Raw genomic sequence first — 121896 nt, 5'->3', positions numbered from 1 at the left:
CTGGTCACCCTACTCTGGGTGCTCCCTCAATATATGATGCACCTAGGAAAAAGCCTGGCTGATCAGCAGAGAAAAATGTTTCGCTCCCGTGCAATGTGGGAGCCTTGTGCATTTGTCTGGTCGGTTCCACCTGTACGATCAGTTGTTTCCCCCCTTCTCTGTGGGTCTTTGCGTGGAAAGTCTGCTTTTGTGTGCAAGGTATGTGCCTTTGTGCTGGGAGGTGTGATTATGGGGAGACAGGATGGGCATGCGATTATGTGTCTGAATGTGTGTTTTGGGGGGCTAATTGTGGGTGAGAGTGAAGATGTGTTGGGAAGTGTGTGATTGTGGCAGCTTGGGGCATGATTGTGTATCAGTTGTGATTGTGTGTCGGGATGTGTGGATTTTGTGTGTGTGTGTGTGTGACTTTATATCAGTTGTGATTGTGTGTCAGGGTGTGTGGATTTTGTGTGTGTGTGTCTTTGCCCATATATAAGTTGACTATGTGGCGGAGTGTGTGGATTGTGTGTGTAATTGTGTATTGAGGAAGATGAGTCACCTCTCACCTTTGACCATATGGGGGTGCACAGTTCTATTGTCACTGGGTCAGGCACTGCTACAGTTATGCCCACCTGCCTGAGGCCATGGGTGGTGAAGGCCTACAGATCAGAGCCAGAGCCCAGAGGCAGGACCCCTGGGTTCTATGCCTGGCTCTGACTTGTCAGGTGAATTGTTTACCCATGCTGTGCCTCAGTTTCCCCTTTACAAAAGCAGGGAGACTTCCTCCTCTCAGATTTGTATGGGTGGCCTTTATTATGCAGGGAGTCAAATTCCTGGCCTTAAAATCCATGAAACTGTTTCCCGGAGCAGATTGGATTGATCAGCGGAGCCCCACACCCAATGGGGAGAAGAAAACAGGTTCAGAACATTTCCTGACTTCCTGCTGGGGATCAGCTTATGTCCTGAAGCTTGAGGATGGATGACAAGACGTTTGCTTGTAATGCATTATAAAAGGAGACGGTGTTGGAACTTGAGCTGCACAGAAGCCACTTTGTGTCTGTAGTTTGTATAATAGACATAGACTCTCACTTCTTTCTTTTTAAATCTTGGCTCAGTTCTTTGTTTGTTTATCATGTAGCAGTGAGTTCCGTGGGTTATTTATGTGCTTCCCATAAGTAAAGCTAGCTGCCTTTCCAGGTACGCCCAAGAGCTTTGCCACATGTCTGGTATTTATATTCATATTAACACAGCATCTAGTGGTCCCAGCTGAGATCAGGGACCCATTGCACAGACGCAGCATGAGAGACAGTCGCTGCCCTGATGAGCTCACAGTCTAAGTAGACAAGGGTGGGAAGGGAAACTGAGGCACAGAGACTTGTGGATGTAACCTTGGCGTCTCTGTGCCTTGTGTCCCCATCTGTCCCGAGCCCTGCCTCAGGGGGTGGGGCTGGGAGGCTGAATACATTGAAGACTATGAGGAGCTGGAACGGTTTTCTTGCTCCAGTGCTGTGCTTAGCTGCCAGCTCTGCAGCGGAGCTGGGGTGAGGAGGCTGTACCAGGCCTGTCAGCACTGGCTGCAGAAGGGATCTCCCAGGATAACGCTGGCCAGAACGGAAAGCCGGAGGGAGCCTGCTCCTGTGTCCTGCCCAGTGCAGAGCTGCTGTTGGCTTCAGCAGACAAATGTGGCCATCACAGGATTAGGCCCTGAAAGGAGGCTGCCCTGGGGCACAGAGAGACGCTGGATTAATTGTCATGGTGGCTCTGCTAAAGTCAGTTGTGTTGAGGTCGTCTGGGCAAGGCCGGCCTCTCCCGATGTGCCTGGCACACTGATGCCCTGATCTCAGTTGGCACCTGTAGCCTCTGCTATAACACAGAGAGTAAAGAGAAGGGACCTGTGTGTAACGAGGCCCAGCTGGGGCGGGCGTGCAGGGCAGCACTTGGGCCTCCTCAGGGCCAGCTCATGAACCTGGTCCCACTAATTTGGGAGCCAGCCAAAGCTGGGTTGAGGCCTGAAGCGTCCGCACCTGATCTGCCGTGATGAGAGCAGAATGCAACATTCTTGGGTTTTTTTAAACAGGTTCTAGCCCTCAGGGATGCCAAGAAAATATGCCCTGAGTGTAACCGAGCCTGCCTGAGTCTGCAGCCAGCCTGACCTGATGGCTCCAAGAGGTGTGAACCGTCCCATTCATTATCACTGAAACTTGCCGCTCTACTGCCGCCCTGCTGGACGAGTGGGGCCATAGCCCGTGGGCAGGGCTACAGAGGGGCACGCAGCGGGGACTAGAGCCAGACCTTCTCCGTTGTGTGTGTGTATGTGCTGCCTCAATTGGTCCTTCTCTAAGGAAACCATCCACAGCCTGCTGGAACATTCAATCACTGGGGCAAATGAGGTTTGGTACGTCCGGCTGGCTGCCACTGCAGTATCTAATTCGCTGCCTGAACAAATCGCTTCCACTCCGGCTCAGTAATTTTCAGCTAACTCGGACAGCCAAGCCCAGCCAAGTAGATGCGCTGGGTCTCGCTCACACACGTGCTCATTTTTAAAAAACGTCTCCGCTCTTGGAAGTAATTTCAGGGAAGATCTCTGGAGTACCAGCCTCTTTGGGCTTCGTGCCCTGTATCAGCTCATAATGGGACTGGCAGATCACCCAGAACCCGCTGCTGGGGAAAGGAGTTATGATATCGGGGTTCACAAGGGAGCTAGAGAGATTCATGCAGGATAGGTCCATCAATGGCTATTAGGCAGGATGGGCAGGGATGGTGTCCCTAGCCTTTGTTTGCCAGAAGCTGGGATTGGGCGACAGGGCATGGATCACTTGATGATAACCTGTCTGTTCATTCCCTCTGGGGCACTCAGAGTGGGTTTGGGCCCCGGTGAAAAAAATTTTTCGGGCCCCCCAGCAAGGGCGGACCGGCTAAACAGGGCCGATGAAACCAGGGAGGCCGGACCCCAGGCCCCCTCCCGGACCACTGGGCCCCGGTAATATGTACCGGCTTTCCCCCTCCGGCCTATCGTTAGCCCGGGACTTGACATTGGCCACTGTCAGAGGACAGGCTACTGGGCTGGATGGACCTTTGGTCTGACCCAGTCAGGCCGTTCTTATGCTCTTATGAGTCTTGGAAAACAAAGTGACGAAAGGATCCCAGCCCGCCTCTGGGCTGGGAAGGTGTGATCACTTCTCCTTTCCTTCCCACACCCCATCCTGGGCAAAACCCATCGCTAGGGCAGGCTGTGGTCACAGTGAGCAGCTCTCGCAGAGCCCTGCTCCGTGGGGCTTGCGCTACCATACCCCACTCTTCAGAGCAGGAAACTGAGGCACGGGGTGATTATGGTTCCATGGCCGTTTTCCAGCAAAGCCAGGCTTAGAACTCAGCTCGCCTGGCTCCCGGGCCCCCGCCTAGCCTGCTCTGATGGAGGAAAATTGCCCAGCAAGATAATTGCCACCCTCTAGAGTGGGGAAAGCCCCCTCCCCTGCAACAGCCCATTCAGCCGTAATCCAAATCCCCTCTGATTTGTGTTCCCATGGCACTGGCATTCCTGCTGGGCAGCCGCTGTGGCCACCCACCAAAGACCAGGCTGAGACCCGGCCCCCTTGTGTCACGCATGGCTTTTAGACCGGACCAGGTGAGGCAGGATTCAGCCACCTGCAATGGTGTTTTTGTACTGCCACGTCAGGGAGCCAGGATGGGGGGGCTGAATGCCTGGTCAGCCTTGGAAAAGTGTTGGGTCCTGTTCCCTGTTCTGCTTCTGACCTGCTGGGTGGCCTTGGGCAAGTCCCTGCCCTGCTGTGCCTCAGTTTCCCCTCCCAGCCATGTCTGTTGGGTCTCGTTAGCCTGAGATCTCTTTGGGATAGGGACTGTCTCTCTGTGTCTGCACAGAGCACACACTCCGATCCCAGATGGGGCTGCTAGGAGCTCCCCTCATACAGCGATTAGTGGAGGGGTGAACACCCAAGGAGGGGGTGTGGTTTGGGTGCCTAGGGGAGCTCAGGGTGACCCCAGGGCAGTGCTAGGAGGATGGGGAGACATTAAGCCCAGGGGAAATGTAGCTGAACAGCAGGGAAATCTGCCTGCCCATTCTCGCTGCAGGGTTGTCTCCTGGGATTGCAGGGGGAGCCCCATCACTTGGGCTGCCGACGAGGCTGGAGGTGAACTACAGACAATGGGGAATGCTCCTGCCCTGGCCCAAGGGGGACGGATAGATGCTGTCTTATGGGGGCTATTCTGCCTGCTAATTCCTTTGGTTCATTCACCCTCTGGCCAGGTCTTGCCAGATCTGGCCAGGCCCAGCACCCTCCTATGGGAATGCGTCTGCTGGTGATCAGTGGGAATGCGGACGCCAGATTCCTGCCTAGCATAAATAGCTGGAAGCAGGCAATGGCCTGGGGCCGGTGTATATCAGCGAGGGTCACCAGACAGCAAATGTGAAAAATCGGGACAAGGGGTGGGGGGTAATCGGAGCCTATATAAGTGTAAGCAAAGTCAGGATAAGCTCTACCCTGACATCTGGTGGAAAGAATGTCAGAGAGTGTATTTGCATAGGCACGCCTACCCTATCCCAGACTGCTGAGCTGTGGGACTGCTTGGTGACAAATGACTCACCCTCAGTTGGGTGGTACTTGCTAGACAAGGGACATGGGTTCCAAAACCCAGTGAAATGGGGGTGAGGGTGGATTGGGATTGGGGAGTCAGAAGTACCAGTGCCACCCCCTCCTCTCTCTACTGTGGAATGTCAGAGTTGATTTTTTATTCCCTCAAGGATCTAAATACAGGTTACTGAGCTGAATGCACTTTGGGCTAATGGTGCACTAGCACTGGGGCTCCCCTACTAAGAGCTGAGATCACTAAGAGTTGAAATCACTAAAGAGCTGAGATTACTGAGGTGAGAGCACTGAGTACTGTGCTAACTAGTGGGGGAGCCTGAAGCTATACTGTGGAACCGAGCAGCTGACGGAGCGGAGCAGTTGCGGGGATGTCTGGAGCAGATCACAGGACAGCTGGTGGCAGCAGAGCAACTGGCAGAGCGGAGTAGCTGTGGGACGGGTGGAGCGGCCCACAGAGCGAGCGGAGCCGAGCAGTTTGCAGAGAGAACTGGAGCAGCTCATGGAGCAGAGCGGCTGGCAGAGCGGAGTAGCTGTGGGACGAGTGGAGCAGCCCACAGAGCGAGCGGAGCCGAGCAGTTTGCAGGGAGAACTGGAGCAGCTCGTGGAGCAGAGCAGCTGGTGGAGCGGAGCAGTTTCTGAGGACGGCTGGAGGAGCAGAGTGGAGCAGCTGGTAAAGCGGAGCAGTTCGTGGAGAAGGTGGAAGCAGAACCCACGGAGAGGCAGGGCAGTTGGCCCCGGACCACGTAAGGTGCCCCTTTCTACCCAGGCTGGGGGGAGGGACCTCTACAGATAAACTCTCGAACTCTGGGGTGGCATTGACCAGAGACTTTTGGGTTGTTGGACTTTGGGGTGATTGGACTTAAAACCCTAAGGGGAAAAAGGACAGTGCCAAACGTACTTGGAGGTGGGGTTTTGTTTATGGTTTGTGTTATAACCCTGTTTGTGGTGTTTCTCCAATGGGAAGCCGCATTGATTCATTCCTTTATTAAAAAGATTTTGCTACACTCAGACTCCGTGCTTGCGAGAGGGGAAGTATTGCCTCCTAGAGGCACCCAGGGAGGTGTGGTATGTGAGTGTCCCAGGTCACTGGGTGGGGGCTCGAGCCAGTTACGCATTGTGTTACTGAAACGGAACCCCTGGATACTGAACCCGGCCCTTGTTGCTGCCAACTCAGAGGGGCAGAAGGGTTACATAAGAAAAAGACCTAAAAATCGGACCCATCCCTATAAAATCAGGACATCTGGTCACCCTAATATCAGCAGAGGGCTTGGTCCTTGGTCTCTGATGTCAGGGGCTTGGGGAAGGACTGTTAGGCCATGGTCTTGAGACGCCATTAAACCTTCAGCAAATGCCTGAGCTGGAGGGGAGGAGAGAGCTGGGGGGCAGGGGGGGGGATCTTTTCCATCTGTTTCCCACCTTGCTCCTTCTGACTGTTCAGCCCAGATGCCCCCATGCTGCTCTGCTGCCTGTCTCTCAGCCATGGAGAAGTATGCTCAGAGTTGTATAGTTCCTGATGAAGTTTTCCAGCCCTAGGAGTTTGCAGCCTAATCCCTGCTGGCTGGGTTGGCAGACCTGGAGGTGCCTGTACCCCAAAGACATCGCTTGAGTGTGTGTGTGTGTGTGCGCGTATGGCTCAGACAGAAGCTGATTAGAATTGTGGGGGGACAATGGGGTATTACCCTAGGCACCTGTCTTCACACCCTACAGGCTCAGGGCCATTCTTAGGCATAAGCAGCATACGCCACCCGAAAATTTGGGGCACCACCAGGACCATAGGCGCAGACTTCTCATCTTGCCGGGGGGCGCTGGCCCCCCCTCCGCTCCAGGCCCCGTCCCACACGCCACCCCTTCCCCAAGTCCCAACTCTGACTCTTCCTGCCCCTGCTCCACACCACCAACCCGCCTCTTCCCTGCTTCCTCCCTCTCCCTCTCAGAGCTCAAACAGCAGGAATCAGCTGTTGATGGCATGCCGGAAACGTTGGGGGGAGGGGAGAGTTGATAAGTGTGGAGCCACTGGCATGCGAGAGGCATGGGGGGGGGGAGAGTGGGGGAGCTTGGCACTGATGGGTGCTCTGCACCCACTAAATTGTCCCTGTGGGTGTTCCAGCCACAGAGGCCGCGCCGATGACTGGGACAGCAGGTAAGAGTGTGTCAGCTCCCGCCCACCCAGGACGCACTGCAGTCTCCTTACTAGGCAGAAGGCAGGGGCCGTATTCACAGAGCCGAATGCACCGGTGTAGGGGCACCAGTCGTGCCGGCGTAGGGGCACCGGTTTAATAGCGCTGCGTAGGGCCCCATAAATCCACACTACTGCAAGGCTATTTTGTACCAAATCTGCCTTGTGAGCTAGCATGTGACAACCGCGAACACGCTGGTCAATGGTGTCATTGTAAAATTTCGGTGGCAGCGTTAGATGTCAATTCATAAATTCTCTCCCGGCGATGTCATTGGAACGTGTTTAAAACCAGACGGCCTAGCCCTGGTCAAGGCAACGAACAGGTTTGTCTTAGACAAATGACTGTGGATTTGCTTGGCTGACCAGCCTGGTGCTCGAGCTAAACCAATGATGGGGCACGGGAATAAAACATAAACAAAGCCATTACGCTAACAAGGGGAGGAGGTCACCACTACCCAACACCAGCGGGGCGGAGAGCATGAAATCTTCCCTGCCCGGGAGGAGAAAAGGGAATTCATTTGAGACCGCACGGCAGTGGTTAACTGAATGATAGACAGGGAGGCGAAAGCGCAAACGCCAGGCTGATCAATGAACTGATTGCAGACAGTATGATAGTCGTAAAAGAGTAGCTAGTTAGCTCTCTTATGAGCGCTAATGGTGATGAATCTTGTAATATGTTTGTATTAACACCAGGGGAGGAATTATGGCTCCTTGCTGGCATTACACCATAAAGTCTGGCCCCAAAGGATTTCTCCCAGACTGGAGGGAAGGCAGCTGCTACCTGTCGCCAACGAAATCAATAAACCCAATGCAACTTCCATAGATATAGGAAGTCCCCAGGCAGGGGAGAACAGCAGGGGTCAGCCCGCGTCTGGGGACAAAACAGTGATGATATACGAAGCCATCTGGACAGATGCAAGCGGCCACAGCTCTTGCAAGCCCAGACGGATGGAGCCTTCAAACAAGGAAGGGGAGAATTTGAAGTCGCTGGGAACTGACGAGAGTGAGAAACCTGCTTAGGCAAAGATGGGTCACCTAGGAAGACGAGGGAAACCAGCCCCTTGCACGTCTGTGCCCAGGCCTGACTGAGAGAAGGTCGGCCATGGCTGGGAGGAAAAGAATTGGCTGGAAATCAGCCTTGACCCAAGGCTGTAGCTTATGGCGTCTCAGCCACTTCGTCACTTTTATTCGCTTGTCACCGCTTTATCTTTATCCCTCGTACTCGGGCTCACTTCAAACCTCCAGCTTTTGTCAACAAACGTGTTGTAAGTTTAATCCGAACCCTGGTAGTGCTGTGTTTGCATCGACGCCCTCATTACCTCCAGGGCCAGGCATAAGCTGCGCTTTTATCTTTATAAAGGAGCCCCGCGGCCCTTAATGCTCAGACTGTTCCAGGAGAGGGCTGGCTGCTTCGGGGCAGATGTTGTGGGGGAAATGCAGGACCGGGGTGTGGGTGCTGGGGTCACTTAGGGTTGCCAACTTTCTACTGGCACAGAACTGAACATCTCTGCCTCAACCCTTCCCTGAGGCCCCACTGCTTCTCATAGGCCCCGCCCTACTTGTTCCATCCCCCCTCCCTCTGTCTCTCTCTCTCCCCCACACTCACTCACTTTCACCAGACTGGGGCAGGGAATTGGGGGGGTGAGGGCTCTGGCTGGGGGTGCAAGCTCTGGGGTGGGACCAGGGAGGAGGGGCTCAGGGCTGGGGCACGGGGTTGGGATGTGTGTAGGGGGTATGGGGGGCAGGCTCGAGGAGACAGTTTGGGTGTGGGAGGGGACTCCAGGCTGGGGCAGGGGGTTGGGCTGTGGAGTCCCAGCGGTGCTTACCATGGCTCCCAGGAAGTGGCCGCTAAGTCCCTGCAGCTCCTAGGTGCAGGGGCAGTCAGGGAGGCTATGCGTGCTGCCCTTGCGCCCACAGGCACTGCCCCCGCAGCTCCCATTGGTCACGGTTCCTGGCCAATGGGAGCTGCGGAGCCAGCACTCGGGGCCGGGGTAGTGCTTGGAACCTCCCTGTGGGACCTGGCAGCTTCTAGGAGCGGCGCAGAGCCAGTGCAGGTAGGGAACCTGCCTTAGCCTCGGGCCCCTGCTGCGCTGCCGACTGGACTTTTAACAGTCCGGTTAGAGCTGCCATCCTGCGAGACGCGGTCAGAACTGCAGCATCAGAGCAGACCAATCGACCCTCCAGCTGTGCGGCCCGGCTCCACCTGAGCCAAGGCAGGTGCGCATGTAATTTCTTTCTCACCTGGCCACCACTGCATGCCCTGCAGGTGAGGTCTATGGGCCGTGTACCTAACCTCCCAGCTGATCAACCAGAGACTAGTCCGGAGGGGTGAGCTGGGACTGGGGCCTGGCAAAGCATTCTGGGACTTGTAGTCCAGGAGGACTGGTGGGCATTGTAGCTTCAGCAGCAGTGCATGCTGGGAAGGAATGCCCTGGGAATATAAGCAGCTTCCTTCCCAGGAAACAGAGACTTGCCCCCTCAACATACCCCGGTGCAATCCTTGTCCGTCTTTGTAGGCTATTAAAAACCGATAGTATATAATCCTCCAATAAGTTCTGTGGCTCAAATGTGTAGTGAGGCTGGGTCTTTCCGGGTCCCCTAATGCAGGCAGGCTAAGCATTTAGCCCAGGTAGAAGATCCAGGTGAGCTCCTGAGTCCCCTGAGTTAGTGGTGGTGTAGATGGGACCTTCCCATAGCCCCTTAACAGGGAGAGCCTGGCCTTTAGGGCTCCAGCAGGTTCAGTTCTCTTTACACTCCAGCAGTGAACTGGATTGGCATTGGGTGCCATGTTGGGAAGATGTGGCCTTTGCTTCACATCCAGATCTGCTGAGGATCCCAGCGCCCTTGAGCCCTCCCCCTGTGCTGGGAGTCACTCACAGGCAAGGTTCCCCTCCGTCCCCCCACACACTCTGCGTTAAAATCACTGGCTGGCTTCTGAGCTCAGGGTGAATCTGGCGTGACTTCACTGGGCTGAATCTCATTCACACCGGCGTAAAGCTCTCAAATTCAGTGGCGCTGGCTAAACACCAGGAGCCTGCACCGGGCCGGTCAAACTGGTTTCACTCTGATTCTGGGAAGAGCGGGGGCTCATTTCTGTGTAAATTAACCCTGCTCCCAACTGACTTCAGCCAAAATCAGAGCGCGCCCACAGCTCAGGTTTCAGTTCCTACCCGTGATTAAAGCTAGGCCGAAGCAACTGCCCCCACGCCTGGTTCTTGCCAGCCTGGTACCTTGTGCAGGGCCAGATTTCCAAAAGTGCTGCGCTCCCATTGGTCTCAGTGGGGGAGGGAGGAGGATTCGCCATTGTTTTCTGTGCCCGGGTTAGGAGTTAGCCGTTCTCTAGGACGGAGGAAAGGGATGATCCATTGCTCTTAATAGTCGTGTCTGTGTGATACTCCATTGTTCTCAGCGGGTGTCTCTGTTCTCAGTGGGGGTGGCTGGGTGCGGACACATTTGAAATTCTAGCTTTTGGGGCCAAATCCAAAGCAGGCTGGAGATGATGGGAAGCCTCTCACTGAGGTGGGCTTTGGACCACAGCTATATCCCTGCGCTGGGGGCGGGAGGGGCAGATAGATCAGACGATATCCCAGGGAGAGGGTTTGTGTGTGTGTGTGTGTGAGATGGATCAGACCCATACACCAGTGCGGGGAGTGAGAAGGATCAGACCCATACCCCAGTGGTTGGTGGGGGGGAATGAGATGGATCAGACCCGTACCCCAATGCTTGGTGGGGGGGAATGAGATGGATCAGACCCATACCCTAGTGCGGGGAATGAGATGGATCAGACCTGTACCCCAGTGGGGGGAATGAGATGGATCAGACCCGTACCCCAGTGGTTGGTGGGGGGGATGTGAGATGGATCAGACTTGTACCCCAGTGGTTAGTGGGGGGGAATGAGATGGATCAGACCCGTAACCCAGTGGTTGGTGGGGGGGAGTGAGACGGATTAGACCCGTACCCCAATGGTTGGTGGGGGGGAGTGAGATGGATCAGACCCGTACCCCAGTGCAGGGAGTGAGATGGATCAGACCCGTACCCCAGTGCAGGGAGTGAGATGGATTAGACCCGTACCCCAGTGGGGGGAGTGAGATGGATCAGACCTGTACCCCAATGGTTGGTGGGGGGGAATGAGATGGATCAGACCCGTACCACAGTGGGGGATGTGAGATGGATCAGACCTGTACCCCAATGGTTGGTGAGGGGGGAGTGAGATGAATCAGACCCGTACCACAGTGGGGGATGTGAGTTGGATCAGACCCGTACCCCAATGGTTGGTGGGGGGGAATGAGATGGATCAGACCCGTACCCTAGTGCGGGGAGTGAGATGAATCAGACCCGTACCACAGTGGGGGATGTGAGATGGATCAGACCCGTACCCCAATGGTTGGTGAGGGGGGAGTGAGATGGATCAGACCCGTACCCCAGTGCGGGGAGTGAGATGGATTAGACCTGTACCACAGTGGAGAATTCTCCCCCCTCCCCCAGCATCTATCCTGATGATCAGACTCAGCCCAAACACTGGAGCTCTCTGCCGGTGCCACTCCTTTGTTGCTGTTTTTTTTAACGCTCTGGTACAAAGCTCATTTGAGGGTAACTGACCCTGCCCACCCACACCCAAAAAACGACCCAACATTTGGGGCACGACGAGATTATATAATTCAGGCATCAACACGGGCTGTGTCTGTCCCGACACCGCATGTCCATGGCTGCAGCACCATTGGCTCGTGCACAGCTCACTCTCCTACATGGTAGGATAAATTTGACTTCTCTTATGTGAAGTTACCTTGAAATATATATATATATATATATATATATATATTTATAGCTATGTACAGTATTTATATATATATATTCCACAAGGCTCGTAGGGCCATCTGTCTGAGGCTTCCTAGCCCTCTGCAATCCTGTCAAGTCGCTGGTCGGGTGGGAGCGCTCTGATCTTCACCCCAAAATTGATTTTTGCTCCACGATGGGCTGTCCCAGGCCGATGCTTTCATCTGCCTCGGGGAGGCTCCGAAATCTGCCTGGCTGCAGTGACACCGCTGGGTGTCAAACCTCTGGCTCCAGCACGGGCCGATGCTACAACGGGGCTGTTGCGTTTAAATTAGTTTCATCTAATAAATAAAACCAGTGAGCAGCAGGTTACTGGGGGCTTAAATGGAGCTAGGGGGAGGCATGATCCCCTTTTCTTCCCGCCCTGGCTGGTTACTGGAGTCGTTTGGAAGCAAAATGCAGCTGTGGTGTGGCGGGCTGGCCCAACTTCCCTTCCCTCAGGTGCTGACAAGCTGCAGGTGACGGCCAGGAGGCACTCGTGTCTCTCAGGGCTCCACTGGCCCTGCCTCCCCGCAAATCGCAACAGGCCAAGCAGGAAAGGAGTGGCTGGTTGACAACGTGGCCCCTGCAGCTTTTTATGGGGGGGTGGATGTGGTGGCAGGGGGTATGGGGGACATGTTCTCCGCCCGCCCCATGGTCTTGAAGCTCGGGCGTTAGGAGGGGACGTGTGCTGGATGCATGGTAAAAAAAAAATGCTCTTTTAGATGCAAAACTACAAATCCAGGGGGCAGAGGGCAGGACCTTTTGCCCAGCCGGTGCCAATTGTTCTCCCCTCCCCTACCCCGGAATCGTGGACGGGGGCTCAGGGGGCACTGGCAAGCAGTGCCCTCCAGCTCATGTTGGCGGGGTCAGTACTTGAACTGGGTGGCCGACTTGATGGGGGATGAGGGCATGAAGAGCAGCTTGGGGGGCACGTCGGGCTTCATAGAGGCTGATCTCTTGATGCCGCCAGGCCTGGGCAGCGAGCTCTGGAAGACGCCGTGCCCTTCGAGGGGCACCTGGGTGCCCGTGGAGTGCATACGAGTCAGGAGCGTGGGGGGCGGGTGCTGCCGAACAGCCTGGCTCAGGCTGTGCTGCCGGGAGATTAGCCCCCCGCCTACTGCTAGGTTCATCAGCTTCTGCGCCGAGCATAGCGAGTGCCTCTGCGACGGGTGCCTGGACGGCGGCTGCTTCTCCAGGCAGGACTGCGGCATGCCATCAGGGGGAACGTCCAGCCTCCGGGGCAAGCTGTCCCTGGGGAGGGTGGAGGAGCTGTAATAGGGGGCGCTCTCGGTGTCCGGGATCTTGGGCTGCACCCTGTTGGTGAAGGACATGGCCGCATGGGGGCTGATGGCCGGCTGATGGCTCAGCAGCTTCTTTGGGGATCCACTAGCCTCGTGGAGGTGTTTCAGCAGCTCCTCCAACGTCGTCACCTCCACCCCTTTGGGCAGGTAGCACTGGGAGGGGCGCACCAGCACCCGCTCTGCGTTGGGGATCTTCTTTTCATCCGGATAGCTGGCCAGCGACGGGTCGTAGCCCTGGAGGTTGCTAGGCAGCACCATGGCACCGGGGAACTGGAAGACCTGGGTGCCGGAGACGGGGCCGGGGAACAAGTGGCCCTTGCCTTGCGACTCCTTGGCGTTGTTGCAGTTTTGGTTCTTCTCCCATTGGTTCCTGATGGCCTTCATGTTCTTCATGGGCAGCTCTGGGGTGGACTCAGGCGTGGGCAAACCGGACAGCTCTGGGTGCTCCTTCACGCCGACCTTGGCCGTTCCGTTGTGCGGCTCTTTCTCACTGGGCAGCAGCGTGGTGTACAGTTTTGGAGAGGAGGCTTCCGTCAGCCCATCCTTGGACGGGTTGTCCAGCAGCCCGTTCATCTTAGCCAAGCTCCGCAGGGACAGGGGGCGCTGGATCGTGTTCTCAGGGTCCTTGCTGACGTGCTTGGTCTTCTGGAACACGTGGCTGCAGTAGCAGGAGACAAACAAACCGGAAAAGAAAGCCCCAAGGATGAATGCCACAAAGACGCAGCCGATGAGGAAGGTGAAATGGACGCTCTTGGAGCTGTCTTTGCCTTCGGATTCCTGCCACACACCTAGAAACACAACGAGAGAGTTAGATGGGAGGTTAATCCATCAATCCATCAACATCCTCAAAAGTCCCAGAAGAATTGTCTGAGGCAGGAATGTCCTTTCGTGGGCTGGAGCTGAGTAAAATACACTTCCCAGGTTGGGACCCATTTTAGAGAGGCCAGAGACTTCAGCTCACGGTGTCTTTTCTCTCTTGTTTTCTGTTCAGAATGAAATAGGGTCAAGCCAAGGAAATCCCTGAATTTGTGCTCCTGCTGAATAATCTCTGGGACTGCAGAAAGGGGCAATGACATGAGATGGAGAATGGAATCGGATGGCCAACATGGAGTCAATGAAGGTGCAACATGGAAGATTCCTGCCTGAAATAACTCCTTTGATTTTGCCCAGGGGTGAAATCTGGCCCAGTGGCTGCTGTCCTGCATGGAAAGCTATGCCAGCTATTCGGAGCCAGTGCGAAACTCCAAGGGTGCGCGGATTGGGGGAAGGAGGGGGTTATTATTTCTAGCGATGGGCAAGCGAAGAAGGCCACCCGAAGGCCTCATTTGGGAGCATTTGGGACTTCTTTAAAGTCAACAGAGTCACAGTGATGTAATGAAGAGGAGATTCAGGCTATGGGTTCAGATGAGCATCTGAAGGTCCCAGATTCAGAGGTGTTAAGAGCAGAAGGGACCATTAGATCATGCAGCTGTGCCTCCTGTATGGCCACAGGCCAGATAATTTCACCCAGTTCCCCCTGGATTTGCCAAAACCTTGCGCTTGGCTAAAGTTTTGGCTGTTGAGCTGCATCTTGGATGTTGCTTTGAACTTTGAACAATATGGACGGAAATCTTGGGGGAACATGGGGGATGCTGGCCAGTCCCGGCCTCTGGTAGGGGCAGAAATACTGCCAAGAGAAGATGAAAAACAGCCTGAAGAACCCAAGTGGCTTCTGCTGGAGGTTGGGATGATGGGTCCTCACCAGTCTACCCAGTTAGGGACGGCAACGTGTCGGCTTCCTGTGGGAAAATCCCTTGAAATTCAATCATCCCATTAGCCGGGCTGCTGCAGCTGTTTCTGCTCCTTTATTCCTTTCCTCCCCTTTGCAAGCAGCTAAGGCATTATTCTAAGGGCACCGTACGGCAGGGAATGGAGCAGCCAAGCCCAAGGCAGCCAGAAGGCAGGCGGCTGCAGAGAGCGACGAGTGGCCTAAAGCGCAGAGTGGCAGGGAAAGCAATCAGGCTGCCTGATGGCTAATTGTGAAAGCTGGCAGCAGAGAGAGAGAGAGACAAAGACCAGACAGAGGAATGGAAAACTAGAGAAAAAAGAGAACAGGAAATACGGACACGGAGAGCGAGGGAAAGGACCCTCCCCCACTCCACTCCCACTGGCTATCAGGCCAACAAGAGGCACTGAGGAGGGGGTCACCACTGGGCCCCAAGAAAGACATGGAGATAAAAGAGGCAGAGAGATTAGGGGACAGAAAAAGACAAAAAAAAGAGATTAGCTGGAGAGGGTGTGTGTGTGTGTGTGTGGGCCAGATAGATAGAGAGATGGGATGTGTGAGGATAGATAGATAGATAGGTAGGGGGTGTATAGGGATAGATACATAGAGGGGGTGTCTGGGGATAGATAGTTAGACAGACAGACATACAGATAGATAGATAGAGGGGGTGTATGGGGATAGATACATAGAGGGGGTGTCTGGGGATAGATAGTTAGACAGACAGACATACAGATAGATAGAAGGGGTGTATGGGGATAGATAGATAGAGGGGGTATATGGGGATAGATCGATAGATAGAGGGGGTGTATGGGGATAGATAGATGGATAGAGGGGGTGTATGGAGATAGATAGATATAGGGGTGTATGGAGATATATAGATAGATAGAGGGGGTGTATGGAGATAGATAGATAGATAGATAGATAGATAGATAGATAGATAGATAGATAGATAGGGTATGGAGATTGTTTGTTCATAGTTTGTCCACTGGCTCCCAAGGCCTTTGGGTTGGCCGCTTTGTGTAACTTGCCCTGAGCCCCAGGCTGGCTGTGTGGCCCCCGTGGGTCTTTGCTGATTTAGCTCTTTCTGGGGGTGTGGGGTAGCGAAGGAAGATGGCCAGTAGGGCAGCAGGGAGGGACCTGGGGGATTTGACTGGTGGAGCAGCCACTGGGCCCATCCCATCCTGCAGCTTGTGAAGAGACCGAAGCGGGCCCTGCTGGGACGACGGGTGTAGGGAAGGGAGGGGTTCAGGACTCAGAGCATAATCCAGCCACCAGTCCTGGGGTCAGGAGGGAGCATTCCCTGGGGGCAGGTTCTCCATCGCTGCAGGATCCTGGCAGCTTCCTCTGATGCAGCTGGTACCAGCCACGGGGCAAGAGGAGATTGCGGCTAGCCAGAGCCCCGTCCTGACCCAGCCTGGAGATTCCCATGGGAAGGCAGTAGGGGAACAGAGCCCAGGGACCCAGCTGGGGCCATGGGGGTCAGCAGCAGGGCTGTGCTGTTTTGCAGTTATCCCAAAGGGCATGTGATGAGCACAGGTCTGTCCTGAAATGGCACAAGACACCATGGGCTTTGCGCAGGCCAGGCTGATGGCACAGAAGGAGCATGCCGCCCGGACACACGCGCCCTGCCCAGCCCTCGCCAGCCCCGAGGGACTAATCACACTCCGTGCAGTTAGTCATTACACGAGAAGCATGTGTGCCACTGGGGAACTGAAGCTGCAGGGGGAGCTGGTCAGCCGACTGTGGCAGTAAAGCATGTGCGGGGGACAGGGGCAAGCAACACGTTCCATGCAGCAGCAACGGCGGCGCTCGGGGAAGATGCCCACGAGGAGGGGCTGGCGCATGACACAGGATCGGGGGCCCCTACCCCGAGTACTCACGCTCACCCAACAGCTGATCAGTCGACCAAGAGAACAAAGGGCCATGATCCCGGTTTCTGACTCCTAAAAATATCCTGTTCCTCCCTGGCTCTAACTGCCAGACCCAATACCCTCCAGTGGAACCCAGGAGTCCTGGATTCCAGACCCCCACACTAACCACGAGGCCTCATGTCCTCCCAAAGCCAGGAAAGGAACCCAGGAGTCCTGGCTTTTATTCCCTTGCTCTTACAACTAGGAAACACTTCCCCTCGGTGCCATGAACAGAACTCCAGGGTCCCGACTCGTCCCCTACGCCACAAAGCCTGGAATAGAACCCAGGTGTCCTGACTCCTCCTCCCAAGCTCCCACAGGGTTCAGATGAACAGTGGGGGGATTGTAACACTAAGTCGTGTGGTTGTGCGTGGTCTCCCACAGCTTGACCAGACCATTGCCATTTTCTGTTAGCCACAGGGGTCAGGAAAAAAGGCACCATCTTCCCATTCATGCCTTGAATTTTTCAACTACGGCGCGAGAAATGAAAGAGACGGGAGGGGGCTGATTATTATGATCGGGTACAAAATCCTGTGAGTCAAGGGAAAAAACGATTTTTTCCATTAAAAAAAAGAGGGAGTAATAAAGTATCCATGGAAACGGGCCATTTCTTTCTACTGGGGCCGGGAGAGTTGGACATCTGTAGTTCTTTTATCCGAGCAGTCGGGAGGGAAGGGGGACTGGAACTGGGTCAGACCGGCATCTGCCAAAGGCACATGTCTCCCCAGAGCAAAGGCATCAAAACAACTCCTTTGCACCCGAACTTTTGGGAGTTAAACCCCCCAAGCCAGCCCCTGCTGAAATCAGCCTTTCTGCTGTGCTGAGGCATAAATCTTAAAAATCCCAGAAGAGGGGGAAGGGGAGAAGGCTGGAAGAGAACTGGATTTCTTCTCCTTTTTGGGGGGGGGTGTTGTTTTTTAGCTCCATCGAGCAGGAATTTGCTCCCTGGCTCAGAAAACACCAAAGCGCCACATCACAGGCTGGAACTGGTCCACAATCTACCCCACAACCCCTTCGCCACGGACTTTTAACCCACTGGTACCTAGGAACCCTGCAGCTCCAATGCCTTCCATTTTAGGGGAGTTTTTATTTTATCGTTTGCTCTGTGCTTAAAGGGGGAGACACAAGGGGTCACGGTTGTTAACTGAGCTGGGTCGCTGCGGGGCACATGTTAAGTGCTCTTACCACAGCTGCAGCTCCCAGCTTATGATAGCCCTCTCCGCTGCTTTCACTGCCCTCCCTCCTGCCCTGGCTGGGTGCCGCTCGCTTTACAAAAGCCAAGCCATGCGAGGCCTTTAAAGAAAAGACAGCGGATCCCTTTAATCCGCTGCATTTCGCCGTGGGGAGCAAGGGGCAGGAGTGCTGGAGGTGGGGACCCTCTTCAGTTTGTTAAAAATGGGAGCTTGAGGAATGACAGAGGAAATCCGCGTCTGTGCAGGACCGATCTGTTATTCAGCCAAAGTTCATGGGACTCTGTGCTTTCAAATTCCCTTGAGGGCTGAACCCCTCCTTTGGCTGCTCAGAAGTTCAGCCCAGCAGCTGGGAGGGTGCAATTTACAAGCGCAAGATGCTTTTTTATGAGTGTTGCAAGCGTCTCCCCAGCCTGCTGGCGGCAAGCGGTATGGGGCCGAGCTTGTCTCCCCGTGCCACAAGGGGCCAGATCCTCAGCTGGTGTAAATGAGCATCGCTCCATAGGAGTCAACCGTGCTGCATAAGCTGAGGATCTGGCCCATTGGCTCCAATGGAGCGATGCCTGTTCAACCCAGCTGAGAATGTGACCCCATGGACATGCCCAGCCTCAGGGACAGGTACAGGGGTGGGGTGGGGTGGGGTGAATACTGTTGTTACCTTAGGCACTCTTGGCTTTCCAAGGCTACGGTATGAGGCACCCCGATCTGCCTTGGGACCTGCCATTTCCAGCTCTGATTTATTTCCCGGGGCAGGAGAGCCAGTGCTGCCCATCTGCGTCACGGTGTCTGTCCCGGCACGGATTACGGGGGAAGCAGCTGGGATGGCAGGAACTGAGCCACTTGGGCTGCATGGCTGGGTCGGTGGAACCGGTGTCTCAGATTGGACGTTACAGTCTGGGCATCCGGCTGTCTAAGCTCACCCCTCCCGATAAACCCCATGCTGCAGTGAGGGGTGTGGGGGGCAGGCGAAGGGCTGTGGGTCACCCGCGTTTAGCAGAAGGGTGATGGGGGGGGCTTCGCTCCCGTCTCTTGCTCTCGTCCATTATGGTTCAAGGCAGAGCAATGAGTAACCCTGAGCAATGGAAGCAGGGCGGCAGAACGTGCTGCTGATGGAAAGTCACTGGCTCATCTGGAGGGCAGGGGCTGGCACAGGCTGCAGGTAGCTGAGCCACCTTGCACTGGGGTCCTGGCTCTGCAGGGCTAGGGAGGTCGGTGCTTGGAGGGGAGACCCCCCTCCCGGCCAAGAGCCTGGTGGATACAAGAGGGGTGCTGACCCCGGTGTCCCAGGGAGCTACGGTATTTCAGGGGAGGCATAACCCCTTGTGGCTGGTGACGATCCTGAGGCACTTTCAGCTAGTGTCAGGGGGTTAACCCCCCTCTCCAGCCTGAACACTAACCTGCGTAGTTCCCTTCTACCCTACCCCTGCATGTTCTCTTCTGCATCCCAGCTTGGTCTGCATGGCTGTTAAAAGGCTGCTGCGTTCCACCCCAGAGGTGGCTGCATGCTAGTGGTGAGTGAATGAGCCCTACATAAAGAGCTGCTGTGTTCCACCCCAGAGGCAGCTGCATGTCAGAGGGGGCTGAAGTAAAAAGAGTTGTAGCAGTAAAGTCACTCTCAGAGGCTTTGAGTGGTTTTGGTTATTAACAACACTGGACTCTGCTCAGTCACCCTAGAATGGCACCAAACACCCTCCTCCTTTTGCTGCAGAAGCTGGGGCCAGGCCTCATGCTGGGGAAGGCTCGCCAGCTCTGGGAGCAGTGACAACAGCTGGTCCTTGACTGAGGACCTGGTTCGAAGGTCACATCAGCGACAATACCCTGTGGGCACCTCCCTCAGGGCTCCTGCCCCGCTGATTTAGCAGGGATCAGACACCGTGCCCATGCAGAACTGCTCACCCCACTGCTCCGGCCCTGCCAGCCCCTGCTCACATGAATTCAGCCTCACAGGCGCCCTGCGAGGGAGAGGCATCCAGGGTCACAGTCAGCTCTCTGCTCGGCCCATGGCTTACACCCGGGATGGATTCAGCCCATTTCCCTCACTGGATGGCCAGGGAAGTGAAGGTGCAGAGGGAGGCAGCGGCCAGGCCACACCCTGAGTCGGGGCTTGTTCACATGGGAACGTTATCCTGGGGGAGGCTCGTCCACACCACGGATGGCGCTGTAGCACCGTAGTATGGACACCTCCTACAGTGGGAGACGGGGTTTCCCCGTTGCTGCAGGAACACCGCTTCCCTGAGCAGCTGTAGCCAGCCAACTGATGCATCCGTCCATCAACCTAGCCGTGTCTAGGCCAGGGGTTAAGCTGGTACAGCCGCAGAGCGGAGGACTGTGGATTTTTCACACCCCTGAGTGATACAGCTATGTCGACCTGCATTTTACATGTAGACCAGGTGTGAATTCAAACTGTGCTAGGTATAACCCACGGGGGGGGATGCTTTATCCCAGGACAAGGGGCTTTTTTTCCGGTTTAGTATAATCCTTGTCCAAAGTGATATATGCCAAGCCTAAAAGAGATACAGGGTTCTTGTGGAGGTTATCCTGGTATCTCTCTCGTGGTTTAAATTCTCACCTTATCTCATACTGGTATAACTTTCTCTTACAGCCAAGCCCTTCGCAGCTGTCAGCAAGAGAATCCAAGTGTCCTGGCTCCCCGTCCCCTGCTCTAACCACTAGACCACACTCTTCTCCCAGAACCAAGACTGGAACCCAGGAGTCCCAACTCCCAGCCCCTTCTGCTCTAACCACAAGAGACCACTGCCTGCCTGCAAGCTGGGAAGAGATGCCAGGACTCGTGACTACCATTTATCGGCTCTAACCACTAGCGAACACTCCCCTCCCAGAGCCAACAGAACGCAGGAGTCCTGCATCCCAGTCCCGTGTGCTAACCATCAGCTTGCAACTCCATCACTGATTTTCCAGGCAGTATATATAAGGGGTGTGTGTGAGGAGCTGTTTTTTTCTGGGAGGTGGGGGAGGTTCCCCTGAAATCATCCCCTCTGATCCCCCAGTACCCTGCTGGGTCGGTGACTTTACCCAGGGCTCAGAGCTGCCAGCGATCTGTGGCCCATCCTGCTGCCAGTGCTGACTGGGTAAGGCCAGACAAGCCTTTCATCTGTGGCGGGGGGATAATCTGGCTGCTTTTTGCGACCCATTTCCGCGCACTCCAGAGCCCGCTTCCGAGCGCTCGCTGCAATTTGATGGTTATTTTCTCACCTTCCCTCCTGCCAGGAGCAGCTCCATCTCGCTGACTGGCTTTGTTTTTATAGCTTGTTGAGTGTCTGGCTGGGTTTTTAAAACAGACATTAGTCCTAATGCCCCAATCAGCTTGGCTTTTAAAAGCCATTTCGGCTCTGGCCCTTCAGCGGTCTCCCAGGCAAAGGGCATCCGTGTCTTCCCTCGCCCAAGGGTTGGGCTCATTTCGGCTTGTGAATTCTGCAGAGGGGATGGACTGACAGCGCTGGAGCCTGTCATACCTCAAGCCTCAGGTGGGGGAAGGCATCAGAGCTCCACCGTCTTCGAGTCAGGACTCCTGGGTTCTGCTCTGGGTCCCTGTGTTGGGTTAGTGGATAGAGGAGGTGTCAGGACTCCTGGGTTCTGCTCTGAGTCCCTGTGTTGGGTTAGTGGTTAGAGCAGACTCAGGACTCCTGAGTTCTGCTCTGGGTCCCTGTGTTGGGTTAGTGGATAGAGGTGGTGTCAGGACTCCTGGGTTCTGCTCTGGGTCCCTGTGTTGGGTTAGTGGTTAGAGCAGACTCAGGACTCCTGGATTCTGCTCTGGGTCCCTGTGTTGGGTTAGTGGATAGAGGAGGTGTCAGGACTCCTGGGTTCTGCTCTGGGTCCCTGTGTAGGGTTAGTGGTTAGAGTGGACTCAGGACTCCTGAATTCTGCTCTGGGTCCCTGTGTTGGGTTAGTGGTTAGAGCAGACTCAGGACTCCTGGATTCTGCTCTGGGTCCCTGTGTTGGGTTAGTGGATAGAGGAGGTGTCAGGACTCCTGGGTTCTGCTCTGGGTCCCTGTGTAGGGTTAGTGGTTAGAGCGGGTGTCAGGACTCTTGGGTTCTGCTCTGGGTCCCTGTGTTGGGTTAGTGGATAGAGGAGATGTCAGGACTCCTGGGTTCTGCTCTGGGTCCCTGTGTTGGGTTAGTGGATAGAGGAGGTGTCAGGACTCCTGAGTTCTGCTCTGGGTCCCTGTGTTGGGTTAGTGGTTAGAGCAGACTCAGGACTCCTGGGTTCTGCTCTGGGTCCCTGTGTTGGGTTAGTGGATAGAGGAGGTGTCAGGACTCTTGGGTTCTGCTCTGGGTCCCTGTGTTGGGTTAGTGGATAGAGGAGGTGTCAGGACTCCTGGGTTCTGCTCTGGGTCCCTGTGTTGGGTTAGTGGATAGAGGAGGTGTCAGGACTCCTGGGTTCTGCTCTGGGTCCCTGTGTTGGGTTAGTGGTTAGAGTGGACTCAGGACTCCTGAATTCTGCTCTGGGTCCCTGTGTTGGGTTAGTGGATAGAGGAGGTGTCAGGACTCCTGGGTTCTGCTCTGGGTCCCTGTGTTGGGTTAGTGGATAGAGGAGGTGTCAGGACTCCTGGGTTCTGCTCTGGGTCCCTGTGTTGGGTTAGTGGTTAGAGCAGACTCAGGACTCCTGGATTCTGCTCTGGGTCCCTGTGTTGGGTTAGTGGATAGAGGAGGTGTCAGGACTCCTAGGTTCTGCTCTGGGTCCCTGTGTTGGGTTAGTGGATAGAGGAGATGTCAGGACTCCTGGGTTCTGCTCTGGGTCCCTGTGTAGGGTTAGTGGTTAGAGTGGACTCAGGACTCCCGAATTCTGCTCTGGGTCCCTGTGTTGGGTTAGTGGATAGAGCGGGTGTCAGGACTCCTGGGTTCTGCTCTGGGTCCGTGTGTTGGGTTAGTGGTTAGAGCAGACTCAGGACTCCTGAGTTCTGCTCTGGGTCCCTGTGTTGGGTTAGTGGATAGAGCGGGTGTCAGGACTCCTGGGTTCTCTCCCAGGCTCTGTGGGGGAGGTGCAGCCCAATGCCTAGAGGGGGGTGGGGGACTGGACTTCAGAAGAGCTACCCCAGCTGCGGATCTGTCTGTGCAGCACAACTCCCCAGCACCCGAATCCTGATGGCTCCTTCCCTGGTGGCACTAAGGGAGCAGTGGCAAGTGCCAAGCGCTCACTCTGAGTTCAGCAGCAGAGGGCAGGACACTGGGGTAGCGAGGCCAAAGGTCCCACTGCCTGCAGCAGGGACACTGGGCAGATTCCTGTTCTAACCACCTCCCACCCAGTGCCTGGAACAGAACGCAGGAGTCCTACTCGTGCTGGGGACAGGGTGTGGGACTGGCTCTGCTACTGATTCCCTCTGGGACCCTGGGCAAGTCCCGGCCCCTCTTTGGGCCTGTTTCCCTATCACGACACTAGCTCTGCTGCGTATGGCCTGGGGGATCGAAGGGAGACGAGCTAAGGATGAGCCGCTCTGTGACACACACACGTACAAACTGCTCACCACACATGTGCACACCTCCCACCAACACACACACACACACAGTACCCTATGCAGGCCTCGCACACACACAAAGCACCCTGTGCACGTCCCCACACAGCACCCTGTGCACACCTCTCACACACACACACAGCACCCTGTGCACACGTCCCCCAACAGCACTCTGTGCGCGCACACACACACACACACACCACTATAGCCAGGTGGGAACTCTCTCTCCTGACCCATGACAATTTTCAGAACGACCCCTGTGTGGCCTGGGGCTAACCCCGCGCCCTTTTGCCATTCTTCATGGAAACCCAGGCAGCGAGAGCGGCACTGTCCCTCCCCAGAACAGCCAGCAGCCCAGGGATCAGGGTTGTCGCCTGCAATGCGGAAGCCTGAGGTTCAGAGCAGGGACTTGACCACAGATCGCCCCGTACCACGTGACAGCAGTGGGCACCGGGCGATTGGCTCCTCTGGGGTAGGAGGCTCTCTCTCTCTCTATGTATTTCTCTCCCCCAGCAAGTGAAATCCCAGCCTGGCCCAAAGAACGTCCCACGCGAACTTGCAAAAAGTATCAGTTTCTGATGAAAAACCTGCTGCATCACCTAATCCCCACCCTGATCCAGCAGCATCCCCGCCTGCGGTGGCATTCACTGCCCCTCCTGCAGCATCCAGTGATGGGACACTGGGCTAGACGGGCCCTGAATCCGGCCCCACACCGCTCTCATACGCACACACCTCCTGGCCCCCCGATCCTGTCCCTCTCCTTGCACACCAGGGGTTATGCACTGCAGAGAAGATTCCCCCTGCCGAACACCACTGAAAGGGAGAGAGCTGGTTATTCTCCGCTTGCAAAGAGGTGCCATGCTCCCACGGGTTAATCCTAGCTCTGGGGAACCGCAGCCGCCACAGCCCCGGGGCTTGAGTTAATGGTGCTGGTGACAGCCCATCGTGCAGCTCCGCGCGGGCACATCCCCTCTTACCCTGAGTGTTTACAGCCACGCGTAAGGTGGAGCGTGGGTCCCCGGCGCCAGGGGCGGGCCGGGCATCTCGGGCCGTGCCCGCCTGGGTACGGCCCGTGGGCGCCGGGAAGGATGCGGCACTGGCAGTGGGGCCCGCTGCTCGGACTTGCCCTGTGTTACCAGCAACAAAGAAAAACGTCAGGGAGACGCAGCAGGCTGGTGACAGCAGCATGAGCCTGCACCCTTGCGGGATCCGGGTCGGGGTCGGGCTGGGTCACCCCCTCCACCTACTGCATTATCACCAGTGACTCCCAGCGCCGGCACAAAGGGCCAAAAGTCAGCCACAAAGCAGGTAGCCCAGCACCTCCTGCTGGATGGTAAAATACCCGCGCCCAGATCCATCCCACTGGTGGCTGCAACACACCAATGCTGGCTCTGCACAGAGCATATGCAGGGAGAGCTTCCACCACACCCTGCCCCCCTGCCCATGGGCCTGGGCCCTGCCCTAGAGAGACCCCCCTTGAGGGTGTGGGAAGGAGGAGCCCACTCGCTGGCCCCATTGACCACTGTAGGGTGGGCCTAGGCGCAGAAGGCTTGCCTGTGATATAGCTCAGGAGAGCCTAGGGCTGGGCTGGTCGGGATTGGGGGGCACTGGCAGAGCTGTAGGGGGAGCACAGGGATGGGCTAGAAGGGGGCTGGGGTTCGGGATTCAGGGGCACTGGCAGAGCTGTGGGAGGAGCCCAGGGCTGGGATAGCAGGGGGCTGCGGGTCGGGATTGAGGGGCACCAGCAGAGCTGTGGGGGGAGCCCAGGGCTGGGATAGCAGGGGGCTGGGGTTCGGGATTGAGGAGCACTGCAGAGCTGTGGCGGGAGCACAGAGCTGGGATAGCAGGGGGCTGGGGGTCAGGATTGAGGGGCACTGGCAGAGCTGTGGGGGGACCCAGGGCTGGGCTAGTAGGGGGCTACAGGTCAGGATTGAGGGGCACTGGCAGAGCTGTGGGGGGAGCACAGGGCTGGGACAGCAGGGGGCTGTGGGTCGGGATTGAGGGGCACTGGCAGAGCTGTGGGGGCAGCAAAGGGCTGGGACAGCAGGGGGCTGTGGGTCAGGATTGAGGGGCACCAGCAGAGCTGTGGGGGGAGCACAGGGCTGGGCTAGCAGGGGGCTGTGGGTCGAGATTCAGGGGCACCGCAGAGCTGTGGGGGGAGCACAAGGCTGAGACAGCAAGGGGCTGTGGGTCGGGATTGAGGGGCACTGGCAGAGCTGTGGGGGGAGCAAAGGGCTGGGACAGCAGGGGGCTGTGGGTCAGGATTGAGGGGCACTGGCAGAGCTGTGGGGGGAGCACAGGGCTGGGCTAGCAGGGGCTGTGGGTCGGGATTGAGGGGCACTGGCAGAGCTGTGGGGGGAGCACAGAGCTGGGCTAGCAGGGGGCTGCGGGTTGGGATTGAGGGGCACTGGCAGAGCTGTGGGTGGGGTGGGGGAAAGCCCAGCATTGCCCAGGAGGAGTTTGCAAGGCACCTGCCCATGCTGTGCCCGGCTCTGTGTACAGAGCAGCCGGCGTGAGCCCCACGCTCAGAGCCTGGGCCCAGCACCTCACTTGGTATGGCACCGCATGGCCGGCCCTGTGTCCTCAGCCCTAGTCCGGAGGGGTGAGAAGATGAACGAGAGAGAAACCAACCCCGCACTCTGCCCCATGCCGCGGCGCTTCGTGACGCTCCGAAGGACAGATTCAGATTCAGCCCCCACCCCATGCCAGGGGGCATCTCCCGCCGCAATCTAACCCCTCTCTTCAATAAGCCCAGCTGCCCCTTCCTGCATTCCTTCGAACAGGGACTATGCACGCAGCTGTCTGGCCCTGCTTTCTCCTCCGGACCTAGCCCCGGGGGAGGACAGGTCGGGTCCTGGCTGCCCGGGGGCTACGAGGAATTCTGCTGCTGCTGCGCACAGAACCAGGATCTGGCCCGCTGGATTCACAGCACGACCTTAGGGTTGAAGGCCGTCATCGCGGGGCCTGACTCAAGCTGTGCAGTACAGCTGGTGAGGGAGCCATTGGGTTCCCAACCTCTCTCCAGACCCTGGGGATCAGCGTCTCCGTCCCTGCCCTGGAGGAGAGGGATGTGGGACGTTCTGAGTGACGATGAGCAGAGATGGCGGGTGGGGTGATGAGAGATGACAGGGTTAGCGATGGCGGCCAGGGGACACGGTTAGTGTCGGTGTGGATGGTGACAGACTAGCAACGCAACTCCTGGCAACCATGGAGGGCACCCTCTGCCCTCTCTCCATTTTGCCACCTTGCCAAGCCTCACTGGCTGGTAAGCATTTTGTCTGAGCGTGGTTGGGCCTGGTGGGAGCCATCTTTGGACACCAGGCTTCAGCAGACCCGGACTCCCAGAGCAAGAGACACGGGCCTGGCCCTGAGGGAGTTTATCGCTGTCCCAATAGGAAGGTGTGGGGGATTCATGGAGGGTGTTACTCTTAGCCAACAGGAAGCAATGGTGGTACTGCAGATAGGGGGGTCCTGGCCAGTGGCACAATGCTAATACTCTGGAGGGGGGGTGGTCAGGGGATTCCCAACATGGCACCGTCATGGAGTAACCCAATATGGCGTCACTAAGGAGCATCCCAACACAGTGTCCCCATGAGGTGTTCTAATATGGCATCCCCATGAGGTCTCCCAACATGGCCTCACAACATAGCATTCTCATAACCTGTCCCAACATGGCCTCCTGCTGAGGTGTCCCAACATGGCGTCCCCATGAGGTGTCCCAACACAGTGTCCCCATGAGGTGTCCCAACACAGTGTCCCCATGAGGTGTTCTAATATGGCATCCCCATGAGGTCTCCCAACATGGCCTCACAACATAGCATTCTCATAACCTGTCCCAACATGGCCTCCCGCTGAGGTGTCCCAACATGGCGTCCCCATGAGGTGTCCCACTGTAATGTCCCAACATGGTATCCCCCTGAAATTCTCCAACACGGCATTGCCAACGGTTATCCCCATGAGAAGCCCCAACGTGACATCCCAACATAGAGTCCGTATGGGGCAGCCCAATATGGCATCCCAACATGGGCGGTCTCACTGTTCTGTCCCCGTAGGCTGTCTCAATATGGCGTCCCAGCATGGCGTGCTCATGGGACATACCAATGTTGGGGTCTCAGTGAAACCGGGACAAGCCCTCTGTATTGTAACCCACCCTCAAACTCTCCCCGGCCCTGGGGTGGGGGGCCAGAGCAGAACCGCGATGAGGAGTAAGCCATGTAGGGCCAGTCCCTCCCCGGGGCCTTGGGAGGAGACGTCACAGAGGGTTGGGGGTGAGGGATCTGGGGGGCGGCAGGGTTGGCAGGAGGCTGAAAGCGAGCAAGGGGGTCACTGACCATACGATGAGTCACTGGCACTGTTGTGATTCCCCGTGGAGGTCACGGCGTCTACAGAAAGGAGAAGAGAGAGAGAGCTAGATATCAACGGGGAGAGGGGGCAGGAACGGGGAGACTGCAGCACAGCTGGGGGGAATGTCAGGGTGGGAAACTACAGGGCGGGGGGGGGTTCAGGGATTCATCCGACCAGGCCAGCACCTGGTCCACCCGCTCCCTGCGTCTGAGCAGCACCCACCGCTAAGGGTCTGGGCGGCCCCGCGGGTCTCAGCGCTCCCAGCCAGGGAGGCCTGGAGCTCGGTTTGCAAACTGAGGCCCTTGTGGCTTCAGCACATGGGGCTTTTAGCAAGAACTGCCCCCATGGTCACAGCTCTGGGTCACCAGGTGGGAACCAGAGCCCGGGAGGTAACAGGCCCCACGCTACCAGCACCCCAGCAAGGCAAGTCCCCACAATCCATTCCCAGCTCCCCTTAGCCAGCCAGTGCCCTGGCCTGGGCACAGCTCGGCACTAACCTCCCAGCAGCAAAAGGCCCCATACCCCCTTCCTTGCCTCCCAGATCCTTCCAGTACCCCAGGATGGAAACACGAGGATTTTCCCCCTAGAATCCAGCTCCAAATTTTGCATCTCTCCACAACAGGCAGAACCCGGCCCCCCGCTGGCCCCACAGCTGCGATATCACAGGGGGCTGCGAACCGGATGGGAATTTTTCTTTTTCGCAATTTAAAGAGGCTCCATGATGAAGAAACCATGATGGCTGCTGCCTCCTCCTCTTTCCTCAGATGAGGTTCACGTTCCCACGCAACAGCTATTCGCCTGCCGCCAGGCTGCCAGAGCCGGGCCTCGGGGGGCATACGGCCACTTTTGTTCTGCTGGGCCAAGCCTGTTTTATGGGCAGCCCGGGATGCTGACTCATCCCGTTTCTCCTCCGCGGAGACCCCCAGTGCTTCCTGCCCCTGCAGCTGCCGCTGCTGGGGGGGAGGCGGCCCTAGCCCCACGTACCTTGACAGCTCCCCGGCTGCTTGGCGGCGTTCTCAACATCTTGTTCGAATCCGGCCCTGGAAGGAAACCAAGGGAGACCGCGGTGAAGGAGCCTGTCGCCTCCATTAGCCCCTCCGCTCGTTAATCGGCACTCCAGGAAAATGATACAGAGATAAAGCTAGAGGCAAGGGATCCCCTCCCCCAAAGCACCCCCTCCCCGCAAACCCCCAGCCCTCGCTCTGCTTGGAGGAGCCTGACATAATGTCTTCCCTTGGCTGGTTAGTTGGGTTGATGTCGGATCAGTTGGGTCTTGGTCTCGTGGCAAAGGTAGGAAGGAGTTGGGGGGGTGGAAGCAGGGAAGGCCATCAGGAAGGAGCGAGAGTGAAGAACCCAGGAGATCTGGAATTCAGGTGATAGGCGGTTAGGAGAGGGCTCTTCCACCCTGCCCCCTACCACCTGGGCTCGGAGACAAATGAGGCTCAGTAAAGGGACTCCCCCACACTGCTCTCATTCACACTATCACCCTTGCCTCCAACCCTTCTGGATGCAGGGTCACTGCATGGCAGAGCCGGGCTGCTCTCAGGTCCTCACTCTCCCCTCATTAAGGTTTCCACTTCACAAACAACATCCAGCCTGTGGCTGCGATGAGCTAGTGGGGTCATGAAGACCCCATAAAACACCCCATATGGAATAGGCAGTGTCTCCATGGAAGTGTGATGTAATGGTTAGGGCAGGGAGGACTTGGCGTCAGGATGCCTGGGTTCTGCTCCTGGTTTGGGAAGGGGAGTGGTGCCCAGTTGTTAGAGAAAGGGGAACCTGGAATCAAGAGTCCTGCGTTCGATTCTCTCCATTCATTCCAGGCTCTCTGTGCCTCAGTTTCCCCATCTGTGAGATGGGGCCACTTGCCTAGATCTCTCTCTTTCAGGGAAGGCTGTGGGGCTTATAGAACAGGTGAGACGGGGGGTGACCCAGACTGAGAGATGTTCAGCTCAGAAGGCTTCACTCTCATCATCTAGTTTGACCTCCTGGCTGACCGCCAGCCATAGGACTTCCCTGAATTAATTCCTAGTCCGAGTTGAACGCTAGCAGGTCTTTTAGAAAAGCAGCTGGTCTTGATCTGAAAATGTCCAATGAAGGAAAGTCCCTGGTGCTGCTAGGTCATTAGCTGGGCCAATGGTTAATAACCCTCACTGTGAAAAATTCCTAGTCCAGAGGTTTGGAAGGGACTCAGGAGGTCACCTAGTCTGACCCCCTGCTCAAAGCAGGACCAATCTCCAGACAGATTTTTGCTCCAGATCCCTAAATGGCCCCCTTAAGGATTGAAGTCATAACCCTGGGTTTAGCAGGCCAAGGCTCAAACCACTGAGCTATCCCACCCCCCTAGCTTGACCTCCCAGCTGTTGGGTTGTGTTGGATGGAAGAGACCTCTATTCTCAAATTTCTGCTCCCCTCTATGTACCACTAGACTGTGATCAAGTCACCCCCCAACCTGCTCTTTGTTAAGCTAAACAGATTGAGCTCCTTGAGTCTCTCACTATAAGGTTTTCCGATCCTCAATCTTGTGGCTCTTCTCTGACTCCTCTCCAAGAGGGAGGGAGGGTACATAGAACGGGGTCACAATGAGGGGTGGGATCCAGGTGGCCCCTGACCAGACGACCGAAGGCCGGATGGACCCGATCTGAGAGCATGGCATTGCTACCTGACACAGGGAGTCACAACACCACTCAAAGATACGGCAGCTGGGCAGGGAATCTGGGCCTCGTCCTTAGCAAAACTCTGGTTGTGCTCCTGATACAGTGTTCCCAGAGAAGAGAAGTGGAGGGCGCAGGAGCAGTCTCGGAGGCCTAGTTTACACTAGGTCAACCCAGCTATGGGACTGCTCAGGGGTGTGACTGATGCGGTGCAGACTTTGCTAGATCCATGGAAGAATTCTCCTTCCAACCTAACTACAGCTACTAAGGGAGGTGGATTAACGACAGGGATGGGAGCACACCCGAGGTCGACACTGAAGCATTTCACCGTAAACCATCTAACACCCAATGCACAGCATGATCCCAGGAACTGACAAACCAGCAGCCTCAATTTCTGTCCTTCCCCCACTATCGCGCCGCTCGGACCCTTTCCAGAGCCAACCAGACAATCCCCTTTCGAGGTGCAGAAACATATTGTCCTTCTGCCTGGGACGGAAGCCAAGCCTCTCCAACCGTTTTTGCCAAAGAGAGCAGTTGAAATGTCCCAGGATGTGAGGCCAATGGCCGGGGACCGGGGAGTCCCTGCTCTGCCTGGGTCAAAGCTGAATTTTTTGACCCGGAGCACGCTGCTCCAGGCAGAATCTGGCTCTTTCCCCAGGCTACAGAACATGACTCTCCCTCCGCTCCAAAACCCGCTTCGTCGCAGCCTGTCTCAAAACATTTCGGCTTCCATGAAATTTCAGTTCATAAAAAATGTTCCTACCAGCTCCACCTTCCTCCTCTCCTCCCGGCCCCACATGGGCTGGGTTTCAAGGGTTCCTTTCTAACACCCAGATCTGGCGGGACTCCTAAGGCAGGCTGAGGACCCAGGAGTCCGGGGGGCGGAGGCTGCAGGAGCTGCTGTGGCTGCTCTGTGGGTGAGCCCAGCTGCCCATGTAGCCAGGGAGTGGGGTTTGTCCCGAGCTTTCTCAGGGATGGAGCCTTCCATGTGTCCCCCGCTAGACGCCCTGTTCTGCAGCTTCAGAAAGTGACACGCTGGGGAGCCCTCTGGCTAGTGCCACTGTGTCTCCATCTCTGTGCATGTTCCCAGGCATAACCGAACCCAGAGCCCAGTATTCCCCAGGCAGCTGTTCCCCAGCACAAGATCCTAATTAGATGCAGCTGGGAGGCGTGGCTGTACTGCCGCCGAGTTCCATACACTCTAGGAGCCGGCAGTGGGGTTTATTTGTGCTGCGGCCCTAATGAGGCTAATTACACGTTTTGTGCCCTGTGGTTTTCTCATGGTCCCCACGCAGGTGTCTTCTCCAGCAGAGGGCGCTCTGGGGCACACGCCTGCCGGGTCCTGGCCAGCCAGGGTGATGGGGGAACCGGGAATTGAACAGAACAGCTGACACAGGGCAGGGCCCGAGGGAAGTCGCTGCATGGACACATGCACAATGCTTCCGGGTGGGCACGTGGCTAGCTCTGCCGTGGCACGGCGGCACTCAGCTTGCTCCTGCAATACGCCCGCTTAGCGCATGCGACTCTTGTCTCCCTCTAAGGGTCAGCCTGGCAACTGCACCAGCTCACAGAGAAAGGCGCCATTGCCCCCAGAGGGGTGCAGCGAGGCAGCTTTGGCATCGGTCGGTGCCCAGCACCCTGTGCATTATACTTCCCAAGGGGACCCAGCTGCTGGGCATTCCAAGGAGGGTGGGGTGGGGGAAGGGGAGCTCTGCTAACCATCTTTGCCAGCACATGGGCCTCGGGCCTGATTCTCCAGAGCCAGTCATGGACAGCACAGGTGGGTACACAGCAGGGTGCTATCAGATGGCAGCGGCAGCCTGTCACACCCACTGTGCGCTGGGGAAAATGACTGTGCAATCAGGGAACAGGCACACGCCAGCTGTGAGAACCAGATCACACTCGCCACAGCTGTGTGTGTGTGTTACATCCCCCACTGACGGGAAGGGGCTTTCCTCACTGGCACCCTGGAGACTCAGCTTGGGGAGAGCTTTCCGTGCAATCTGTATTGCTGAGCTCCGTGGGATAGGAGTGATTCAGACGGTGCAAGTGCGACTCGAACTGAGCCCAAGAGTTGGCAGTGACAGAGAGACCGACACCGCCAGCTGGAGATGCAGAGGAGCGACACTGTGTGAAGGAGACAGATGCAGAGGGGTGGGAGAGGAGAGGAGAATCTGAGCCTGAAGTGAGGGTGAAAGGCCACTGTCCTGATTTGACTGGTGCAATGAGTACACACCAGGTGGGCAATTTGTAACAGGCTCAGTGAGCGGTGGAGTCGGCCGGGCAGGGCAGCTAGTCAGGGACATATGGTAAATTCTTCCATCCCCCAGCTGAGTTGTGTCAGGGCACATTTGAAACCCGCATCTGGTTTGCTTCAACGGCCGTCCCGTGCACTGTGCCGGGGACTGCAGACCCCTGGGAAATGCCCCTCCAATCTCTAACCAGAGCCACTCACCTGATTTCTTGCCCATAAGCCACGCATGCTCCCGGCCTGAGCCAGACACAGTATGGATCGCGGGAGGCCAAGCAGCTCCTGTGATGGATTGGGAAGCAGATCAGACACAGAATCACAGAAATGCAGGGCTGGATGGAACCTCGGTAGGTCAGCTGATCCAATCCCCTGCACCGAGGCAGGACTGAATATTAACTAGACCATCCCTGACATGTGTTTGTCCAATCTGCTCTTAAAAACCTCCAGTGATGAGATTTCAAAACCACCCTAGGTAATTTGTTTGAAGGTTTAACTCTCCTTGCAGTTAGGAAGTTTCTCCTAATGGCTGACCTAAATCTCCCTAACTGCAATTTAAGCCCATTGCTTCTTGTCCTATCCTTAGGGGTTAAGGAGAATAATTTATCACCTTCCTCTTTATCACAACCTGTTACCGACTTGAAGGCTGTTATCATGTCCCAGACTCGGTCTTCTCTTCTCCAGACTAAACAACCCCAATTTTTCTAATCTTTCCTCGCAGGTCAAGCTTTCTAGACCTTTAATCATTTTTGTCGCTCTCCTCCAGACTTTCTCCAATTTGTCCACATCTTTCCCGAAGTGTGAACTGGACACAATACTCCAGGTGAGACCTTATCAGCACCGAGTAGAGCGGAAGAATTACCTCTCGTGTCTTGCTTACAACCCTCCTGCTAATACGGCTCGGAATGATGTTCACTTTTTTGGCCACAGTATTACATTGTTGACTCATATTTAGTTTGTGATCCGTTATAACCCCCAGATCCCTCTCCGCAGTCCTCCTTCCTAGGCAGTCATTTCCCATTTTGTATGTGTGCAACTGACTGTTCCTTCCTAAGTGGAGCACTCTGCATTTGTCCTTATTGAATTTCATCCTATTTAATTCAAACCATTTCTCCACTTTGTCCAGATCGTTTTGAATTTCTAATCCTGTCTCCGAAAGTGCTTTCAACCTCTCCCAGCTTGGCGTGGTCCACAGACTTTATAAGTGTACTCGCTGTGCCATTATCCATATCTGTGATGAAGATATTGACTAGAACCAGAGCAAGGAGAAAGCCCGGTGGGACCCAACTCGATATGTGCCTCCAGCTTGACTTTTCCAGCCTGTTGTGCACCCACCTTACAGTAGATCATCTCTAAGCTATGTTTCTCTAGTTCATTTACGAGACGGTCATGTGAGACAGTATCAAAAGCCAGACTGAGGTTGAGATATACCGCATCTACCGCTTCCCCCCATCGACAAGGCTTGTTAGCCTATCCGGGAAGGGTAGTAGGTTGGTTTGACATGGTTTGTCTTTTGACAAATCCATGTTGACTGTTATTTATCATCTTATTTTCTTCTAGGTCGGGGTAGGCACCCTATAGCACGCATGCCGAAGGCGGCGTGCGAGCTGATTTTCAGTGGCACTCACACTGCCCGGGTCCTGGCCACCAGTCCAGGGAGCTCTGCATTTTAATTTAATATTAAATGAAGATTCTTAAACATTTTAAAAACCTTATTTGCTTTACATACAACAATAGTTTAGTTATATATTATAGACTTAGAGAAAGAGAACTGCTAAAAATATTAAAATGTATTACTGGCACGCAAAACCTTAAATTAGCGTGAATAAATGAAGACTCAGCACACCACTTCTGAAAGGTTGCCGACCCCTGTTCTAAGTTTTTGCAACTCAACTGTTTAATTATTTGCTCCATTATCTTTCCAGGTACCACAGTTCTGTAATTCCCTGGGTTGTCTTCGGTCTCCTTTTTACAGCTAGCTACTATGTTCGCCCTTTTCCAGCCCTCTGGGATCACTCCCGTCCTCCAGGAGTTCTCAAAGATAGTCACTAATGGCTCACAGATCTCTTCAGCCATCTGCTTAAGCAATATGAATGGTAGCAGCCTGGATGGGGCTAGCCAGCCTCATGTTCCAGGGCAAAATCAGATCATCCTCTGAGGGCCAGGAAGGAATCCCCCACTTCTGGCCCCAGGGGTAGTTAATGCTCATGTGGGGGGTGGTTTACCTGCCTTCAAAACAGCTGGCATGGGACAGTCAGGAAACCAGACAAGACTGATCACAGGTGTGTTCTGGGGCCTGATTCTGCCTTCACTTATGGCCCGATCCAAGGCCAGTGAAGTCAGTGGGGGGACGTCCTTGGGTGTCAGATCAGACTTTGGTTTGATGCCAGTGTCAATGACAGACTGATCCCGGAGCATGTGGGTGTGAGAGCAGGGCCAGGATGTCCAGCGTGCTCCTTTAGCTCCTCCCGCCCAGAGGGCCAGCAGTGCCGCCGGGTTGGGCAGGCTGCACCAGGCAGGGGAACTATGAATGCGAGGCAGCGGGGAACTCCTAGGTTCTGGTCCCGGCTCTGCCATCTGCGTGACCCCTGTGCAATGAGGCGAATGGTCCTGGGAGCCGCAGGGATTAGGCAGCTAAGAAGCGCTAAGGATTAGAGCACCGAGCAGCAATAAACTAGCAGTGTGGAGATGACGCAGCTGGTAACACATGCTGCAGAGACACCAGCTCATCACCTCCCTGCCCCTCCACCCCCACCCCTGGGGCCACTTTCAGCCACGTAGAAAATGAGGCTCAGAGGATGGAAGTGACCTATCCGAAATCACACATATCACTGGCAGAGCTGGGAATGGGACCTAGGAGTCCTGGCTCCCTTCCCCCTCCCCCATGTCAACCATTAGGCCCAGTCTCCTCTCAGAGCTGGGAATAGAACCCAGGAGTCCTGACTCCCTTCCCCCTCCCAGCTCCAACCACTAGACAGGCCCCCATGCTTCTAATGCCAGGCTGGTTCTGCTTGTTATCCTGGCTCCTGGCGACTCGGAGGGGGGCTGCTGGGGGATTTTTATAGGTGGTTTTAATTGCCAGATAAAGGCCATGGAAAGGTCAGAGAGAGACTGCAGGGGGCTCTGGGTTTCTTGGAACTGGCTTGGGTCGGACATCTACACCTGTCGGGGCTGGGACACGGGCCAGGCCCAGGGCATTGGGGGAGCCAATGGCTGCTTACAGTGCAAACACACCCTACGCTCACACACACACACACACACACATACACACACACACACACATTCCCCCTCGACACACACGCTGTACACTCCCCACCCTACACGCACAGAGACTTCCCCAACATGCATACCCTACACACACTCACCCTCCCTCGACACACACACACATGCTGTACACCCCACCCTACACACACACACACGTCCCCAATATACAGACACACACTCCCCCTTGACACATATGCTGTACACCCTCACCCTACACACACACACACACACACACACACACACACACACACACACACACACACACACTTTCCCAACACACACACACCCTACACACACACACACATGCACACACACACACTTCCCCTTGACACACATACACATGCTTTACACCCCGATACCTTTCACATACACACACACACTTCCCCTCAACACACATTCACATGCTGTACCTGCCCTTCTCTCTCACACACACACACACTTTCAACATACATAGACATGCTGTACACTCCCCATGCCCTCACACACAGACTTTCCCCAACACACACACCCTACACACACATGCACACTTTCCCGACACTCAGATACACACTTCCTTGACAGATACACATGCTGTACACCGTGCACACACACACACACACACATTCCCCCACCTGATACACACACACAGTTTCCGTCCCTCTCACCCACCCCAGCACATGCACTGTGTGAATGGAGCCCTGGGCCTTGCTGGACCTTCAGGACTCTGCTGGGAAGGGTCCCTCCAAGCCAGGGGGCAGCAGGCCCCCGCCCACCCCACGGCCCTTCCCCACTCACTTCCGGCAGCTCCCATAGTTGTCGCAGCGGCTGAGTGGCACACGGCGCACGCAGCTGGAGAAGGCCACATACAGGGCCTGCTGGGCCGCGTCCAGCTCCAGGCCCAAAATCCGCCTGTCCTCCCTCTTCACGTTGCACCTGGGGCCGAGCACAGAGAGCCAGAGTCAAAACCAAGCCCGCGCCCCCAGTCCCTGTGCTGGCCTGAGCCCCTCCTCCCACGAGAGCACAGGGACAGCAGAAGCGCTCTCCCTGTTTGACAGGTGGGGAAACTGAGGCACAGAGAGGGGGCGAGGTGAAGACTCCCAGGCTAAACGGCTAGTCAGTGGCACAGGGGAATAGAACCCAGGAGTCTGAACTCCCAGGTGCCTTTGCTAATCAGTCAGCCACATCCAGGAACAGAACCCTGGAGCCGTGATCCTCCTCCCCCTTGCTCTAACCACTAGACACCACTTCCATAACACTGAGGCCAGAACCCAGGAGTCCTGCTCTAAGCCCTAGACTCCACGTCCCCAAAACTGAGGCCAGAACCCAGGAGCCCTGCTCTAAGCCCTAGATCCGTGTCCCCAAAACTGAGGCCAGAACCCAGGAGTCCTGCTCTAAGCCCTAGACCTCGCGTCCCCAAAACTGAGGCCAGAACCCAGGAGTCCTGCTCTAAGCCCTAGACCTCGCGTCCCCAAAACTGAGGCCAGAACCCAGGAGGTTCCTCTAATCCACTAGGTCTCATGCTCTCCAGGGAGCACTTTGCTTGGTCTCCATCCCTCCGTCCAGGCGCCCCTTCCACAGGGCTGTGCGGAGTGCCCCAGCTGCACTCACTGGGCCGGGCTGTAGACGCTGATCTCCTCCAGGAGCAGGGTCTCCACGCTGGAGTTCTCCTTCGTCCCGGTAAGAACCTTCAGCACCTTCCCATCCTCCGAGCCGAGGAACAGCACCGTGTAGTTCCTGTGGGGGCCGGCGGTTGTGTCGACTGCCAGCTGGGTCAGCTTGTACCTGCGGGGGGCGGCAGGGAGCGAGGTCAGGGCACGAGCCTGGCGTGGCAGCCATTGGACACACAGACACATGAACATGCACGTGCACCCACGCGTGTGCACATGAATGCACGCCCCTGCACATGCACTACTGCACAAGGGAAACACATATCAGACATGCACACATACCTGTGCACACGTGATCACACCTCCAAAGGCATGCACACGTGTCCCGGGCACACATAGAACCGTATCTGAGCATGGCGCACGCACATGCAAATGCATGCCATTGTGCACACATGTCACACATGTGAACACACCCCCATGAACACGTACACATCCGCGCACACTGGTACGTGTGCAGAGGCCGGTCTGTCGCCAGGGCCCAGGTGGTTTATTCTCACTAACCACTGGCCAATAGTAATAATAGTATTACTGGCCCCAAAGGATCCCAGCCCAAGAGCCCGGGGTCGATTGCCTCCGCCACTGATGGCTGCCCCTCAATCCCAGGCAGAGCCTGGTGCAGTTCCCCTTCCCTGGGCGCAGCTGAGCTGGAGGATCAGGCCGCATAGGGCTGTTTAGCGTGCGCCATCAGGTACTGAGGCGGAGCACAATTTAGCAGGGAAAACGTCCGGACAGCATCAGCTCCCGGGGGAAGGGCTGGGAGCCCCCTCCCCGGGGCCCTTTTGCCCTAGGTTGAGACCATCTTAATGGAGGCGAATGCGATACGGGAGAAGCTGGCCCTGGACTAGGTGGACCTGGCTGGACTCGATGGTTCCCCGCCTCAGCCTTCCTCGGCTGCCCCTCTAGCCCCAGCGCCCACAGGGTACCTGCTGGTGGTCTTGGTGAACCAGGGCCTTCCCGTGGCGGCGGGCACGGCCTCGTCCAGCAGCGGGTAGGACTTGATGAAGGCCAGTGTCTCGTCGGGGAACTCATTGGAGGTTCTGTAGCCGGCCGCTTGCCCAACGCTGGCACAGCTGCCTGGCCTGCAGGGACGGAGAGAATCCAGATGTAGGCGCAGGGGCCCAGGGGTGGCACCTCAGCTGGCACCGGGCAGGGGGCAGTGCCCCCCCAAATTGTAGCTGCTTCACACGCCCAACTCCCAGTCCCATCCACAGGGTTGGACTGGGGAGCCCCCAAGGGAGCCGATGTTGCGTTAACAAAACCTTGTGTCCACCTCTTTACATAATTAAGTGCCAGGGTAGAACCCCCTAGACCCCATTTCCCAGCTTGGAAGAGGCGCCTACCCCTGCTCCAACCACTAGACCATACTCCCCTCCAAGAGCCAGAAGAAGAACCCAGGAGTCCTGGTTCCCAACCCTCTGCTCCGATGCCCAGGCCACTGTTCTAGCCTCTAGTCCCAGTGCTGGAAATAGAACCCAGGAGTCCTAGCTTCTGGCCCATTGCCTTGACAGGCGGGCCAGGGGCTGTGCCCAGTAACAGCCCCCACATGTCCTGCTCCATTTCGGGGAGGGGTGTTGTTTACCTGGGTTTAGGCACCTTCTCCTCCGGGACTGGCGTCCAGGCGGAATCGGCGTTCTTCTGCTCCTTGAACTTCCCGGTGAATGCTCGCTCGATGTCGTCCAGGTAGAAGGCGCAGACGGCCGAGCCAGTGATGCTGGGGGGTAGGAGAGATGAGAGGAGGCGTGAGTGGGGCTGCCGGTGGCTCCAACCTCCACCCAGCTGCTGCTGGGCCCAGCTTGGATTCACCCCCCTGCAGCCATCTCCCTCCCTGTCACCTTCAGGCCCCGACCTCCTGAGGGGGCTGCAGCAATCTAGGAGGCTAATGGGGTCAGCGGCTGCGACACGAGAGGTCGGGGTCACAGTCAGTGTATGGGCACCCGTGAGCAAGGAGGGGCTAGAGCCCCATTGCCGCTCCCTCCCCCCCCGGCATCTCAGTCCATCTCAGACCAGCCACAAGTCTCCCTCCCCCGCATCTCATTCCAATCCCACCCCCACCCCAGGACTCTCCTCCAGCCCCTCTCATCCTGTCCTTTCTATGCCCCCTCCTGCCCAGCGCCCCCTCACCCAGCCAGGGTCCTCCTCCCTTCATTCTCTACCCCACACATTTACCCCTTCCCCAGTCAGCACCCCCCAAGCTCTAAATCCCCCTCCATCCCCCCCATGATACCCCCTAGTCTCTTTCCATCCCCCCATAATGGGCACGATCTATTCCCCACCCCAGTCCCTTCGCATCCTGGGAAATGGCCCTCACAGTGGTGGGGTGAGGGGGGGTTTCTTATTGTAGGGTCTCTGGGCTGTGCACACTGGTTTGTTATTGTAGGGTCTCTGGGCTGCGCACATCACTTGTTATCATAGGGTCATTTATAAAGAATCCCAATGGGCTTTGCAGGCAGGAAGTGAAAGGGCGATGGGGAAGGCACAGCAGGGGGATTATTAGAATCCAGGCCCCCTCCCACAGCGCTGCGCCTGCCCCTTTCAGCCTTTTCTAACAGGCTCCTCTGCTCCACATTGGAGCCCGTCACTGACAGGAATGGATGGATCCTCCTACCCTCCTGGGAGGCAGGAACGTTTCCTTATCCCCATTGTACTTATGGGGAAACTGAGGCACGGTGCGATCAAGTGACTTATCCATGGTCACATGGGAAGTCATCGGCAGAGCCAGCTCCCCTACTCCAGGCTGGGGAGTGGATCTCAACCCTTCCCCTCCTGGCAGCACCCTCAAGATTCCTCCCTCCTCCTCCTCCTTAAAAGGCCCCCAAAGGCACATGATGTTTTGCAGGCACATGGCATCCCAGCGCCACACTCCAGGGCCTGGCACCCTGGGTGCTGCTGGGCCGTTAGCAGGAAGGCCCAGCAGGACCCACCCCACTGAGTGAGCTGGCAGGGCTGGGGTGGGGCTGCGGTACCTGTTGGACTGGGTGGTGAACACCCCGAAGACGGCAGGGCGCCCGTTGACCTGGAAGACGTCGGTGACGGCCTGCAGCACGTCGAAGTAGAAGAAGGCGTCTCCGGGCACGGAGCAGTTGAGCCGGGCCTTGAGGAAGGAGGTCCAGTACTTCTCCAGCACGCGGGGAGAACCCCCCATGTCGTTCTTACACACCCGGCCCACGCGCGAGAAGATCACCTGCCGGGACAGGGCACTGGTTACGGGGAGGGGCCGGCCGGCCCAGCTGGGGGCGCTAACACTCAGCTCCAGCCAGGCTGAGGTGCCCTGTGGCAGGCCCAGCCTTTGGGCTGAGTGGTTAAGCTGCCTTGGATTAGGACGCTGGGGGGAGAGGATGTTCTCTTCCTGCTGTGGGGCTCAACTGAAGCATGGCCTGGCCAGAGGCCACAGTGATGGGCACACAGCAGGCTCCAAGCCTAAGGGGCGGACTGTTCAAAGCTGCTCAGGACCCAGCAGCTCCCACTGAGAATCCCCCCATGGAGAGCAATGGGGAATCCTGCCCAACCTCCCATGGAGACTAATGGGACAGGGCTTTAGAAAGTGGCTTAAAGGGTTCAGGGATCCCCTCAGCTTCCCTGTCTATGGGATTTAGATGCCCAGACACCTTCGACCCCATTGCAAAGCCCAGGCTGGGAGGTGCTGGGCATGGGCCCCATTGGCTGTCAGGCCACTACCATGTCCGGGGACCAGGGTATTGCCACACTGGGCTGTGGGTGCCCCAGAGGGCATGGTGCCCCCAACGCCAGCATGCTAACACCCACCTGCCATGGTTGCACCCCATCCCTTGGAGCCTGGCCACGCTGAGTCCCCTCAGCCCCGCCCAGCACTCACCCTGCCCAGCGTGGTGTATTCCATGGAGATCTCCCGGAAGAAGAAGTAGACGTAATTCCCGTACTCCAGAGCGTGGAGGAAGTGGGGCTCTGCAAGGACGGGCAAAGACAGGGGGTAAAGCCATTATGATACATGTGTTCGTCTCAGGCACGAGCCGCAGAAGGAGCGCGAAGCACTTTGCAGATATTAATTCAGGCTGCCTCGGAGCCCTGGCCCCCAAGGGCTGGGTCAATATTATCCCCACTACACGTGGGGGGAAACTGAGGCAAAGGGTGGGGAAGGGGCTTGACAGAGCTAGTAGCAGAGCCAGAGATAGAATCCAGAAGTCCAGTCTCACCTGCTCTAACCACCAGACCTCACTCCCCTCCCAGAGCTGGGAACAGAACCCAAGAGTCCTGGCATCCAGCCCTCTGCTTTAACTACTAATCTATGCTCCCTGCTAGTGCTAAGGTTCCTGCTAGTTCCCTTGATATGAGTCATTTGCTTCCCTGGGAGGGCTCCAAGAGAATCCTGGCTTGGGGGCAAGGCTCCCAAATGTGACCTATTCCTGCTGCTCCCCCGCCCCCTCACCAGCCGGGGCTTACCCACGGCTTCTGGCCCCTCACCTCGCAGCCACTTGGAGTCGTACTTGACGGTGCGGAGCACGGGGCTCCTCTCACCCAGGCTGCGGTAAATCACCGCGTCGCTGGCCTGGAAGTCTGCCACGGTGGCTGAGTACAGGTTCCCGTCTGGGAGGGGGGAGGAAGAATGAGAGAGGGAGGGAGGGAGGGAGGGAGAGAAAAGGGGAGATTAGATACATAGATAATTATAGGAGTGTATGGGATAGATAGATAGATAGATAGATAGATAGATAGATAGATAGATAGATAGATAGATAGATAGATGAGTGTGTATGGGGATAGATAGACAGACAAACAGAGGGGGTGTCTGGGAATGGGACAGATACATTTAGGGTGACCAGACAGCAAATGTGAAAAATCAAGACGGGGGTGGGGGGTAATAGGTAATAGAAAAAGACCCAAAAATCAGGACTGTCCCTATAAAATCAGGACGTCTGGTCACCCTAGACACATTCGACAGCTAGACGTGTAGGAAGGAAGGAAGGAAACATGAGGATGGAACTCAGGAAGCTGTCTAGTGTAATGCAGATTGGCTTGTCCGGGGTTGCCCCACACGTGCCCCGTAGCGCCCAGTCCTGGTAACCTCGGGGCAAGGACTGAGCTGGTCACCATCAAGGATTTATCCCTGGTGAACTGAGCCAACAGGCAGCTTCTGCGAACACTCCCGCGTGTCAACGCACACGTGTCAGAGATGGGTCCCAGCCCCTGCCCCGCAGACCTAGTGCTCCCCGGTGTCAGAATGAAAACCTCTGTGTGGGTCAGAGTTGTGTGCGAACTCCCCCAGCAGCCCCAGAACAACCCTCAGGTCCAGACACCCTGGGGGGAGAACAGGAGTCTGAACCCCAAAGCAACTGACTCAGCTGATGGTGCACAATGTGACAGGACTACAATGCTCACTGACATTACGCTTTGAAGTCTGTGACCAAACAAATGGAGAAGTGGCTTTTCCCCCAGGCAGGCTGGTGTGTCATGACTGGCTGCAGTGTGACCACTTGCCTGTGCAATTGCGTATTCTATGGGGATCAGACCCTCTGTTCTCCCCATGGGGTGTCTGGACCCTGAGTGTCACCCCCGCATCCTGGCACAGCATCTGGAGGTTGGCTGCCCCCCTCAGCCTGTGTCCCACCACCCGCTGAGGGCGCGGCAGCGTACCTGCAAAGAGGGCAACGTTGGTCTGCTTGGCATCGAAGGGGCAGCGGGCCTGGCCATTCAGCTCCTCCCCTTCCTGCTCCAGGCTGCTGATCTGGGAACCAAGGGCCGAGGTGAACTCATGGGCCATGCAGATACCACCCCAGGGCCCTACAGGAGAGCACGTCGCAGCGATGCATGGGGCCCGTCAAGGGAGGGCTGGGCTGGGCTGACCCACACAGATTCTGGGTGGCCTGAGTGCAGCCCATGGAGCTGATGGCCACCACATTACCTTTGGTAGGGAGACACGGCCCATGGGGCCTCCTGCTCTCAGCATGCATTGCCCCACCCTGACCCTGGGGGAATCGGACAAGGCACGCTCATACCTGGCCTGAGGGAAACTCCACTCTGTGGAACCCACTCACTCCTTGGCCTCTCTGCTGAGGCTGCCCACAAGGGGGTGGTTTCTGAGTCCTGGACACCTGGGCTGAGCCCTAGCAAACTCATTTCACCTGGGGGTCACCCAGCAGCCACCTGCCGGCCCGGTCTTTGAGACCTGAGCCTGGATTGGAACCTAAGGGCCCTGCAGCATGATCGTTGGAAGTTCACTGGAGCCTAACCAGATTTGCTCAGGCACTTAGGTCACCAGGAACAGCCCTGAGCGTTTGCAGGGCGCTGAGTGAGAGAGGGATCCAGCCAGCAACCAGTGTCCATCCATCTCCCAAGCCCCACTACCTCAGTCCCCATCTGAGCTCCATGGGGATTGGGCTTGGTCCCCGTGGGGCTCTGTGATGCTGCAGACAGGTCAGTGCGGGGGACGGGTGGGTGGTGCCCTCACCTTGTAAGTCCGGCACACAGGATTGAAGGAGTTCGTCCCGCAGGCAAAGAGGCTCCGATCATTCTTGGGCACCAGCACCTTGATGTAGTTATAGCATTCGTCCTGCGGGGGGTTAGCCATGATCCAAATGAAAGGGGATTGGGGAAGGGGTGGGGGATCTGGCCTTGTGGGGGGGCATGGCTTTGCCTAGCACTGGGAAGGGGGAGGTCTGAGGGGTGAAAGTGGGCTCCCTGGTATAGGGGAAGTGCAATCAGGTGGTAAGGAGGGGCAAAGAAGGGGGCATGGTCAGCTGGCTCTGATGGGGGTGGGGAGTGAGTGACCTGGGGCAGCGCGGGTGTGTAGATCACCCGGCACCAGAACCTGGGCTAAGTGATAAAGAAAGGAGACAGGAACCAGGAGATGTCACATTTCCCTAGCCCCTTCCAGCCTGGAGGATCTCAAAGTGTTTTGGAAGCTTGTGCCTAGAGCACCACTGGAATGCAGCCATCTCTGGGGTGGAGGGCAACATCTGACAGGCACATGGGGTATGGCACAACCCTGCAGGGTGGGGCCCTGAGCCAACCCCCCCGACCGTTGATGCTGTAGATGTCATGGGCTTTGGACTGGGCTCTTAGAGCGCATCTCCCAAGAAGGGGGGATGAATCTCCCAAGGCGCCCAGAGCTGCTCCCTGCTATAGGAGCTCAGAGACCCACAGGGAATGGGCGACAGGGGATGGATCACTTGGTGATCACCTGTTGGCTCCAGGACTTGCACAGGGGCATTTCCAGACTCCAGCTCTCCCCTCTCCCTGGGGTGGCCGAGGAGGGAACATTTGTACGGGAACATCTGGTGGCAGAGCCACATTTCTTACCCGCAGCTTCCCACGCATGGCGCAGTTCTTCATGTCCTGGGTCTTCCAGGTGAGATGCTAGAGAAGGGGTGGGAGAGGCAAAGGAAAGAGGTTAGAAGGGGCACAGAGGTATTCTGGGGGGGAGCATGGGACCCCACAGGCGTCTGGCTAAGGAAGGGAAGGGCAGCATGGCAGTGGAGGTCACAGGATGCTCTGTGGACAACCCCAGCCAGCAGCTTTTAACTCTTGGGGAGGGATAGCTGGGGTTTGAGCATAACTGGGGGAGGGATAGCTCGGTGGTTTGAGCATTGGCCTGCTAAACCCAGGGTTGTGAGTTCAATTCTTGAGGGGGCCATTTAGTGAGCTGGGGTAAAAATCTGTCTGGGGATTGGCCCTGCTTTGAGCAGGGGGTTGGACTAGATACCTCCTGAGGTCCCTTCCAACCCTCATCTTCTATGATTCCTGAGTAGTGTGAGCCAAGAATGCCCAGGCCACTGTTCTAACCCCAGAGGTGAAAAAGAACCCAGGAGTCCTGTTCCCAGCCCCCTGCTCTAAGCACTGCACTCCATTCTGACATGAGGGAAGATTGCCAAACAGTCCCACCCCTCCCCAGTACCATGGCTGCGACTCTCCTTACCCTGTCGGGATAGAACTCCTCTGGGGTCTGGCTGAGGTCAAAGGCATAAACGTGGTCCCTGTGGAGAGAGAGCAGGGAACATGATGATCTCCCGAGCACAGGAGGAAGTAAAAGAACCACGGCTGAGGGCAGGGGGTGTGTGGTGGTGTATGTGAGTGTGCTGTGGTCACATGTGAGGTGTGTGAATGGGCTCTGATTGTTTGAGGGGACCCTGGGAGGGATGGGACCGTGCTGTGTGTGTGAGGCCATGTGCACCCTGCGGGGTGCGGGAGGGGATGCATGCACTGTGGCTGGGTGAAGGGCGTGTGCACACTGTGCTTGTGCGAGAGGCATGGGAGGTCTGTTCTGTGGCTGTGAGGGTGTGGGACGGGGTGTGCTCACACTGCTGTTGTGCAAGGGCCGGGGCAGGTTTGTGCTGTAGTTGTGATGATGTGGGAGGGGGTGTGCTCACTCCAGCTGGGTGAGAGGCATGGGCACAGGTGGCTGGGCGAGGGGGTGAGCACACATGGTTGGGTGAGGGGCGTGCACACACAGCTGATTTAGGGGCGTAGACACAGCTGGGTGAGGGGTGTATGTACACACAGCTGATTGACGGGTGTGCACACGGCTGATCAAGGGGTGTGGACACACGTCTAGGCGAGGGGCCTGTGCACACTGGCATCTGAGCGAGGGGTGTAGGGCCCCCGTGCTGCACCTGGGATGCCCTGGCACGATGCCCCCTGGGGGCCGTCTCTCACCGCGCGGCGATGAAGAGCGTCTGGTTGAGCCGCAGCATCCTCTGGAAGTCCAGGCCGAGCTGGGCCGTGTCATTGTCGCCGGTGAGGCCTCGGAAGCAGGGGTACATGGACGTCGCTGGTGGCAGAGAATAGGGCGGCCATTATATGCTTCCACCTCCCCTAGCATGGGGTCCCCCCCCCCGCACGATGGCCACCAGTGACATCCCAGCCCAGCAGCTGAGGAGAACCCCATAGTGTCCTTCATACATCACCCCCCACACCCCACTTATAGACCCTGTTCCATTCCAGACTTGGGGAGACACCCCAGCCCAGGAAGGGGGCCATCCCATTTGCTCTCCCTCTGATCTGATGGGGAGGGGGGGACATGTCGTGGCCCTGGCAGCAGGCCATGTGGTCTAGCAGCCATGGCCACGGCCACTATGTGGCTCGCCCAGTGTCCTGTCCTGCAGGCAGCTGCCTCGGGCGACATGAGCGTGGCAGGTCTCAGCCCAGGCCCGTGGCTCGACAGCTGTGGCTCCCTGCTCCGGAGGGCAGCGTGGAGGGCGCAACCGGGCTGGCTTACTCGGCAGGCCCACGGTGCTGAGGGGAGCGAGGTCCTTGGGGAAGGAGAGCGCGGATGGCAGCAGGCATCGGCCCAGCAGGAGGAGCAGAGCAGCCGCAGCAGGGCAGGAGGAGGGCATCCTCGTGGCCTTCCCAGCCGGAGAGCAGAGCGGAACCGGCTGGGCCTTACGACTGGACCATCACTCGCTCGCCCATCAGCAGGCCCTGCGGAGACAGGGGTGGGGGGGGCTGTCACTGTCACATCAATCTTGGAGCCCACGCTGCTGGCTCCATGCAGCTCCTCCTCCTCCTCTCCAGAACATGGAGGCGCCCCCCCCCCATGCCTCACAAGCTCTCGTTCCACCCCAGAGCCAGGGCGGGGTGAACAAAGGGGCTGTGCCAACGGAGCTGGCGCCGGGGGAGCTTCCCACACGTTCTGCCTCCCTGCTGACGCGCTCCAGCCCTGCCTTCCGGGCACCCCCTCTTCTTAAGCTAGCACCCCCCTCGGGTTGCTTCTGGTTGATGCCTCGTGGGGCATGGCACAGGAAGGACGGAGGTTAATACGTCCTAATCAGGGACAGGGCTCTGAAGAGAGGGTGCTGTGCAGACAGAGAGGCCTGGGGTGCAGGGCAGCTAACACTGGGTCAGTCCAACCGGGCACAGTGGGGAGGGAATGGGACACACACGGGTACCGTGAGTCAGGCTGGGCTGGCTCCAGAAAAGCCGGTAAAGCCAAATGGAAGCAAAATGGTCAATCCACGCCCACAACATCCGTCCCCCCACCCCACAACAAAAAATTAATTTAAGAGTCTATTGGTAACAGCAGAGTCAAAGGGCCAATCGGAGGGAAAGGCAGATACAGGCAATTTGCCAGCATTGACTCACTAAAGCCCACAGCATCCCTGTGAAGGCATCAGCACTTCATTATACAAATGGGGAAACTGAGGCAGGCGGGGGGGTGACTGCCCCAGGTCGTATATCCGGTCAGCTGCAAATCTTGGGAAAGAACCCTTAACCACTAGATCACACTCCCCTTCCCTAGAGCCCAGAAACCCTGACTCCTACGTCCTTGCTCTAACCATTGGATTACACTCCCCTGCCAGAGCTGGAGAGAGAAGCCAGGAGTCCTGACTCCCAGACCCTCCTGCTTTGCCCCTAGACCCTGCTGCCCAACCAGGACTGCAAACAGAACCCAGGAGGCTGGATGCCCAGACCTTGTAGCCTGATTCTTATTTACATTAAGACTTCATTGTGCCCCCTGGCAGCATAATGGGTCCATAAAAGGAGCATCAGCTTAATTTACCCATTTTAAGGCCTTTTCATTTTGTTCTGGCTTTCCCAGCCCACCCACTTCCCCGCTCTAACCACTAGACACCATGCCCAATGCCAAGGGGTCCTACAAGCAGCCACATGGGATTGGGGGATGCTGAGGACTGCTGAAAACTCAGGCCTGTTCCGGCAGGAGCACAGAAATCCCTGCCGAGGGTGCACTCGTTCTCGACGTGGGGGCTCTGGGAGCGCGGGCTCCACCCCAGCGGGGATGGGCAGGGGTGTGAACACCCCCCTCCCCCAGCTTCCACTTTGTGCTGCGGTCTGGAGCTCTTCCCAGGCCAGGTTATAACCAGGGTACCAGACCCTCACCCGGCCCCGCCCGCATATGGGGTTTGCAAGCATTAGGGAGCAGCAGCTGGGGCAAGGGGTCGAGTTACAATGGGAGCTGCAGCCTCAGATCTGGGTTGTAGGGGGAGGAAGGGAGCAATCAGAGGGGGAAGAACATAGGGGCGGGGGAGAAGCAACCCCATTTCTCCCCCTCCCCCAATGCCAGAGGACCCACACCTCTTCCCCAATCCCCTTTCAGTTGGATCATGGCAAACCCCCTACATCAAGGTGCTGCTGCATGAAGTAGTAACAACAGCCCAAATACATGGTTTCTGCCTTCAGCACTCCCACCGAAAACCTGCTCCAGAACCACTGATACCTGGGCGTGCGTAAGGCGCCTGTGTGTGTGAGTGTAACCCTGTGTGTGTGAATGTATGTGTAAGCGGTGCGTGCTATGCAGACCGCTGCGTGTGTGTGTAATGGTTGTGTATGGGTATACCAGTGAGTGTGTATACCTGTATGTGAGCGGGTGTGGGGGGCGTGTAAGGGGTGTCTGCATATAACTCTGTGTGTGAGATGTATAAAATGTGTGTGAGTCTATGTTTATATGTCGTGTGTACAGGCTGTGTGTGAGGGCTGTGGGGGATGTATAAGGTGTATATGTGTCTATGTAAACCTGTGTGTGTAAAGATTGTGTGTGTATACCTGTGAGCGGGTGTATAAGAGGTGTGTGTGAGTCTATGTATAAGCGTGTGTGTGTAGGCTGTGTGTGAGGGGTGTATAAGGGGAGTTTTAAAAGCTGTGTGTGTGAGGGGGTGTTGGAGTGTATAAGAGCTGTGTGGGAGTGGAAAAGGGGGTGTATAGACTGTGTGTGAGGAAGTGTACAAGGACTGTGTGTGTGCAGGGCGTGGGGGTGTAAAAGGGCTGTGTGTGAGGGGATGTGAAGGTGTATATGGACTTTGTGTGGGAGGGGATTTGAGGGTGTATAAGGATTTTGTGAGAGGGGGTGTGAGAGTGTATAAGGGGGGTGTATGGACTGGGGGGTGTACAAGGACTGTGTGTGCAGGGCATGGGGGTGTAAAAGGGGTGTGTGTGAGGGGGTGTGGGAGTGTATAAGGGGGGTGTATGGGCTGGGGGGGTGTACAAGGACTGTGTGCGCAGGGCATGGGGGTGTAAAGGAGTGTGGGGGGAGATGTGAGTGTATAAGGACTGTGTGTCAGAGGGGATGTGGGAGTGTATAAGGGGGTGTATGGGCTGGGGGGGTGTACAAGGACTGCGTGTGTGTGCAGGGTGTGGGGGTGTAAAAGGGGGATGTACGGCCTGTGGGGGTGGGTGTACAAGGACTGGAGCGTGAGGGTGTAAAAGGTGTGTGTGTACAAGGAGTGTGTGTGAGAGGTGTGATGGAGCCTCTCCCCATCTACACACCCCAGGAGAGCCACACTCTGGGCTGCCAATTAGCAGGCCCTGCCCACAGGGCCTTCCCCGGGGTGCAGCGGGCACCCAGTGCCCCGGAGCACAGGCAGGTGATGGCGTCAGTGCCAAGTGGCGCTGACGGGCGCTGACGCATGTTGGCTCTTGCGGGAGCCTCAGAAAATCTCTCCGGTAATTCCAGGATGGAGCCCGAGATGATTCCCCACCCTCCAGAGTTCCCACGCAGGCAGGATGTGGGGTCCCCACCCCCCCGGAGGGCTCCCCAGACCACAGGCAAGGGGGGGTAGAGACTAGCCAACTGGGGGGGCACATGGGGGTGCTACTGCAAAGGCCAGCTCAGCAGCAGTTTGGAGCAGAGCCCCAGACAGACGGACACACGTTTTAAAAGGAAAAACGTGACAACAAACTCTGACCACTAGACCCAACTCCCCTCCCAGAGCTCCTTCCCAGCACTGAAAATAGAACCCAGGAGTCCTGACTCCCAGTCCCCTCCCCCCTGCTCACACCATGAGAAACCACTCCCGGCCTAGAGCGGGACGAACCCAGGAGTCCTGGCTGCCAGTCACCTGTCCTAACCACTGCTCCATGCCACCTGCTATCTCGGCGCTGTGCCCCTTTCCCCTTGGGCCGTGGGAGGAGTCGGAGATCTGCCCCAGGAAGGGGAAATTGCCACCAAAGCCCAATTAATGCCCAACACGATGACAGTTACAGGGAGACTTGTGGGGTGGGCTGGGGGGGGACCCCGTTCCAGGGCGGTTTTCCAGCCGGGAGCCAAGTGCCAGGCTTTAGAAATAACCTGGCGCGGTCAGGTCGGGGTGGTAAGCCGTGATTAGCCAGGGATGGCAGTTTGTGCTGCCGGATTTATAGGGAGCGGAGGGGCTGGGGTCCCGGTTCAGGGCAGCGGGGGTTAGCTGCAGGGGAGGGGAGACAGCACTGGGGAAGGAAGGAAGGAAGAGAAAAGAGGAGAAAAGGAGGCGCTAGGGACAGAGAGATGGAGGGAAGCTGGGCTGAGTGTGAGAGAGAGGAGCGGGGAGGGGTGTGAGTATGGAAATGACTGGGAAATGAGAGTGGGTGTGGGTGTGGGTGTGTGTCCAGGAAGGATGAGGCTGTGTGTGTGTGTATTCTGATAGGGGCAATGCATAGTGTGTGTGTGTGTGTGTCTGCGTGTGCGCACAGCTGCGGGGGCAATGCATGGTGTGAGTGTGTGTGTGTATCCAGGAAGGAGGAGACTGTATATGCGTGTGTGTAGTCAGGCAGGGGCAATGCATAGTGTGTGTGTGCGTCTGCAGCTATGGGGGCAATGCATGGTGTGTGTATCCAGGCAGCGGGATTCATGGCGTGTGGGGGCTGTAGCTGGGCAGGGACAATACATGGAGGGGATTACTGGAGGGGCGGGGTGATGCATGGAGTGTGTGTGTGTATCCAGGAAGGATGAGGCACTGTGTGTGTGTGTGTGTAGAGTCAGGCAGGGGCGATGCATAGTGTGTGTGTCTGCAGCTGTGGGGACAATGCATGGGGTGTGTGTGTTTGTATGTGTGTGCGCGCGCATGTGTTTAGGCAGCGGGATGCACGGCATGTGGGGGTGTAGCTGGGTAGGGACTAGGGTGACCAGACGTCCCGATTTTATAGGGACAGCCCCAATTTTGGGGTCTTTTTGTTATATAGGCTCCTATTACCAGTCACCCCATCCTGATTTTTCACATGTGCTGTCTGATCACCCTAGCAGGGACAATGCATGGAGGGGATTACTGATGCATGGTGTGCGTGTGTGGGTGTGTCCAGGAAGGATGAGGCTCTGTGTGTGTGTGTGTGTGTGTGTGTGGAGTCAGGCAGGGGAAATGCATAGTGTGTGTCTGCAGCTGCGGGGGCAATGCATGGGATATGTGTGTGTGTGTGTGTGTGTGTCTAGGTGTGGGGGTGGGATGAATGGAACACCATTTCAAGGACCCAGGCCCGTAGCTCCGGCTCCGGCTCCGGGTCCTGGCACTCCAGCCCTGTGCCCTCGGAGGCTGCTGGGGTGGCCGGGCTGGAGTGCCAGGACCTGGCGTGGTGCTGGCCATGCTGATGGGCTGCCTGGGCTGTGGGCTCTCTGCAGTCCAACAGCAACACCCAGTGAGTGGGGAGGGCTGGAGCCACTCACCTGCCAGGAGCCTGGTGCCTTTAGCAGAGCACCTGGGCTCCAACCCAGGGCTCCATCTCACTGTGAATCCCAGTGCGCCCCTGGGCACGGGCCCCATCCCGCCCCTGCCCTGTGAATCTGCCCCCACACAGAATGCACTAGCAGCTGAGCAGCACAGCACCCACCACACCTGGGGGCCCGAGGTTTGGTCAGGGGTCAGCCCCCCACCCTCCTGTTGCCATCACCTCCTGGATGCAGGCAACATCTGTGAGAGTGCAGACAACAGCTGTCATTCCCATCACCTACATGCCCCGTCCATGTATCCATCCCTCCACCACCTAACAACCCTCTATGTATCCATCCATCCCTCCATCCCCTACACACCCCTCCATGTACCCATCCATCCCTCCATCCCCTACACACCCCTCCATGTACCCATCCATCCCTCCATCCCCTACACACCCCTTCATGTACCCATCCATCCCTCCATCCCCTACACACCCCTCCATGTACCCATTCATCCCTCCATCCCCTACACACCCCTCCATGTATCCATCGATCCCTCCATCCCCTACACACCAGTCCATGTGTCCATCGATCCCTCCATCCCCTACACACCCCTCCATGTATCCATCGATCCCTCCATAGCCCTCCACAGATCCAACCATCCCTTCCATCACCTACACACCCCTCCATCCAGTCTTCCATCCAATGCCATAATACCCTATATATACACATCCATCACGATGCACAACCTTCCCTTTCTCCCTTCAGTCCTGTGCCATAAACACCCGCCCTCCTTCCGTCCATCCACCCTGCTCTGTACATACCGCTCCATGGATCCCCGGATTTCCTTCATCACTGGCTATCCAGTGCCACATGCATCCGTTCATCCTGACATGTACCCTTCCTCGATTCCCGCATGCATTCATCTAACCTACCTCTCAGGACACCTGCTTCTCTGTCTACCTATCCATCCAGTGCCTTACGTGAGCCTCTCTCCATCCACCTATTATCCTACATGCTTCTCTACCTACGGGTTTTTCGGGAGAGCTTGCAGGCAGGAGGATCAGGCCCCTGTGTCTTCATAACAACCTAATTCTTGCTCAGATGGGGAGCTGGGGAGTGTGCGTGGGAGGAGTGGGGGGTGAGCAGGGGCTGGGAAGAGGAGAATGATTTAAGCTCGTCAGCCGGTTTGCAAGTCCCAGCACCCCATCGCCTCCCGTCAGCCCGAGCTCCCTGCTGCACTGCTAATTATGACGAGCTGCACCATCCCAATCACCTGCTAATTGGAAGTTGGGACTGATTAGCTGTAATCTGATTGTGATGAGGCACCAGGTTAGAACAAAGACAGGCTGCCAGGCCGGTCACTTTCTTGGCCAGTAGCCGGGAGGCGTTGGGGGGGGGAGAACCTGGCACCCTGAAGACGCCCCCCACTGTCGGGCGTCGTCTCAGCCACGCCCTGCTACTCCTTGCCATTTACTCAATGGAGCCGGCGCACGGTCCCCCAAAGTGGGGTGAGGGGACCTGGACTCCGGAGTGGAAGGAAGTATGGTCACTCGGCTTGGACTCTTGATCATGAAGAAAGCTGAGCTGATGCACTGGAGCACAATGCGTAGCCAGGAGCCCTTTGCCAACAGGGGAAACATCCAGGCCTAATCACAAAACTCCATTAGCACCCAGGTCCGGTTGCTCAGTCACACATATCACTCCCCCACAGCTAACAAGAGGCCCCAGGCTCCTCATGGAGGCAGGGGACCTGGGTTCTCATCCCAGCTCGGCCACCTGCCAGAGAACATTGGGCTGGAGAACCCGTCCACTCTCTGTGCCTCAGTTTCCCCTCCCCTGCATCCATCTGTTTAGCTTGGGAGGGCTTTGAGGCAGGGATTGTCTCTCGCTCCACATCTGTCAAGTGCCCGGCACAATAGGGCCCCTACCTGAGTTGCTGCCATAATGTAACTAAGTAGTTGTAAAAGCCAGGAAATCCTGGTTTAAACCACCAGCAGCAATTTCTCCGGAACCCTGTTAACTGTCCTGCATCCACGCTAACCCCAGTGAAATGGAGCAGCTGCGGTCTCAGTGCTGAGAATAAGCAGCGGGAGCTGGGCAAACCCTTGAGCCACATGGCTTCTCTGTTCGCATCTCAACTGCGCCCTGGTAACAGGGGGGATGGATGCAGCAAACCTCAGGCCCGGCTGGGGCGAAAGCTTCTAAATGGGCCGTTTATCGGCCTTTTCCAGGAAGTCTCAGCAGGCTCCTGCGGGAGGCTCACTGCATTTTGCTGTTCTTGTCTCCCAGCGCCTGTTCTTCCTGGTGATTGAGTTACAATGAAAATACACACGGCGCCGGGACTGATCATATGGCTCCCTCGTGAGTGACTGAGCTGAGAATTCGTCCCCCTCCCCCCTCGCTCACTGCCTGTCAGCAGCCAGGAGAACGCTGGTTATGAACCTCCAGCCCGCACTGAAGGAGAGGGGAGTCAAATCACCCCACTGACATGGCTTGCCAGCTTAGCTGTATGTCACTGCCTGGAGACAGCCGAGGGCCTAGTTAACATCCTGCATAAGCTTTGGTACAGTTAGGATGGCTAACCTTCAGCAGTGATGCCTAGCGGGAGGATCATTACCCTGGGACTCAGGAGGCCTGAGTTTTAGACCCACCTCTACCACTAGACTGCTGGGTGACCTTGGGCAAGTCCTTTCCCTGCCCCTGTGCCTCAGTTTCCCCATCTGTGAAACGGGGATAACAGTACCGACCTCCTTTGTAAAGCGCATTGAGATCTGTGGAAAGGCGCTATTAAAGGGTGTCAGAATGTACACAGTTTTCTCCAGATCCAGTCTGATTTCTTTTACGGGAAGCATGACGGTAGCAGGGAATGCCCCCCTGCTGAGATCCGAGCCCCATTGTGCCAGGCGCTGCACAGACAGAGCAGAGCACATCCCTGCTCCAGAGGGATCCCAGCCCAAACACATAAAGGGACAAACGGGAGCTGAGGCCTGGGATGCACAGGGTGTTTCTGCAGCTTCTACAGACATCCCCGAGCTGGCTTTAATCTCGCGAAGCTGTGGCAGGATGGACTTCTACGTGGGCAACTAGCCCACGCTGATTACCCAGTGGGGTTGGGGGGGGACTTGCACAGCTGCTGCCAGGGCTTCTCTGCTCCAGCACCCGAGCAAGCCCCAGGAAATCTAGCTGGGGTACGTTTACACACGCTGCAGTCACCCCACGACTGCAGTCTAGGACAAGAGACAGCAGGTGGAGACAGCCCGGGGAGACGATATTGGGCCAGCATGAGGGGCAGTGAGATCTGCTTCTGCAAAGCTGGTCAGATCCCTTCCCTGGATCCTATTCCAATGAGGAGCCGATCCCAGGTGCTGTGAAGCCAGCACAGTCTATGAAAAGCCATGAATTTGGCAGGGGGGGGAGACAGACGGCAAAGACGCGTTTTAAATATAGACCGAAAATGAATTTCTTCCCCGAGCTCCGTGCTGCGACTGTTACCATTCCCAGAATCCCAGCGAGGTGTGTGCCAAGATCTCCTTTGTCAGCACGGCCCAGCAGGTGAGAAGGAGACCGGGGCGGATTTATTTACATTTGATAAACTGACGTTCCAGCCGATTTATAATTAGACTGATGGGGAAGGGGCCCTTTTATGTTTTCAACACCATTTAAAAATAGATGGTGAGTAACATGGAGAGAAGGTTTCTTTTTACCCCAGGGAACAGAGTAGCCAGGACTCAGCCCTCCCTGCTATGGCTGGCCCAGGCCGTGGGCTGCGGAGTGATACACACCGGGGGATTGCAAAGGTGGGTGAGGATCATTTTTCACACTTGACAGATGGAGAAAAATGAGGCAGAGAGATGGGAAGTGACTTACCCAGCAAGGAATCAGCAGAGCTCGGTACAGAGCCTGGGAGTCTTGAGCCACCATTCCCTGTGCTAACCACTAGATCACACTGCCTCCTATGGCTGGGAATAGAAACCAGGAGTCCTGGCTCCCAGTATCCCCTACTCTGATGACTAGATTCCCCTCCCCTCTCACAGGTGTGAAGAGACTAGCAGTCCTGACTCTGAGCCCCTCCTATTCTACCAACTAGGCCACACACCTTTCCAGAACCAGGACTAGAACCCAGGAGTCCTGCTGCTACAGCCTGCCTACTCTAACCCACAGCAAGGAACAGAACCCAGGAGTCCTGCTGCTAAGGCCTACCTACTCTAACCCACAGCAAGGAACAGAACCCAGGAGTCCTGCTGCTAAGGCATGGGATAAAAGGGAAGGTCCTTTCATGGACTGAGAACTGGTTAAAAGACAGGGAACAAAGGTAGGAATTAATGGTAAATTCTCAGAATGGAGAGGGGTAACTAGTGGTGTTCCCCAAGGGTCAGTCCTAGGATCAATCCTATTCAATTTATTCATAAATGATCTTGAGAAAGGGGTAAATAGTGAGGTGGCAAAGTTTGCAGATGATACTAAACTGCTCAAGATAGTTAAGACCAAAGCAGACTGTGAAGAACTTCAAAAAGATCTCACAAAACTAAGTGATTGGGCAACAAAATGGCAAATGAAATTTAATGTGGATAAATGTAAAGTGATGCACACTGGAAGAAATAACCCCAACTATACATACAATATGATAGGGGCTAATTTAGCTACAATGAGTCAGGAAAAAGATCTTGGCGTCATCATGGATAGTTCTCTGAAGATGTCCACGCAGTGTGCAGCGGCGGTCAAAAAAGCAAACAGGATGTTAGGAATCATTAAAAAGCGGATAGAGAATAAGACTGAGAATATATTATTGCCCTTATATAAATCCATGGTACGCCCACATCTCGAATACTGTGTACAGATGTGGTCTCCTCACCTCAAAAAAGACATTCTAGCACTAGAAAAGGTTCGGAAAAGGGCAACTAAAATGATTAGGGGTTTGGAGAGGGTCCCATATGAGGAAAGATTAAAGAGGCTAGGCCTCTTCAGCTTGGAAAAGAGGAGACTAAGGTGGGATATGACAGAAGTATATAATATCATGAGTGATGTTGAGAAAGTGGATAAGGAAAAGTTATTTACTTATTCCCATAATACAAGAACTAGGGGTCACCAAATGAAATTAACAGGCAGCAGGTTTAAAACAAATAAAAGGAAGTTCTCCTTCACGCAGTGCACAGTCAATTTGTGGAACTCCCTACCTGAGGAGGTTGTGAAGGCTAGGACTATAACAGTGTTTAAAAGGGAACTGGACAAATTCATGGTGGCTAAGTCCATAAATGGCTATTAGCCAGGATGGGTAAGGAATGGTGTCCCTAGCCTCTGTTTGTCAGAGGATGGAGCTGGATGGCAGGAGAGAGATCACTTGATCATTGCCTGTTAGCGTCACTCCCTCTGGGGCACTTGGCATTGGCCACTGTCGTTAGACAGATACTGGGCTGGATGGACCTTTGGTCAGACCCGGTACGGCCAGTTCTTATGTTCTTAAGGCCTGCCTACTGTAACCCACAGCAAGGAGTCCTGGCTCCCAATCCCATCCTACCTGTAACCCACTACACCTCACTCCCCTCCCAGAGCAGGGAACAGAACCCAGGAGTCCTGGCTCCCTGTCCTCTGCACTACAACCTCATGGGCAGCCTAAGGGTGTTGGACTCATGCCAGTCCTACCAACTCCCTCGGTGAGTTTTGTGCCAGTCACCCCCAGTGTAACATTAACCCCCATTTCAGAAGCTGAGCAATTGGGGGGGGGGAACTAGGGCCCCAAATGCCTATGAATTTAGAGCAAACTGTACAGAGCTGCCGCTGGGGGGAGCCCCACTGCTTGGGGGCTGTATAACACTGGGCAGCACAAAGCGCTAGAGAGAGGGATGGAACAATCCTGGGCCAGATCCTGACCCTACTAGGCCTGATCCGTGGCCAATATCCCATCACATTTCATGGGAGCAGCCCTGGTTCCTAGAGGGTGCATCAGGATCCTCTGTCTCCGGGCCCTGGAACTCGCCATGGGGTGAAATGAGTTGGGGGAGGGGGGACCTTGGGCCAGTCGCCACGTCCCCAAACGCTCCCAGAAGATTCATCATTCAACCAGTCCCCGATTTGGGAAGGGAGTGAGATGTAGTGGGTTAGAGGCTGGATGGGATTGGGAGCCAAGACTCCTGGGTTCTATTGCTTTCTGTGGGTTAAAGTAGGCAGGTCTTACCAGCCCCTCCCAGCCATAGCTCTCCCCCACCAAAGGGATTTAAATAACAAGACTGAACCCAAAGATCCCTGGCGCTACCATGCCAGCTGCCCACTCGCTCTGCAGGCACGTTCTACCCCTTCTTCCGCCCCCCGCCTGGTGGCTGTCTTGTCTGTACAGCACCTGGCACAAGGAGGCCCTGTTCTCAGTTGGAAACCAGGTGCTCCAGTCATAAACAAGCTCCCCTGTGGATGAACAGAGTTGTTAAGCTGGAACCTTTCGTAGCAATTACTGGCTTAGGCGCTAATCTAGCCGGGAGCCTGCATCTGCCAGTGGCTGGCATCAGATGGAAGAGGATGGCATAAAAAGCCCTGCAGGAGGTAGGGTAACCTGCCCCCCCTAGTTAGAACTGGAGACCGTTTTTCTCATCTAAGCAAAGGCCTCTCTGCTTTGGCTCTTCCCCATGGTACCCGGGGAGGCGTGTGACCTGATCTCAGTCTAGCTCTGCAGGGTGGAGGAGGTGTTGGGTTTTTTCCCCTTGTGCCATAAAAACATGTCATCATTTTAAAGCCCGGGCGAAGGGAAGGGAAGGGGCGAGGAAAAGCACAAATGCGAAGGACGACCCCCCGATAGGCTGAGAAATGGTTGAAACGGCAGTGCTGTCATGCCATCTGTCTGCCTGGGTGGCACTATAAATAGGCCAGGAACGAGCCTGGCTCAGATGCCAGCGAGCTGCTGTGATTGACGGGAGAGCTGCCAGACAGTGGCGGAGGGGGACAGGGTGGCTCTGCACACATGGCCTTTCACCTCTGAGGCTAGGGCTGGAGATTTCCCACTGGAGCCTTGGGCTCCTCTGTTTGCATCTGCTGTCTCTTCTCTTAGACTGTGAGCTCTTTGGGGCAGCGATCGTCTGTTTCTTCTGGGCTTGTACAGTGCCTAGCGCCATGGGGTCTAGGCCATGACTGGGGCCTCAAGGCACTGCCATAATATATCTAATAGATAATGTACAGCACCTGGCACCATGGGGTCTGGGCCATGATTGGGGCTCCTTGGTGCTACCATAATACACCTAATAGATAATGTACAGCACCTGGCACCATGGGGTCTAGGCCATGATTGGGGCTCCTAGCTGCTACCATAATACACCTAATAGATAATGTACAGCACCTGGCACCACGGGGTCTGGGCCATGATTGGGGCTCCTAGGTGCTACCATAATACACCTAATAGATAATGTACAGCACCTGGTACCATGGGGTCTGGACCATGATTGGGGTTCCTAAGTGTTCCCATAATACACCTAATAGATAATATACAGCGCCTAGCTCCATGGGGGTCTGATCCATGACTGTAGCTTCTTAGTGCTACCAAAATACACCTAATAGATAATAATAATAACTCAATAGCAGGCAAACTTTCTCTCTGTGTGGGTCACTGCCTTCAATGGAAATGCTTAGATGGGGCACAGGCATCCTCTTCCATGGCAGAGGACTCAGGGCAGCTGTGTGTACTGGTGGGTGGGTCACTAGGTTAGGCTGTGGGAGCTGTGAGTTCCAGACACAGCCCTGCAATCTTGGGCCAATCACTCCCCCACATGGTGCCTCAGTTTCCTCTCCTGGCCTGTCTCTATTTTCACTGTAAGCTCTTTGGGGCAGGGGCAGTCTCTGCGTTTGTACAGTGCTGGGCACAATGTGCCCCCTCCCCCCCAGATGCTACTGCAGCACAAATAACAAGGCCCTGGCACCAGCGGGTGACAATCCGGCGCTGACTGTGCCCCCCGGTGGGCAGGTGCCGCAAAGAGGCCAAGGATGGAATGGGCCACCAAGTGTGAGCTCCTCTCCCTGTATCACAGGGCAACTCGCTGGGGTAGAACCAGGGCATTCAAAGGACCCACATATGGTTTCTAAGAGCTGCTTGATCAAATCAGACCACGGGGCAGTAGTTTAGCACCTACTCTCGTCACACAATTGGGTCTTTTAGTTGGCGTTGGTCAGCTCTGAGCAGGAGGCTGGACTAGACGACCTCCTGAGGTCCCTTCCAACCCTAATCTTCTATTATTCTTTTCACCAGCTGGGCCTACATCACAATGTACCCCATCCCAGCCAGATGAGCATCCCCCCATCTCCCAGCGCAGAGCACTCGGCCCAACCAGGAAAACAGCAAACCACCAGGGCCAGGTTAGAGACATGGGCCTGGAGCAACCCTTCCTGGGGAGTGAATTCCAAGGACAACCCGCCATACAGCAATGACAATAATGCTTGTCTCCGTTATTAGATATTTGCACAGCCCCGACGCATTATGCAATGTCTCCCCGCACAATACGCCACCCCTGAGGCAATAGAGATATTTACCCTCTCGGACGGCGGGCTGGGGATTTGAACCAGCAACCACCGAAGCAAAACGCAGGAGCTGCTACGCTTGGGTGAAGGCTCCCGAGGTGGGCGTGAGAGGAGACACAGCTGAGCTTGGCCAAATTCATTCAGGGTGGACCAAGGCCTGTGTTACACCGGCAGTGAGATGAGATGATGCCAACGGTCCCGTCTGGCCTTGGAATTCAGGCCTTTGTTTCCGTTTGGAAAGGGGGTGCGAGGGATGGCCGGAGGCTGCGTGTGCATGTCAGAGGCATGCCGAGGCATGTCACAGACATGTTATAGGCACCGCGGGGGGGGACACAGACGGCTAGACATGACCTATAGCAATTGGTCACTCGGCTCTATAGGAATCGATTAACCTTTCTGAGTATGCTTTATAAAGAGGACCTGATGGAAAGGTTTCCCCCATACCGTGGCCGCCATTGGCATAAGCTGGCAAAGCTCCATTGCCTTCAGCTGAGGGGGCAGGTGCTGGCATGAACCCCTGAGGCTGTGCCCCTCGCCATTAACATACAGAGCGGGTCCCGCTCTCCTCCACCAACCTGAGCTTGCCTTGTACCATCCTGTCACACTGTCTTGCCTTCCAGGTGGTCCTGTCTGCAGGAGGGACTGCGAGGGCCTCCAGGCTGCTGGCAGGGACAGGGCAGGGAAGGCATCAGAGCTGGGCGGGGGGGAGAGTGAGCAGACAGGTTGGGTGGGGGGTGCCAACATATGGCTGGTTTTGCTGCTCTGCCCTGCTGAGCTAGGCAGGTTCAGGACTAAAATAGGAGGCCCCAGATCGAAATCCTCCAAGTGCTCAGGAGTCAGGAGCTCTGGCCTCATTCCAGCTCCAGTTATTGCTCCTTGCTGTTGCCCAGACATAGCTGCTTTCCAGCAATGGGTGGCTGGGATCCTAGGCCAGTGACTGTGTCAGAGCTGCGGAGAGAACCCAGGAGTCCTGGCTCACCCCTCCACGGCCGGTCTCTCCCTTCCCCCTACCTCACTCTCTCTCTGAATCCATCAGGTCTTTTTCCGCTCTATTATTTTTAAAGAAAGATCCCAGCACTGCTGTCGCTGCCACACGCATCATTAGCGTGGTTAATTACACTGCTGCTGAAAAGCCGGGCTCAGCCACTTCCCCCCGCCCCCCAGCTGCCCCCAGCCCCACGCTGGGACAGCACTGTGCTCCTAGAACTACCTGTGTGAGCGTGGGGAGCGGGCTTCAGGCCTCTAGAGGTTATGGGATGGGGACTTGGATCTATTCCCAGCTCTAGCAGAGGACTGGGGACTAATGGTTAAAGCAGGGCCAGGGGGATCCAAGAATCCTGGGTTCTGCACCCAGCTCTGTGAGGGGAATGGCAACTAGTGGTTAGAGGAGGGAGGGAGCCAGGATTCCTGGGTTCTGCTCCCAGCTCTGGGAGGGGAGTGGCAACTAGTGGTCAGAGCCAGGCAGCAGGGGTGGGGGATAGAACCCAGGACTCCTGGGTTCTGTTTCCTCACTCTGCCAGTGTGGCCCTAGGTGAGTTGCTTCCCTCTCTCTCTCCCGCCTCTCTCAACGAACAAAGGCTGCTGAGACACAAACACCCTTTCTAGGGTCCTTTCCCCACACTGCAACAGCTCAGCCCACAGGAGGGGCGGCTGCTGAATGACGCTGAGAAGGCACCAGGCTAACGGCCAGCTATCCCACCTGTGGGTCTGGTCCCTGGTGTCCGTGACCACAGGGTAACTACCATGCACGGTGCTTGCACGGTAACAAAGACACCCCCCAAGGAGCTGTTCCCACCTTCCAGCTGTCCCGGTCTCCCAAGGCAGCTGCTCCCATCCAACAGCGTGGGAACACTGGGGGGACAAAGGGCTTGGTCCTGTAGAGGGAAGATTCATCTCCTGTCCAGCAACCGATTCTCCATGTCTCCCCTATCACTCTCAGGGAAGGAGAGGGGAGATGGGAGCCTGGACTGCGGTCTCCAGCCCTTCCTCCCAGGGGGGTCCCATTCCTGCATGTGGGACAGGGACAGACATGGGGATGGGAAGCTGCTCTGAGCCCCCTTTGAACCCCCTGTATCCAGGCAGCCCAGCCGGGGTATAAATTAGAGCAGTTCTGGGGTGGCTCTAACTTACTCTCTGCTTCCCATGATCCCTTTAGGGTCAGAGAATAGCCAGACCGCAATGTGCTCTGATCACACCCCCAATGCTGGGGGGCTAGCAGCAGGGCTGGTGCACAGGGAGGCTGTTTCCATCCACTCCAAGGTCCTTTTATGCTGCTGGGGCAGGGGGAGCAAAGAGGCCAGAGAATTGCCCCCCTCTCCCTCCGCACACACCCTCATCTCTCGTTCAGCAACATTTTGTGGTTTAATGCAAATTTAATGGCAGACAATTACACTCTGCATCAAAGAGGATCCTGCCAGTAACAACCGCTCCCGCAGGCCCGTTCAGCGGTAATTTGTGTCAGCCTCAAATTGGTGCTCGGTTGCAATTTAAATATCATCTCTAACTGCGGATGCATCGCCTGGGCTGGGGACTTGTAGAGAAATCAAAGTGCCACAGGTAGAGAGGTGGGCCGCATGTCTGGGTGGGGTGCTGATCCAGCCCCCACCACTATGGCAATAAACAAGTGGAGAGTTCTGGGATTTATCTGCGAAGGTCCTCTTTGTCCCCATTTAACTGGTGAGGAAACTGAGGCACGTCACAAATGGGGTTTTTTGGTAAATGATTTGGAGGTGGGAATAGAAGCGGGTCTCCTAGGTCCCAGTGAAGTATCCTACCAACAAGCCTACTTTGGATTACAGTGCAACTGAAAGGCCCCTGATCACACTAGGCAGCAGGGCAACCAGATCCTTACACACCTGTCTAAAATGTGTAGCAAAAAAACAAGAATAAGAACTGCATGAGACTTCAATTTGAGTGACACAAGCTGGAGGTCTCAGGCTGCCAGCTGTGAAACATCTTCGGAATTTCTAAATATTATAGATTGCAATTTCCTAACTCAAAACATGTTGCAGCCAACACCTAAGAATTCTATATTAGACCTTGTCTTGACAGATAAAGAGGGACTGATCACAGAACTAACAATTAATGGCAACTGAGGTATAAGTGATCAAGACTTGATCACATTTATAATGCACAAGCAGAATAAAGTCCAGACCAGCCATAAATATACTTGGTGCTTTACAAGGGCCGGTTTCACAAAGTTGAAAACAATTCTGAGCCAAATCAACTGGGAGGAATAATTTAATCATAAAAATGTGAAAGATCATCGGGAATTGCTTAAGAACGCTTTACATGCCCAAGAAAACACAATTTCACAATCAAGGAAGGAGGCTGTATTGATTAAAAAAAGCCAGCAGTCTGGTTTAGAGAGGAAGTGAAGACAGCTATAATAATAAAAAAATAATATATATATAAAATGGAAAAGAGGGGAAGCTGATACTAACAAAAATCAATCAGAAGTTAGGAACTGTAGAAAACTGAAAAGGGAAGCAAAAGACACAAGTAGACCACTATGTCCAGCAGAGTTAAGGACAATAAGGAGTTTCCTTAAGTATATTAGGGGGAAAAAAAGAATCTTAACAATGATATTAGTCCATCAGTAGATGGAAATGGCAGAATTATCAAGAACAATTCAGAAAAGGCAGAAGTGTTCAATTAATATTTCTATTCTGTATTTAGGAGAAAAACAGAGGACAAGACTTTTATTTCCACTAGTATCTCAGGTGGATAAACACCAGCTACTAAAGTTGGACATTTTTAAATTGGCAAGTCTGGATAACTTGCATCCAAGCGTTTTAACAGATCTGGCTGAGGAGCTCGCTGGACCATTAATATTGCTTTTCAATAAGTCTTGGAACACTGGGGACGTTGCAGAAGAAAGCGGCTGCTATGCCGATATTTAAAAAGGGTAAATGGAATGACTGGGTAATTATAGGCCTGTCGGTCTGACACTGCACCCTGCAAGATAATGCAGTGGCTGATAGGGCACTCAATTAATAAAGAATTAAAGGAGGGTAATATAATTAATGCCAATCAACATGGGTTTATGCAAAATAGATCCTCTGTAACTTGATCTTTTTTGATGAGATTACAAGATTGATTGATAAAAGGAACAGCGTTGATGTAATAGACAAACTTCTGCACGGCATTTCACTCGGTACTGAACGGCATTTTGATGAAAAAACTGGAAAGATATCAAATTAACATGGCACAGATTAAATGGATTAAATGCTGGCTCACTGATAGGTCTCCAAATGTAACTGTAAACCAGGATGGGGACTCTGTCCTAGGAAGCAGGGACTCTGAACAAGATCCAGGGGGGGAGTGGGGGAAGGTTCTTGGTGGATAATCAGCTGAACGTGACCTCCCAGTGCGATGCTGTGGCCAAATGGGCTAATAAAGAGGGGAATGAGGAGTAGGAGCAGAGAGGTTATTTTACCTCCGTGTCTGGCACTGGTGCAACCGGTGCTGGAATCCCGTGTCCAGTGTTGTGCCCACAATTCAAAAAGGATATTGAAAAATTGGAAAAGGGACAGAGAAGACCCCCAAGGATGATTAAAGGGCTAGAAAACCTGACTTGGAGTGACAGACTCGAGGAGGTGAATCTATTTAGTTTAACAAAGAACGCTATGGGGTGACTTAATCACCATCTAAGTACCTAGATGGGGAACAAATATTTAATAATGAGCTCTTCAGCCTAGCCAAGAAAGGTCGAACACCATCCAAGAGCTGGAAGTTGAAGCGAGATACATTCAGACTGGAAATAAGGTGCACGTTTTTAACAGGTGGGTAATTAACCATCAGAACAATTTCCCAAGGGTCATGATGGATTCTCCGTCGCTGACCATGTTAAATAAAGACTGGCTGTTTCTCTAACATCTCTGCTCTAGGATTTCCTTTTGGGCAGTTCTCTGGCCCGAGCTACCCAAGACGTCAGAGTAAATGATCACAGTGGTCCCCTCTGGCCTTGGAATTTGTGACAATCCAGGCCCCAGTGCGCCGGGTGCTGGACAAACATATAGTGTGAGACAGACTGCAGGCTCTTCAGGGCAGGGAGGGAAATGGAGGCACCAAGAGGGAAAGTGACTTGTTAAGATCAGAGAGCTGGTCAGTGGCAGAGGCGGGAAAAGAACCTAGGTGTCCTGCCCAGCACCCTGCCCGCTAGGCCACATTGCCTCTTCTACAGGCTGGCCTTCCAAGACATCGCAGCATTAGGCCCGCGAGGTCTCTGGGAGGGGAAAAGCATCCAGGGGTCAGCTGAGGGGTGAGCTGAGCTGACATGGGTCTGAAGTTGGGCTGCCCAGGCTGGGTTATGGAGATGCCGGACCTGGGGAAATCCCGCCTATGGCTTAGCATAGGGCAGCCTATAGGGCAGAGGTGGGGGAGAGCAGGGGTTTAGCTGGAGCTTGAGCTTAAGCACTAGCTGTTCCTCTCTGCAGACCTGGGTTTAAATCCTACCCGAGGGTCATGACTGAGGGGCATCGGCAGGGCACCAGCAGGGACCCCCATGTCCAGGCTGGAGCTGGCAAGCACAGCAGTTCCCCCTGGCTCTATCCCTGCCCCACTGATCCCTGGTTTCCACGGCCCTTAGCATCTCCTCAGTGACAAAAGGAACGAGTGGGGATGCAGCTCCCTGGCCCAGGAGGCTGCAGCTGGGAAGGCACATATCACCTTGGGCTTTGCAGACAGCAGCAGCCTGTGGCCCCATCGGCTGCTCCCAGATGTGGCCAAGGAGCCTCTCCAACTGCCCTGCCAGGATTGGGGAGCAGGGGGAGCTCGGGACCAGAGGACTGAGTCCCTTATGGTTTATTCTTGCATCATCGCTATCCCCCCAGGGGAGGAAGACACAAGCCGCCCTTCCCAGCACGGGGTGAAGGTGGAATCGGGCCCCACTTCCCCCCAGCAGGCCGGTGGGTGCCGACTGGTCTCTGTCAAAGGGGCTTGGCTTGGGAGCCCCATTTCTGAGCATCCTGCAAGCCCCCCGCCATTCCCTCTATGGGGCTGTCCCCCCAGTGCCACGATTCCCCCCTAGTCCCAGGCTCTCTCTGGACGACAGAAGAGAATCCTCAGGCCCCGTGGGCACCCGCCCCCACACTGTGCTGCTGGGCATTGGGGTGGGCATCATGCACCCACGGGGCGGGGCAGTGCTCAGGGCCGGCTCTAGCCATTTCGCCACCCCAAGCACGGCGGCACGCCGCGGGGGGGCGCTCTGCCGCTCGCCAGTCCCGTGGCTCCAGTGGACCTCCTGCAGGCGTCCCTGCGGAGGGGTCTGCTGGTCCCACGGCTCCAGTGGAGCATCCACTAGGCATGCCTGCGGAAGGTCCACCGGAGCCGCCTGCCGCCCTCCCGGCAACCGGCAGAATGCCCCCTGCGGCATGCCACCCCAAGCACGCGCTTGGCGCACTGGGGCCTGGAGCCGACCCTGGCAGTGCTGAAGCCTTCATGGTGGGCCCAGAGGGGGGCATGCGCCCAGCCCGCAGAAAGGCTGCTTAGGGCAAGGCTGCAGTGTGCTGCCCCTTCAGCTCTGAGCGAGTGGCCTGGTGACCTGGCACATGAGGTCACCGCGCCACTCAAGACGGCTGGGTGGCTGGGCTAAATCTGCCACTGTAGGCAGCGGCCCAGAAATCTGCAGCTTGCCTGTGGCTAGAACGGACTCTAGGGCACACTGGGCTGGGCAGGGGCTGGGGCTGGGAACTCTGCTTTTGAGCCAAGGAGGCAGAGGGCTCCCCACAGTGAGAGGATTTCCGTGACCAAGGGAACAGATCCCAGCTGCCAGCCCTGGTGTCTGAGCACAGCGGGGTGGGTGCTAGTGAACCCGGTCTGGGTCTCTGTGCCAACCTGGAGCTGCCTCCTGGTGCCACCCTTCCCCCATCAGAGCTGCGCCGCCCGCCCCACAGATCCCTCCCATTCCCAGCTCTCCAGCCCGTCACCCGCCTCCTCCTTCCCAGCTATTGCGCAGCAGCTGGGGCCTGGCCAAGTCCTCCAGAGGCCACTCGACTTCTCAGTGCCCGGGGCTTTTCCAGGAACGAGCCGTTCAGCGCCGTGGCCTCACGCCGACCCAGCCTGGCCGGGCACGGCGCCGGGGGGAGCGGGGCAAGGCGGGGCGGCCTAACACTGCCAGCAGCCCACGGGTACGCGCCAAGCTGCCTTGGACCGGTGCCAGGTGCAGAGAGATCAGGAGATGCCACGGCCCTGGTGCAGGTGGAGAAGAGGGGCATTTGATGGGCACCTATCACTAGGGCATGAAAAGGGGCGAGAATTCAGACCTGCTTCTCGCCTGGGAGGGGGGAGTCTGCTGGGTGGGGCGGGGAGTTAGGGCTCCTGCGTTCTAGCCCCAGCTCTGGGGGGGGAGTCTAATGGCTGCAATGGGGGCAGGACTCCTGGGTTCTATTCCCATCTCATTTTAATGATGTGTGAGGAGAAGGAAGAAAGCTTTTCTCTGTTCCGATTTACAGATCAAGGCTCTGACGCGCCACAGCTCAGGGTTGCTGGCTGGAGACAAGCGCAGGGAGCTAGGGGTCGGTGCCCCTCGGGTCGGCGAGACCGTTGTCCCCCAAAGCCCTTCTCACAAACAGCACTTGTCATTAAGCACGTTCCTGCTGGCAGAGGCCATGAGAATCCCCATCCCCAACCCGCCACCCTGCTCCAAGGGCCAGGAGAACCAGGGCCGCTGGCCTTAAGCTACACTCTGAGCTGCGGCGCTGGGGAACAAAATCTGCTCGGACCCCAAGGCCAGAGAGAGGTGGAGGAGATGCAATGGGCACACCATCCCCCTCTGCTGGATGGAAAATGAACTGCTCGCCTGTGTGTCATATTCCCATCACTGCTAATGGGGATTCTTCTTCAGCTCTAGCTGGGGATTGGGGCTTTTGATCCCTAATTCAACCCTTGCAGTCACCATGGAGTTCTCAGCAGCCCCTCCCTGGATCGCAAGGTGCTTAAAACATACCCAGGGGTCAGGTCTAAATCCAATATGGAGTCAGGTATAATTAACCCTGCATCGCAAAGGGGAAAACTGAGTCACAAGAGGAAAGAGACTTGGCTTAAGGATCACACAGCAAGTCAGTGACTGAGCTGCGAATAGAACCCAGGAATCCTGGCTCCTAGATCTAAGCCTCCCAAAGCTGAGGGCAGAACCCAGGAGTCCTAGCTCGTTGCCTGATCTAACCACTACACCACATCCCTCTGAGATCTTTCTCCACTCCAAGTTCTACCCATTCCAATGTCCCTTTCCTTTATTATTCATATCACAGCAGCAGCAGCCCAAGATTAGGGCCCTGTTGCGTCCGGCGCTGCACACCCACCTAGTGAGAGACAGCCCCAGCCTTGAAGAGCTCCGTCGCAACACACCAGACAGACAAAAGAGTGGAGGGGAAACTGAGGCACAGAAGAGTGAAGTGACTTGCCCACGTTCACCCAGCAGGCCAAGTAGCAGAGCAAGGAATCAAACCCAGCCATCCTGGCTCCCAGCCCAGTGCGCCAGCCACTAGGTCACAGCGGGTGGGGTCTAGCTCCCACTCCCTGCAGGCGGCTGTCACGGCCTGACCAATACGCCCTGCTCCCCAAGCAGGCACCAAGCAGTTAAAGGAGCGAATGCCGAGTTAATGGCACAGATCTAATGGCGTTCTATTGAGAAATGTCGTTACTACTGAAGACCTGTGCTGGGTGTCTGAAATAGACGATGTAATTAAATGAAATATTATGCCAATTAAAATCCAGGCCCCCACATGCCAATATAATTCTTACCCTGGGCCATTCGCAATGTAAATTTAATGTATGACGTCTCATCAGTCCGACGTTATATTCTGCTATCTCGGAGCAGTGGTTAATTTTAGCCTGCGCTCCAGCCATCTCTTCCGCTTCCTCCAGGCCAGCGAAGCCAGGTCCGAACAACACAATAGAGACTCATTCTTTAAGCGTTACTTCTGGTTCCACCCCCTATTTCACATGAGTTGGGAATGGAACCCAGGAGTCCTGACCCCCGCCCCCCCGCTCTCACTCAGCCCTACACCCTATGACTCGAATGCATCTCCCACAAGCATTAATGCATCACTGAGATCCTGGGGGAAATGGGGGGGGCGCGCCCCCTCCCTCTGCACTGGGACTGGATTCACTCTTTCCTTTCACAGTGGGGCAGGGGAACAAATGAAGTTAAAAGGCTACTAACGCAGAGCATGAGGAAAGGAAATGTTTTCTAATGCCACATGTGAGTAACTTGTGGAACTCCTCGCCACATGATGTCCTTGAGGCCCAGGGCTAAGCAGGATCCACAACTGACAGGACCAGACACTGCTGCATTAAAGAGAAGGACTAGGGGACCCTTCAGCTTCAGGGCCTGAGCCCACCACCAACTGAACAGGGTCAGGAAGGGATTTCCTCTGAATCAGTGACTGTGGGCAAGTCACTCCCCCATGCTGTGCCTCAGTTTCCCTTCCCATCCTCTGTCTGTCTGGTCTATTCAGCCTGTGAGCTCTCTGGGGGAGGGACTGTCTCTCACTCTGTAGCTGTGCAGTGCCCGGTGCAACAGAGACCTGGGCTCGGAGGAGGGATGGGATGGGGGCAACAGCTGGATCCAGTTGCAGCTCTTAAGGGAGCCCAGCCAGCCTGGTACACTGTGCCCCATCAGGAGCCTCAGGAGCCCCTGCAGCCTACAGCTTCCCCATGGCCTGACTCAGCTGCCTACCCCTTGCCTGCTTCGCTGCTTCTCTGCCTGGGATTGAACCCACAGCCTCTGGAGCTCAGCCCCTCTGTCTGCCCCAACTGCTACACATGAACCGGCCACTGGAGGGAGACGGGGAGCCACTCCAGGGGCCAGTCCCCATTGTGGAGGAGCAGGCAGGTGTGATGGAGCGATGAGCTGACCAGGCGTGGTAGCCACCACCATGTGATTTCAACTTCCCCACCCCCTACTTAGCATCCCCCTCGCCCCTCCTTGGCTCCCAAACCAGTCCCTCCCCACTGCTAAAGGAGAATCCCTGCTAGCTGCTGCAGTTCAGGGGCTATGGTACACACCGCTGAGCAGGTCAGCTCCTGGCCTTCTCCCCAGACTCGGCCACCCTGTGCACCCCTCCATCCCTCCCCCAGGCCCTCGGCTGGCTGCATCGGAAATTAAAATATAAATAATTCAGTCTCCATCGCCGTTATGAATAAGAATATGAACCTGACAGAAAGCGCCTGGGAGAAAGTTATGTAGGGGGAGAAGTGACTCTGCTTTCAGATCCATTTGTGAGCAGGAGGGAGCTGGGTGCAGGAGGGACGCCGAACAGGGGGACCAGGACGGAGAGTCAGGAGGGACTCGTTAGTTTCAATCCGGGCAAGGCTCTAATTGCTCCTGATCGACGCACATGCCACGTCTTTGGCAAGCGTCAAAGCCCTGGGCACCGATGCCAGAAGCACAGTGAGGACGCGTCGTCCCCCTCCACTGCCATGAGGACAGGAAGTGAGAAAAGAACCCTGGGCCCAGATCCGCAGCGGGTGCAAAGGGCTTTAACGGAGCTGGCTTACACCAGCGGAGGATCCGGGCCCCTGTCTCCAGCTGCAGCTCGTGGAAAGGTGGAGGGGCGTTTCGAAACCCGCAGGCGGCGTTCAGCTGGGACATGGCGGGATAGTGAGATCCCAAGAGATCCCAGAGGTCAGGACCCATGTCGTTTACATCACAGCACCAATATTAACAGAGACAGGAGCGCAAACCCATGGCCTAGCTGTGCGCTTGAGAGCTCCCCTCTGCTAGTGCGAATCACTGCACTCCCAAAGCATGCCGGTGCCAACCGTACCCGGGGCCAGTCACTCCATGCCTGGCATACACCCGCCTGCCCAGGGCCAGTCCACACTCAGCGCCCCCCACCCTGCGGCAATCCACACTGGACACCCCGTGCCCTGGGCCAGAGCTGGACCAGTCCATGCTGAGCACCACCTTGGGCCAGTTTGCTCTGAGCACAAGCAGCCCCATTTCTGTTCCTGTAACTTTTATTTTGGAAACTGGAACGGGTGATGGTTACGAGCCCCAAACCCTTTGCCATCGACGGAGCTGGAGTGCCAGGGCCAGGGATGCGGGGGGTAGGGGGGTGGCGCGGGAGGGTCACTTTCATTTCTTTTAGGGAAAAAGGCAGGAGGAAAACAACCAATCTGATTTATTTTAAAAGCTGCTGCCTGTTTCCTAAGGGCATCTCTGTGCTGTGTCTACTGGCGACGCCGCGTTCCGGCTGCGAAGTCCCTGCCCCCGCGCGCCGGCCTTGGCAGCATAAATCCAGCGATAGCCAGGCTGCCATCCTGCTGCTGGCAAGGCCACAGCAGACAGGGGAGTAGCAGAGGGATGTTCCCCTAGGGGGCCTGCCTGATGTGCTGGAACAGATCAGTGGGTAAAAGGCTGCGTGGAAGGCTGTCGGTTTCAATTTCCCACAGAAAGTATCCCGTGTCACACTGAAAGAGGGGAGCAGCACAGCAATGATACCCTGCTGAGCTGGGGGTGGGAGCAGGGGGGTCTGTTTTCCCATCCCACGAGAACTTGCATGATTTTGAAAAATTTTTCCCACCCCAAATTCAGATGAAAAATCCCAATCTCAAAAGTGTCCACAAACCGATTTTTTCAGTTCGGGGGCAATCGAAACCTTTTGTTTTCATCATTCTGAACCGTTTTCTTTTGCATTTGATGTTTCCTTTCTTTGGAACCTTTTTTTTTTAAATCCTACATTAAGGTATAGTTGGCAACAGAGAGGCATTTCGAACAAATAAAAAACAGAATATGAAACTTTTCCTTTTGACCGTGTCAGAATGTCCCATTTCCACAGTTTCTAACTTTCTTTTTCTTTTTTTTCAAAAAAAAATTTCACGCCGGGAAATCAGCCACATCTGTCTGACCCTCTCCCCATAGACAATTTCAGTTCTGACAAATTGGCATTTTTCAGCAAAAAAAAGTTCATACAAAACTTCTACATTAACACTAGTTCGGATCCCACCGCTAACACTTATTTATAGCTTGGCCATCAACAAGTCAATGAGGCCAACATTTTCCAAAGTGGCTCTAATCTTGGTTGCCTGTGTTAAGAGGTTTTAAGGGCAGGTTGCCCACAGGGCTCCGGATGTGGGGTCTGAGTATCCCAGCACAAGCAGGGAACAGTGGCTTCTGGATTCCAGCTCTTCCCCGGGCCTAACCGAGGCCCCAATCTTACCCCATCCCTGGCCAAGGCAGGGGTGCGTACAAGTCACAAGCCATGTTTCCCTAGCGGGGGGAGACGGCTCCCACCACATCACCGTGATGGGATAAGGAGGGGCTCGGCCCAGGCGATTGGTGGGAGAGATCAGGGTTGAGATAGCCAGAAGCATTGAGTTGGCCACAGGAAGCAAAACCAAACTCCCAAGCTGCCCCAGAAGCTCTGCATCCAAGCCTCCCGCCCCAAACTCCAATCGGAACTGGGACCCTAAGATCACAGCCCTGCACCCCGTGAATAACTCGGAACTGCCTTGGCTCCTCTGCTTCGGCCTCGAACCACCAACCCCGCCCCGTTCCTGCGCTGTGCTCTGCATCGTCCCAAGATCCCGGCTCGCTGGGTCCAAGACCCCGTGCCAGGCAGGACATCAAACTGCAATGGAAATGCCAACCCGCACCCCTGAGGAGAGCTGCCAGAGGAAGCCGTTGGCACCAAACCCACAACCCCCCGAGGTGCACAGATCCTGCAAGGCGCTGGGCTCTGTAATTGGCAGGTGCCCGCAGCTGGCACCTTATCTCCTAACTATTGACCTATATACAAGCCTGGAGCACTCCTGGGACACCACAGAGCGCCAGCCCCCACCCCTTTGCAGCCTGAATACTGCGGGGGGAAAGAGACCCCCTGCTGGTCAGGAGGAGGTATTGCAGAGCACAAGGCGAGAGCAACACACACACACCCCCTACTGCCGGCCGTGGCCTTACCTTAGTTTCCAGGGTCCGTGGGGCAGCTGTGCACGGGTGGGGCTGGCCAGGCACTTGGGCGACTCTGGGGGTCTGGCAAGGCTGGGAGGAGACACAATTCAAAGGGGAGGGAGGTGAGAGACAAGGTCAGACAGGCAGCACAGTGGGCGTATCAAGGACCTGTGTTCAGTCGGCTGCATGGGGAGGCGACTGAGACAGGAGCATGGCACTTCCAGGGGCTCGGTGCCCCAGCTCTGCCACCTGCCCCACAGCCCAAGTAGCACAGAAAGGCCTGGCGAGGCCAAGTGAGGGGGGCGCAGCGTCTGCCCGACAGCATCTGGATATCACAGGGCAGCGCTACTCTGCTTTGGGCACTGGGAGAGATGCCCGCTGGGCCCGGGTCCCGCGGATCCAGTGCCACCGATCAGAGAAGGTGAGGCTGGGAGCTTGCAGTTGACACGCGTGACCCAGGCGTGCAGTAACATGTACGTGCACATGGTTGGGGGGGTATTTTTAGCCAGGCGGTGACTCTGAGGGAAACAAAGTCAGCGGCGCGACAGAAATAGCCCTGCTAGGGAGCCCGGCATCAATGGATACAGAGCAGAGCAGGGTGGAGCAGGGGGTCTCCAGACAGCCGGCCTTGGCGGGGAGGGGCAGGGACCAGACCCTTGTGCGGTGAGCCCTGCAATCCAGCTGCAGAGGTTCCGCTGAGCAAAGTTATCAATATCTCCCCCGTCAGACCCACCCACTCTCCCTCCAGCAGGTGGTGATAGCCAGAGGGGTTTCCCAGGTGGCATAGGTGCTGCAGGCGCTGACAAGGAGCTGGGGGGGGGGAGATTGCCCTATCCTGCCCCCACCCACCCCGAATGAATGGAGGGCTAATGGCAGGTCTGGCTGTGGGGGTGCATAGGGAGCGAATAGAGGAGTGGCGGACGGAGGGACAGATAGGCACACAGCACACACAAGGATATCGGGGCAGTCGCAGCCGCAGGAGGGACTCCTGGCTCCAGATCGAGCCCTTTGGGACCCTCCCTGCCTCCGGGTGCCTTTGAATTCTCAGCTGCCGCCCGCCCGTGCCCACCGCCCCCAGAAGAGGAGCCCCAACGACCAGCGCCACGAGTCGGATGCGGAGCCACTAGCTGCTTCCCCGGCTGAGATTCGATCCGGGGCTCCCCCTGGGCCGCATTGTGTTACCCCGGCCTTCTAGGCAGGCAAGAGTGTGACAGAAAACCTGATTCGCCCGCGTGCCTCGGGCCTGCTCCCAGCTGCTCAGACCAAGGCCATGGGGTGTTACCAAGCCAGCTTCAGAGAGGCCTTGAGCAGCAGAGCGAGTCATTTCATCCCCTCCCGAGCCCCTGGCCACGCGGCCCTAAGGAGGCGCATTATCTGGGCCAGGGATCAGCCGACCGGCATGGGACAGCATCCCATACGCGAGGCAATTTCAGGATGAACGGGGAGATTCAGTGCAGAGTCAGAGAGGCCTTTTGTTTCCCTGATTGAAGGCTGCCCGGGTGTCACCAGAGTGGTCCCGCTTCATTTGCATGGCACAGAGAAACTCCACGAAGCCAGGCTGGCGTCTTCCCATGGGCTGCAATGCCCGAGGCAGATGCGCCAAGTCTTCCTGGTTAAAAGCCAACAGCTGGATCCGGATTACACCCACTCTGGGGAGATTAGGAACAGCTTCCCGACGAGTCACAGGGCACCCTGGCCCAGCAGCTGTGTGCATGTGGCCCCTGTGCCTGCGGGTAGCACCAGCCAGGGGGTAGTGCCAGCCATGAGGCAGGCAGGGGCAATGCAAGATTTCCCCGGGCAGCCGCAGTTCCAGTCTCAAGGGCCTTGAACAAACTGTCAATGCCCCTCCGTCCCAACCCAAACCCCCCTGGCCCCCCATGCTATCCCAGCCTTGCCAGATCCCGTTTCTCCCAGCCTGTACTAAAGGGCTGGCTCTTGGGCAGTGCCCGTGGGGCATGGGGCTGGGCGGGGACTCACGGGGTGCCCAGCCGCTCCCCGGCGGCGCTGACGCTCTCCAGCCACAGAGGAGGAGCAGCTGAACCTCTGCGACCATGGCCTATTTTCCAGTCCATTTCCCTCGCTCTGTCGCTCTGACATCTCAGTCCCGCCGCACCTGCCCCCGGGTACCAGAGATATTCCCTCTCCCTGCCGCAAACACAAGCTTGCCGGGCGTGCCGGAGGGAAACAAAAGCAGATCGGATCCGTGAAGGAAATGCGGCATTTTAACTGGGCTCAGTGGAGAGGAAATGAAACGCATGGTGGCGGGGGGGGGGTCCCTAATAGAGCAGGAGGAGGGTATAACAGGGGTGTAATCACTTTCCACTCCGGCTCCCTCGGAAAGCTCTGATCGGCCTTGATTGCTAACACGTGTGGGAAATCCTAAGGAGGGAGCTGGCCTCTGTGCAGAGCAGGGAACAGGTGGCCGATGGCCTGCTGCCCGCGCCGGGATGCAGCGGCTGCAAGAGGATCCAGAGCAGTGACTGTTGTTACAGGAGCATCACATGAGAGCAGGGCCCCGTTGTGCCAGGCGCTGCGCAGACCCCGACTGAGATCATGGCCCTGCTGTGCCGGGCGCTGCGCAGACCCCTACCGAGAGCAGGGCCCCGTTGTGCCAGACGCTGCGCAGACCCCTACCGAGAGCAGGGCACCGTTGTGCCAGGTGCTGCACAGACCCCGACGGAGAGCAGGGCCCCGTTGTGCCGGGTGCTGCGCAGACCCCGACAGAGATCAGGGCCCCGCTGTGCCGGGCGCTGCACAGACCCCTATTGAGAGCAGGGCCCCGTTGTGCCGGGCGCTGCACAGACCCCTACTGAGAGCAGGGCCCCCTTGTGCCAGGCGCTGCACAGACCCCAAGATCAGGGCCCTGTTGAGCCAGGCACTGTACAGACCCCGACCGAGATCAGGGTCCGTTGTGCCAGGCGCTGCACAGACCCAGCCGAGAGCAAGGCCCCATTACGCTAGGCACTGAGCCAATCTGAACTAAGGGAGAATCCGTGCCACAAAGAGCTTGGAGACCTGCCCCCTACCCTTTGTCTGCTCTGCTCACACTGTGAGCTCTCTGGGGCCAGGACTGTCTCTCACTCTGCAACTGTGCAGCCCCCGGCACAACGGGGCCATGCTCTCGGCTGGTGCTACCACAACATCGCAAACAACAGTCAGACGGTGCAATCGGACGGTGCTGCGGTGAAACGTGGCGAGGAGGACAGGGGACTCCAGAGGTGCAAAGCATGGTGGAGAAACCGACAAAGCCCAAACTAGGGGCCCGTACGGGCTTTACCTTGGAACCATCAGGCGGAATCACCCAGAGGCTTTCCAGGAAACGTGCCCCGGCTGGAGAAACCGATGCCTTACTCATGACCTAAGTTCTGCATGGGAGTGTCAAGAGCTGAAGCTGCCTCGGGGAGCGAACGAAGTCCAGGGCTCAGCGACCCAGCTAAGCTGCCTCCCCTCCTCATGTTCCTCCCAGCTCCCTCAGCTGATCTCCAGGTTCTCAGCAGAGGGTAATTGCCCCCCACAGAGTTGCTGTGTGGAGCGTGACACCACGTGTGAGCGCCAAGACCAGACCTTGGGACGTCCCTGGGAGCGTGGGGCCGATCTCCATCCAGCCTGGGGAGCAGCTGCTCCAGAGATCCAGGCACTGGCAGTTGATAGGTGTATTACGGTCATGCTGGCCAAGAGCAAGGCCCTGCCGTGCTGGGCACCGCACGGACCCCAACCGAGATCAGGGCCCCGTTGTGCCAGGCGCTGCACAGACCCAAACCGAGATCAGGGCCCCGTTGTGCCGGGTGCTGCACTGACCCCGACCAAAAGCAGGGTCCCATTTGTGCCAGGTGCTGCACTGACCCCGACCAAGAGCAGGGTCCCATTTGTGCCAGGTGCTGCGCAGACCCCAACAGAGAGCAGGCCCCGTTGTACCGGGTGCTGCACAGACCCCGACCGAGAGCAGGGCCCCCTTGTGCCAGGCACCGTGCAGACCGTGGCCGAGAGCAGGGCTCCCCCCCCACCATGATACCAGGCTACTTGTTCTCATTGACAACTGAGCCAGCAGCCACCAGTGCACTGAGTGGGGTGTACTTAGGGGCTCATGCTCTGTGTTTTAATGGAAGGAAATACAGGAACTTCCAGACTGGATCAGACCAGGGTCCATCCACCCCTTTATCCTGCCTCCCATAGTGACCACAGTCACACAGCAGGGCAGAGCAGAGCCAGAAACAGAACCCAGGAGTCCTGATGTCCAGCCCAAGGCTGGGAATGGAGGTCTGGGAGGGGAGTGGGGTCTAGTGGTTAAAGCAGGGGGCTGGGAGCCAGGACTCCGGGGTTCTGTTCCCAGCTCTGGGAGGGGAGTTGGGTCTAGTGGTTAAAGCGAGGGGCTAGGAGGCAGGACTCTGGGGTTCTGTTCCCAGCTCTGGGAGGGGAGTGGGGTCTAGTGGTCTCAGGGGAGGGGCTGGGAACCAGGAGCCCTGACTCCTGTCAAATACCCAGTGGTTGATTCCTGTGGTGTGACAAGAGGAAACCGCAGCAGCCCTTGTCCTGGTCTGGCTCCCCAGCCAAAGCCAACAGGCTGCCTCTAAGAAGGAGAACTGGATCCGTTAACTCTCTGGAGCCTGGTGCTTCCCAGCAGGGGATTGGGGGAGTCAATACAAGTGCAGCCTGGCCAGGGAGACCCAACATGGGGCAGTGCTGAGCCAATGCCCTTGTGTGGTACTGGGGAGAGGTGGGGAATAGCGCAGCTGCTGCCCCAGCAGGGAGCGCTCTTCTCTGAGCCAGTGCAGTTCCCTAGCAGGGGGTGCGGAGCTGCACGGGAAAGGTGGGGGGTCCAGTAGGACTGTGCCTGCCTTTGAGCATTGCTGACCCAGGACACCTGGGTTCTCTTCCCAGCTCTAGGAGGGGAGAGGGCTTTAGTGGTTACAGTACGGAGCAGCTGGAGAGTCAGGACTCCTGGGTTCCTCACAGGAGCATGGTCTCGCGGCCACGGGAGTCAGGATTCCTGAGTTCAAAGACAGTAAGTTCTGGGCACATCAGAACTGGTGTCCACCAGAGATCCCAGGTGAGTGCCCCGGCCCAGGTCAGACCCACTCCTGACTTCTCCCACTGGCAATCACCCTCAGCTCAGACCTCTGCCCACCCTCCCCCCAGCTGGGCGGTCTGCGTGCACAGAGCCTGGAGGAGGCGGGGGGCGGGGTTGAGCGTGCGCTGTTAGCAATCCATGGAATTGTATCAACTGGATCATTAACGAGGTCAGGGCTCCTAAAGGCACCTTTATTATTTGAAATGTAAATAATTAAATTCAAGACAATAAATCACTATTAATGCCAAGGGGCAGGGCAGGGACTGGTGAGTGGGATGGGGGAGGGGAGTGCATCGGGTTGCATCATTAGGTGACCCTACAATAACAAATCAGAGAGAGCTCCACTGTGGCTGTGAAGGACCCTACAACAGCATCCATGAGAGACCCTACAATAATAAACCATAGCATGCCCAGCCTAGCATCCATGAGAGACCCTACAATAACAAACCATAGCATGCCCAGCCTAGCATCCATGAGAGACCCTACAGTAACAAACCATAGCATGCCCAGCCTAGCATCCATGAGAGACCCTACAGTAACAGGCTTTATGAGAGACTCTACATGGTGCTTTACAAACAATGACTTATTGTGAAGTGGGCCCTGTCAGACCCATGTTACAGGCGGGGCAACTGAGGCATGGTGGGGCCAAGTAACTTGCTTCAGGACACGTGGTAAGGAATTGGTCCCAGGAGTCCCGACTCTCAGCCCAGTGCTTTAATCAGTAGTCCATGCTGCCCAATGACCTCTGGCCTCAAAGGGTTAACGAGGGCAGAGCTGGCTGGCTGGCAGCCCCATTTCCCTAATGGGAATGTTGTGTGTCACCCCATCCCTGACAAAACGCCAGGCTGCCATGGCCAATGGCCCTTCTGTGCCAAACTGCAGCTTCCTGTAGCAGGCTGTGAATGACCGACGCAGGACTCACACAGCTCAAGGCTGGCGAGGCCACCACCATGGAGGAGGAAACCGGCTCGGAGGGGTTGCTCCACAGCAGAGCGGGGCTTGTGTGTGCATGCATGTCTGTGTGCTGGTTTGTATGTGCATGTGTGTTTGCACATGTATACGTGTGTGCACACATACAGCTGTGCATGTACATCGATGCGCATGCACATGTGTGCACTCAGGTGCATGCATGCACATGTACATCGATGCGCGTGCACATGTGTGCACTCAGATGCATGCATGTGCATTAGTGTGCATGTGGATGCCTGCACACATGTGCAGATATGTGCATGAGTTTGCATGTGCATGCTTGCACGTATGTGCATGAGTGTACATATGGATGCCTGCACATGTGTAGGTATGTGCATGAGCATGCATGTGGGTGCTTGCATGTGTGTGCAGGTATGTACAAGAGTGTGCATGTAGATGCACACACGTGTGTGCACGAGCGTGCATGTGGATGCCTGAAATATGTGCATGAGTTTGCATGTGGATGCTTGCACATGTGTGCACGAGTGTACATATGGATGCCTGCACATGTGTGTAGGTACGTGCATGAGCATGCACGTGGATGCTTGCATGTGTGTGCAGGTATGTACCAGAGTGTGCATGTGGATGCATGCACATGTGCATGTACAGATACGTGTGTGCATGTTTGTGCATGCAGGTGTTTGTGCATGCACGTCTCTATGTTTGTGTCTTTGTGCAGGGATGCGTGTGCACATGAAGGTGTGGGTGGCAGGTGGCACTGGGAAGCCATCGCTGAAGAGAATGAAGTCATGACTTCTAAGGAGGCGAAGTAACAGCCCCAGTGTGAATCCCAGCGCAGGCTGGGAGCCATTTTAAGAGCTGCCAACTTTCTTCTTAATTATCAAAGAGCCCACAATGTATCACAGCTAACTACTGTTGGCACAGGAAGAGCAAACAACCGGGTAAGTTATGACTTGCCTCAGGCACGGGAACGATGCCACCTTCGGCCTGCACCGTGGCCCAGACCTCACCGGCACGACGCTCGTCACAGCCTGACCAGAGATGCTGAGCTGCACCGATTCCTGTGGTGCGCACCCTCGCACGCACACACACAGGGCACCCATCTCTATGCGTGAGCTCGGAGGTGCAGGTTTACCTGCATGCTCATGCAGCTGCCCCTCCGCCCCGAATTCTGTCCCCTGAACTAGGCTCAGTGGGTCCAATGCTCTGTCACCCAGTGGCCAGCCAGTCATTTGCGGCAGGGCAAAAAGAGTCTTCCCCCAGTCCCCACCCCCACTTTGCACTGGTGCAGGCGACGGCCTGGCAGATGGGCCATGGCGCATTGGGCCCCCTGCATTTGTTATTTGTATTCCACTAATGCCTAGAATCCCAACGGAGATGGGACCCTGCTGGGCCACCGGGCCCCGAGCTCAGAGATGCTCACAGGTGCTTTAGGCACACGTAGCCCCATTGATTTAACGAGCAAGGCACAGAGCCAGATTGTTAGCTGGCGCACGCTAGTGTAGCTGCATTGATGTCACTGATTTACACCACGGGGGATCTGGCCCATTGACACCTGCTGGGAATCTGGGCCATGCTCCATGGGGCTGAGTTGTGTAATGACAGAGGGGTTTCCCAGGTGGGAGGATGCACCTCGCCGTAGGGGTGCACAGGGGGGGTGGCCCTGGGGCAGTCCCCTCCCCCGGGCCTAACTGGCTGGAGCCCTGATCCCCCCTGAGCCTCTGTTGAAACCGACCAGCTGCTTCCCCTCTCCATTTTGAGGAATTCAGGCATCCCCCCAGAGGGGCAGTGCCCAGCTCTGGGCAGCCCCAGGCTGGCTCCAGCCAAAAGCAGAGGAGATGAAGAGCAGGAGCCACAGGCAAGCTCGAGCTTTCCAACCTCCTCTCGGCTGTAACTAGCGGGGGGATAGAAATGGGCCTGACTCCCATGAGGACTTGGGACCTGGGGGCCAAGTGTGCAGAGCCCCCAACAGGAGCCAGATCTTCACAAGGGGTGTGCACAACTGTGCATGTGCATTCACACATGTGTGTGGACGTGCGGTATACATTTGTGCATGCATGTGTGTGTGTGTGCACGACCGTGTATGCAGAGCATCCAATGTGCAACACTCTTGTGAAAATTCTGACTAAAGCCTGGGAGTTTAGTGTGGGAGGGAGAATCAAAATGGGCAGAGCTGTGGGAGACAGGATGGGTCAGTGGGCGCCGCACAGGGCTGCCAGTCAGGACACCTGGATTTCATACCTAGCTTAAGGAGGGGAGTGGGCTCTGGTGGTTAGAGCCAGGGGGCTGGGAGTCAGGACTCCTGGGTTCTACTTCCCAGCTCTGGGAAGGGACTGGAGTGTAGTGGTTAGACCAGGGAATTTGGTGTCAGGACTAAGACCCCGACCCCCACCCAATCACTCTCATATTTGCGGGTGAGTTTTGTGAAGTTAACACCGTTTTCGGGAGCGGGGAGGAGCTGAAGACTGAAATTCTCTGACACTCTCCAGGGCAGGACCAGTCTGGATCCTAACAGCGGGCACTCCCTGTTATCCTGAATTTAAGGGGGGGTGTACCCCAGAATGTAATCAAGCTAATTGCAACCATCTTGAGTGCATTCAGCCATCACAAATGACAAATAAACCACCACATATAGAGGGTTAATTGGAAAGCAGGCTTTTAGAGGCAAAGTCAAAACGAGCCGGCAGTTTCTGCTAATTAGAACAGGAAAAGCGGGGAAACAAGTGAACAAATAAAACTAGAAAAAAATTAAGTAAATAAAAAACCTTAAGTCTGAGCACCTTCAATAGCAAAAAATGATTACAAATTTTAAAACATCATAATTTTCTAGGGGTTATTGTAACCAGTGTGTTTGATAAAGAATAGTTATAAAAAACCCTAGCTAATCTAGTGGACTTCAAAGCTGTCCTCTGAAGCCATCTCGAGAAATGCTTTTCCTAACACCGTGGGTGAGCAACCAGCCACTGCGTACCCGCTGTTAATTACCCAACACCGTTCTGGATTTAAGGTAAACCTATTGCGTCTGCCTGTGCTTAAATGTAATAAAATGGAGCTTACTCGCATTAATCTTATACCAGACGGAATTGCTGTGCTCCCATCCATTGATTTCCTGACACTGCCTGGAGTGAAACAGTGAAGTTGCTCCTGCTGTGGGTTCCTAAAACCCTGGGTAACATGCCCCCAGCTATTCCTTCCGCCTCCCACTCGCCCTGCCACCCTAGGCCTCTGTCACCTCCCAGCTGACTCCATAACTGTGCACAGCCTGGTACAGCACATGGCTGCCCACCTCCTCTGTGGCTCAGGCCACTGCAAACAGCCCATGCACCAAGTCCCTGCACCATCCCCATCCATTCACAGAATATCAGAGTTAGAAGGGACCTCAGGCGGTCATCTAGCCCAACCCCCTGTTCAAAGCAGGACCAATCCCCAGACAGATTTTTTTTGCCCCAGACCCCTAAATGGCCCTTTAAAGGATTGAACTCACAACCATGGGTTTAGCAAACCAATGCTCAAACCACTGAGCTATCCCTTCCCGTTTTAGGGCCTGTGCCTAATTCTCCCAGCAGCAAACGGCTCAGCAACCTCAGGCAGTGACTATCCATCTACACACGCCTGCGACAGCTGAGTGGCTCCAGGACAAGGCAGACCCCAGAGCCAGGGCACGGGAGAGCTGGGGACACAGCACCCCCAGAGCTAGATCAAACAACCCCGAGGAGACCAGGCGGATCCAGAGTCTGACCAGCTTTAGGAGGCATCACAGGACAAACGCTCCTTTTACTCCCAACCCTACCAATCCCTTCCCACCCCCTAAAAAACCTACCTAAGCAGAGTTCTGGCCCCAGAAAGGGAGAAGAGCCAGAGACTCCATCAAGTCCATTAGAGGCTTTGCTATTGCTCCTGATTTTACGTGGAAGGTGCCCAGACACCACAGTGGTGGACAGCAGGATAATGCCCTATGGAGTAGCTCGCTAGCTAGAATTACCCCACATGGCTGCCAGCAGGGGAGAGTTGTCCTCATGGACTCTTCAGGCCCTGGTTTTATCATCCTGAAATCAGGACCTTCTTGCACTGGACACTGCCCATACGCACAGTGAGGGACACCCCCTGCCCTTAAGAGCTAACAATCTAGACAGACGAGATGGACTAAGGGTAGGAGGGGAAACTGAGGCAGAAAGAGGGGTCCTGATCTGCCCAAGCCAGGCCTAGAACCCAGCTGCCCTAATGCCCAGTGCCTTAGCTGGCGGCTCATCCAGCATTGCTGTTCAGGGCTCGGCCGCCAGGCAGTAACAGCACCCCCAAGTGCCACACTGGGGCTTTAGAACAACCACCCCCTCCAATGCCCCCCTTCCTGCAGACTCTGTTGGCATCACCCAGCCGCTGAGCACCCATCCCGTGGGAGAGCTGCCACGGGCCGAACCCGACCAGGTCACCGCAGCACCGCTGAAGGGGAACTTGGAACAATTCCCGTTACCACTTGGGTTCTTCCTGCCGCAGCCAGTGGGGCCGTAAATGCCATATTGATTAATCCGTTCGCCCACTTACTGATAAATAGCTTCTAATTTGTTGCCTCTGGGCACGGCAACCAATGCAGATGAACCGCGGGTAACGGAGATTAATGGGTTGCTGGATGGTAATTCGATTTCATTGGGGCTCTGAGTCACTCTGACTTCAGCAATTTAACCCCGTCACCTGCGATTCTGCTAGCACCTGGGACGAGGCTGCTTCCCCACGGACCGGGTGGCAAGTGGGATTCCTCACTGCTAACTACCACAGGCTTTCGAGGGTTAAACTGCACCAGGGAAATAAAATTATTGCAGGCCAAGGAGGCAGTGTTGCCTAGTGGCTTGGGAGACAGCACACCTGGGCTCTCTTCCTACTGACCTTGGGTAAGCCCTTTCTCGCACCATGCCTCAGTTTCCCCACCCACTCCTTGTCTATTTAACCTGTGAGGCCCAGATCCTCAAAGGTATTCAGGTGCCTGACTCCCATAGGCATCTAGGCCTACACCCTTCGGGCCAGGGATCACCTCCCACTCTTTGTCCGTGCAGCACCCTGCACAATCTCAGCTGGGTCATCTCGGCGCTACCATAATACACCTAATATTATCACCAGCTGAGGATAATGCCAAAGCTATTTTAGGGGGAGCCTCACCGATTTGGACCTGTGGACACATGTGTCTCGTGGGTTATCAGAGCAAAGTGGGAATTTTCCAGAATATTGTTCTGAAGCCCCTGCGTGGCTCAGTTTCCCCCACATTTTGCACTGCTACTCAGCGGGAGCAAAGGGGTTAACAGTGCTCTTGGAGTAGAGCTGGAGACAGGAGGATGGAAGGAATAGCCTGTCTGGCCGAGGCAGACCAAAGGGGCCAAAAGAGAATCCGAAAAGGGCGAATGCCCAGAACATGCCCACAAGCAAACAGCAGCCCAGAGGAAGGCGATTTTCCCCAGGGAAGCTGAGCCGAGGGCCCCGCTCAAGAACAAAGGGAGCAAGGTGCCAGTTGGCGAAGTTAAATGGAGTCCGTGACAGCTTGGCAGGCTGATCACATTGGCTTAGTCAGCATGGACCGTGGCTTCACCTTTGCCTCTGTTTGCTGGCCTAAGGACTTTCAGATTCTGTAGCCAGGCGACTATAAATTCTCCTCTGCTGGGAGAAGGCTGCCTGCTCTGGCTGCAGGTAAGCAGGAGTCTGGCTGGGCTGGATTCATTGCAGGGAGCCCTGGAGAGAGACAGGGATCGCTGGTGCCCAACGAGCCAGTTTCAGCATCTTGAAAACCCCAGGCCTGCCCCTGTGGAACTGAGGGTCCTGGGGGCCCAGCCCACTAAAGGGGTCACTCCCATAGACCAGCCTTGTGGATCCACTCTCTCTAACTTCCCTAGAAAGGGTTAACGGAAGCGGTGCCCAGCGCACCCCTGGGGAAGCGCGCGGGGCTGTTTGCATTCTGCTGTGTACGTCGATTGCGTTTTGCAGGCGATAGATTTCACTGAACATCTTAATTATTAAATGTGGCGCACCTGCTGTTCCACTGCAGCACCAGCCACCCCCTGCCCCCCACCGGCGCAGCCAGCCGCCCGGAAACCCAGCCCCACACGCACCGTCCCGAGAGGGAAATCAAACCCCACTGAACTGCCCCGGTTCTCAAATCAACTGAGCTGCCTGCCTCACCCTGGGGGCGGCTCCCTGTTCCCTCGGCTTGTTAGAAAGGTGAGCTGGGGCAGCCACTAGGATGTTCCTAATGCAGTCCCCCGGGGAGGGGGAAATCGGAGCAGGCTCAGCTGGGGGAAGGCAGGCCGGATCAGTGGGCAGAGATCAGGACTGGGAGTTGGGACGGCGGGATTCTGTTCCCCAGCTCTGGCAAAGAGCGAAGTTTAGTGGTTAGAGTAGGTAGCTGGGAATCAGGACTCCTGGGTTCTGTTTCCCAGGGCTGGGAAGGGAGTGGGGTGCAGTGGTTAGATCCAGGGTGGCGTGGCTGGGAGTCAGGACTCCTGAGTTCTGTTTCCCAGGGCTGGGAAGGCAGTGGGGTGCAGTGGTTAGAGCCAGGGTGGCGTGGCTGGAAGTCAGGACTCCTGGCTTCTGTTTCCCCGGGCTGGGAAGGGAGTGGGGTGCAGTGGTTAGAGCCGGGGGGGATGGCTGGGAGTCAGGACTCCTGGCTTCTGTTTCCCAGGGCTGGGAAGGGAGTGGGGTGCAATGGTTAGAGCCAGGGTGGCGTGGCTGGGAGTCAGGATTCCTGGGTTCTGTTTCCCAGGGCTGGGAAGGGAGTGGGGTGCAGTGGTTAGAGCCAGGGGCATGGCTGGAAGTCAGGACTCCTGGGTTCTATCCCTGGGAGGTGATTAGAACCAGAGTGGAGGGGGGCAGGCTGTGAGCCAGGACGTGCGGCGAGGCGCTCGCATGCTATATGGATGGACACAGGCAGCTGCCTGTGGCAGTTTGGCTGTTGACCTCCCTGGGAGTGGGAGAGGGAGCAGGAGCAGGCTTGTGTGAAATGGGCCGGGAGGAGGAGGCAGGGTAGTCGGCCTGGCCCTCTCATACAGAGTCAATCTTTCACGGCCCTAGTTAGGGGAGGCTAAGCCAGCCGTAATCACCCCCCCACGTGCGGCCGGGCAGCCATCCCTGTGCCTGAGCCTCCCGACCCAGCCTAGGAGCCGGCCAGGAACTGCTCTTGGAGCAATAGGTGCTTTATTCCAGCACTGTCTGGTTTAATGGGGGTAGGGGGTCCTCTCCCCCTGTGAAAGTCTTCCCCAAGGGCATTAAGCCACAGCAGGTGGAGCAAGGGAAGGTTGCAGCAGGGCAGAGGGGAGCAGCTGCGGAAAAACCCAGAGCTTCACCACTATCCGACCCATGGGGCTAGATTTCAACTCCTCCTGTCACCTGAGCCAAAGGAGAATCCCCCACAGGCTGTTAGCAGCCCAGGGCTTATGACACACAGTTGAGCAGTTCTGATTCCTGACACCAGACAGCAGTGGTGATGCACACACTCTAGATAGACTGACACAGTATTCGAGAAGGGAATTCTAGCAGTTTATATCCTGAAGAGCCCAGAATGCTAACTTATAAGGATCACCTCCCCTGCCACAGAAGTGCAGCCCCCTCTGGGGTGCAGCGCAGCAGGTGGCTAAAAACTGCACAGCACTGCTGCAGTGGGATTGCTTATCCAGCGCTGAAAGGTTGCGATCTCTGGGGTGGGGCACAGCAGCACGTTAAGAGCTACCTGGTAAGAGTGCATAGGGATGGCTTGCCCAGAGCTGAAATGCAGCCACCTCTGGGGTGGAGTGCATCAGTGGTTTAGCAACCACCCAGCAATGCTGCCCAACCTTTTAGGGCACACAGGAAGACAAAGGCCAACCGACGCTGGATCGGGCTAGCAAATCAGCTCTTCGCACCTGGAACCCTGTCATGTCCAGCAAGTGGGATGAGTTTCTGGGACTTCAGCCCAGTTTCTGGGCGGGCATCGGAGCAGCATGAGGGAGTCAGCTCAGGCCCCTGCTCTGGGCTGCAGATCGGCAGCATCTGAGTGCTCTGCCGGGCCTGGCTCCAAATCATCCCAGCGGATGTCAGGTACCATCAGCTCCCCTGCTCAGCCTCTGGCTTGGCTCTGATGAGGAAAGGGAGGGACCTGAGAGTGTCTGTGACAATAGCAGGAAGCAAGTAACACTGCGAGACATCCTGATTCCAGCAGCACCGTGGCTCCGAGATCGGCAGCTCCGACCCATTGCATCAGCCTGTCCCCATAACCCTTCACCCCAGGGAGAGGAGCAGAGGGGTGGATGGAGCAGGGGATGGCCCGCCCGCCCAGGGGTGAGTAGCAGCCCATGACTCCCGCACTGCTCCAGCCTGGGGCTCTGCAACTCTTGCAAGCTGGCTGCTGCCTGCTTGGATCCTGTGGTTTGTTACAAGGGCAAACGCCCTCCCCACACTCCACTGCCCCTGCCCAGCCCCCAGAGAGGCTGGTGTGGTGCGGGAAGCGATTTCAGGCAGCTCTTCTGTTCGCACAGTCGCTGGATTGAAGGCACAGGGGCTCCTGGCAGCTGCTCTCCAGCCCTAATTAAAGTGAGCAGTTAGCATGAGGTAATCACTGGCAGGAGACAGAGCCAAAACTAAGGACACCATGGCCATACACAATGGGCTCGGGCCGGGCTGCTCACGGTGCCAGAGCACTGGTCTCCCCAGGCTGTCGGCCGAGTGCCCACCAAGTAGGGGGCACAAATCAATCGTTCTTAATCCCCCACAGCACTCCCCATCTCTCCCAGCTAGAAATGGAACACAACAACCACGGTTAGAGGTTCTAACCGAGATCGGGGACCCGTCATGCCAGGTGCTGCATGGACACAGAGTGACTGAGATCAGGGCGCCATCATACCAGGTGCTACCCAGACACAGAGTGACCGAGATCAGGGCCCCAACGTGCCTCGCACTGCCCAGACACAGAGTGACCGAGATCAGGGCCCCAAAGTGCCTGGCACTGCCCAGACACAGAGTAACTGAGATCAGTGCCCGACCTGCTGGGCACTGCCCAGACACAGAGTAACTGAGATCAGTGCCCCGACCTGCTGGGCACTGCCCAGACACAGAGTAACCTTCCCTCCTCCCCCATCCGGCTCCTCGATCCACTCACCCCTGTGCCCCAGCCCTCGGCAAAACCAAGTACCAGGCTTGTTACAATTACCCTTTCACCACCCCAGCAGGACTTCTGGGTTCTCCTCCCAGCTCTGGGAAAGGAGTGGGGTCTAGTGGCTAGAGCAGGGTGGGGGAGGGGACTGGGAGTCAGCACTCCTGGGTTCTATTCCCAGCTCCAGGAGTGGAGTGGGATCTAGTGGTTGAAGCAGATCAACCTGCCCATCAGGACTCCTGGGTTCTCATCTCTATGATTTCCTGTGTGACCGGGAACAAGTCCTTTCCTCTCTGTAAACGCAGCCAACCCTGTCCGCCATGGCTGTTCCACTGCCCCCGGCTCACAAGGTGCCGGATAAGCCAAGCCCAGCCGATACCCGCAGGACAGGACGCAGTGCTCAAGGCCACACTGGCACGACTCCACTGCGCCTGCTGCCAGCCTGGCCCGCTCGCTCGGACCCCACACACAGCCCAAAGGGCAGCCAACGCCAACCACGTGGCGTTCACAGCAGGGCCAGCTCTGGCAACAGGGGTCTAATCGCACTGGGTACGTCGACACTGCAGTAACGAACCCGCGGTGCCTGTCTCAGGGTTCTGAGCCCCTCCCCATTTGGAGGTCTCAGAGCCTGGGCTCCAGCCTGAGCCCAAACGTCTCCTCTGCTACTGTTAGCCCGGTGAGCCTGAGTCAATGGACCCAGGCTCGGAGACTTGCTGCCGCGGGCTTTCTGTTGCAGTGCAGCCATAGCCACAGAGACAGGGCCCATAGTGAACCCCCAGGGCTGGACCGGGGACGACAACCGGAGTGTCCGACCGTAGGGAAACACTAGGCAACCGCAATCCAAATTAGTGCCCTTGGGTTCAATCACCCCAACTCCTGCGGAACCCCCAGCAGGCACCCAAGCTCCCCAGGTGCCTTGGGTGTAGCCCAGGTTAAGCAGAAATTAGCCTACCCCGAGCAGTGTGGGAAATTGAGGTCGGTAGTGTGAGAAAGTTGAAAACGTGCTTCAGACAAGGACAAGGCCCGCGGGTAAACTGTGGCTCTGTTTTGGTTATAACTGGTCTCTGCAGGGCTTTTAACGAGTGTTTTTAAGAACTGTGAATGTTTTATTAAACTGCTATCTATATTGATAGTATGGGAAGGAGACTGGTGCAGATGGACAAGCTGGGGGAGGGAATATCTTTTATTCAACCAATTTCTGTTGGTGAGAGAGACATGCTTCCAAGCTACACAGACTCTTCTCCAGAGCTGGAAATGTACTTAGAGCGTCCCAGCAAAATACAAGGTGGAACAGATGGTTTAGTGTAAGTAACGAACACGTATTTCTTGGCAAATGTACCATGAAACCAATGATACACTTGAGACACATGGATGATATTTTCCATGATATAAACCACAACTTCAACAAGCATCACCCGTCCACAGCAGCATCCACTTCCTGGACCCCACAATCAGCTTCAGCAGTGGATAGGTTGACCATCTTTCAAATGGCTGGCAACTGGACCTCTGAGACCGCACTCCTGTCCTGGCTCTCCCCTCAAGGCCTCGCCCCTGCTCCACCCTTTCCCCAGGCCCCATCCCATGCTCTGCCTCTACCCCAACAGCCCCGCTCCTGCACCCCACCCCACCATGACCCGGGAGGCAGCTCGTGCTGCTGTGCTGCCTCCTTCCTTCTGCTTAAGGTTGCCACAGATTTGAAGAAGAAGAACGTCAGGGCTTGTCAAATGGCACCCAGCACACAAGCCAAAACCCAGGCTGTCCGGGTGAAAACCTGACAGGTGGTAACCCTAGCAACGGAACCCTACAGTCGCATACATACAAGAAACCCAGGGATCACCACACCCGTAACCACCCCAAACACAGCAAGGAATCTGTTATCTACAGCCAGGCGCTCAGATACCACAGAATACTCTCCAAGGAGAAAGACCGGGATACACACCTTAACACACTCAAAACCACCTTCTCCAAACAAGGACCCTGCACCAGGGAAGCAGATCACAGCATGAAGCAGGGCCACACAAATACCCCAAGATAAGTGCTTCTATACAGATATAAAACCCCCTCCGACCACACACCCCGAGTTGTCAACCACTACAACCCAGACTCGATGGGGACCCCATCCTATAAAAAAAAATCTTTCCTGAACCCCCTCTTCTGGCCTTCAGAGAACCTCCCAAGCTCATCATCAGAAGCAAGCTCCCCACAGGCCAGGACCCACCAACCCAAAGCAGCACCAGACCCTGCCGGAGCAACAGGTGCAAAACCTGCAGACACAACTCCACTGCTGCAATGATCAACACCCCCCACAACACACCGGTCAAGATCCATGGGTCCTACCCAGGCCTAGCACATGTGCTGCACCTCCACCAGTGCACTGAATTCCCCAATAACCACTAGACAATCAACGATAAAAGACAAAAACACCCTGTGGATGAGCACTTTTCACAGAGCGATCGCTCTGTATCCGACCTCTCAGTTCTCGTCCTCAAAGGAAACTGGCACAACCCCTTCAAAAGATGAGCCTGAAAGCTTAAACTCAGAGCTTTGCTAGATACTAAAAATCATGGACTGAACAGAGATCCTGGATTTACGGTTTATTACAACAGTCTGTGATCAGGGGTGCCAGGACAGGGGGTGCCAGGGGGCCATGGCCCATCGCTTTTTACCAGCCATAAGGACAAGCAGTGGGGGGAAGGATGGAGGGGAGTGAGCAGGGGGGTGGGGTCTTGGGAGGAAGAGGCAGGGTAAGGACGGGGCATCAGGAGGAAGCGGCGGGGCAGGGGTGGGGCCTCAGGGGAAGGGGCAGCACAGGGGCGAGGGCTTCAGGGGAAGGGGTGGTGTGAGGGTGGGGACTCTGGGGGAAGGGGCAGCATGGGCGGCAGGGCCCCAGTGCTCCCCCCCACACACACTTTTAGGGAGCTTCGGTCACCTTGGTCTGTGACCCACTAACAACCCCACCCAGCTCCTTTCCTCCCCTGTTTCTTTTCCCCCTCTGATTGGAGGGGTGTTAAGGGGACACTTTACCTCGAATGGCCCCTTGAAACACCATGTGTCTCTCCTTGTATTTAGCTGTGACCCTCAGGACATTTCCCAGCCCTGAAGAAGAGCTCTGAGGAAGCTCGCAAGCGCTATCTCTCTCACCAACAGAAGTTGGTCCACTACAATATATTCCCTCCTGATCTCCTGGGTCCCGCATGGCTACAACACTGCAGATGCTATTTCAAATAACGTGTCCTGTAAAGCACCAATCAGCAGGTGACGGAAGCAGAAATGGGAACAGGGTACGGGGCAGTTTGATGTTAATTAGTGGGATGATGGCTTGTCACAGGAGTAGTTTTGTTAAAACAGAGGCGCGTGCCAATTAACATGCCCACGGGCCATTAGGTTAGCAGGTGTCCTTCACTCTGTTGTCAGCAGACTGAGCGCCCAGCGACACACTGTCTCCTCGGTGGGTGTAAGAATAATTGTTCGTGTCAGTGGGAAGAGAGCACAGTGGCAGTATCGTGGGAGCGGGAACCTCACGCCTGTTTGCTGACCTCCTCGCTCTTCTGTGGAATAACGATTGGTTTTCTCATTCAAAGCATCGCCCGGCGTCCTCCACTAAATGCATCTTCTGTAACCCACCGAGAGGCTCCAACCTGACACCGGCGCTGGGTTTTATTGTGCCTTTATCTTTCAGGGCTTAATATTAATCGGGAATGTTTCGACAGAAAGGGGCTGATCCTGCAGCATGCTCCAGGATCTGATTGCCCTGGTGTCCGATCCCCCTGGAGCTTCAGGGCCTGATCTGTGCCAGTGCCCCCAGCACCTCCAGGCAGAGGCGGCTCTAGCTTTTTTGCTCCCCCAAGCACGGCAGTCAGGCAGCCTTCGGCAGCATACCTGCGGGAGGTCCCCGGTCCCACGGATTCGGCAGCATGTCTGCGGGAGGTCCGCCAGTCCCACGGCTTCAGCGTACCTACCGCCGAATTGCCGACAAATCTGCAGAACCGGCAGACATCCCGCAGGCAAGCCGCCAAAGGCTGCCTGACTGCTGCCCTCACAGGGACCGGCAGGGCGCCCCCCGTGGCTTGCCACCCCTGGCATCTGCTTGGAGCGCTGGTGCCTGGAGTCGCTGCTGCCTCTAGGACGATCCCCACCCCAGTGAGCATGACCCATGTCTGTTCTGCCTGGGCAGCATTTTGCATGGGCATAAGTGATTCCACGAGGCAAAGTCCTGCAAAGGGGCCAGATGCCTGGCTGGCGTGAAGCAGCATTGCTCCCTCTGGCTCTGGTTTCTGAAGCCGGGCGCCCTTTCGCCACACTCAGCGATGGGACGGATTGTGGACGCAGCCCAGACGCTCCCACAATGGCTCAGTTCCCACCAGCGAAAGCCACCTCCCCGGCAGCACGCCCCGCTGGCCATTTCCCCGGGGGGGGAGGGGACACGGCAGGGGCTGGGAAAGCATGAGATTGGGAAAGATTTCCCCCTTCTTCTGCCGTCGGCCCAGCTCTTCCCATGACTCTTAACACAAACATCCCGTCCCTGGCGTGATCGGAGTGTTACAATCATTCATTCCCCACCCCCACCCCTGGCTTTGCACCGGGAAGCTGGGAACTGGAAGCTGCTATTTTCCTCACGCACGCTGGCTTGTTGCGGTAGGCTTACACACGTACCCCACTGCTGTGGTACGGTTGTGTGTACACACTGCAGTTTGTTATGGGAGGGTTGCACACATACCCAGCTGATATGGTAGGGTCGTGCACAGTGATTTGTTATTCTACATATTCCCCACCCCTTTTGTTATGGCAGAGTTGTGTACACAAAGCACTTTGTCTCGGGTTGCACACGCATCCAGTTATTATTGTAGGATTGCGCACACAGTGGTTTGTTATTGTAGGGTCACACATGTCTGCCACTGTTATGGTAGGCTGTGCACACACAGCGGTTTGTTATTGGAGGGTTGCCCACACACCCAGCTGTCATGGAGGACTGTGCACACAACAGCTTGTTATGAGAGGGTCACACATGTCCCCCATTGCACACAGAGTGGTTTGTTATTGTAGGGCTACATACATGCCAGTCTGCTATTTGCAGGGTTGTGCCCAGGCAAGCGGGTAACAGAAGCGAAGCAGGTGCCGGGTTGTTATTGTAAATGCAGCAGGTCCCTGTTATTTGAGGGTGTGTGCATGCCGGTTTGTTACTGTAGGGTCACACACTGGCCCATTTATTATGGTTCCCTTTTCTAGCCATTGGACCACAACCCTTTCCATACATAGGAACAGGGTCTAGGAGTCTTGATTCCCTCTCCTTCCCCTCCAGCTCTAACCCTTAGACACCACTCCCCTCCCAGAGCTGGCAACAAAAGGAGTCCTGATGACCCATCTCCCACTGATCTCAGGAGAAGGTTTGGGTGGGGAAAGGGTGAAGCAGGGGTGTGTCCTATCAAAATAGCAAATCAACCCTGCCATGGGGGCTGGGAATGGGTTCTCAGATCCCACCCCACCCCCGGAATCCTGGCCCCCATATCACACCCAAGCGGCTCACCCAGAACAAATATTTAGATGCACATTTTGCTTATTTATATTTCCCGCAGCTTGGGGCTGGTTCCCCGAAAGCCAAGCACCCCGCCCCCATCCATCTCCACACCAACCCCAGAACAGGGAGTGCAGACTGCCAGCGGGCACTGCCAGGGCTTCCCCCTGCACTGCCCCTCTAGCTGTGGGAAGGGGTCAGAGGCAGCTGGGCTCACAGTGCCTCCTGCTGGCGAGAGGACAAAGACGACTGCAGGAGATGCCGCTGCCCCTGATGCATCAATGCAGGCTCCGGGGTTACTAATGCAATAGTCTCGAGCCCCCATGCAGGCCGCACTGGGGGTTAGAAAGCAGAGATGGGGGAGCAGCCAATGGCTGTTCCAGTGCCCCCTGCTGGTGGCGGGGTGCTGGAAACATCCCAGAGTCTGGGGGGGATCATGGCAAGCCAAACAGAAATTGTCTCCTACCAACAGTTCCCAGCCCCAGAGGACACTGGTGCAAGGAGCTTGCTGGGCTTCGTAACACACAGGCCTCCAGGCTCAGCTCCTGGGCCACTGTGGCGCGAAGGGGACCCCTCCCCTCTTGCGGGGACAGAGGGGGACACTGCGGGGCCAGGCTGGGAGTGGGGTGCAAGGGGAGATGGGGGCACACAGGCATTCCAGGGACCCTGCAGGGCAGTGGGGGAATGGGAACGCCTATAATTTCAAAGACCAGGCCAGGTGGGGGAGCAGAATGCATGGGGCAGGCCCCGCTCCCCAAGTCACTCTGCCCACAGTGTTCACCTCACTCCTGTCTTTCGCTGCCCGTGTGGGGCTGCGGAAGGGGGGGGGTCCTGGGCCGCTCCCCTAGATCCCTGCTTCTGCACCCACGCTGCCCCTTCCCTGCTGGCTCAGCACCTGCCCAGGGGACTCCTGCCCCACCCCTGGAATATGGGCTCAGGATCTCCGTTAGCACCACCCAGCGAGCACAGCTGAGCAGGACAGTGGCTGAGCAAAGCGGCACCAGGCCTGGGCTACCCACCTCCCAGGTTCTAGTGCTGACTCACCTAGAGCCGGGGCTGGGAGCCAGGACTCCTGGGTTCTAATCCCCAGCTCTGGGAGGAGAGTGGGGTCCAGTGGCTGGGGAAGGGGGCATTAGGAGCCAGGACTCCTGGTTTCTAACCCCCAGCTCTGGGAGGAGAGTGGGGTCCAGTGGCTAGAGGAAGGAGGTACTCAGAGCCAGGACTCCTGGGTTCTAATCCCCAGCTCTGAGAGAAGAGTAGGGCCCAGTGAGTAATGCATGAGGGCTGGGAGTCAGGACCAAACACACAGATCTGTCTCCCTGCCCTCCACACTTTCTTGGTCCCTTTTTGCCACTGTTCCTGATTGGGGGTTAGTTACCAGACACCCATTTGCCCCAGATGGCCACATTCAGGTCCTTCATGACCCCCTTCCCCCCACCACCCTGGCCGCTCCTCGGTTCCATTCCTACCCTATAAACATGCTCTAGGATTAACCTGCCCTATTACAATGCAAAATATTTGTATTCACTCCCAGTGCAAACCCCAAGAGGCAGGGGGGAGGGGGAAATCAATGGGGTGAAGTTGCCCCCTACCCGTCTTCAGAGGCCGCTGCCTGAGAGCACATTTGTATTGCACCTAGCACTCTGCCATCTCCCCGAAAGGTCACCCTGCCAAGGCTGGAAGGGGGGAGCGTAACTGGAACCCACGGAGCCGATGGCTCCAGACTAGAGAGTTTTATTTATCTGCTGTTTGTTAAAGCCAAAGCGCTGGAGCCGGTAATCAGGGCCAGGGGAAATAATCAATTCACTTATTTTAATGGAGGGTCGTTTTTAAAGACTTGTAAATATCAGAAATCGAGCAAAACGGCGACTCGACAAGCAACAGAGAGTGGGGTGGCGGCCCATCAGAGGCAACTTCTGTTCCTTTAAAAGCTTAAACGTGCCGAGACTATTCTGCGCCTTTATTTTTTGCAAGCCAGGAGCGTGCTGGTCATAACATCCCAGCCTGTAGGTGGCGCCCGAGTGCAGCAGGGCAATAGCTCCGTGGGGTTGGGTCACGCTGCCCCCTGCATGATGTGCAGCCCCAACACCGCTGTCAAGCAAGCATGCGGTGCATAGCGACCCTACCACAACAAAGCAGCACACACAGCCCCATGGCCCACGAGAGACCCTACAGTAACAAACTGGCATCATAGCCCCAGAGCCTCGAGCAATCCTACCATAACAAATCAGCATCACAGTCCCAGGCCCACGAGTGACCCTACAATAACAAACAGCCCCAGCCCATGAGAGTACCCTACCGTGTCGAGGCAGCATGCACAGTGCTTGGCATTAACGTTGCAGTGGTGCCAGTGACTGCACGTGGTGCGAGACACCAGAGCCACACAGCCCAAATGTTGCTCCATTTCCGCCTGCATTCGTAGGGACCCTGCGTTTTCTCCACCCCACAGCTCAGGGATGTAATGGCAAAGAGCGGCTGCCTCAGCGCTTGTCACAGATCTGGAGATGCTAAAACAGCCAAATGCCAAGGGCTTTTCTTCAGGCAAACCTCCCAGTGACAGGATTTGCCCCATGCTCACTGAAGACCCTACAATAACAAACAACCAGCTGCAGGACGAGATGCAGCAAAGCAGTGCAGGCCGGCATTCCCCAGCCACCCTGCACTAACGAACCAGCGCCTCCGGCCTCAGTCTCCAACAATAGCTCTCGTTTGCCCCAGCCAGCATTTGCAAGAGGCCCTACAATAATAAAGCCAGCCACTAGAGAGACCTCGCAACAGTAAAGAAAGAGGCGTAACCCGGTGCCTCAGAGTCACCCAACAACAGTTATGGAAAGCTCCAGCAACTCCATGCAGATCTCAACTGGAGGCTCTTTGGAGCAAGGACCATCTCGTTGTTCTGTGTGTGTACAGCCCCTAGCACCATGAGGTTCTGGTGCAGGGCTGGGGCTCCTATGAGCTACCGTAATACTCCTAATAAATAATGTACAGCATCTAGCACACTGGGATCCTGGTCCAGGACAGGAGCTCCTAGGCATTACCATAATACACTTAATAGCATTAAAAAGGAAAGTGTCCAGCACAGTGTGGTTGTGGTCCTGGTCGCAGACTGGGGTGCCTAGGAGCTACCATAATACACCTAATTTCAATACAAATGTACAGCGCCTAGCACAATAGGGTCCTGGTCCATGAATGCGACTCCTAGATGCTACCATAATACATCTAATTAACAATAATAATAGTTATAAAACTGGTGTGTATTGCAAAGCCGTCACAGGCGACCCTACAGAAACAAACCAACACAGCGTTACCAGTGCCACCCTATGCTGAAATTCTCAAGCATGCGGCACAGCAGTCACATGCAACCCTACGATAACAAACCAGCATGTAAACAAAAGACAGAGAGGAGCAATCATTCCGGTGTGCTCAGTTTCCAGCCTTAGGCACATTTGCTATAATTAACAGCCAAAGGGAAATATATTATATATATATAAGAAATAAAAATAGACGATAGATCTTGTGCCAGGGCCCCAGGTGGAGGAACTAACCCATACTTTTCCAGAGGAACAAGAGAGACCATCTCTTGTGAATGGAAATCTCTGCTCAGCTCTTTCCATCCTTGAGCTCCATGGGATTTGACCTCGCAATGGACACCCTGGGGGAGTAAAGGCCAGGCCTGGTTATTGACCAAAGCTCTGTCACCTGGTGAACATCGCAGGACAGTGGGTCAATCTCTCCCATGTCTCCTTGGGCTAGGAGCTGCAGTTATCTTCAGGGGGAGGGAAACGGGGAGACAGACACCCCTACCTCTGCAGGGCAACGAGGAACTGGGTTTGTGGCGTCCCAGCATACCTTGCTGTCTTGTTAGGATGCTGGTAATTGGCCCCCATAAGAGACCCTACAATAACAAACCAGCATGCACGGCCCGATGGCCCATGAGCAACCCTATCATAACAAACCAGCACACACAGAGAATTACCAGGTGAGATCACATTTGGATCCATCTGGCCCAGTAGAGCCAGTGACCAGAATCAGCTGCATCAAGAAACCTTGCAGCCATGGGATAGCCTGTCCCCAGGGAAAGGCCCCTTGTGGCGCACCCACAAATAAGCACAACCTACAAAAACAAACCGGCACACGCAGCCCCAACCTCACAGGGGCCCTACAATGACAGGGCAGCATACGGCCCAACCTGTACAAGGAGCCGTGTTTCATAAAATTGCTCATGGTACATACATAGGGGTCAGTTCCTCTCTCACTGATGTGCAGCCACTTCTGGGGTGGGGCACCGCCACTGATTTACTCTTAAAACACCCATGGTGCTAACAGCTCTCAGGGGGCATTTTTCATCCATCTCTAAATGCTTTACATGGGCAGGTAAGTATCATTATGTTCCTTTCACAGGTGGGGAAACTGAGGCATGTAGAAGGGAAATGACTTACCTGAGGTCACCAGGCTGGTCAAGACCAGGAACAGAACCCAGGAGTCCAGTGCCTCAGTTGCTGCACTGCATCACCTCCCCGTTTCCTCCCCCAGATCTGTCCCGATGGGTCCTCGCTTGCCCATTTGGGACAGGAAGTGAAGAAAAAAGCCATCTCTAATGGAAAGCGCAAAGGGGTGGGGGTGGGGGATTCGCACAGGAGAACTGAATTTCCTTTGCTGGAGCAGGAAAGGCTCAGCGCTTATGTCAAAGGCTTCTATACACTGAGCCGGGGAGCATTCTGATGTACTAGGGGCTCTGGGATGCAGGCTAAGGAGATGGCACCAGTGCCCTGCGCGGTTTGGATGGGGAAATCCGTGCTGCTGTTTCTGATCCTGGCAAAGAGGCAATTACGGGGCCAGAGCGCTGGGGAAATCAGTTGTTGCCCAGTATGTCCATCCACACATGGTTGTGTCACCCCATCCTGCCAGGGTGCAGGCCCCACATGCTGCAGAGAGATTCTGCCCCAGGGGCCAGGGAGAACTGGCGGGATTGAGCATGGGAGATGCAGCCTTCCTCAGCCTCCAAGAGAGGGCGCAGTTCTGCACCCGTCTGCGTGAAACGAGTTTGCTGGGTCTCAGTCCCGGGGCCCAGTGAGCAGCGTGGCCAGGCGGATTGCAACGGATGTCACCCTGCTTGGCATTCACCCGTCTCCTTGGTGAAAGGCCCAGGGCAGAGCCTGACTCTCCTTTAGAGAGTGGATCCCTTCAGCGCAGGGCAAAGAGGGTGGGAGAGCGATGCCTCCGGAGCTGTCCCTGATTGGTGGGGTGGGAGTCCCCAGGGCTGCCAATCCGGCAGTCACCCCAACTTCAGAGATGGGGTGCAGGGCTGTTAAACCACCTTGCTCTAGTCTAATGACGGCTGATTTCCACAGCTCTAATTGCCAATCAAGAGATTGAACAGCTCCTCCAGCAGGGAGACGGGGCTGCAAGACAATGTGAGTCTCAAGAGGTCTCTCAGCCAATCTCCCCATTGGGCCGTAACCTCTTTACAGGCTTAGGGGGGCAGGGAGGGCATATTTCCGGCATCAATACACCAGGAGCTGTGATCTTAGGGGGCCGGAGGGGGGAGAATCCCCGCCCCCCATGCACTGGGCTGGGGGAGGCGGCGGCGCTCCGATCGGGGCTGGAAGGGCAGTCTCAGCATCCCAGCACCTCATCTGCTCCTCCAGAGCCTCTTCCCGGGTTTTATTGTCAATAATAATTAAAGGGAAGTTGGGGGAGGGGCAGGAGCGGCTCCGCGTCCTGAATTTCCAATGAAAGAGAGAGATCCCTGCAGAGAGAGACACACAATGAAAAAGCCGGAATCCGGGACTGCATCCTTAGGACTCAGCCAGCCTTCATCCTTCCAATGCACACGCTGCACCTCCCTGCCCTTCGGCAACGGAGGGGGCAGCTTGGTGCCTAGACTACAGCAGGAAGTAGTCATCACACTGGCCTGGGATCCGCAGCCCCACGGCAGGTCTGTGCTGGGATGCGTCTGTGTCCGAGACAGGGGCAGGGTAGGGAGTGGAATCTGTGAGGCAAAGGAAGCAGATCTTCACCCCACTGTTTCCCACTAGAATGGGGAGGAGTTACACACATACACATGTGCGGCCCGGACGCCATGACTTCCCAGCCCCTTAGGCCCCACCACCAGTGTTAACTGCACAACGTTGCTGCAGCCTCAGAGCTTTGCCACAGAAGGGAGCGACTTCCCCCTCCCCACACCTCGTCCCCTTAGCCGTTCCTTGGGCTCCCCACAGGTCAAGATCTGGAGGGTCCTTACACTCAAGTTAAGCTCCCATAGCTGCTCTCCCATGAGCCGTAGAGGGCCCATGACACACAGTCGAGCCATTCCCAATCCATCCAGCGGAGGCAGTCTCTCCACCAGTTCATAATAAGACATAAAGCTCCTCTCTCTGGTGTCCGCTAGAATACATTTCATACCGCCACAGGCTAATCGGATATGGGATCCGTGTAATATGATTCACAGCCACAGCATAACTTGCTTCCTACTGACATGGTGCAAAACGCATCAGACTCACTCTAACTTTCCAGTAGGAATAATATGGGCTACTACATGTTAGGGGGAGGGATAGCTCAGTGGTTGGAGCATTGGCCTGCTAAACCCAGGCTTGTGAGCTCAATCCTTGAGGAGGCCATTTAGGGAACTGGGGTAAAAATCTGGCTGGGGATTGATCCTGCTTTGAGCAGCGGGGCTGAACTAGATGACCTCCTCTTCTACATGTAAGAGAGCAGTGCTTAGAGGCCCAAACTGAAATTAGGGCCCCATTGTGTCAGGTGCTGAAAAGACACAGGGCAGAGACAGTCCCTGTCCTCAAAAAGCTCTGAGACAAAGAGCAGGAGGAGAAACTGAGGCACAGAATGGGGAAGCAACTTATCTAAAATCATCCAGCAGGATGGTGGTAAATCTAGGCATCCTGGGTCCCAGACTAACATCTTACCCGCAAGGGTATGCTGTCTCTCAGTTTGGCTATGACTAGTGCTGGTCAGGGAAGTTCAGATGGGACTATATTCCATCAGAAGACGAGTTCCATCAAAATTGAAACACTACATGAAATCAAGTCAATTTCACAGGAAACTTCAGATTAAAACATGGAGCAAGGCAGAATTCTAACAATGCTGAAACAGACCGTTTTACCATTTTGGGGACTGAATGTTTTTTCAATGTTTTTGTTTTGAAATGACGTTTTGCCAAATTTTTCAAAATGTTGTATTCTGCTCCCTCATTCAGATTCAGCAACGGCAGATGCTGAACCGGAACGTTTCCATCCACCCAAAAGGAATCTGATTTTCAGAATTTTCCTTCCTGGAGAATTCTGAAGCATTTGGGTTGCGTTCGGATTTGGAACAAAAGCCCCTTTCAGCATCTCAGGCCTTCGCGAAAGGGAATGCCCACCCCCACAGAGCTCTAGCCAGGAACTGCTGCCCTCTCTGGGCTCGCGACCTGTCCCGGGCTGCTCTTCGTCAGCAAATCGCTTCGGACAAATTGGTTTTGGCCATCAGCCTTGCTCTCAGATGGGTTCCCTTTTGCCATTCGAGGTGTGCGGTTGGTCACCTCTGAATCATATGGTGTTGCAGCTCCTCCCTGATTGGAAGAATGAAATTCTCGAGGAGCTGCTCATTCTAAAAACTATGAAACTCGGAATTTGTGAACTTGTTTCACACCTTTCCAGCTGCCGAGCAAATGTCTGTACAGTCTCTGGGATAATGGGGATCTGGTTCCTGTCTGGGGCTCCTAAATGATACCATAATACACCTAATAGCAATAAAAACGTACAGCTCCTGGCACATTGGAGTCCTGGTCCATGTCTGCGGGCTCTTACATGCTACCATAATCCAGATGGCAAACAACAGTTACAGCCTCATGCATCACAGTGAAACCCACACAATGCTTTTATTTACACTTCACGGCCCAAACCTGGAGAGTAGCATGAGGGACTGGAGAATAGGGTGTGACACCCGGGGCCCAGCTCAAGGAGCCTGATTCAGTTCAACCGCCCCATCGGAAGCAGCCCCACGATGAGAGCTTTCACTTTCCTTCTTGGTTAGCTCCCATTGCCCTTAAACAGGAGTAATCGCGGCTAGACGCGCACTGCGCTGTACAGACGCAGTCTTAAGAAATCTCGCTCCATTGTACCAGTGCTGCTCTGCTCAGTGTGCCAGGCATGGCATGATCCTCAGAGAACAGTTTCCGAATCTGACGCTGCAACCTCCCGCCGCCGAGTTAATAAGGAAATGAGTGAGGATCTATTCCAGCCCTCGCCTCTTGACCCAACTAGCAGGGCCCCTCATATAAAGAGCTGTCTCCTTTCCAGGCCTCACCGGCAATGTCACAGGTGTCATCCTCAACATTGCCCGACTGCCAACACTAGTACGGCAGCTGGCGGGAGGGGAAGGACGGTCGGAAAGGGTTAAAAAAAACAGAAGAGACTGTGTTTGTTTTTCCAGGACCGATTTCATTCAGAGGATCTGAAATTAAATCTCAGCCTGTGGAGAGAGGAGTTTTATTGTGCCATAGGGTTGCAATCTGGGAGCAAATCCATAATCCTGGAATTTAGGGGGAGGGAAAGAGTCAGTTCCATGATTTCAGGATCCCCCAAAATACCAGCTGCCCCCCCCTTCCCCTCCCCGATTGAGACCAATGAGAACAGGGCACTAAAGGAATTTCAGCCCCCCAGGCAGCATTTTGCCTTCCAAGGTTTCGGAAGCAGCCATCAGACCTCGAATGGATTTCACTGAGCCCTCCCCATTCCAGGAGCAGTCACCCTGCAATCCCTGAGGTGCCACATCCCTGTTTTTCTTGGGGGGGGAACCCACATTGCTCCATCCACTGCAGCAGCCTCGCTAGCAGAGCATGCCAAGCCTCGCTAGCTGCCCAAACGGGTACGGGTCCGAGTCCGGGCAAGGGATTAAAATAAACTTGTGCTTGCAAAACAGTGAGGGGGGATTGAATTCCCCTCGCCCCTCCGCCCCATATTGGTGCAGAGGTGCCAGCCCCAGAGGCTATTTTTGCCTCCATGTTACAGTGCTGAATGGCAACACCAGGGGAATAAAAATAATGAATAAATAGCAAACTTTCCAGCCAGCTTCCCTGCCTGCGAGCTGGACGTCTGCACACGCTGCTTGTGACGGGGGGGGGGGGGCTGGTGGCAGGGAAATGTGCAGTCACCACAATTCATGAGGGTTGTCTGTATTTCTGTCGGGAAGGGATTTGGGGGGACAGCCCTGGGCAAAGTGGGGGACCCTCAACAGCTGGAGTGTGGCGGGGGTCTGTCTCCTATAACATCCCCTCTAGCGCTGGCGTTAGTCCTTGGTGGTGCAAAGTGCCATGCCCCTCTCCCCGGCCGGCAAACTCCCGGGGGACCCCAGGGATCACGGACCCGCAGGCTCGGAGTCACCTAAGCAACCTGGGGGGAAAGAGGGGCGCACCCCGCAGACCCTCTGCCGACCCAGCCAGCACTCCGGCACCAGGAGCCAACTCGACACCTCCAGCAGGGGGCAGGCTGCTGTGTGCAGCTCTCCAGCCAGCAGCAGCTGCAGCTCAGTCTCCCCCTGCCCCACGGAGCTGGGCTCAGAGCAGGCTCCGTGCCAGCCTCCCAGCTGGGCGAGCCTCGGCTGCAGCCCACTGCTTCCCAAACAAGACTTCCTGGACACAGGATGAGCGTCGCAAGTCACTTGCCAAGCAACCCCCCCCATGCAATAACTCCCCGCTCCAGTGTCCTCGCCCCCCCCAACACAAACAGGGGCTTCCATTTGGAGTGTCAATGCGCGCACACACCCCCCGCTGGGTTGCCTACCCCCTCCCCTTTGCAGAACAGAGACACACAAACACACATCCAGGCTGACCCCCCCCCCCGCTGCCCATCTCGGATCGCCCCCCCCCCCGTCCGCCTTTGGGAGAAGTTTCACGCCACGGAACAAGTCACATCGCGAACTCCAGACACCCCCCTCAGTCCCCGGCGGGGGCAGGCTCCGCTCAGCCCCGGGCACAGGCAGCTCCGTGCACGACCCCAGCCCCCGACTCCCGTCCCTGGCAGGGAAGCAGCCACCCCCCCCCCACGCCCCGCCCCGCCCGTCTTACCTCCGATCCCTGCAGCCCCGGCTGAGGCCGCCCCGCCAGGGGCCCGATCCCCGCGGGTAGGGGGGCGCTGGCGCCCCGCAGCCGAGTTATAATCCGGCCCTGCGCCCCGACGGCCGAGGCGGGGGAATAACAAAGCCCTGCATGCCAAGGGCTCGCAGCTCACCGCCCAGCCGGCCCTCCCCCGGCAGCCGGCGCCAATCTCCTGCCTCTCCCCTCCCCCGGCCCAGCCCAGCGTCCTCCCCCTGCTCCCGGCCCTGGCAGCCGCCCCCAGCCTGCGCCGCTTCCCGGCAGCCGGCAGGGAAAGGGAAAGGGAAAGGGAAAGGGAAGGGGGCCGGGCGGAGGCCAGCCCGGGCTGTAGGCCCGTCCCCCAGCTGGTGCCCATTGCCCCCAGGGCGGGGGGAGGAGAAGGGGCCGGGAGGGGGAGGAGAGGAAAGACGCGGCAGGAGGGGTCGCAAGGCGGCCAGGGGGGGTCGGCCTTGGGTTAAGCCCTGTGAAAAGTTCTCCCTGGCCATGAGGGAACCTGGCAGAGGTGCCACCTTCCCACTCCCCAGCAATGTTCCACCATTTCAGACTTTCCTCTTACCCCAAGTCCCAGCGGAGGGTGGAAATTTCCCCCCCCCCCCCGACTTGGCATTGAAGCTGTCGAGCCGCCCGGCCAGGCTGGGTGCCCAAGGGAAGCGAACCCCCTTTCTCTCGGGTTTGTGGGTGAGATCGCCCCATTCCCGCCAGCTGTTCTGTGAGGGGATTGTCCCCCAGTGGTGCTGAGCCCCCGGGACTCTTGGAGCCGCTCGGGAGTGGCCCAGGCTGGACCGGGCTCAACGCCAGTCCACGAACGTGTGTGAAATGCACTTTCCCCCGAGTACGCTAGGCCAGGGTCGGCAACCTTTCAGAAGCGATGTGCCGAATCTTCATGTATTCACTGTAATTTAAGGTTTCACATGCCAGTAATACATTTTAACGTTTTTAGAAGGTCTCTTTCTAGAAGTCTATAATACAGAACTAAACTATTGTTGTATGTAAAGTAAATAAGGTTCTTAAAATGTTTAAGAAACTTCATTTAAAATTAAATTAAAATGTAGAGCCCGCTGGTTCGGTGGCCAGGACCCGGGCAGTGTGAGTGCCACTGAAAATCAGCTCGCCTGCTGCAGGTTGCCTACCCCTGCGCTAAGCTATTGACACAGGTTTGGAAAAACTTTTATCCCAGGGCCTTGTCTTCACTAGGAAACGTGGTGTTTGGAGCCATGGTACAACCCGAGTGTAGACAGGGCAGCGTGTATTTTAACAAGTGTTAAGCCCCTTGGAGCCAGCCCTACAGGGGAGCCTACCATGTAGCAGGAGCAGCTAACTTGTTAAAGCTACAGCTTCTCTCTGCGCTAGGGCTAAAATCCTGGGGTTAGGATTTTAATGTGTTGGCTAATATATGTCAGCTAACATGTGAATTAATACACACCAGCTAAGGCGTAAGTAAAAACATCCCAGCTGACACATGTTAGCTAATACATCCCAGCTAACATGTGTTAGTTAATACATTGCAGCTGACACGTTAATTAATGCATGTCAGATAACATGTTAATACACATCAGCTAATGTGTTGATTAATACCCGCCAGTTAACATGTTAGTTAATGCATGCCAGGTAATATTTTAGTTAATACATAGTTAATCCATGTCAGATAACACGTTAATACATGCCAGCTAACATGCTAGTTAATACATCCCAGGTAATGTGTGTTAGATAATGCATGCCAGCTAACACATGCAATTAATACATATCAGTTGCCACATTAGTTAATTCATGTTTGCTAATACGTGTTAGTTAATACACACCAACTAACACATGTTAAAACCACACCGTCTTCCTAGTGTGAACATGCTTGTAGTGAACACACACACACACACACACACACACTCACTCTCTCTCTCTCTCTCTCCCCGACGCACGTGCAAACACACACACACTTTCTAGCCCAAGTCAGACGGGATGCCTTGCCAGCCAGAAAGCAGCTTGTGGGAGGACTCATGATCTCCCCAGAGAAATGGGCAAGCAGCAGGGAGTGTGTGGAAGCCCAGCCCTGCCTCCTCACGCTGCTTTCAAAGGACAAGACTGCAAAGCCGGACTGGGCTGGCCTGCACTAAGGGGGGCCAAGCTGGGACCTGCCCCCGCCAGAATCGGCAAGGACACAGAACTCCTCCAGCCCTGGGGCCATGGTGGTGAGAGCGAGCTCGTCTGGCCCCAGGGCCTTGGTGGGATCACAGAACTCCTCCAGCCCCCAGGGCTGCAGCAAGGCACCCCACTGAAAGCTGTCAAATTTAAATTCCTGTGCATGCCCCTGACAATAAATAAATCTGGGGACAAACTATTTCCATTCAGGAGATCTTAAACCGTGCCACCGTCTTCCTGCTATCTCTTAAAAGCAGAAAGCACTAAGATGATGAATACATTTGGATTGTGTGTGTGTGTTTGTGCATGTAGCTGGGTTTTTGTATTGCTCCATTTGCCTGGATAGAAAGTGCCGGTGTAATTAGCAACACAGCAGCCTCGGGTGCTGGGGTTTTGAAATGTGAAGGAAGTTTAAAAAGATCAGCCATTTTTTATGATTGTGTGGTTGTCGCTGTGAGCTGAAAGGCCTGCTGCTGACGTGCGTGCATACTCATCTGCAAGGATAGACGGATAGATCTGAATCTGTGCAGCTCCTGACACAATGGGACCCTGATCTCAGCTATTCTGTGTCTGCGCAGGACCTGACACAATGGGGCCTGATCTCAGTTTTGTGTCTCCACAGCACCTGACACAATGGACCCTGATCTCGGCTGTTCTGAGTCTGTGCAGCACCTGACACAATGGGCCCTGATCTCAGTTATTCTGCATCTGTGCAGCACCTGACACAATGGGCTCTGATCTTGCTCTGACCCTCTAGGCACTATAGTAACAAACTTAAGAACACTAATAATGTAAGAGAGAGAAAAGTCCCAAGATAAAAATAGTTTGTCCCATATTTCCTCTAACCGATCGCCCTGGGGTTGTTCAGACAGACTCTGAACCAGCCGATTTCCTTCCCCCTTGTGGGTTCAATTTTCACGCTCCCCTCGGCCGGCGCCTATTCACTTTCTGTTTTCAGTCCATTTCACTTTCTAGTTCTACGGTCTGATCTGAACCCTACTGAAGTCCAGGCCAGTCTTTCCTGTTGACTGTGGTGGGCTTTGAATCGGGCCCTTCGTGCTTTACACTCCAACTATGGTGGTTAGTGGATAGTGCACTGCACTGGGACTCAGGAAATCTGGGTGCTAGTCTCGGCTGTGCCACTGGGTCACCTTAGGCAAGTCGCTTCCCTGCTCCGTGCCTCAGTTTCCCCAATCTTTACAACAGCTGATAACCATCCTGCTTTGTAAAGCACTGTGAGATCTGCAGATGGAGAGATGATAATTAATATCACTGGGGTGGACACGCTTTCTAGCATCTTTTCACTGAGATTGCTGCATACACAGGGGCCCCCTGCATCCCTCCATCTCCTGTGTGTGCCACCCTCTATAGCAGGTTCTCTGTGCCCCACCATATCAGCATCTCCCATTCGCTTCCCCCAACTCCCATGCCAGGGGTTGTGTGCTCTTCTCCCCCGGCCCCATCATAATTATTTGTGTCTCTCTGTCCAGAAGACCAGAGACAGGGCACTGAGCTGGGAGCGAAGTCTTGGGAAGCAAGCTACTGACCCGTATTGATGAAATACTAACCAGGCCTTGCTGGCACGAGCGGTCTGTGTCAGGGAGTGGGGATGCCGGGTTACCCCGCTTCCAAGCAAAGTCAGTGGGAGCTGCAGGGACTTGGGCCCAGGGCTTCTAACAGCGGCATATCCAGTGCTGAGTGCCCGTGAGACTCTGGCCTCAAGCTTCCCACCAAGTGCTGCAGGCCCTTGGGGGTCCCCAGCTGGGTGCCCCGAAATGGAGGCCCTAGTAATTAGAGGCTGCTTTGAACATAGGAATGGGCAGACTGGAGTCAGGACGCCTGGATTGTATCCTCCAGCCTGGCCTCCAGTTTACAGTGACACCTTGGGCAAAACATGCTCCTCCTGTGGCTCAGTTTCCTCACCCATTAAGTGGCCTCAGTAAGATGCCTACCACACAGCCAGGCACTGTAAATCGATGCTCACTGTGCTTTGAGATCCCTGGCTGAATGGAGCTGTAGCTGGTTGTTCAATAACTCGATTCCCACCATAAGGCCACCTCTCTCCAGAGCAGCCCTGCACCAGGAGGAGCCTGCAGGAAGAGCATAGCATTCTGGGTATTGAGATGCAAATGAGCACCCCAGGCTCATCTGTTAAAGGACAGAGAGGCCCGGCGGAACAGGACATGCTCCTCTTAAATGAAGCTGCTGTTCCCTGCAACCTCCCAAGCAATGGGCTCCTCTAATTCCAGCAATTAGCGTTTATTCGTTAGCTCGGCAAAGCGCTGATTAGAGAACAGGGCTGCTGCAGGGATGGCGACCCTCTTGCCCCCTTCCCTCACCCCCGTGTTGCCTCTGCGCCAAGATCTGAGACACCCCCCCCTCTCCCTCCCCTGCCAGGGGCACTCTCTGCTGGTGGGGATGAGATCAGAAGTAGCTGCAGTGGCTGGTGGCACCGGGCTGGTTAACATAACACTCGGCCTGCAGGCTCAGGCACGCCGATCAGTGGTGCTCTGTCAGCCCCAGGAGAGCAGCGTTGTTCTCCTTTTACCAAAGGGGAGGCGAAGCATGGAGAAGGGGAGAGATTTCCCAGTGAATCAGGGCCGGCCAGATATGGCCATAAACCCAAGTGTCTGGGCTTCCTGCTCCTTGCTCTGACAGCTAGACCACACTGCTCACCCAGAGCTGCGGATAGAACCCAGGAGTCCTGGTTCCCAACCCCCTGCGCTCGCTAACCACTAGACCACACTGCTCACCCAGAGCTGCGGATAGAACCCAGGAGTCCTGGTTCCCAGGCCCCCGCCTTCTCTAGCCACTAGACTGTACAGCCTACAGACAGCCAGGAATAGAACCCAGGAGTCCTGACTCTCTGTCCCCTCCTATAACAGCTAAATCACACTCCCCTTCTATAGCTGGGGATAGAACCCAGGAGTCCTGACTCCATCGTCCCTTCTCACCCCACACCCTAATCAGTACACCCCACTCCCTACCAGAGCTTGGGATAGAACCCAGGCATCCTGACTCCACTGTCCTTCTCACCCTACACCCTAATCACTACACCCCACTCCCTACCAGAGCTTGGGATAGAACCCAGATGTCCTGACTCCTAGCCCTTCTGTTCTAACCACTAGATCCCACCCCAAGGTCTTTCTGGTGAATCTTTCTCAGCTATTAGCTTCTCAATCCCTGCTATGTGGGAGTGCCAGGCCTATGCTCATGTGATGCCCAAACACAATGGTGATGGGCCCATCAGAAAGACAAATCCAAGTTAGCCATGTTCCAGGCCAGCAGAAATGGGCAAGATCACTGGTGGGAAGGCAGCTGTGGGAAGCCCCCATGATCTCTGCAGACCCCATCTCTGAGGGCAGCTCACCTGGATTGCAGCTGGCAGAAGAGATCCATCTCCTGACCCCCCTTGGGGCCGCATGTCCTGCCTGGGGCAAGGGGAGGAACCTCACAGCCCAGGACTGAGCAACCCCCTCTGGGATCTGGAACAGGCTGGGAGGAGGGAGATATGTGACCCTGCCCCGCCCGGGGGGCTGGTGGGAGAGGGTCAAGAGCTCACATAACAAGGCAAAGGGACTGGATTGGCCTGACACTCCCCCCCCCCCCCCCCAGCTGCTGAATCCCGCCCAACTCTCTACCATGCTCCTCTTCCAGCTGCTGACACCCCTACAACTCCCCACTATCACCCCCCAGCCACTCAGATCCCCCACCTCCCTACCATGCTCCTCTTCCAGCTGCTCAGACCCCCCAACTCCCCACCATCACCCCCCAGCCACTCAGATCCCCCACCTCCCTACCATGCTCCTCTTCCAGCTGCTCACACCCCTACAACTCCCCACCATCACCCCCCAGCCACTCAGATCCCCCAACTCCCTACCATGCTCCTCTTCCAGCTGCTCATACCCCCAACTTCCCACCATCACCCCCCAGCCACTCAGATCCCCCACCTCCCTACCATGCTCCTCTTCCAGCTGCTCATACCCCCCAACTCCCCACCATCATCCCCCAGCCACTCAGATCCCCCAACTCCCTACCATGCTCCTCTTCCAGCTGCTCATACCCCCCAACTCCCCACCATCACTCTCCAGCCACTCAGATCCCCCACCTCCCTACCATGCTCCTCTTCCAGCTGCTCAGACCCCCCAACTCCCCACCATCATCCCCCAGCCACTCAGATCCCCCACCTCCCTACCATGCTCCTCTTCCAGCTGCTCACACCCCCCAACTCCCCACCATCACCCCCCAGCCGCTCAGATCCCCCAACTCCCCACCATGCTCCTCTTCCAGCTGCTCATACCCCCCAACTCCCCACCATCACCCCCCAGCCGCTCAGATCCCCCACCTTCCTACCATGCTCCTCTTCCAGCTGCTCATACCCCCCAACTCCCCACCATCACCCCCCAGCCACTCAGATCCCCCAACTCCCTACCATGCTCCTCTTCCAGCTGCTCACACCCCTACAACTCCCCACCATCACCCCCCAGTCGCTCAGATCCCCCAATTCCCTACCATGCTCCTCTTCCAGCTGCTCATACCCCCAACTCCCCACCATCATCCCCCAGCCACTCAGATCCCCCAACTCCCTACCATGCTCCTCTTCCAGCTGCTCATACCCCCAACTCCCCACCATCACTGTCCAGCCACTCAGATCCCCCACCTCCCTACCATGCTCCTCTTCCAGCTGCTCACACCCCTACAACTCCCCACCATCACCCCCCAGTCGCTCAGATCCCCCAACTCCCTACCATGCTCCTCTTCCAGCTGCTCAGACCCCCCAACTCCCCACCATCACCCCCCAGCCACTCAGATCCCCCAACTCCCTACCATGCTCCTCTTCCAGCTGCTCACACCCCTACAACTCCCCACCATCACCCCCCAGTCGCTCAGATCCCCCACCTCCCTACCATGCTCCTCTTCCAGCTGCTCAGACCCCCCAACTCCCCACCATCACTCTCCAGCCACTCAGATCCCCCAACTCCCCACCATGCTCCTCTTCCAGCTGCTCATACCCCCCAACTCCCCACCATCACTCTCCAGCCACTCAGATCCCCCAACTCCCTACCATGCTCCTCTTCCAGCTGCTCAGACCCCCCAACTCCCCACCATCACCCCCCAGTCGCTCAGACCCCCCAACTCCCCACCAGGCCCCCCCTCCCCAGCAGCTCAGACCCCATCCCCCCCCAGGGCCTGCCTGCACCATAATCCGCCTGCCTTATTTATTTATTGACTCAGAAAAGCTTTGTGTTGATTAGGACGCGGGGGTCCCGGTGGGATCCAGCGCCTGCCACCCATGATTTCCCTGGCACACTAATTACCAGCAGCGCTAATGGAAGCGCCAGCCGGAACTAATCAGCTCAAAGTGGGATGGGATGGGGAGGGCGCCGAGCCGGGCTTTGGGGACGACTCCTTGGGTGTTGATTTCCTTGATCTTCTCTCCTCCTCTCCCCACACACCCTCAAAAATTCTCCAGCCCCCTTGAGGACACGTGGATGGGGAGCTCTGGTAGGACAAGGTCTCGCCTCTGATACTGGGGTCAGCATAGGAATAAGAGCCTGGGAAAGTCTATTTGAACAGCTGGTACCTCCGTCCGCTGCAATACAGGATGATGTCTGGCGTGAAGGCGGCTGCCACAGCCGTCCCTCGGCTGGCAATGCTGAGATCTCTCTGTCGGGCAGCTCCCCCTGCCCTTCAGCCTGGGGTTTTCCTTGGCCCTATGCCCCCATAGAGGAGCTGGATGGGCCGGCTGGGAAGAGGAGGGAGGGTCTTGATGCTGGACGGTGACTCAGGAGAGCGGGGACCAGCACAGACGAAAGATAGCCCCTGCCTCAAAGAGCTTCCCAAGGCTAACATAAGAGACACCAGGCGGGCACGGATAGACGAGCCTGGCAGCTTAAACTCACAACGGTCCTAACCACTAAAAATCCTGGACTGGGCAGAGTCACGTCTCATTCCAACAATCTGTAACCCGCTGACCCGTCCGTCTTTGGCCTCCAACGGCAGAGATGTCAATTGCACACGGCGCCTTGATTGGTCTCTTGCAAGGTGTGTTAACTGCTTACGCTTAACACTCTGTTCCACCTCGTATTTAGCTCTGACACTCAGAGTACCTCTCCCAGCTCTGGAGAAGAGCCTATAGAGCCTGAAAGCTCTTCTCTCTCACCAACAGAAGTTGGTCCAACCCACCTCATCTCTCTCAGACCCTGGGACCAGCCTGGCTTCAACAACACTGCAAACAGATAGACAAGGGAGCAGAAGGAGGCAACAAAGTTACAGACTCCCCAACCTGACACTGGGCAAGTCACTTAGGGCCAGACTTTCTGCAGAGCTCAGCTGCCATACCCCTAAGGTCATAGATTTGAAGGCCAGAAGGGACCGCTGTGATCATAAGAATGGCCCTACTGGGACAGGCCACAGTCCCTCTAGCCCAGTATCCTGTCTCCCGACAGTGTTCAACGGCAGGTGCCCCAGAGGGAATGAACAGAACAGGTAATGATCAAGTGATCCATCCCCTGTCACCCATTCTCAGCTTCTGGCAAACAGAGGCTGGGGACACCATCCCTGCCCATCCTCACTAATAGACTTGATGGACTCATCCCCCATGAATCTATCTAGTTCTTTTTTGAACCCTGTTATAGTCTTGGCCTTCACACCATTCCCTGGCATGGAGTTCCACAGTTTGACTCGTCTGTCCTCCTGGATAACAGAGAGATGCCCCCAAGGTAATTTCTGGAGCAGATCTTATAGCAAAACATCCAATTACATAGGCAGCGATGTGAGTGACCCGCTGTTCAGAGGAACGTGTGATGTCTGGGGTTGGGGTCTTCACGTTACAGCTGTTCCTGTGGGAGCTGCTGGACACTGTGGAAAATCTGGCCTCACTAGGATGATTAAGCCTTGGAAGTCTGGCCCTGAGATCCCTTGGAAATCTAATGCTCACGTCTCAGGCTCGATTCTCCGTTGCCTGAATCTCGGACCAGGTTCTCTTTTGCTTGTGTCTTGCTTGCGTCCCCTAGTGCGCAGCGGGGGTGAAATGCTGCCAATCAGAAGGGCAGCCCGTTCCATGGGTGCAAACAGCTGTGCAAAGCTCAGGGCCGTGGCAAGGCAACGGGTCTGTGCCTCAGTTTCCCCCACTGTAAAGGAATGTAAAATGACCCTCCCAGGGAGCACTGAGAGGATAGTTTGCCTACCGTATGTTTTCATTCCCACGTGGGAGGCACCACCCAGATACCACGGTGATGGGGAGGCCATATAAGAACCGGGTTTGGAATCTTAATTTAAAAAAACATTCTTAGTCACCCAATGAGGGAGCAGAAACAGAACCGCATGACTCAGGTGTATTATGCTTAGGCACTGACTCCGGGGGTGCTCCGGGGCTGGAAGGCAGAGGGGGCAGGAAGAGGTGGGGTGGGAAGAGGTGGGGCAGGAGGCTTGGGGGAAGGGGTAGAGTAGGGTGGGGTCTGGGGGGCAGCAGGGGACCAGCACCCCTGGGATAAATCCCAAAGTCAGTGCCTCTGATATGAGGTTAGTGCCTCAGAGCTCCAGCCATGGACCAGAACCCCATGGTGCCAGGCGCTGTGTATTAGTTATTAGGTGTATTATGGTAGCATCCGGGAGCTGTGGCCGCAGACCTGGCCCCCATTGTGTCAGGTGCTGTACATATTTATTAGCTGTATTATGGTAGTGCCTAGGCACTTCAGTCATGGAGCATTGTGCCAGACGCTGTATAAATGTGCACCAAAGAGCCAGTGCGGTGTTTACCATGTACGGAGTATTTGTCAGTCCCCAGCCGCTCACCCCTTCTGCCACAGCGAATGAGACAACCAGAGACACATGACAGAGGTGCAGTGCAGTGAGCAGCCCAGTATAAAAACCTGCACCGAACAGCACAGCAAGCCGGCTTAGCCAGCAGCCTGAGTGTGCAATCCAGCCTCATTTTCCTAGGGATCCTGAGCCAGTCCACCCCGTTCTGCCAGGCTGTGGCTAGCAGGCTGCTGTTATTTCACCCTCCCAGCCCCTGGGCTCTTGCAATTATTACCCAGTTCTGTGTCAACAAATTGAGCAAGGAGGTTAAGGTGGAGGGCAGGCAGGGGTGAGTGTGTGTGTGGGGGGGGTGGATCTATCATTCCCAAGCCTGGGCTTGCTCGAGACATCCCTGCCCAGGAAAACTCGCAGCTTTCCCAACTCATGGCAGGTTGCTGGGGGCAGGCCTGGTTGCTTAACTGCGAGGGAGGGGGTGACACTGCAGGATCTAGGTGTGTGTGTGTGTGTGTGTGTGTGAAGGGATCACGACATGAGCCACTTCCCTTCAATTCCTCCAGCAGCTCTGAGGCCGTCAGAACAACAGAGACACTCGAATGTTGCTGGTGCCAGGCAGCTCTTTGCCCCCCACAGCCTGGCTCAGCATTGCCAAGTCTCATGATTTGCAGAGCGTTTCCGAAGCCCCCAGTACCCAGAGGCAGGTGGGAACCCCAGCATTCCTTTGCACTCCCATACTACGGTGACAAGGGCCAGTCTAATGTTCATCCCTAGTGTGCTTCACCCATTGAGCGCAAAGTATTTTATAAGGAAGTTGGTATCATTGGTTCCACTCGTCACATGGGGAAACTGAGGCATGGAGCTGGAACACTAAACTAGTTTTTTAAAAATCCAAGTCTCCAGCTCTTGTGGTGGCAGAGACGATCTTGAAAACATGCCTTGGGTGTGACCACGAGGCTCAGAAACAAGAGGGCAAATAAAAAAATAACCCAGTATTTATAGGTGTGCAGTGTTGCTGTAGCTGTGTTAGTCACAGGATATGAGAGGGAGACCAAGTAGGTGAGGTTGATTGAAGAAAAGATAGTATCTCACCTATATTGTGTATCTCACCTATATTGTACTTTTTGAGCCAATCTCATGATGTGGGGTCCTGACTCGTGAATCTTGGTGTCGCCGTTTGTGCTTACCGAAGGGCTGGCTGGACAATATTTGCTGGGGAAAAAGTTCAAAAAAGATAAGAACATAAGAATGGCCCTACTGAGTCATTCAGCCCAGTATCCTGTCTTCTGACAGTGACCAGTGCCAGGTGCCCCAAAGGGATGAACAGAACAGGGAGTCATCAAGTAATCCATCCACTGTCGCCCATTCCCAGCTTCTGGCAAACAGAGGCGAGTGACACCATTCCTGCCCATCCTGGCTAATAGCCATTGATGGACCTATCCTCCGTGAATTTATCTAGTTTTTTTTTTAACCCTGTTATGGTCTTGGCCCTCACAACATCCTCTGGCAAGGAGTTCCACAGGTTGACTGAGCATTGTGTGAGAAATACTTCCTTTTATTTGTTTTAAACCTGCTGCCTATTAATTTAATTTGGTGGCCCCTGGTTCTTGTGTTATGAGAAGTAGTAAACAACACTTCCTTATCTACTTTCTCCACACCCGTCATGATTTTGTAGACCTCAATCACATCTCCCCTTAGCAGTCTCTTTTCCAAGCTGGAAAGTCCCAGTCTTATTAATCTCCTCTCATACAGAAGCTGTTCCATAATCCTAATGATTTTTGTTGCCCTTTTCTGAACTGTTTCCAATTCCAATGTATCTTGGGATATGGGGAAAAAATCATTTTTTAAAAATCTTTCCCTGGGAATTTTCAATTTTTTGTCAAATCAAAATGAAATATTTTCTTCTTTTGGGGACAGGCGGATCCCCACCCATTCCTCTCTCTCTTCTTCTCCTCCGCCCACACTGGAAAAAAGGAGGAGGGAAAGGAAGAAATGGGACAGATCCTCCAAAAAAAAACCAAACAAACAAACCCCTGAACATTTCCCATTGTGATTCAAATCAACTGGAAACGTTTCATTTTGAGGAAGAATGGAACTTTCCCCCAGTATATGTCTGTCCCTTTTGAAAAGCGGCTTTGCCCTGCTTGAAAAAGCTTTTCTGATGGGAAGAAATCTCAGCAGTTCCATCTCACAGTCACAGGAATAGCCAGAATCAAACCAAATCCCTATAGCTCCATATCCCTCAACCTAACACACCAAATGAGACCCGTGGGCTGGTCTAGCTGGGGAGCCTGTCTCCCTGACAGCAGCTGCTGCAAAGGGACATGTAAGAATCCCTGCAGCGATGGGTGAACTTGCCCCCAGGGACCATCCCCTCCTGACCCCAGCAGTCAGAGGTGGGCTTATGCCCTGAAGCTTGAGGGTTTATAGTCTTGTTATTGGTTAGGTTGGAATGTTTAAAGCAGCCCAGAGGAATTAGGCACCTAAATGCATTTCAGTGGGGTTCAGGTGCCTGGCTCTGTAGCAGTGCAACACCACACACACACACACCCCACCTGCTCTGGGACTGAGAGTGGCATTCCATCCCTGTGGTCCAATCCATTCTGGGCTCTTGTTATGCTGAAAGGTGCTGAGGGCTGCCCCACCACAGGACTCTCTGATCCAAAGGCAACCCCAGACTCTCTTTCAGACTCAAAAGAAGGAACAACTAAGCCCCTTTGGGTACGTCTACACTGGAGGTCTGACATGGGCACTGAGATGTGTTTAAGCCCAATCCACCTGCCCGTCACACACAAAGCCCTCAGGCACTTTCCTGTGCGTCCTCAGATCATGCATTGCTGGCCCGGCTAGGTGCCTCAGTACAGACTTATTCCCTGTTGTAGTGCATGTCTCCATCCAATTGCACACACTTCGCCTTAAGAACATAGATAAAGCCCGGGGAGCTGGGCTCACTTTTGGCTAGGCTGCCAATGGCGGGTAGGAGCAAGAACTCTATACAATGGAGATAGTGCCCAAGGGACATGGTAGGTCAGAGCTGAGCCGTGCAGGCTGAAAGGGTTCCAGAGGCCAGGGGTGAGGAGGTGGGACGCAGCCAGTGTGTGTTGGCTGCTATAAGCCAGGGGAAGCAGTTGCGTGACCTGGAGAGGAAGCAGAGAGGCTGGTTTCTTGGGCACAGAGCTGCCGGAGGAGCAGACGTGGGGACTTCAGAACGAGGAGACTCTCTGCTGTTGTTTGTTTCTCCTGCGTTCAGGGGGACAGGATTCTGTGGCCACCTTCTATAAGTAACCCAGATTGCACCAAAGACTCTCTGCTCATCGCCTCCAATTCTCCTCTGACTGGGACTCAGCCAGACTCCAGATATTGGCAAACTGCTGGGATCAAAGAGGCAACAGCCCTTCCCACTGCTGATAAGGGGAGGTGGCCCCACCGATGGCATCTGTGACTTGGATGCCAACTAGCTAGGATCTGGGCCAAGAACCCACAAACTCACTACTCAGAGCTGCATTCAGGCCTTGCCTGAGCGGAGGGTTTGCCCCGCATTGCAGCCATCTGTGTGGCTACACCCGTGCAGAGAGGGGAATCCATTAGCAGCCCCAGTGCCAACAGTAACTGTGCCTTGCTGCGCTGCCACTGCTCTCCCAGGTTGGCACCAATCCGGTGACCTGCACCTGCCATCAGCGGCGTCTTGGCCTCACATAGGCAGACTCCAGGCTTTGGCTCTGTGCCCTTCCCCGTCCCGTGGCTGGGGGTGGCAGCAGCCTGAGCTTTACGCCAGGCGATTCCAAGGAGAGGCACGTTTCCCTTCCAACTTGATTTACAGCCCAGGCTGGACATCAGTGGCGAGCGGCCTGGCTTGGAGCACCCAGCAGTTGCAGTGAAAGGGTTTGCAGCTGGTCTTTTAAAGCAGCAAGGAGGGAGCCGGTGCGCCAGGCAGCTGGCACTTACCTGCATCGGCATGTGATGGGGGGGCTGTGCCGGCAGCTTGGAGTCGTTAAGAAACCCAGCGATGGAAAAGTTAATCTCCATCCAGCAGGAGAATCCCCTCAGGTCTAGAACTAAGGCTGATGGCGCGAGCAGGGCCGTGCGGCGGGATGGGAAAGTGTCTAAAACTGCTGCCCTCACGTTCCTCTCGGAGCAGCATGGTCACCCCAGGGCTGTTTCCAGGACTCCGTTGCTCTCTTTCCCACAATGCTGTGTGCTGGCAGGGCACGTTCCCTCTGTGCCAGGCTGCTACGAACTCGCCAAGCCTCGCGGCTCCCTGGAGACGCCAAGTGGCAGTAGGCTCATTGGACTGGGGAGGGAAACTGAGGCACTGAGGGGGCAGAGACTTGCCCAAGGTCAGATGGTTGATCACAGGCAGAGCAAGGAGCAGATGCCAGGTCTCCTGAGACCCAGCCCCCTCTGCTCTGACCAGTAGACCCCACTCCCCTCCCACAGCTGAGAATAGGATCCAGGAGTCCTGGCTGCCAGCCCCTTGCTCTGCCAAAGCTAGGATGGGAGTTCAGTGCTCCCCATGGCCTCTGTTCAGCTGTTTCAGGTCTGCTGTGTAATCGGCTACAGATGGGGCTCCCCACATACCCTGTGCTCAGAGCCCCGGCCACAGGACACGCTGTGACCCCCCAGATACTGGACAGGTGGGGGGTTCCCCTGACCCAGGGGAAGAGTGACGTTCTCCATCACCCCCTTCCAGCCCAGGAGCAAGGGTGTCACTATTCCGAGTGTTATGGCAGCCCCCAGTGGGCCTAGCCCCATCGTGCCGGCTGCCCCACACCCACAGAGCGAGGGGACCAGACCATGCTCCCTCTGTTACACGGCCCAGGGATCTGGAGTGACTCGGTCATGGGGCTGAGAACCGAGAACCGGTCTCCAGGGTCCCGGCTCACTGCCTTAACCACAGCACCCTCCTTCTTCTCCCATGCAGAGGCTGTGTCCAGGCTTGGGGAGGGGGACCCGCCCACAGCCTCCGTGCGCTCCAGCAATCCTGGCTCAGCACAAGCGACTGCCGCTGATGGGCATAATTTACATTTGATCACCACCACCACCCCCCCTGCCCATCCCCGGGGAAGGTTTGAACCCAATTATCTCTGTCCTGGACTCGGACTCGGAGAGGAGCCCTGATCTGTTTGGGAAACACGACTGCTCTCCCACGCTCAGGCTCCACTGTGACCTTCCATTGCGGTGACCTGAAATGAATTAAACTGTCAGATCAATACCCAGCCCACATCCATCTGCTAGCTCCACATTATTACCTCTCCATTCACTCACTACCTCTCCACCTAGCCAGGCCCCCTCCCCCCATTATCTCTCTGTCCGTTATCTATATATCTAGTCATTATTTGCCTCTCCCACCAAAGGCTGATCTCTCCCGTCCCTCCACCATTATCTCACTCTGCTCTGCATCTATCTGTCTTGCCTTGTCTGTCCAGTGTGGATCTCAGCAACGCTGGGAATACAAATGCAAGTCCTTTAAGCGGATTATATCACTGCTCTTCTTAAAGCACTGACAGATTTTCGGTTGGGGTGGGGTGGGGGGGGTTCTTGCCAGGAGCGGTGCCAGGGTTTTTGGCAACCTAGGCGGGGGTCCTTCCGCGCTCCCAGTTGTTGGCAGCAATTCTGCGGCGGGAGGGTCCTTCCGCACTCCCGGTCTTCAGGGCACTTCGGCGGCGGGTCCCAGAGCGAGTGAAGGACCCACCGCAGAATTATCGCTGAAGACCAGGAGCACGGAAGGACCCCCGCCGCCGAATTGCCACTGAGGGTGGCAAAATGCCACTCCCCCCAAATCCTGGCGCCCTAGGCGACCGCCTAGGTCACCTAAATGGAAGCGCCGGGCCCTGATTCTTGCAGACTTGAAGCACCGGAGAAGTTTCTGTCCCCATGCTGTGACATAGACAGGGCTACATCCTTCTGACTTCAGTGTCGCATGCAGCAATCTGGCCCTTTGACTCCGATAGAGCGGAGCCCATTCACACCAGCTGTGGATCTGGCCCATTGACTCTGGTAGAGCGGTGCCCATTCACACCAGCTGGGGATCTGGCCTGTTGACACTGGTAGAGCGGTGCCCATTCACACCAGCTGGGGATCTGGCCTGTTGACACTGGTAGAGCGGTGCCCATTCACACCAGCTGGGGATCGGGCCCGTTGACTCCGGTAGAGCGGTGCCCATTCACACCAGCTGGGGATTGGGCCTGTTGATGCTGATAGAGCGTTGCCCATTCACACCAGCTGGGGATCAGGCCCGTTGACACCGATAGAGCGGGGCCCATTCACACCAGCTGGGGATCTGGCCCGTTGACTCCGATAGAGCAGTGCCCATTCACACCAGCTGGGGATCAGGCCCATTGACTCCGGTAGAGCGGTGCCCATTCACACCAGCTGGGGATCGGGCCCATTGACACCGATAGAGCGGTGCCCATTCACGCCGGCTGGGGATCGGGCCTGTTGACTCCGATAGAGCGGTACCCATTCACACCAGCTGGGGATCTGACCCATTGACTTCAACAGAGCGGGGCCCATTCACACCGGCTGGGGATTGGGCCGTTGACTCCGATAGAGCAGGGCCCATTCACACCAGCTGGGGATCTGGCCCATTGACTCCAACAGAGCGGGGCCCATTCACACCGGCTGGGGATTGGGCCCGTTGACTCCGATAGAGCGGGGCCCATTCACACCAGCTGGGAATCGGGCCCGTTGACTCCAATAGAACGGTGGCCATTCACACCAGCTGGGGATCTGGCCTGTTGACTCCGATAGAGCGGTGCCCATTCACATCAGCTGGGGATCGGGCCCGTTGACTCCAATAGAATGGTACCCATTCACACCAGCTGGGGATCTGGCCCGTTGACTCCGATAGAGCGGTGCCCATTCACATCTGCTGGGGATCGGGCCCATTGACGCCGATAGAGCGGTGCCCATTCACACCAGCTGGGGATCGGGCCCATTGACACCGATAGAGCGGTACCCATTCACGCCAGCTGGGGATCTGGCCCGTTGATGCCGATAGAGCAGTGCCCATTCACACCAGCTGGGGATCTGGCCCGTTGACACCGATAGAGCGGTGCCCATTCACACCAGCTGGGGATCGGGCCTGTTGACTCCAATAGAGGGGTGCCCATTCACACCAGCTGGGGATCGGGCCTGTTGATGCTGATAGAGCGGTGCCCATTCACACCAGCTGGGGATCTGGCCCGTTGACGCCGATAGAGCAGTGCCCATTCACTCCAGCTGGGGATTGGGCCTGTTGACTCCGATAGAGCAGTGCCCATTCACACCAGCTGGGGATCTGGCCCATTGACGCCGGTGGAGCTGGGCCCATTCAAACCAGCTGGGGATCTGGCCCATTGACTCCGATAGAGTGGTGCCCATTCACACCAGCTGGGGATCTGGCCCATTGACTCCGATAGAGTGGTGCCCATTCACACCAGCTGGGGATCGGGCCCACTGACGCCAGTGGAGCTAGGCCCTTTCACACCAGCTGGGGATAGGGTCCTTTGACCTTGAGGGCGCCAGGCCCATTGACACTGGCTGGGGAGCTGCTCCGTATCCCCTGCCTAGAATTGATCCCGGAGAACCACGTGGGGAATGACGGGAGGGGCGAGGAAATGAAATGAACGGTCTGGGGGCCTGGGTCTTTGAAACTCGCTGCGTGTGGCTAGCGTAATGAAGGAGGGTTTGTACCGGCTCTTGATCACTAATTGGCCTTTCAGCAGCGCGGCCGCGCTCCTCGCCCGACTCATCCCCCCACTCGGTGGTTTGTGGCTGGATTGGCGCACGAGTAGCCCCCAGCTGGGTCCCTTGGCTGACACCGAGGGGCCCGGCTGATTGGGATTGTCGGAGGAACTAATTGATCTGGACACCACACGTCTGCTTACAGAGCAGGGGAATGCACACAAGGAGCTCATTTACATCTGAAAGTGGGGCACCACTTGGGAGCAGCCTCCGTTCAGTGGCTGCACAGGCTGGGAGCTGATGGAAGTATCTGGCTTTACCGCCTGCTCCAGATCAGCTCTATCGGTGCGGACACCAGTGTCCATGGGATCCACACAGGTAGCATTCTGCCAGTAGGCTTGTCGTGGCTAGTGGTTAAAGCACAGGGTTGGCGTTTAAGAGACATGAGTGCGAATTGTGCCTCTGCCATAAATGCTCTGTGTGACATGGGGCACATCGTTTACCTGAGCTGAGCCTCAGTTTCCCCCCCTGTAAAAGGCGGGTGATAGTTCTTCGTTGTATT

General features: G+C 56.0%; 1 protein-coding gene and 1 long non-coding RNA gene across 3 annotated transcripts in view; both read right to left on the bottom strand.

The window, feature by feature from the left end:
* Positions 1-11397: 11397 nt before the first annotated feature.
* Positions 11398-103861, bottom strand: SEMA6C (semaphorin 6C). Of its 2 annotated transcripts, XM_030542447.1 has the most exons (20): positions 103752-103861; positions 73085-73165; positions 46552-46754; positions 45990-46104; positions 45253-45310; positions 44637-44693; positions 43786-43887; positions 42972-43062; positions 41805-41927; positions 41200-41288; positions 40331-40548; positions 38947-39078; positions 38291-38446; positions 37309-37482; positions 36496-36633; positions 32665-32742; positions 28540-28595; positions 27543-27593; positions 24189-24338; positions 11398-13663 (listed from the first exon to the last, which is right to left on the bottom strand). In XM_030542447.1, the coding sequence occupies exons 3-20, from the start codon at positions 46667-46669 to the stop codon at positions 12441-12443; spliced, it is 3129 nt and encodes a 1042-aa protein (XP_030398307.1). In that variant the 5' UTR covers positions 46670-46754; positions 73085-73165; positions 103752-103861; the 3' UTR covers positions 11398-12440. The 2 variants fall into 2 exon arrangements, with proteins under 2 accessions (XP_030398307.1, XP_030398308.1); XM_030542448.1 differs by lacking the exon at positions 24189-24338.
* A 5067-nt stretch (positions 103862-108928) lies between these two features.
* The window catches only part of LOC115639294, a 13504-nt gene continuing 536 nt past the window's right edge, over positions 108929-121896 (bottom strand). Inside the window, exons 2-3 of the long non-coding RNA XR_003997644.1 lie at positions 118565-118573; positions 108929-108939 (exon numbers count right to left, since the gene is read on the bottom strand). This is a non-coding gene — a long non-coding RNA (uncharacterized LOC115639294). The remainder of the gene's footprint in view (positions 108940-118564; positions 118574-121896) is intronic.

This window comes from Gopherus evgoodei, chromosome 24 (genome assembly GCF_007399415.2).
Source record: "Gopherus evgoodei ecotype Sinaloan lineage chromosome 24, rGopEvg1_v1.p, whole genome shotgun sequence".
NCBI classification, from domain to species: Eukaryota; Metazoa; Chordata; order Testudines; family Testudinidae; genus Gopherus; species Gopherus evgoodei.
Note: the sequence above shows the minus strand (reverse complement) of the source record. Positions and strands in the feature narration are given on the sequence as shown.

Excerpts from the sequence above, each read along its gene's own strand:
- SEMA6C (XM_030542447.1), bottom strand. The coding sequence starts at position 46,669 with ATGCCCTCCTCCTGCCCTGCTGCGGCTGCTCTGCTCCTCCTGCTGGGC. Across the intron at positions 43,888-44,636 it reads CCATGCGTGGGAAGCTGCGG|GACGAATGCTATAACTACAT; the intron begins GTAAGAAATGTG and ends AACCCCCCGCAG. Across the intron at positions 24,339-27,542 it reads TGCCAGTGACTCATCGTATG|GGCAAGTCCGAGCAGCGGGC; the intron begins GTCAGTGACCCC and ends CTGGTAACACAG.